Source organism: Lynx canadensis, chromosome E2 (genome assembly GCF_007474595.2).
Source record: "Lynx canadensis isolate LIC74 chromosome E2, mLynCan4.pri.v2, whole genome shotgun sequence".
In the NCBI taxonomy this organism is placed as follows: domain Eukaryota; kingdom Metazoa; phylum Chordata; class Mammalia; order Carnivora; family Felidae; genus Lynx; species Lynx canadensis.
The window spans coordinates 52,578,278-52,697,864 of record NC_044317.1 but is presented as its reverse complement, the minus strand read 5'-3'; the positions used below and the strand labels follow the sequence as shown (position 1 = coordinate 52,697,864).

Here is a 119,587-nt window from a genome sequence, read left to right as displayed (position 1 = left end):
GGGCCCATCCTCCGGCCCTCCAAGCTCCCCCCCTGGGGACCCGGGGACCCGGGGGGGACAAGGGCTCTGGCTCTGGGACCCAGCTGCATCCCGGGCCCCGCCCACCCCTGCCGTCTCCCACCTCCCCCAAACAGAGCAGTGACCACATCCTGAGCCCCTGTGAGGGGCAGCACCCCCATCTGAGGGTCCCTTGGGGTGTCCGGGAGGAAAAGGCGACAACAGACCCTCCTGTGTCCTGACCGTTTGCTCTGAGCCAAATCCCTGCCCTCACCCAGCCCCGCATCAGGAAGACGCCTTCGAAAGAGAGACAAACTGAGGCCCCACAGCGGTCAGGGCCACCTCACAGGTCCCAGCTGCCAACTCGGCACAGCCCGTGCCCCACTCCCTTCCAGGAGGGACCTGCATCCCAGGGTGGAAGGGCCAGCCGGGTCCCGCCAGGCCAGGCGGGAGGCAGCAGGAGCCTGGCAGCCACCGGGGCAGAAACGGACCTGTGGCTCTCCCCCCAGGCCACCTCCTCCAGGCGGCGGGGTGGAGGGGGGATCTCCTGGCTCGCGCCGGGCTCTGGGCCTCACCTGATGTCCGAGATGTCCTCAGGGCCGTCCCACAGGGCCGGGATCCGGGGCTCCGCGGGCCCGTCCATGGCAGGCGGCGGGTGAGGGCGGGGAGGGGAGGACGCGCAAGGAGCCGGCGGCGCGCGGGGACCGGGTATGTGCTGCGGTGACGCCTGCCACCCGGGGCGTCCGCCAGGTGCCTACCTCCGCGCCCAAGGGGAGGGGCAGCACCCAGCCGGTTCTCCAAGCTGCTACCCACGCCTCCGACAGCGGGGAGAGGCTGGGAGAGAGCCGCCCTTCTCCGAGGGTGGGGAGGGGAGGAGGGTGATGGGCACATCTGAGGAATGTCGCCCGTGGCGTGGCGGGGCTGGGGGGGGGGAGGGGTGGGGGGCAGAGTCCGAGGCGTAAGTCCAGCGCCACAAGGGAACCTCCCGGGCTGGTGGCTCTGGGCATACCTCTCTGGAGCCTCGGTTCGCTGCGGTGACAAAAAGGCCAGTCCCATCGCAGAGAGTTCATTCATTCATCCACACTTGCATTCATTCAAGAAATCTTTACTGAGCGCCCAGGGGGCCAGGCGGGCGCTGTTCTAAGGGCTGGCACGCTGTGAGGAACCACATGCTCTGTTTGGGGGAGGTGGGAGAGGGCAGGGGTGGGCGGGGCCCGGGATGCAGCTGGGTCCCAGAGCCAGAGCCCTTGTCCCCCCCGGGTCCCCGGGTCCCCAGGGGGGGAGCTTGGAGGGCCGGAGGATGGGCCCTGGGCTCCTCGGCCCGGCCCTCGAGGCAGAGGTCAGCACACAGCCCTCCCCACCTCCGGAGCACGACTCCTCTGTTCCTGGGGGTGAGTCGGACACTGGTCCGGTACCCGCTTTCCGGATGGGGAAACTGAGGCTGAGAGGGAAAGTGCCACGGCCGTCGGTCTGCCCCCGGAGTCTGCGGTTCCTCCCGTCCTCCACAGCCTTGGCCACACCCGCGCCACCCCCCCCCCGCGCCCCCTGCCCGCGGCCCCGTCTTCAGATGAGCGAGTGGAGGCTCAGAGAGGGCAGGCAGCCAGCCCGAGATCACAAGGTGCGCTGCCTACATGATCTCCGACCCCTGATAGCTTACTCTCCGGCAGGCCAGGCGGGCGGGCCAGGCGAGTCTGTCCGCTGGCCTTCTGGGCCCCTCCAGCCACCCCAGGCTGCAGTGTTGGGCCCCTCCCCTGCCCTCCCCTCCCCTGCCCTCAGCCAGGAGCTTCCCCGGGCTCCAGGGATCCCAGCACTTGAATTCTGAGAGCTGTGTGATGTAGACAAGGCTCCAGGGGCTCTGGGCTCTGTGCCTCCGGGGCTGAGGTGCTCCGGGCTGTCCCCGCCCTGCTCCGGGAAGGCCTGGCATTTTCTGCTCCGCATTCTCCTGTCCCTTTCTCCTGGCCCTCTGGCTTTCTGCCCTGTCTCCCCCCGAGAGCCCCCGGCTTCCCTCCACCTGGGAGCCTCCCTCCTCTCTGCTCCCCCACAGCCAGAGGGCCGGCAGATGGCCAGCCCTCGCTCAGTGCGTGACCTTGATCCAGTCACGTGCCCTCCTGAGCCTCAGGGTCCCCGTCTGAAAAGTGGGGGTCACGAACCGTCGCCCGTGAGCCACGTGTAGGCCCGAGCGAGTGCCTCTAGCCCCTCGGACTTTCTTCTCTGAGCTTCTGGAAGCCCTGGGCCCAGAGGGATGTGTCTCCCAGGGGCCCCTACCATCCCCTCTGGGCCCCTCCCGGGCTTAAGACACACACCATCCGCAGCGTGGGGCGGGGGCTCAGGGGCTCCCCGGAATCGTGCCTCCTCCTGGGTTTCCATCTGGGGATGTCCACATGGGTCCCGGTCACCCCAGGCTTTGCTGTTCCCTCCCGCAGGCGTGTCAGCGTCCAGCCCCACCGTCCTGTCGCTGACTTATTTTTGTTTTTGTTTTTATATCTTTTTAAATGTTTATATTTGAGGGAGAGAGATAGTGCACAAGCAGGGGAGGGGCAGAGAGAGAGGGAGACACAGAATCCGAAACAGGCGGCAGGCTCCGAGCTGTCGGCACAGAGCCCGACGCGGGGCTCGAACTCACCAACCGCGAGATCAGGACCTGAGCCGAAGTCGGACGCCTAACGGACTGAGCCCCCCAGGCGCCCCCCGTGTTGCTTTTTTCTACAGTCCTCGTCATCTTCTGATGTCTAAATGTTTTACTTCTTGGTCTTACTGTCTGTCTCCTCATCAGACTGTCAACCCCATGAAGTTTCTATGTTTGTCCCCTCTTGTATCCCAGGGGAGGTGCCTGGAAAAGTTGGCTGAATCTCTTCAGAACAGGGGGGTGGGAAATGCAAGGCCTGGTTGTAGAAGGCGAGGGGCCCAGACTCCTGAGGAGGGAGCAAGGGGAACCAGAAGCCAGAATAACATTTACCCAGTGACAGGAGGGGAGGGACAGTAATCGGGATCACTGACCCCATCACATGGCTCTGGGGGGCCTAGAGATGTGAGGGACAGGAAAGAGTCTTGGAGGTCAGGGTGGGAAGAAAAAAGTGGAAAATCCAGTGTCAGCTGGTCTTCCTAGGAGAAGCAAGGATTATCCGTCTATCCTTTGATTCATTCATCTATCCCTTCCCCAACCATCCATCTGTCATCCTTCCAATCATTCATCTATCCATCCCCCAGCCACCAGTCCATCATCCCTCCATCCATTCATCTATCATCCCCCAACCATCCATCCATCATCCCTCCATCCATTCACCCATCCATCATCCCTCCATCCATTCACCCATCCATCATCCCTCCATCCATTCATCCATCCATCATCCCTCCATCCATTCATCCATCCATCATCCCTCCATCCATTCATCTATCCACCCCCAACCATCCATCCATCATCCCTCTATCCATTCATCTATCCATCCCCAACCATCCATCCATCATCCCTCCACACATCCATCCATCCATCATCCCTCCATCCATTCATCCATCCATCATCCCTCCATCCATTCACCCATCCATCATCCCTCCATCCATTCATCTTTCCATCATCCCTCCATCCATTCATTTATCTACCCCCAACCATCCATCCATCATCCCTCCATCCATTCATCCATCCATCATCCCTCCATCCATTCATCTATCATCCCCCAACCATCCATCCATCATCCCTCCATCCATTCACCCATCCATCATCCCTCCATCCATTCACCCATCCATCATCCCTCCATCCATTCATCCATCCATCATCCCTCCATCCATTCATCTATCTACTCCCAGCCATCCATCCATCATCCCTCCATCCATTCATCCATCCATCATCCCTCCATCCATTCATCTATCCACCCCCAACCATCCATCCATCATCCCTCCACACATCCATCCATCCATCATCCCTCCATCCATTCACCCATCCATCATCCCTCCATCCATTCACCCATCCATCATCCCTCCATCCATTCATCCATCCATCATCCCTCCATCCATTCATCCATCCATCATCCCTCCATCCATTCATCCATCCATCATCCCTCCATCCATTCATCTATCCACCCCCAACCATCCATCCATCATCCCTCCACACATCCATCCATCCATCATCCCTCCATCCATTCATCTATCCACCCCCAACCATCCATCCATCATCCCTCCATCCATTCATCCATCCATCATCCCTCCATCCATTCACCCATCCATCATCCCTCCATCCATTCATCTTTCCATCATCCCTCCATCCATTCATTTATCTACCCCCAACCATCCATCCATCATCCCTCCATCCATTCATCCATCCATCATCCCTCCATCCATTCATCTATCATCCCCCAACCATCAATCCATCATCCCTCCATCCATTCACCCATCCATCATCCCTCCATCCATTCATCCATCCATCATCCCTCCATCCATTCATCCATCCATCATCCCTCCATCCATTCATCTATCCATCATCCCTCCATCCATTCATCTATCCACCCCCAACCATCCATCCATCATCCCTCCATCCATTCACCCATCCATCATCCCTCCATCCATTCACCCATCCATCATCCCTCCATCCATTCATCCATCCATCATCCCTCCATCCATTCATCTATCCATCATCCCTCCATCCATTCATCTATCCACCTCCAACCATCCATCCATCATCCCTCCTTCCATTCACCCATCCATCATCCCTCCATCCATTCATCCATCCATCATCCCTCCATCCATTCATCTATCCATCATTCCTCCATCCATTCATCTATCCACCCCCAACCATCCATCCATCATCCCTCTATCCATTCATCCATCCATCATCCCTCCATCCATTCATCTATCCACTCCCAACCATCCATCCATCATCCCTCTATCCATTCATCCATCTGTCATCCCTCCATCCATTCATCTATCCACCCCCAACCATCCACCCATCATGCTTCCATCCATTCATTTATCTACCCCCAACCATCCATCCATCATCCCTCCATCCATTCACCCATCCATCATCCCTCCATCCATTCATCCATCCATCATCCCTCCATCCATTCATCTATCTACTCCCAGCCATCCATCCATCATCCCTCCATCCATTCATCCATCCATCATCCTCCATCCATTCATCTAATCCACCCCCACATCCATCCATCATCCCTCCACACATCCATCCATCCATCATCCCTCCATCCTTCACCCATCCTCATCCGCCTTCCATTCACCCATCCATCATCCTCATCCCATTCATCCTCCTCATCCCTCCATCCATTCATCTATCTACTCCCAGCCATCCATCCATCATCCCTCCATCCATTCATCCATCCATCATCCCTCCATCCATTCATCTATCCACCCCCAACCATCCATCCATCTTCCCTCCATCCATTCATCTATCCACCCCCAACCATCCATCCGTCATCCCTCCATCCATTCATCTATCATCCCCAAGCCATCCAACCATCCATCCTTCCAACTAATATCTGGGGGGTCCTCCTCTGCAGGACTTGGCCTTGCATCCACAAACAAGAAAGGTAAATAAACACGGCTTAGAGCTGCACCATCCAACACGAGAACCACCGTCCACACGTGGCTATTGAGCCCTAGAAATGTGGCTTGTGTGACTGAGGAAGTGAACCTTTCCAGTTGTATTTAATTTTAATCAATTTACACAGTAACCTGAAAAACAGAAACAACGTAAACTACTTTCCTCTTAAATGCAACATTCATGCTTTGGTAAGATGACATTTCAATTTCAGCCTTGGGCATGGAGCATCGGAATTGAGACAAAATTTGTAAAAGATCTCATAAGTAATTTTTATATTGATTACACGTTGAACTGATGGTATTTTAGATACGTTGGATTCAATAACATTTATCCCTAAAATGAATCTCGCTGATTTCTTTTTGCTTTTTATTTTTCTGTTCTTTTGTAAAATAAATTTTACTTATTTATTTGGAGAGAGAGCTAGAGAGAACGAGCAGGGGAGGGGCAGAGAAAGAGAGAGAGAGAGAGAGAAAATCCTAAGCAGGCTCCGCGCTGTCAGCACAGAGCTCGAACTCACCGACGGTGAGATCATGACCGGAGCTGGAGTCCAAGAGTCGGCTGCTTAACAGACAGAGCCACCAGGTGCCCCTCTCTTCACTTTTTAGAAGAATGTGGCCACGGGAAGGTTTAAAATGACGGGTGTGGCGTCAGCTTGACTCGGCTGGCCTGGGGCAAATTCAGCCTGGTGGGTATGCTGCTCGCAGACGTGGGCCCCTTTGGGAGGTCAGGGATGGCTCCCCAGGGACGAGGATGTCACAGCAGGGGAGCGGCTCCCCGTGAACTACCAGGTGGAGGGCCTGGTGGGGCAAAGGCTTAGATGCTGGAGGGACGACGACGGGGAAACTATGTTCTTCATCCAAAGAGGGAGCATCTGAGGATAGGGGGGGCATGTCTGGGCCCTGGAGTGGGAGCTGATACTTGTCCCCGGGGCTCAAGGGTGGCAGGGAGGGGGTGCCTGGGCGGCTCAGTGGGTTAAGCATCCCACTCTTGATTTCGGCTCAGGTCACTGATCTCAGGGATTCGGGAGTTCGAGCCCCAGTGGGGATAGGGATCTGCCCTGACAGGGCGGAGCCTGATTGGGATTCTCTCTCTCCCTCTCTCTCTGCCCCTCCCCCGCTTGCTCTCTATCTCTCTCAAAATAAAGAAAAATAAACTTAAAAAAAAAAAAAAAAAAAGGATAGCAGGGAGGGTGGGCCAGGCTGGTCGGTCAGGACGTGCCCTCTGTCCCGACAAGCCCCCAGGGAGATGAACGGGTCACCTGTGTGTGCCACTGACCATTGGGGGGCGGGGGGGTCTCCAGCTTCAGGCATCAGGGAAGGTCTCAAAGGTGCCCCCCTGTTCTGGGCCCCCCATATCGATTCCTTGGGGCTTCCCCAAGCCCCCACCAGGGCCCCACAAAGCCCCAGGCTGTGCCATTTTGCTCTTGGAGCTCAGACCTGGGCAAAGGGAGGTCACTGGGTCACGAGGTCAGGTTGCCACAGAATCGGGGCCATTGTCACCTCCAGAGCCTGACCTTTCCATTAAAAGCCAGTAATTGCCAGGAATTCTGGGAGAGCTGGAGACCAGACTGCTCAGAGGCTGGGTTCCCCAGAGAAGGTGGAGGCTGGGGGCAGGGCTCCCAAATCTGGGGAGTCGCGAATAAAGAATCGGAATGAGGTGGGGAGGGGGACAGTGCAAGGGGCTGGGGGCCCACACTCCTGGGTCTGAGGGACGAGGGGCTGGGGGCCCCGATTCTTCCTTCTGAGGGAGGAGGTGGGGGGGCGGCCTGGACTCCTGTGACCTAGACAGAGACGAAACTGGGACAGCTGGACCTGGGGAAGGGATGGGCCATGGGCGAGGGATGCCCTGGTCCCCAGGGCTACGGAGGGCCCCTTTGGGAAGGAAACAAGACATCACACGGGGTGCGGTAGGAGGGCAGCTGACATCTCCAAGGCAGCCCGTGCCCCGCCCCCAAGCTTTCCCCTCTAATCAGTGGGTCCATCTCGGGGTGTGCGGCGTTGCAGAAACCTCCCTGGGTGCTCCCCACCCCGATTGCCCCATGGAGGAGCCCGCCCCGGGGCCGATACTGCAGGCCCCGCCCCCACCCCGCACGGCCACCCGGGCGCCCCGCCCACCTGCTCCTGGGGCAGCGCCGGGGCGGGGTGGGGGCGGCCACACCTCATCTCCCCCTGGGGAGGGCACGGCTGGGGACCCTAACTCGGCGTCCTGGGGCGAGCCAGAGACCCAGGAGCTGGAGGGGGGGGTGGCCCTGAGAAGCTGGGTCCTTACCAGCGGCCCCATCACAAAAGAAGGGGGGCGGGGGGAGGGGTGGGAAGGGGCACAGGTGTAGAGAGAGGTCAAGTCCGGTGGTGGCAATGGTGACAGATCACAGCTTGGGAGCCTGGACTCCTGGGTCTGAGGGAGGAGGGGACTGGGGCCTGGACTCCTGGGTCTGAGGGAGGAGGCGCTTGGGAGCCTGGACCGAAGGAGGAGGCTCTAAGGTCCCCCGCCTCTGGGTCTGGGAGCAGGTTGGCATGAGGAGGTTAGGTGCCTGGGCCCTGGGGCTGGGACATACAGGGTCCCGCGAGCCTTCTGGATGGATATGGGAGTGTGGGGTCCCCAGGGACCCGCGTCTTCCCGTCCTCCCAGGTGCTCCCAGCCACATCCTCACCTGTCCCCAGGGCTCTGCCCTGCCAAGATGCCAGGACCAGCCAAACCAGCTGTGCCAGTCGGGCATCCCTGTGCGCCCCCCTCCTTTCCCTGCAGTGGCTCAGGAAGACCTGAGCCCAGCCCGAGGGTGAGGGCAGTGAGTAGGTGGATGGGAGGCAGGGCTCCAGGAGGAGAACAGGATGCCCCCACCGCTGCGTCATCAGCCTGCCAGACTTGTCCTGTTTTTCCCGGCTCCTTCCATCACCCGCCCGCCTGGGGCAAGGGGCGGTGCCCCCACTTCCTTCTGTGGATGACACTTCCTCTTTGGCCCTGTCCCCCCAAACCTGCCCCACCAAACACCTCTCCTGCCCCTCCCGGTCCTGTGTTCCATTCATTCATTCGGCAGCTCCTACGGAGCGCCTGTTCAGCGCCAAGCGCTGTTCCAGGCGCTGGAGAGGCCGCGGCGGTGGGCCCGCCCAATAATGACCCTGCACCCCGGTCCGTCCCGGCAGACAGACGTGTGACCTCACGCGGCCAAAGGGGCTGTGCAGACCGGATCGAGCGAAGGGTCTTGAGATGGGGAGATGATCCTGGGTGTTTTAAAGTGAAAGGGGGAGCCTGGAGGGTCAGAGTCAGAGAGAGATTTCGGGAAGGTGGCCGCTGCTGACTTTGGAGCCGGAAGAAGAGGCCGAGAGCCGAGGAGTGCAGGCTGGAAAAGGCCTTAGAGCCTCCACCCCGCAGACACTTCGATTTTAGCTTAGTAAGAACCGCTTTGGTCTTCGGATCGACAGAACTGCAAGATAAGAAACTTGTGTCATTTTAAACCACGAAATCTGGGGTCATTTGCTACAGCAGCAGTAGGAAAGCGCTGTGCGGGCGCCTGGGTGGCTCAGTCGGTTGAGCGTCTGACTCTTGATTTCGGCTCAGGTCACGATCCTGTGGGTTCGTGAGTTCCAGTCTCACGTCAGGCTCGCTGCTGTCAACGCAGGGCCCGCTTTGTGTCCTCTGTCCCCCTCTCTCTCTGCCCCTCCCCTGCTCTCTCTCTTTCTCTGTCTCAAAAATAAATAAAAAACCTTAAAAATAGGAAACTATAGAAGTAGGGAAAGAGGATAGCAAACGGCTAAACATTACATAAATGGAAGGGAGGGACAAGCACTAGGAGAAAAACAAGGCAGGCGAAGAGGCTGGAACATGAACTAGGGACTGTTGTAGGTGGGTGGTCCGGACCAGCCTCTCAGAGGAGGTGATATTTTTCAGAAGCCTGAAGGAGGTGAGGGAGGGAGCTGGGTGGATAGCTCAGGGAGAGCACCGCAGAGAGAACAGGCAGTGCAAAGGCCCTGTGGTAGGAGCGTGCCTGGGGCGGGCGAGGAAGGAACATGGGGAAGCCAGTGTGGTTGGAGCAGAGGGTTTGAGGGAGGGAGCTGGTGATCTACACGGTGCCTTCGTTGGCAATTGGAAAAAGACAACACCCCTTTCTCAAATGAATTCTTTTTAAGTATGGGTATATCGTCAAATTGCCTTCATCATGGTATGTGGTTGCCCTGCAGGGAGCTTTCCAGATAAACATGTGAAGACAGTGCCTCGGAGGAAAACGGGCAGGGTGAAGCACTGGGAGATTGGGAGTGGGCCTTGAGTTGATTGCAAACACGGGACTGGAACTCGGGAACCGCAAGATCATGACCTGAGCCGAAGTCGGACGCTTAACCGACTGAGCCACTCGGGCACCCCTCTTCTTTTTTTTTTTTTTTTTAAGTTTATTTATTTCTTTTGAGAGGGACAGACACAGCGCAAGTCAGGGAGGGGCAGAGAGAGAGGGAGAGAGAGAGAATCCCAAGCAGACTCCAGGCTCTGAGCTGTCAGCACAGAGCCTGATGCGGGGCTCGAACTCACGAAACTGGGAGATCACGACCCGAGCGGAAACCAAGGGTCGGACGCTCAACCGACAGAGCCACCCAGGCACCCCTTGAATTGCAATTTTTTTTTTGGAATTGCAATTTTAAACCTAGGCGGTGGCATCTGAACGAGCCCTTGAAGGGGCCGAAGGAAGGAAAGGCAGAAGGCTCAGCAAGGACGGAAGCTCAGAGGCAGGAGCAGGCCGGTGGACAGGCAGGATGGCAGGGCGGTGGGAGCTGGGTGCCATCCCGGCTTTCCTCTGTGACCTGGCACTGATCCCGCACGCTGCCTCCCCTGACGTGGCCGGCTCTCTCGTGGCTCAGGGACATGCCTTGCACAATGCAAAGACACAACCAGGGACACTGTTAGTCATACCAAGAAACACACTCATAGTTTTGTTGTATTTGTCAAAGACTGACGTGGCCCTTACTCAGTGCCCAGCTCGGTGCCAGGAGATCTATCCTCATGATGACCTTATAAGGCCTGCACTCCCATTATCCCCATTTTACAGATAAGGCAACTGGGGCACAGAGAGCTAATGGTGCTTGTCCAGCATGGATCTCAGCCTGACATCAGCTTGGCTTGAGGGAAATAAGTTGTTTTTTAATTTTTGTTTATCTTATTTTATTTTCTTTTTATTTTCTTTTATTTTTTTTTTAAATTTTGTTTTCAACGTTTTTTTTTTTTTTTATTTATTTTTGGGACAGAGAGAGACAGAGCATGAACGGGGGAGGGGCAGAGAGAGAGGGAGACACAGAATCGGAAACAGGCTCCAAGCTCCGAGCCATCAGCCCAGAGCCTGACGCGGGGCTCGAACTCACGGACCGCGAGATCGTGACCTGGCTGAAGTCGGATGCTTAACCGACTGAGCCACCCAGGCGCCCCTTATTTTCTTTTTATTAAAAATTTTTTAATGTTTATTTATATTTTTGAGAGAGAGAGAGAGAGAGAGAGAGAGAGTGCAAGCGGGGGAGGGGCAGAGAGAGAGGGAGACACAGAATCCGAAGCGGGCTCCAGGCTCCGAGCGGTCAGCCCAGAGCCCGACGCGGGGCTCGAACCCAGGAACCTTGAGATCACGACCTGAGCCGAAGTCAGATGCTGTTTAACTGACTGAGCCACCCGGGTGCCCCTGTTTTCTAATTTTTAAAAAATTACTATTTTTTTTTAAAGTAATCTCTGTCCCCAGTGTGGGGCTCGAACTCACGACCCCGAGATCAAGAGTTGCGGGCTCTACCCACTACGCTGGCAGGTGCCCCTCAAGGAAAAAAGTTTTGCACGTTTCCTGGCCCACAATAAAAGCTGAATCAACAGTACCTTGGGGTCACAAGTTGTCACCCCAGCTGCCCATCGGAATCCCCTGGAAGGCTTTTAAAAGCCAGTCCCAGGGCACCTGGGTGGCTCAGTCAATTGAGCGTCCGACTCTTGATTTGGGCTCAGGTCACGATACCAGGGTCATGGGATCGAGCCCTGCATTGGGCTCGATGTTGAGCAAGGAGGCTGCTTGGGAGTCTCTCTCTCTCTCTCTCTCTCTCTCTCTCTCTCTCTCTCTCACCTAAAAAAAACAACAAAAAAATCCAGTCCCTAGATCAAGGGGGTCAGAAGCTGCGGGAGATGCTACTGGGAGCAGTGGGTGGAGGTTGAGATCTGCCTCAACGTCCCACAGTGCACAAGATGGCCCCATGACCGTCGTGTGATCACAGGTGTCGGCAGGGCCCGGGCGAGAAGCCCTACTAGAGACACCCCTTCCAGTTTAGGGGAGACACAGAGGTGGGAGGGTAGTTCAAGCTAAGGGAATCTCCAGAGAAGGGGGCGGATCCAGGGGGCGCCTTGGGGGGCTCCGTCGGTTAAGCATCCGACTTCGGCTCAGGTCATGATCTCCCGGTTCGTGGGTTCGAGCCCGCGTCAGGCTCCGTGCCGACAGCTCCGAGCCTGAAACCTGCTTCGGATTCTGCGTCTCCCTCTCTCTCTGCCTCTCCCCCGCTCACGCTCTGTCTCTGTCTCTCTCTCAAAAATAAAGATAAACATTAAAAAAAAAATTAGAAAAAGAAAGAAAGAAAGAAAGAAAGAAAGAAAGAAAGAAAGAAAGAAATGTATCCAGAAGGTGGTCCCGTCCCATTTGGGACAATACACCAGGCTCTCGGGCTCTTCAGCTCGGGGAACAGCAAAAGAGAAGGGCCACGTAGCTTATGCATTTCACAAAACTCTCTAAATTAAGGTTTTTGCATTTCACACTATGTAAACTTCACCCCGTTTGAAAAAAAAGATGCGACTGTGGACCAACCCCGAACTCGAGGGAAGCCTACGCTTGTTGAAGGGTTGGGGTGAAATGTACTGATTTCTGCAACTCACTTTTATTTTTTATTTTTTTTTTTAATTTTTTTTCAACGTTTATTTATTTTTGGGACAGAGAGAGACAGAGCACGTTGGGTGTAGAGATTCCTAAAAAAAAAAAAAAAATTAAAAACTTAAAAAAAAAAAAATAGGCATTTGTATTTGGTCCCTGTTCCTGGCACAGCTCCCGAAAGCCTTGGGATTCCCTAAGCAATACCCAAATGAAGGCGTTTCAATACTCATCATAAGCGGCTTTCGACCACACTTGAGCATATGCTAATGAAATGACTTCTGGAAAGGGCCTAAGGATGGGGCATGGTTGCCGGGGAGATCGATGGGAGGAACTTTCGTCCCACCCCCTAACCTCTGGGGAAGAGAGAGAGGGGGGCTGGAGGTAGGATCAGTGGCCAAGGGTCACCAAGGAGTTTATCAATCATTCGTATGTAATGAAGCGTCCGTAAAACCCCCAAAGTTGGTGAACACACGGAGATTGGGGAGAGAATCTGGCCTGGAGAGATCATGGAAAGGCCCGCACCCTTTCCCCAAGCCCGGCCCTACGCGTCTTTTCCATCTGCTGTTACTGAATTATACCCTTTTATAAAAAAACGGCGACCTAGTAAGTAAAATGCTTCTCTGGGTTCCGTGAGCTGCTCTACCAAAATAATCCAGCGCAAGGAGGAGTCATTGGAACCTCCGATCAGCGAGTCAGAAACGTAGGTGACATTGACCTGGACCGTTAGTGTCTGAAGTTGGGGGAGGGGCGGTCGGCCTTGCAGGACTGAGCCCTTAACCCGAGGGTTCTGACTGTGTCCAGGTAGATAGTGTCCGAATTGAAATTGGAATTGATGTCAGAAGATCGCATACCCACTAGAATAGCTACAATTTAAAAGACCAATGCTGGCAAGGATCTGAGGCAATCAGAGCTCTCTTGTACCGGCGGGGGGGTACAAAGTGGTCCAGCAACATCGAAAAACAGATTGTCAGGGCGCCTGGGTGGCCTAGTTAAGCATCCGACTTTGGCTCAGGTCATGATCTCGCGGTCTGTGAGCTCGAGCCCCGCGTCGGGCTCTGTGCTGACAGCTCGGAGCCTGGAGCCTGCTTCGGATTCTGTGTCTCCCTCTCTCTGCTCCTCCCCCACTTGCGTTCTGTCTCTATCTCTCTCTCAAAAATCAATAAACATTAAGAAGATTTTAAAAAAGAAAGGAAGGGGCGCCTGGGTGGCGCAGTCGGTTAAGCGTCCGACTTCAGCCAGGTCACGATCTCGCGGTCCGTGAGTTCGAGCCCCGCGTCGGGCTCTGGGCTGATGGCTCAGAGCCTGGAGCCTGTTTCCGATTCTGTGTCTCCCTCTCTCTCTGCCCCTCCCCCGTTCATGCTCTGTCTCTCTCTGTCCCAAAAATAAATAAACGTTGAAAAAAAAAAAATTAAAAAAAAAAAAAAAAGAAAGGAAAACACTTTGTTGGTCTCTTACCTAGGCAAACATACACTTCTATGACCCAACAGTGCCAGTATTTACCCAAGAAAAGCAAAAGCACGTGTCCACACCAAGACTTGGACCCAAATGTGCACGGCAATTGTGTTTGTTATAACCAAACACTGGAAACAACATAAACGTCCATCAACAGGTGCATATCCAGACCACAGAATATGCCTCCATACTGAACAAACTACTTATACGTGAAATAATGTGGACAAATCTCAAAATAATCCTGCTGAGCAAAAGAAGCCAGACCAAAAAAAAAAAAAAAAAAAAAAAAGAACATTCTGTATGATTCCGTTTATATAATGACTTTATTATTATTTTTTTCAACGTTTATTTATTTTTGGGACAGAGAGAGACAGAGCATGAACGGGGGAGGGGCAGAGAGAGAGGGAGACACAGAATCGGAAACAGGCTCCAGGCTCCGAGCCATCAGCCCAGAGCCCGACGCGGGGCTCGAACTCCCGGACCGAGAGATCGTGACCTGGCTGAAGTCGGACGCTTAACCGACTGCGCCACCCAGGCGCCTCTGATTCCGTTTATATAAAAGTCTAGAAAATGCAGACTGATCTCTGGTGACAGAAAGCAGGTGGGTGGGTGCCTGGGGACACAGATTGGGTAGGAAGGGGTAGGAAGAAGGAATTACAAAAGGGCAGAGGATACTTCTCGGGGTGACAGATGTGTTCGCTGTCTCGAGTGTGGCCATGGCTTCACAGGGGTGGACGTGATGTTAAAACTGACCAAGTTGCGGGGCGCCTGGGTGGCTCAGCCGGTTGAGCGGCCGACTTCGGCTCAGGTCACCATCTCGAGGTCCGTGAGTTCGAGCCCCACGTCGGGCTCTGTGCTGACGGCTCAGAGCCTGGAGCCTGTTTCAGATCCTGTGTCTCCCTCTCTCTGACCCTCCCCCGTTCATGCTCTGTCTCTCTCTGTCTCAAAAATAAATAAACGTTAAAAAAAAATTAAAAAAAAAAAAAGAAGAGGCTCTGCCTCTTTAGAAAAAAACCAAAACTGACCAAGTTGCACGCTTTCCAGTGTGTACAGTTTATTGCACGCTAATTATACCTCAGTAAAGCTGTAAATCAATAAATGAAAACCAACTCATTGAACTGTGTACTTTAGAAGCTGAGCCATGTACTTTTTTTTTTTTTTAATTTTTTTTTTCAACGTTTATTTATTTTTGGGACAGAGAGAGACAGAGCATGAACGGGGGAGGGGCAGAGAGAGAGGGAGACACAGAATCGGAAACAGGCTCCAGGCTCCGAGCCATCAGCCCAGAGCCCGACGCGGGGCTCGAACTCACGGACTGCGAGATCGTGACCTGGCTGAAGTCGGACACTTAACCGACTGCGCCACCCAGGCGCCCCGCCATGTACTTTTTTTATCGTCCGGGATTCTGTGGTTGCAGGTACCTGGTGCCTGAATCAACCTGACTTGCACAAAAAAGACCAACACACAAACTTGCAGCCAACAGAAAAGTCCTGGAAATCGAGTGCGCCCGGCACAGTGATGAAAGACGACTCTACTCTCTTACCAACTTCAAAGTTGCTAAGAGACTAGATCTTTACTGTTCCCATCACACACACACACACACACACACACACACACAGGCGCGCGAGCGCGCTCGAAAAAGAAATGATAATAATGTGACGCGATAAAGCTATTAGCTAACGCAATGGTGGAAATCACGTTGCAACATAAAAATGTAGCAAATCAACACGTGGGTCCGCCTGAAACTTACACAATGTAATGTAAATTACATGTCAGTTGCATCTCGGCTTAAAAACTGGACGGAGAGATAGGTCATAAAGCAAACAGAATGAAACATTCTATACTGAATCGAAGGGGGTGGGTGTGGGGTGAGTATCCCTTTGATTTTTCTGCATGTTTGAAATACTTTATATTAAAATGGGGGTGAGGACGCCTGGCTGGCTCAGTAGGTTAAAATATCCGACTCTTGATTTCTGCTCAGGTCATGATCTCGCGGTCTGCGGGATCGAGCCCTACATCGGGCTCCCTGCTGACACCTCAGGATTCTCTCTCTCCCTCTCTCTCTGCCCCTCCCCCACTCGCTCGGGCGTGCTCTCCCGTGCTGTCTCTCAAAATATATAAATAAACATGTAAGAAATGGGAGGAAGGGAAAACTGTTTCTCCACCCATAACACTCTGACACCAAAGGTGTTGGGAGTCCCCCCTCCCCCACCCCCTGCACCAACCAATTCTCCATCTCTCTGGACACCAGCTGGGTGTCCAACACTCCGATTCGATTCTGACACTACCCAGAGTCACCGCGGACCCCACGGGTTAAGGGCTCAGTCCCACAAGACTGGCCCCCACTTCAGATGCCAGTCCCAGGTCCCAGGCTGTCACCCGCACTTCTGCCCTACCAGGTATAAAGAGCGGGTTCCCTTGACCTCCTCCTCAGGTTGGGCGATTTGCTATGGCAGCTCGCAGAACTCAGGGAAACATTTTTCTTAGGTTTATCAGTTTATTGTAAAGGATTTTATGAAAGATACAGACGAAGAGGAGCACAGGGCAATGTCCAGAGGGTCCGGAGTGTGGGAGCTTCTGGGCTGTGAGGTTGGGATGTGCCACGCTGTCCCGGGGTGTGGATGCACGCATCAACCCAGAAGCTTCTCGACCAGCTGTGCTCAGGGTTCTGTGGAGGTTCTGCTACAGAGGCATGATTGGTTAAAGCATTGGCCACTGGTAATTAAGGTGGTTTCTCTTCCCGGAGATTGAAAGTTCCAATCTTCTGATCCCAGAGTTGTCTCCTCTGGCCTCCATCACTCGGGAAATCCCATGGGCTTTAGAAGCTCTTATGTCAGGAAACGGGCCAAAGAGCAAATACGTATTTCTTATAGCTCAGTCTCACAGCGGGACTTCCCAAGGGGAGAAGAATCTAAAAAGATCGAGCAATCAGACATAACACGTGACCTTTGCTAAGCGCCTGGTTCATTTATTTATTTTCTTTCCTCTTTCTTTCTTCTTCCTTCCTTCCTTCCTTCCTTCCTTCCTTCCTTCCTTCCTTTTAATGTTTATTTATTTTTGAGAGAGAAAGACAGAGACAGAGCTTAAGTGGGGGAGGGGTAGAGAGCGAGGGAGACACAGAATCCAAAGCGGGCTCCAGGCTTCGAGCTGTCAGCACAGAGCCCAACATGGGGCTGGAACCCATGAACCGTGAAATCATGACCTGAGCCAAAGTATGACGCTTAACCAACTGAGCCACCCAGGCGCACCTCTCTCTCTCTCTCTCTCTCTCTCTCTTTTTTTTTTTTTTTTAGAGAAACCTCTAGGCGCCTGGGTGGCTCAGTCAGTTAAGGGTTGACTCTTGATTTCTGCCCAGGACATTACATCACAGTTTGTGTCTTTGAACCCCACATTGGACTCTGTGCTGACAGCTCAGAGCCTGCTTTGGATTCTGTGTCTTCCTCTCTCTCTGCCCCTTACCCTTCCCAAAGATAAATAAATAAGCATTAAAAAAAAAAAAAATTCTCTACTCCCAACCCCGTGGGGCTGGAACTCACGACACCGAAATGAAGAAAGCCAGGCACCCCTGGGGTCCTGGTTGAAACAAACCAGCTTGAAAGACCAGTGGGGACACTTGAATATGAAGCAGGAACTCAATGTTAAGTAACTACTATCCTGCCTTGTGGGTACCCCGGGGGCGGGGGTGGGGCTGTTTACACATGGAAGTATTGAGGGGTGAGACGTCATCTTCTGGGGTTTGCTTTAAGACACCTCAGCACTCAGGCTACAATAATGCAGGATTTCATAAATCACGTTGACTGGGAGAAGCCGGGTGCCAAAGAGCACCCACTGTGTGATTCCATTTATAGAAAGTTCTAGAAGGAGTGGGGCGTCTGGGTGGCTCAGTCAGCTGAGCGTCTGGCTTCGGCTCAGGTCACGATCCTGTGGTTCGTGAGTTCGAGCCCCGAATCGGGCCCTCTGTCAGCACAGAGGCTGCTTTGGATCTTTCTTCCCCCCGACTCTCTCTGCCCTTCCCCTGCTTGTGCTCTCTCTCTCTCAAACACACACACACAAACATATAACTGGGGGCAGGTGGCAGTGCCCAGGGACGGGGGATGTACAGCTGTGACCCTTCAGTACAGGATTCCAGGCAAACCCGTGGAGAGGCACCAGGTTTGGTCAAGGGACGGAAGCAGGTGCAGCAGGAAGCCTGAACCACAGTCTCTCTACTGGGGGGTTTTGCAGGCAGGCCCGTTTAGGATGGGCTGGTTCCTATCACTCCGGTGGGCTTTGGGGTCCAGGGATGGTTTCCAGCCCCCTGGTACGGTCCCGGGTGATTTGGGGCATGGGCAACGGTGGTTCGGTATGAGGGGTAGATAATAGGGGTGTCTGGGGGGCTACGGGCTCGGGATTGGTTGGTTCGCATCCCAAAGGCGAGCTAGTAGGCACATTGTTGTCTTTAAGGATCAGCTAGCTCGGACGGGGGACGGTCTCCCCTGGTCTGTAAGGCACCCCAAAATGTCAACCAGTCACGAGACACAGGAAAACGTTTCGACGATTAGTTCGCCTGTACGTGTGGTGGCTCGCGTTGCAAAAGGGACTTCGTGGGTGTCATTAAATTAAGGATCTTGAGATGGGGCGATTATCCTGGATTCTCCAGAGGGGTGGGCCCAACACGATCACAAGGGTCCCTGTGAGAGGGAGGCACAGGGCGATCTGACGCACACAGAGGAGGACGTGGCGTAGTGAAGAGGGAGGCAGGGACTGGAGTGACGTGGACCAAGACGTAGACCCTTCCCTGGGGTCTCCAGGAGGAACCGGCCTGCCTTGATTTAACCCCGTGACACTCGTTTCTGACTCCCGGCCTCCAGAAAACAGAGCTTGTGCGTGTTTCGTGTTCAGTTATTTATTTTGAGCGAGAGCGAGAGCGAGATTGAGATTCCCAGGCGGGCTCCGCGCTTGCAGCGCAGAGCCCCGCTCGGGGCTCGAACTGAAGGACCGAGAGACGGTGCCCTGAGCCCAAACCAAGAGTCAGATGCTCGGCCACCCAGGTGCCTGGGGTAAGTGTGCGTTTTCAGTCACAGGGGCCTGTGGTGCTTTGTTGTAGCAGCTGTAGGAAACTAACACGGTCTATTTCAGGGTTGAAAGAGAAATGGGGAACCCCCCCCCCCCCCCCGGGGAGCCAAGGTTAGCTCCCAGCCTCTGGCATCAGGGACCCTGTCATCTGCACTGGGGTCAAGGGGCTCACAACCTCTTCCTGTGTAAAGTCACTGGCAGGATGGGGGGAACAGGGCATCTGTGACCTGTATCCCCTTCCTCAGACTGGAGCAGGGGCGGGGGGTGGGGGGAGGTGAGAATCTGGACACCAGGCCAGGTCACCCTTAACACACTGGGGACTCACCAGAGGGGGATACAGGCATTTTATTTCCCCCCATCGGACCAGAGGTGTCTCGACCGGGTTTCCGGAAAACGGGGTGCAAGCTGCATTTTTTCGATTTTCATGAAAACACGGGCTCAAAACGGAACACCTGTCAGTGACGAAGGAGGAAGACAGCGCCCGCCTCATGGAGGACCCACGTGGCGGGGTCCACAGACAGGTGGACACCAGCCCTCTTCCTTCGGAATTTCTGCCTCCCCGGATCTCCCTAGAGAAGCCCATGAACGTGAACCCAAGGCAGGACTGGCAAGGATGCCCATCGCCGTGTTGTTATCACGGCAAGGGAATTGGCCACCACCCGGGGGCCGCCGGGAAGAAAAGAATTAAATGAGCCCGGACTTTGCGAACGAACGGGGGGGGGGGGGCCTGCCTGTGGCTCAAGTTGCAAACCGGTTCTAGCGACAGACTCAGCCCTTGGAGGCGTGTAAACTGACAATGGGACGAGACACGTTAGGGAACAACTCATACAGCACCGTGTGCAATGCTTAGGTGAAAACCCTCTACGGAAGCATATATTTTTAAAATTTTTTTTTAAAAATTTTCTGAATGTTTATTTATTTTTGAGAGAGAGAGAGAGAGACAGAGCATGAGCAGGGGAGGGTCAGAGAGAGGCAGACACAGAATCTGAAACAGGCTGCAGGCTCTGAGCTGTCAGCACAGAGTCCGACGCGGGGCTCGAACTCACAGACCGCGAGATCGTGACCTGAGCTGAAGTCAGATGCTTCATCAGACCAGTGAAACATCATCGATACTCACACTTCTTTCTTCCTTTATGCTAAATGTACGAGAAACCCTCACCTTCCGAGTCCTGCATTCAGACTGTAGGCTCTGTCTTCAGCGGATGCGCGAGCACGAGCACAGAGCCAGAAGGTGACCTGGGGACGCCTGGATGGATGTATAAATGGCACCAAGATCGCCGGGAACAGAACAATGTGGTCCTCCAGAGGCTGTCAGAGATGTGCCATAAGCCAGCGGGGAACATTTCAGCCACAGCTTTGAAAGCTAGGTCGAGTGTCACAGACAAACAGTCAGTCATTTTAATTGTTTTAAAGCCGGCTCCACACTCAGCGTGGGGCTTGAACTCACGGCCCCAAGATCTCTGACTGAGCCAGCCAGGTGCCCCTGACATTTAGTTAGTTTAGTTTAGTTTAGTTTGACTTATTTATTTTGAGAGAGAGAAAGCGCAAGTCGGGGAGGGGCTGGGAGGGAGGGAGGGAGAGAGAGAATCCCAGGCAGGCCCCGCACCGTCAGCACAGAGTCCCACACGGGGCTCGAACTCACGAACCGCGACATCATGACCTGAGCCGAAGTCGGACACTCAACCGACTGAGCCCCCCTCCCCCGGCGCCCCAACATTCAGCTATTTGAAACCCTTGTGATATGAGTCCCAGATTGCAACAGACAACCTCCAAGGATGCCCCCAATGATAAGGAAGTGACTGGTGTCAGGTCTAGGGCACTTAACAAGCCCACCTAAGCGTCATCAACCCCCACTCAACTATTTATTATTATTGTCGTTATTATTATTATTATTATTATTATTATTTTAGTTTTTATTTTTGAGAGAGAGAGAGAGAGAGTGGGGGAGGAGCAGAGAAAGAGGGAGACCCAGAATCAGGCTCTAGTCTCTGAGCCATCAGCACAGAGCCAGACGTGGGGCTCGAGTGCACAATCCGGGAGATCATGACCGGAGCCGAAGTCGGACAGTCAACCGACTAAGCCACCCAGGCGCCCCTAAATGCGCAGGATTGTAAAAGAAACCAACCAATAAGACGGTTATCAAACTATTTAAAAGATGCGGTCTCCACTAACAGGTGAGGTAGGAGAACCAGCAGCAACTCTAAATTTCAAACTGGTGAAGAGGGTAAACAGCGTTTCAAATATCGGTGGCAGCTGGGATGTGATTTGGAAACATCTGTGATTTCTCCTCACTGGAAGAACGGATTCCCGAATCAACAAAGTCACAGGTGATCGCCAGTGCTGCTGTGACCCGTCCCCTACATCCGTAATTGTACGAGTTATCTGCCCCGTAACAAAACACTGCAAAACTCAGTGGCTCGAGACGATAGCCGATAGCGGTCACTGAGTTTGCTCCTGAATCTGCAGTTTGGGCGGGGCTCCATCGGTGGAGACAGCTCAGCCTTGAACCCTGGGGCAAGTCCTCTGGGAACTGGGGGTGGGGGTGGGGGGTGGGGGGGATCCCCTCTTTGAAGCCGGCAAGTTGGTGCTGGCTCTTGGCTGGCCAACTCAGCTGGGGGTGGAGGTTGGGGGTCCTCACGTCCTCTCCGTGCCGGGCCTTCCTCATGGATTCTTGGGCTTCCTCCCGGCATGGAGGCTGAATTCTAAGCGAGTCCGTCCCCAGAGAGCAAGGCGGAAGCACACGGCGTCCTTCGTGGAGTCTCAGCACTCACTTGACATATTGTCTGAGGTCGTCACCCAGGTTCAAGGGGGTAGGCCACAGCTTTCATCTCCCCGTGGGGAAAAGCATGTGAAATAGGAGGGGCTGGGGAGGTCATCTTTGGGAAATACGATCTACCGCCCAAATCGGGCAAAATGCTAGATTTCAGTGGGAGGTCCCTGCCAAGAAGGACGTGATTCTTTTTTCTTACCCAAGGTCAGGGGCTCCATGAATTTGATCTAGGAGCCTGTCACGGGGCCCTGGACCCCACGCTAAGAACCCCTGAGCCAGAGTTAGGTGAGTTCAGGCCGGCAACTTCTAGGAGGGTGGTTGAGGCACGATCTTATAAACATCAGCTCTAGAGAAGGTTGTTCCTTTGTTCAACAAATATTTATTGAGCTGACTGACAGCTAGGAGCCTGGGGCCTGCTTCAGATTCTGTGTCTCCCTCTCTCTGCCCCTCCCCTGCTTGCACTTGGTCTCTCTCTCTCTCTCTCTCTCTCTCTTTCAAAAATAAATGAACAGTAAAAAAATTAAAAAGATCTCTCATGATTGGCCTCCCTTAAGATACAGAGACTTCATATTGTTACCAACGTCAATTCTCTCCTTCCTTAGTCATAGAACTCCAATTTTATCAGAGACACAAATATGCCCACTTAAAAAGACAGCCTTCCCCAGCCTCCCTTGCAACCGGTGGTCGATGAGATATGAGCGAAAGCTGCAGGGTGGAACTTCTGCGCAAAGTCCTTAAGAAGGACACGGGCAGCTAGCATGTTCCCTTTTGCCCTGCTCTCTCCCAACACCACCACCTCCTTCCTCCTGCCTGGAATATGGGCGTGAAGGTTGGCGCTGCAGCAGCCATCTTGGACCACGAAGCAACCTTGACGATGGCAGCCTCATCCATACGGTTGGTGCAGAAAGTTGGAAGAAGCTGGTCCTGGTGGCTCTGTGGACTCCCCCGTGTCACCTCCAGACGGCTGCTTTCCAGACTTCTTTAATACGAGTGAGAAAGAAGCACCCATCTTACTTAAGCCGCTGCTACTTTTGGACTAACAGGAGCTACACAATTCCTAACCAATGCACCTGTCGCACTGTCCCATTTGATGTACGAATACTTTCTTCCTGTAAAGGTTCCAGAGATCTGTTGTACAACATAGTGCCCACAGTCGACACTACGGTATCGTGGGGTGCCTGGGGGGCTTAGCTGGGGAAGCGTTCGACTCTTTGTTTCGACTCAGGTCATGATCTCAGGGTTCCTGAGTTCAAGCCCCGCGTCAGGCTCCGCGCTGACAGTGCGGAGCCTGCTTGGGATTCTCGCTCTCCCTCTCTCTCTGTCTCTCTCTGTCTCTGCGCCCTTCCCCTGTGCTCACTCTCTCTCAAAATAAATAAATTCAAGAGGTAAATCCATACAATTTCAAAACAACACGGTCTTGTGGACTTAGGACTTTGATCGCGGGGCACCTGGGTGGCTCAGTAGGTTAAGTTAACCGACTTCGACCCACGAACCGTGAGATCATAACCTGAGCCACAGTCGGACGCTTAACTGACTGAGCCACCCAGGTGCCCCCGGCCTTCCAAGGCTAAAACGGAGGAGCAGGCTGTATGCCCCGACCCTGGTCACCCCGGTCAGGGGCCCCTCCCCGTCCCATAGATGCTCAGCTCCTTGGCTCAGCAGAGAAGACTTTCTGGGAAACTCACCCCTGGCCCCCCTTGGGCCCTTCTCCCCTGTCACCCCAGCCTCACCCCTCCAGTCACTACCCACACGATTCCTGAGTGCCCGCTGTGCACAGGCACCAGGGAGAGAGCCGGAAACAAGATAAGCCAAGAGCCTGCCCTAGTGGGCCGCCTAAAGTCAGGCAGGGCTAAACACAGTGAAGAAATGGGCTAAGGGCCGGGGGAGGGCGAGAATTGGGTCTGCAGCTTTGGAGGCCTGGGAAGGGCACATGTGGGCGGAGGCCTGATTGGAGCAAGGAGGTCAGCCAGGTGGAGATTTAGGGAAAGGGCATTCCCTAGAGGAAAAGAGCCCGTGCAAGGGCCCTGGGGCAGTCTCCTACTTACACCGTGTGATTCAAGGAATAAGAATGACACCTGTGTGGCCGGAGGTGGGTGAGGGAGGGGAAGAGGGCCAGAGATGAGGGCAGAGAAATATTTAAAGGCAGGCCATTTAGGGCCTTGTGGGCCATGGGAAGGAGCCAAAGGGCTTTTACTCTGAGTGGGATGGGAGCCACAGAAGAACTGGGAACAGAGGGGGATGTGAGCTTGGGCGTTGGCAGGCTTTCCTGTCTGCTGTGGCAAGAAGAGACTGCGTGTTTGTGTGGGGGGGGGGCCGCAGGAGGGAGGGAAGGCTACTGTAATAGTCCGAGCAAACCGTTGCTGGTGGGGGCAGAGACGGTGAGAGGTGGTCAGGCTCTGGGAATTTTTTTTTTTTTTATGTTTATTTATTCTTTGAGAAAGAGAGAGAGAGAGAGAGCATGAGCAAGGGAGGGGGCAGAGAGAAGGAGACACAGAAGCCGGAGCAGGTTCCAGGCTCCGAGCCGTCAGCCCAGAGCCCGCCGCGGGGCTCGAACTCACGGACCGCGAGGTCGTGACCTGAGCCGAAGTCGGCCGCCCAACCGACCGACCGAGCCACCCAGGCGCCCCTCTGGGAATCTTTTGAAAGCAGAGCCAGCTGACAGATCAGGTGTGGGGGTGTGAGAAAAGACAGGACCTGACAAGGACTATGCAAGCCACTTGGGTGCAAGCCACTGACACGGGGAGGCAGCGGGTGGGGCGGGTCGATGTCTCCCGAACGTCTTTGTGTGCCCCCTCCCCCTGGCCTGGAATGCCCTCCCTTCTGCACTCCCCACCCCCACCCTCAGCCTCACCCCTGCTTCTGTTACAGCTGAGCTCAAATGCCAACCTCTCCTGAAGCTTCTCTTTAAGACTCTGGCTCAGCACCGAGTGAGGTGACTGGGGAGGGGCCGTGGCCTTAATCCAGCAGCAAACGCATCAACAGGAAATGACCTTGAATTCTTTTCTTCCTTCAGCAGATATGTACTGGGCCAGAAACTCTGGCAGGCGCTGGGAAAAGAGCAGGGAACAGGAGAGACAGATCCCTGCCCGCATGGGGGCTCTACGGGGAGAGAAGACACTAACCGAAGTGAAGAAGGGAAAGATCTAGTGTGTCACATGGTGATGGAGAGAACAGAGGGATTCCGTGTGTGAGGTGAGTGGGGGGGGGGATGCAGTTAGTCATAAGGCAATCAGGGAGGGCTTCGCTGAGGAGGTGACATTGGAGCGTAAACCGAAAGGCGGTGAGGGAGGAGACAAGTGGATACGGAGGAAGCGAGGGCGGCAAGTGCAAAGACCCCGTGGTAGGACTGAGCTTAGGACACGGAAGGAACCTGGAAGTTTGTATGGCCAGAGCACATGAGTAGGGGAGGCAGAGAGAGTAGGAGCGGAGGTTCAGAGGGAATGGAGGGGGCTGGGACAGCCTTCAGGGCGTTGAGGGCCACTTTGACCCTGAGTGAGTGGGAGTCACGGAAGAGTTCTGAGCAGAGGAGGGACGGGATCTGATTCAAGTTTCGGCAGGGATCACCAGAATCCCAGCAATAAAAATGGACGTCTGTCGAGCAGTTCCCATTAACCAAGAAACGTGTGAACAGCTTTGCACAAATGATGTCGGCGGAAGACCCACCGGTCTGTCCAGCTGTTCGACGCCCCCCGCTCCCCGCCCGCCGTGAGGATTCTAGACGCTTCCCTCTCCCTCAGCCCCCGTGCCCAAGCCATCACCAACATCGGTATAGTCGCCTGCCCAATTTTAAATGTTTCTTTATTTACATCTAGAGAGAGAGAGAGAGAAAGAGGGCACAAGCAGGGGAGGGGCGGAGGGAAAGAGAAAATCTCAAGCAGGCCCCACCGGCTCGACCTCGCGACCCCGGGGACCACGACCCGAGCCGAAATCAAGAGTGGGGCGCTCACCCCACCGAGCCACCCAGGCGCTCCCCGACCCAAACACCGTTCAAAGGCGCTACTGAGACAGAACTCAGACGCCACACAATTGGCCCACTTGAATCATACAAGTCAGTGTTTTGTGAGTAATTCACCGAGCTGTGTAAACACCACCAGAATCCATCTGAGCGCATTTGCATCACCCCCCCCCCCGCCCCCCGTGAGAAATCCCTGATCTCTCCCCCCCCAACCCCGCCCCCCAGCCCATCCCAAGGCAACCACTCATTTACTTTCTCTCTGGCCTCTTCAGGACCTTTCCTGTAAAGGGAGGCCCACAATACGCGGCCCTTTGGGTCTGGCCCCTTGCCCTCAGCACCGTGGTTTCAATGTTCATTCGTGTTGTCAGCGCCCGTCGCTAATCCACTCCCCTTTGTGTGGCCGAATAATCCTCCATTGTCTGGATCTGTCACACTTTGGTCCCCCCCCCCCCCCCCCGGTCCTCCACGGGTGGCTCCCACATTTGGGCTGTTCTGGATAATGCTGCTGGGAACGTTCGGGAACAGGTGTTTGGGTGGACAGGTGCCAGTCCTCAGGGGTCATTACCTAGCAGCGGGACGGCCGGACCGGGAAGGGATTCTGTTTTCACTCCGGAGGAACCGTCAGACGGTCCTCGGAGGCGGCTGCGCGGTTCCCCCCAGCCGGGCGGGGGGGGGGGGGGGGAGGGCCCCGATGTCTCCGCATCGTCGCGGACGTTGGTGGTTGTCCTCAAGCCCCTTGCCCCTCTGCACTCCCAGCGCCGGTAGCGCGCGAAGCACCTGCCCCTTGACGTCCCCCGGTCCCCCCCCCGGGGTTCCCGGTTTCCACCCTGTCTTTCCCCCGCGCCACCGGCAGGGGGAGCCCATTAGCCCTCCCCTCCTCCCCTCCCGGGTCAGATCCCGTCCCTCCTTCTCTCAGAACTTCCATAACTCCTCGCTGGCTGAGGATAAACCCACACTCCTCGCCGTGCACACTCCTCTGACATGACTCCCGTCCCCACTTCCCTACCCACTCAGGCCCAGCCGCCTTTCACTTCTCGATGCCCCAAGGACTCTCCAGCCTCACAGCTACCCTCCATGCTATTCCCTCTTTGCCCTGCTCTCTTCCTACCTCTTTCTTTTCCCTCTCCGGCCCGGACTTCACTGTCACCTTCCTAGAAAAGCCTCCCCTGACTCCTTCCCAGGGAGGAAGTCGCACCCCGTCATCCTCACCCTCAACGCATTCAGCACCGTTTGGACTTGCTAGGCCATCTGAGTGACCGTTCGCCCCGTGGCCACCGCCACCCAGGGTGGGTTTCCACGAGGATGGGCGGGCATCAGTGCCTGGCCCGCGAGGAGAACAAACTAAATATCTGTTCCCACCTCACCCCCCTCAACAACCACCTCCTACCTTCCTCTCTGCACGTACGGTTCCCTCTGCCCAAACACACCGTTCCCTCTACCTTTTCTCTGGCTGACTCCCACGGGGCCTCAGTTTCATGTGACTTTCTCTCAGGGAGTATCTATCTCAAAGGTTTATTTCTTCGGATGTTTCATTATGTATTTGGAAGGGGGGGAGGGGCAGAGAGAGAGAGAGAGAGAGAGGAAGAGAGAGAGAAGCCGAAGCAGGCTATATCTATCAATATTTACCATATTAGAAGTTGAAGCCAATAGGGGAGTCGGTTGAGCGTGGACTTGGGCTCAGATCATGATCTCAGGGTTTGTGAGTTCGAGCCCTGCACTGGGCTTTCTGCTGTCAGCACGGAGCTTGTTTACGATTCTCTGTCTCCCTCTCTCTCTGCCTCTCCCCCGGTTTGATCTCTCTTTCTCTCTCTCAAAAATAAATAAACTTAAAAAAAAAAGAAATTAAAACCGGTAAGTGATTTAAATGGAGTATTATTGCACTTTAAAATAACAATAACAGAGGCGCCTGGGTGGTTCGGTCAGCTAAACGTCCAACTTCAGCTCAGGTCATGATCTCACGGTTCATGAGTTCAAGTCCTACTTCCGGCTCTGTGCTGACAGCTCAGAGCCTGGAGCCTCCTTCGGATTCTGTGTCTCCCTTTCTCTCTCTCTCTCTGCCTCCCCCCCCCACCCCCCCCCATGCTCTGTCTCTCAAAAATAAATGAACATTAAAAAAATTCTTTTAAAGAACAATAACAATAATCAACCCTTTGCAGTTACCACGTACACCCATGTTAATAAAAATAGTAACTTTTCCACACAAACAAAAGCATGAGTGAGAAGAGCGGCGCTGTTTTGACCATTCTGCAGACATCTGTAATGTCTGGCTCAACAGAAGACTCGTCCCTTGCGTTTAGTCACGATATTGCACACCGTGTGGCTTCTGGAAAACTCCAGCGCACACTCGCGAAGGATTGAGCGAGAAAGGCAGGCAGTGTGTCAGTGTCAGTGTGAAAATAATTTGGGGGACAGCCGGCTGGCTCAGCCGGTAGAGCACGCGCCTCTTGGTCTCGGGGTTATGGGTTCGAGCCCCACGTTGGGTGAAGAGCTTACCTAAAAAAATAAACTTAAAAAAAGAAAGGAAGGAAGGAAGGAAAGAATTCTGAACTCTCCGGTCCCCTGACAGGGTCTCGGGGACCCCGAAGCACTCCCAAAGCAGAAACTTGGATCTTCAGTTTGGAGGCAGAATTCGACCTAAACAGACACACAGTCTTAAGTTACTTCTCCCTGGTAATGGCACCGTCCGTAGATTTCACCACGGAAAGGGACGGCAGCCAGACCACCCCAGACCACAACGGGACCGTTCAGAAGGGACAGTGTGTGGATTCCCACGGCCTTATTAAAATCTAAAAATTCCCAAATCCAGGATCACCTGGCCCCAGGGCTTCAGGTGAGGGATCCGTCAGAAATAGAAGTTCCGTGCATGGATGTTTCCCCCCGCCCCCCAGCCCCCAGCGATCAGACACTCTGCTATGTTCTAGCTTATTCTGTTTTATGTTCCCACAGACCTCTGGAGGTCACCCCCACCCCCCCACCCCCAAAGCTCACAGCTCACAGCCTGGAAAACTCTAGCGGAACTTCCGGAAGCCCCTGTGCCAAGCCCCCTCTGCAGGGCTGGGAACGGGTTTGACTTGCTCCTTGCTTGCAAGCCCGAATTCTGGCGAATTCTGGCGTAGGGCCTGGCTCTGTACCCAGTAGGCATTTAATAAATGTTTGCTGGGTGAACAAAACAACACATATCGAGCCAGGGACAGGGTTGGGACGGCAGCCCCGTCTGTGCCGCTCCCTAGGACTCAAGAACCCTGTCCTCGTCGTTCCCAAAGACCCAGGCAGCGGACCGCCGGCTCCCGCTACGGCTTCCTCTCCGGGAGGCGATTCACCCGAGCCGCCCTTCTGGATGAAACCGGAACTACACTTCCCACAAGCCTCGGGGCTGGGACTACGCTTCCCATAAGCCTCTGCTCTCGCCAGGTTCTGTGCCCTTCAGCCACCGGGGCAGTTAATTGCCTCTTTTTAGAGCTTCCCCCACCCCCCTCCCCCCCAGCGCCCAATGTCGTTCTCTCTCCCCGCGTAATGATTAGTTCACCGTCCAGCCGTGGTTCCGGGGCCCTCTAACCCCCACGCCTCCTCGCGCGATGAACGTGCCTCAGTTTCCCCAGGGAGACAACCCCCGCCCCCGGCCCCCCGAGAGGCAGCCTCTCTCCCCCCACTCCCCACCCCCCCCAATCCCGGACCCCTGATGGGGAGGGCTGTGCGCGGCGGGGTTCGTGAGCCGCCAGTCCCTGCTGCTCCCCTGGGGGGGGTCTTGGGTCCCCGCTGGGGGGGGGGGGGCGGGGACGGGGCGGGCGCGTAGGGGAGGGGGTGTCTGGGTCGCCTCCGCGGTGCGCTGCGAGGCTGCGTCTGGGCTGCGCAGCTCCCCCGCCCGGCCTCACGCGGGAGGGACGCGTCGCAGGTGCTCCCGGACGGCGGGGACGTCCGCGCGCGGGGTGGGAGTCCGTGCTTCCGGGGTGTCTGCAGCTCGAGGGGGTGTGAGCCCCCCGACGACGCCTTGGCCTGGCACGCGATGTGCGCGTCCTTGTCTGTTTTGGCTGCGGACCGAGTTCCAGTACCCAACTCGGCCACTTCCCGGCTGGGCGCCTTGGGGCTAGGGGACCGCACCTCGCTTGGCCTCAGTTTCCGCATCTGTACGATGGGGACGATAAAAGCACCCGTCTCAGAGGGCTGGCGTTGAGGATGAAAACGTCATACGTGTAAAGCGCCGAGAACAGTGCCTGGCGCAGCGTAAACGCTCAGACGAATAAATAAATAAAACAAAACTCTGATTATGTGTCCTTGGTGCGAGGCAAGTGTCTCTGGCTACGTGATGGCTGCGTAACCTCACAGGAGACGTGGGTATCTGTGAGGTGTGCGTCTGTGTATATGTAAGCGCATGTCTGCATCTTGGTACGCGTTATGCGTCCGTGTGTGTGTTTATGTGTGTGCTGTGTGGACAGGACGGGGTAAGGTGTCCTTGTAACCTTGTGTGAAATACAGTGTGTATATGTGTGATGAGTCTGTCTGCGTGTTCAGGGAGGCAACCCTGTATTTGATGTGTGCCCACGTTGTGTGTCCGTGCGTTTATGCAGAAAGTGTGTGTGACTGAGCACGTTGGGCTATGATACGCGCCCGGAGGCGTCAGCGAATGATGGACCGGACTTGCGTGGCTTTGTATACCTGTGTGATGCTTTGGATGTGTTGTGTTTCGGGGTGTGTGCCACGTGGGTCTGTGTGAGAGCTGTGTGTCCCTTTCGTGTAGCTGTGAGGATGTGTGTGGTGTGCGTTTTTGTGCCTGGGACACACAGGTCCCTCCGCGCACCTGCTGCGTGTCTGTGCGTATTCGCGCCTGTGATACGTGCATCCATGTTAGCGTGCGGCATTTGTGTGTCCACGGGTCTCTGGGAGAGTGATGTCTGTGTGTGTGTGTGTGTGTGTGTGTGTGCGCGCGCGTGAGAGATGTGCGTGGCTGTGTGTCTGTGTGCGTGACGCCGGTGTCTACGGGTGTTCTTTGTTGCCCGTTTGTGGGACGTCTGTGTGTTGTGGCCGTGTGCCTCGGCATGTCACCGTGGCGTCCGCGTGGATCTTTGTCTGTGGCGTACTTGGTGGCGCGTGCGGGTCTTGGCGATGCCCTGCTGTTCCCGTGTGGCAGGGCGCATCTGTGCCGGGGGCCGGCCTGCCTGTGCCTTCCCCGTGCAGCCCGTCGTCCCTGCGTCTTTGTGTGTGACGTGTACGTGTCCCCGTCTGCCGATGGCTGTCCACCTTTGTATGGGATGTGCTTGTCTAGGAGGGTCTCTGCGACGAGTGGCAGGCATGTGTGGGCTGCGTGTACCTGCCTGACAGCTGCATCTTGGCGTGGAGCACACGTGTCCGTGCCGGTGGCGGTCCCGGCGGTGTCCCGGCCAGGCACTGTGGGCCCTGCGCCCCCCGCAAGGGTCTGCTGGTCCCTGTCTGTCCCTCCTCCTCCCCTCCCTCCTGGCAGCCAATGCAACTGGGGAGCCAGTTGCCATGACGACGCTCCATCCTCCCTCCAACCTCCCTCCTCCCACCCTTCCTCTGACAGGCTCTCTGCTCCCCCAATCCTGGCTGCCCTCGGGGGCGGGGCCCTCATTCTTCCCCCCCCCATCCTACCCTCTCCCCCCCCCCCACCCCAGCAACCCCGGCTCCCCAGCTCCTCTCCTCTGTCCGCCTCTCCATCCCTTCATCTGTCTGTCCCTTCAAAGAGGGGGAGGGGGGTACCTGAGCCAGTAAGCAGCCCCTCCCTCCCCCTGTCCTGCGTCTCCTGCCCCTCTCCTGGGCCGGGGGGAGGCCAGGGTCGCGCGGGTCCCCATGGCTGGGGGCTGAGGGCCCGCCCCCCCCTCCTCCCCAGCCGCCACCACCTCCACCTCCCTTCCATCCTCGACAAGATGCCTGCCCCCGGCGCCCTCATCCTCCTCGCGGCCGTCTCCGCCTCCGGCTGCCTGGCGTCCCCGGCCCACCCCGGTGAGTCTGTCTGGCCATCCGGCTGTCCGGCGGCCCCCACCCCCACCCCGGCCTGCCCGGCGGGGTGGGGGTGGGGGGTCTGTCCGCGGCGCTCCGGCTCCGTCACCTGCCTGCGCGTCTCCCCGCAGCCGAGCCGGGGCCTGGGGAGCCGCGGGGACGGTGCGTCCGTCAGCAGGGCCTGTGGGAGGAAGGCTGGGGGCTGGGTGGGGAGGGGGTCCGTTTGGGCAACATGTGTGTGTGCACACGCATGTGTGTGTGCAGGTGTGTGCCGGGAGCCGGGGAGGACGGGGCCGCCGGGGAGAATTGGGGGCAGCGGGGAGGCATTTCTAAGGGGGACACGGCATAGGAGGCTGGCTCTAGCTTTGGGGGAGACCCAGGGCTGGCGGGGTTCCCTTCTCAGGGGCTTGGGCTGGGGGCAGAGGACATGTGTGCGCTCCGCGAGTGCCTGGAAGAGACAGGCCTCAACGCCCGGAACTAGGGGGTTCCAGCGTGGGACAAGAATCTTCTCCCAGCCTGCAGTTGGGGGCTCATCTTCTTGCCCAAATAGGGGGGTAACGAGACTGGAGCGTATTTTAAATTCTGAGCGCTCCAGACTCCACTGTTAGACGTCTTTCCCTCAGTCCTCACTGGAATTCATCCAAGCCTGCGGTGAGGTGATTGGGGCGGCGGGGCGGGGGGGGGGGGGGCCAGCTTGGGGCTAGAGGAGGGACCCCACCCCCAACCCAACCACCTGAGAAGGCCTCAAACTACAACTCCCACAATGCCCTGGGCCATCCGGCTCCTCTGCCAAGGAGCCCCTGGTTGCGGAGCATTATGGGAGTTGTAGTCAATGCTGGCCAGGCTGGAGGTTGGGCGGGGGTGCGGGGGGGGGGGGGCATGGAGGCTGGGAGCTTGGGGCTTGAAGCCGGGACCCCAGCCCAGCCCTGATGCCCACAGATGGATTCGCCCTGGGCCGGGCGCCTCTGGCTCCTCCCTACGCCGTGGTCCTCATTTCCTGCTCCGGCTTGCTGGCCTTCATCTTCCTCCTCCTCACCTGTCTGTGTTGCAAACGGGGTGATGTCGGCTTCAAGGTGAGGTGCATGCGGGGGATTCACGGGGGCAGGAAGACCCCAGCGAGGCCTTGTGCCCCCAGGCCCAGTCGTTGGTGGGGGAGAGGGGCAGTAAGTCTGGGAGCACCTTCTGGCCTGGAGTTATGGCAAGAACCGGAGCCTTGGGAAGAAAATCGGGGGACAGCTCTAAGAAAGATGGGAAGGCATCCTGACCAGAAGGATGATGGCGTGTCTCAGCCCCGTGTTCTCCCCACCCCTCACCTCTCCCGGCCCCAGGAGTTTGAGAACCCTGAAGGGGAGGACTGCTCCGGGGAGTACACTCCCCCGGCGGAGGAGACCTCCTCCTCACAGTCGCTGCCTGATGTCTACATTCTCCCGCTGGCTGAGGTCTCCCTGCCGATGCCTGCGCCGCAGCCTTCACACTCAGGTACGCTCCGCTCTCCACACCTTGACTAGGTAGGGTCCCGTGGTCCCAGGGGACAGGGTGGAAAGCCCTGAGGGTCTCCCCTCAGGGGCCAGGGAGCTGAGGTCCCAGGCAGCCAAGGGGCAAGGCAGAGGTGGGAGCCGCAGGATCTTGGAAGCAGCCTCCAGGGAGTCAGAGATGATCTTGGTGGAAGCCATCGATTAACCCCAAGCCGGATGTGGGGATTCTTGTGGGGCCATCGCTGGTGAGGTCAGCCTAGATCTCAGTCTCAGAGGCAGCCAACGGCAGGCTGAAGCCATGTCATAGGATCTTGAAAGGCCAAGGGGAAGGATTGATTGGATGCTGGGAGCTCGTGGGCAGCCAATGAGGAGGCTGAGCTCCCAACAAGGAATGTTGGGGCAGCCAATGAAAAGAGATTGGTATCTGCTTTGACCTGGGTCCACTCTGAGTTGGGGGAGGGGTGTCAGTGGCACTTAGGAGGGGAGAGAGACTAAGGGGGGCTCCCCTTTTTGCACCCCCCCCCAGACATGACCACCCCCCTGGGCCTTAGCCGCCAACACCTCAGCTACTTACAAGAGATTGGGAGTGGCTGGTTTGGGAAGGTGAGTGGGGCTGGGGGTGGGAGGCAGGGGGCTCCGTACAATTCAGGGCTGTGCTCCTGTTCTGTGTCCATCCCCCCTGCTCCCACCACTTGTCATCTGTCCCCTGCCCCTCAGCCCACCCAGTGCCCTCACCTCTGTCCGCCTCTCACCTGCTCCCACCTACCCCATCGCCCCCACATCTGTCAGTCGGCGCCTCCCTCCTCACTCCATTGACCACTCTGCCTCGCCACCTGGCTCTCCACGCGTCCGTCTGTCCATCTTTCCATCCGTCCCTGCACCCATCGGACTCTGGGCCCGTGAGTCTCTCACCCTGCGTCTGATGGGGGACACGGGTGGTGGGATCTGAAGGGAGAGGCTGGAACGGAGGTGGGGGCGGGGGGGACACTTGGAGCCATGCGCTCGGCTGGAGGCGGCCCTGGGGACGGGGCTGGGGAAGCTGCAGGCACTGACGCCCGGGTCCCCCTTGACCAGGTGATCCTGGGAGAGATTTTCTCCGACTACACCCCAGCCCAGGTGGTGGTGAAGGAGCTCCGAGCCAGCGCGGGGCCCCTGGAGCAGCGCAAGTTCATCTCGGAAGCACAGCCGTACAGGTACTGGGGGCTTTTCAGGGGACGTGGGCCCGGGAGGCCCACAGATATGGGTCTGGCAGCGTTTGGGAGTGGGCGGAGTATGGCTCGGGGTCAAACCTGGCTTGAATCCCGGAGGTACTTCTTCCTGGCTGTGCGACTTGGCGGACAGGATCGCCCTCTCTGAGCCTCAGTATCTTCATCCAGAAAGTGAGTCCAGGAAGCCCACACATTCTCAGGGGGGCCTTGAGGAGCTCTGTTGCGCCACCCCCCACCCCTGCTGTATGGTTAGGTCTGGAAAGGCAGGACCCTGTCTGACCCGCCCTTGCTTGGTCTCCCCTCCACTCTAAGGGCTTCTAGAAAAGCACTAGATAAACATTTGCTACATAAATGCCTTGCGAGGTAGCAGTTGCCCTGTCATGGAAAGGATACGTATACAGAGGCCCTTCATCAGTTGTAAAAGCGGGGTGTACCCTGAGAGATTCAGACACTGGACTTTCTCACCTTCATGTTCTAAACCTCTCATGGCTCCCTATTGCCTGCAGGACAAAGTCCCACTCCTCTGTACAGCCCACAGGCCTTGCAAGGCCTGCCCCTGTCCCCTTCCAGCCCCTGGCCCCCCTTGCCCCAGCCGCCCTGACCTCTTACTGATCCTTTCCCAGATCAGTCTCTTTCCTGCCTCAGGACCTTTGTCTTTGCTGTTCCCTCTGTCTAGAATATCATTCCTGGCTCACCCACCCGCAGCCCCGGATGGTGGGCTCTTTTCCCGTCCTCAGGTCTCTGGTCAGAAAGACCTTCCCTCACACACACACACACACACACACACACTCCCACATCAGGAGCCCCCCCCCCCCCCAATGATCCCTCACGTTGATTCATGCGTTTCCTTCATAACACGTATCCTAGTTTGTCATTGGTTTCTTCCGTTTGCTTACTTGTGTGGCTGCCTCTCCCCAGACCCATGCTGGCAACCACTAGCCACATATGGCTGTTTACATTTATCTTAAATAAAATGAAACCAAGTTAAAAACTCATTTCCTCAGCTACACTCACCACACATCTCCAAGGGCTCCGTAGCCGCACGTGGCCAGGGGCTCCCCTGTTGGGCAGCTCGGATCTAGAACCTTCCCGCCTTCACGGAAGGTTCAGTTGGCGAGGGCAGGGCAACACGGGACAGCTCCGGGGTCCATCGGCCCTTTGTAGACGTTGGCGGAGGGAGCCAGAGTCCTGAGATCAAATCCCAGCTCAGCCACCGTTGCTAGCTGTGGGACCCTGTGCGAGGCGCTTCCCTCTCTGGGCCTCCATTTCCTCTTGGATTAGATGGGAAAAATTATCCTGCCCAGCAGGGTTCCGGGGGTGGGGGTGGGGGGTGGATTTGATCCGCAGAAGTGGCCCGCCTTGTCCCGGATTAGCAGGTCTGCGCGTCCGTCAACATCCGCCATCCTGAACCTCGCATTCAGGCCTCCAGCCGTTTTTCAAGTCCCCGGCACGGGCGCTCTATGAACACGTTTGTCTCCCGATTCCCCGCCAGACCCCCGTGGGAAAATAACCCAGCACACACCTACCCGGAGCCAGGCCCTGGGCTGCAAGCCCAGAATGTTTTAATCTCCCTGCGGACCACCCCCCCCCGCCCCCCCCCCCCGGCCGAGTAGCGGGGTCAAACCCTTCACTGCGCACCTAGTTACGCAGCCCCTGTCTAGGCACTGGGGACACGGCCACGTGAACAAAAAGCCCTCAAGTGTCTTGTCCTAGTGGAGCGCACCCCCTAGTGGAGGAGAGAGGCAATTAACAAAGGAAGAAAGAAATTTTCAGAAGAAAATGTCAGAGGCTGACAAGTGCCACCAGGAAAGAAGGCAGCGCGTGACAAGAGAGGGGGGCTATGGATGGTCACGGGAAAGGGGGTGATCTAGTCAGTCTAGGAGGACTCAGTCCCGCAAGCCTTGGGGGAAGCATGTTCCAGGCAGAGGGACGAGCCCGTTGCAAAGGTGGTGAGGCCCGTCGGAGAATCAAACCAGAGAAGGGGCTGGGGGAAGGGGCTGGGGGTGGGGGGGGGAGGGTAAGGTGAAGAGGAAGGAGGGCCAGGAGGCACCTGGGGGTCTGGCCTGGGAACTGGGGGGATAGTGGGGCAGCCCTGAGATGGGCCCCTGGGGAAGGAGGGTGCGTGCGGAGGGGGGTGTGAGTGTGGGTGTGTGGCCGGAGACCCGAGGTGAAGCAGCCGAGACCAAAGAGGTCGAAGCAACGTGTTGGTTCAGGGGAGGCTGGGGTGGGACAGAGGTCGGCGGTGGGCGGGAAGGGGCTGTTTCCTGACCCTGCCCCCTCCCCGCCCTGGCCCCAGGAGCCTGCAGCACCCCAACGTCCTCCAGTGCCTGGGCGTCTGTGTGGAGACACTGCCCTTTCTGCTGATCATGGAGTTCTGTCAACTGGTGAGGGTCTGCGGAGGGTGGGCAGAGGGGAGGCGGGGGGGGGGGGGCTGGACGGGCTGGGGGCTGCGAGCCAGCCTAGGGTCCTAGGAATCTTTCCCAATAACATGTGTGGCTTGAAGGCTTACTGTAGACGAGCACTCCCTCAGACGGCCTGCGGCCAACTAGCATGCGAGCTGGGTTCTGTGGCTATGCCCTCTTAAGTAGCGGGGGAAACTGAGGCTCAGAGGGGTCGCCCACTGAGTGCAGAGGTCGCCCCCCTCCTCGCCTCGAATCGGCTGGATGTGTGGGGGTCCTGGAAGGGGGTGGTGGTGGTGGTACTGACTCCACCCACCCCTTCCTCCCAGGGGGACCTGAAGCGTTACCTCCGGGCCCAGCGGCCCCCTGAGGGCCTGTCCCCTGAGCTGCCCCCACGGGACCTGCGGACACTGCAGAGGATGGGCCTGGAGATCGCCCGCGGGCTGGCACATCTCCACTCCCACAACTACGTGCACAGGTGGCGGCCGGGGAGGGGAGCCGCGGGGAAGAGTGTGTAGGGGTACTACTTAGGGGAAGGAGGGGAGGCTATGGGGGTGGGAGGGAGGGCCACAGCGAAGGGGCTCAACGACCGGAGAAAGCGTGGTGGGGTCGGGAGGGGAGGAGCTACGGAGGGGAGGAGTCAGGAGAGGGGCGGGACCATAGAGGCCAGGGGGAGGAGCCATGGAGGGGAGGGGTGAGAGGAGGAGAGGGGGCGGTATCGGGAGGGGAGGAGTCCTAGAGGAGAGGAGGAGGAGGAGTCAGGAGAGGGGAGGAGTCCTAGAGGAGAAGGAGGAGTCAGGAGGGGAGGGGCCCTGGGGAGGAGGCGGAATCAGGCGAAGAGGTGGGAGGAAAAGCGGCAGGGGGCGGAGCCTGGAAAGGGGGCGGAGTGTGGGCGAGGCGGACGGTCTGGCCCAGGCGCTCCCCCCTTCTCACCTCCCGTCCCGGCCCCGCCCCCAGCGACCTGGCCCTGCGCAACTGCCTACTGACCTCCGACCTCACCGTGCGCATCGGAGACTACGGGCTAGCCCACAGCAACTACAAGGTGCGGGCTGCCCTCCATCGGGGCGGGGGGCGGGGGGCGCGGGGGGCGCGCCCCCCTCCCCCACGCCTGACCCCGCTCCGGCCCGCCCCCCCAGGAGGACTACTACCTGACCCCCGAGCGCCTGTGGATCCCGCTGCGCTGGGCGGCGCCTGAGCTCCTTGGGGAGCTGCACGGGACCTTCATGGTGGTGGACCAGAGCCGCGAGAGCAACATCTGGTGAGGGGGCCCTGGGCCGCGCGGGGCCGAGGGCGGCAAGGAGGGTGGGAGGGTCACGGGGGGGGGGCGGCTAGGGCTGTGGAACCCCCCCACCCCCCGCCAGGCGGGGCTGGGCAGGGCTCTGACCTCCCTCTGCCCTCGGCTCCCCGCAGGTCCCTGGGGGTGACCCTGTGGGAGCTCTTCGAGTTTGGGGCCCAGCCCTACCGCCACCTGTCAGACGAGGAGGTCCTCGCCTTCGTGGTCCGCCAGCAGCACGTCAAGCTGGCCCGGCCCAGGCTTAAGCTGCCCTATGGGGACTACTGGTGAGGACAGGGCCTGACCCCGGGCCCATGACCCCCCATCAACCCCCCCCCCCCGCCGATGTCCTGGAGCCCCTCACCTCTGTGCACACCGCCCACGGTCTCACTCGTGACTCGCTACATACACCCCCACCCGAGGAGTGGGGACACCCCCACACCTTTTGCCGGCATCTGCTGCTTGGAGGGGGTGAAACTGAGGCGGGCAGGGGCTGAGCTGGTGCTTGGAGCCTAGTTTCTCCACTCCTGTTTGCTTGGCTCGGATTCTAGGACCCACGGCCCAAACAGGAAGGCCGCCTATCACTTTCTCACATCCCCTGCTGTCTCCTCTTCTGGTTCTCTGTCCCCCCTGGTCGCACCCCCATCTCCATCACACACACGCACACACACACCCCGGGTCTCTGTCCCCCTCTCTCTAGATCTCAATCCTCTTCTCCAGTCTCTCCCTGCGCCCCCCCCGCCCCTCCCCCCCACCCACCGGGAGCCCTCCACCCTCTCGCCGGGACTCCTCCCCACTCCCCTGTGCCTCCTTCCCTCTCCCCCAGGTACGACATCCTTCAGTCCTGCTGGCGGCCACCTGCCCAGCGCCCTTCGGCCTCTGACCTCCAACTGCAGCTCACTTACCTGCTCTCTGAGCGCCCCCCACGGCCCCCGCCCCCCCCACCCCCACCCCGAGACGGTCCCTTCCCTTGGCCCTGGCCCCCGCAGCACAGCGCGCCCCGCCCGGGGACCCTCTCCTCACCGTTCCCCCTTCTGGATGGCTTCCCTGGGGCCGACCCCGACGACGTGCTCACGGTAACTGAGAGCAGCCGCGGCCTCAACCTTGAGTGCCTGTGGGAGAAGGCGCGGCGGGGGGCCGGCCGGGGAGGGGGGGCGCCGCCCTGGCAGCCGGCGTCCGCGCCCCCAGCGCCCCATGCCAACCCCTCCAACCCTTTCTATGAGGCGCTGTCCACGCCCAGCGTGCTGCCCGTCATCAGCGCCCGCAGCCCCTCCGTGAGCAGCGAATACTACATTCGCCTGGAGGAGCACGGCTCCCCCCCAGAGCCCCTCTTCCCCAATGACTGGGACCCCCTGGACCCAGGAGTGCCTGCCCCCCAGGCCTCCCAGGCCCCTTCCGAGGTCCCCCAGCTGGTGTCCGAGACCTGGGCCTCCCCCCTCTTCCCTGCCGCTCGGCCCTTCCCGGCCCAGTCCTCAGCATCAGGCAGCTTCCTCCTGAGTGGCTGGGACCCCGAGGGCCGAGGCGCCGGGGAGACCCTGGCGGGAGACCCTGCCGAGGTGCTGGGGGAGCGGGGTACCGCCCCGTGGGCAGAAGAGGAGGAGGAGGAGGAGGAGGGCAGCTCCCCGGGGGAGGACAGCAGCAGCCTTGGGGGTGGCCCCAGCCGCCGGGGTCCCCTACCCTGTCCCCTGTGCAGCCGGGAGGGGGCCTGCTCCTGCCTGCCTCTGGAGCGGGGGGATGCCGTTGCGGGCTGGGGGGGGCCACCCCGCTCTTGGCTGCCCCCATCCCCCAGAGGACGACTCGTCCCTGCGGGCAGAGCGGGGCTCCCTAGCCGACTTGCCCCTGGCCCCCCCCCGCCTCGGCCCCCCCCGAGTTTCTGGACCCCCTCATGGGGGCGGCGGCGCCCCAGTACCCCGGGCGGGGGCCACCTCCCGCTCCCCCCCCCCCGCCGCCACCTCCCCGGGCCCCCGCGGACCCGGCCGTGTCCCCCGACCCTCCCTCGGCCGTGGCCAGTCCCGGCTCAGGCCTGTCGTCTCCGGGCCCCAAGCCGGGGGACAGCGGCTACGAGACCGAGACCCCTTTTTCCCCCGAGGGAGCCTTCCCAGGCGGGGGGGCAGCCGAGGAGGAAGGGGTCCCTCGACCGCGGGCTCCCCCCGAGCCCCCCGACCCGGGAGCGCCCCGGCCACCCCCAGACCCGGGTCCCCTCCCGCTGCCGGGGACCCGGGAGAAGCCGACCTTCGTAGTTCAAGTGAGCACCGAGCAGCTGCTGATGTCCCTGCGGGAGGACGTGACAAGGAACCTCCTGGGGGAGAAGGGGGCAAACCCCCGCGAGACGGGACCCAGGAAGGTGGGGAGAGGTCCCGGGAACAGAGAGAAAGCCCCGGGCCCGAGCAGGGACCCCACAGCCCTGGGCAGCGGGAAGAAAGCCCCAAGCCCGACCGAGGACCCGAGCCTCCCCGTGAACGGGGTGACAGTGTCGGAGAACGGGGGACAGAGAGCCCCAGGCATCGAGGAGAAGGTGGCGGAGAACGGGGCCCCAGGGACCCCCGAGAGAGAAGAGAAAGCGCTGGAGAAGGTGCTGGAGAATGGGGAGGTGACACCACCAAGGAGGGAGGAGAAAGTACTGGAGAATGGGGAGCTGAGGTCCCCCGAGAGAGAAGAGAAAGTGCTGGCGAATGGGGGCCTGACACCCCCAAAGATCGAGGAGAAGGTGTCAGAGAATGGGGGCCCGAGACTGCCCAGGAACACGGAGAGGCTGCCGGAGACTGGGCCTCGGAGAGCCCCAGGGCCCTGGGAGAAGGGGCCCGAGAGTGGGGTGTCAGCCCCAGAGACCTCGCTGGAGAGAGCCCCCGAGCCCGGCGCGGTGGCCTTGTCCCGGAACGGCGGGGCGACAGCCCCTGGCCCCACTGGCCCAGCCCCCAGGAGCGGGGTGCTGGAACCCGGGACCGAGAGGAGAGCCCCCGAGACTGGGGGGGCACCGAGAGCCCCCGGGGTTGGGAGGCTGGACCTCGGGAGTGGGGGCCGAGCCCCAGTGGGCATGGGGACGGCCCCCGGCGGCGGCCTCGGAAGCGGCGCGGACGCAAAGGCCGGATGGGTAGACAGCACGAGGCCACCGCCGCCACCGCCGGAAGCACAGCCGAGGAGGCCGGAGCCAGCGCCCCAGAGAGCCAGGCCGGAGGTGGCCTCCGAGGGAGAGCCCGGGGTCCCAGACAGCAGGGCCGGCGGAGACACAGCACCCAGCACAGACGGGGACCCCCCCAAACCCGAGAGGAAGGGCCCCGAGATGCCACGACTGTTCTTGGACTTGGGACCTCCTCAGGGGAACAGCGAGCAGATCAAAGGTGAGGAGGCTGCTGGGAGCAGGGGAGCGAGGTTGGGGGCCGAGGCCCGGCTCCTTCCAAGATGTACGACGGGGCTGAGACCCTCAGGCTCCTGGGTGGCAGACAGGTCAGGCTGGCAATAATGGGAGCAGACCTTCGAGCCACGCCGCCCGGGCTCCAGTCCCTCTCTAGCCCTGTGGCCTTGGACGAACCACCTTCCTTCTCTGTGCCTCAGTTTCCCTGCAAAAGCGGATGACGAGGATAGCGTCCACCTGATAGGGCCGGGAGGCTTAACTGTTAGGACTTCTGAAGACGTTAGCTCAGCGCCAGTCCTAAGTTCCTCTGCTTTATTATTGCGATTCACTTAGACCCCGGGGTCTCAAGCTCAGATGCCCACGGGGGCCAGGCAGGATGGTGGGGGGGGGAGGAGTGGAAGGAGTCGTCTGGGAGAGGTGGGGTGGGAGCCGGGGGGGGGGGTGTCGAAAGGCGGCCCCTTCTCAGCTCCCCCTCGGGAACGCCCACCTGGTGTGGCCAAATCTGCCCCTTTTCCCTTTTAAACCAGAGCCCCGGGTGTTGTAACGGCCGAAACCAATTCCAGCGAAGCCCATCCTCGCGCTGGGTTGCCAGCGTGTGATTCCCTGGTTTAAACTTTCCACCAAGGGGAGGCATCTATCCCGGGTGCCGGGCCCTGAGCTGCCCAAAGCTGGGACCCGGGGAGCTTCACACCCTGCCCTGTCTCCCCCACCCCACCATGCTACGGGTGCCCTAAAAGCAATAGACGTGCCTTTTCTGGAAACGGAGTTGGGGTAGGAACGCAGAAAATGCTTGGTCACCGAGGGGCACTGATTTAAGAGAAAGATAAACCGCCCCTGTTTAGATATGAACAAAGGGACTGTGGTTCCACCGGGATCACCCGCAGGACCGATTTCCTTAAATGGCGCTGTGAAGGTTATACATGATGGGACCCTGTGGCGATCTCACGGCCACACTTGGGGATAAGGTTATCATCTGTTTACCAGAGGAGGCTGCTTCCTGTTTATCGGGAGGGAAAGGTCAGGGAAGGAGCTGGGCACGGAACTTTGCCTTCCTCGAAGCCCGCGGTATTAGAATGACACGACTTCCTTGAGATTGTTGTGGGCAATTTGCAACCAGCTGTGGCAGGAAAGACCCCCCCCCACCCCCAGGCAGCATGAAAATGTCAGGAGCTGGGCACCTAAGACGCCTCAGAAGATCGGTGGGGGACGGTGTTGCTGGGTGGGAAGATGCTGGGAATAGCTTGCCTTTTTGTTTTTTTTTTTAAACTGCACGAACTCCTACTCATCCTTCAAGACCCCACTCAAATTTCCCCTTCCCTGGGAAGCCTTCCTGATTTCCAAAGGCTATCACCCTGTCCTTCCTGAGAGCTCCTTGAGAGCTCCCTCACAGCCCCCAACCCCATCGCCCTGAGATGGATGGTCAAGGAAGGCCTCAAGGAGGTGACTTTTGAGCAGATGTGAAGGAAGTAAGCTGGGTGGACATCTGGGGGAAGGGTGCTTCGGGTGGAGGGCACTGAGATGGGCACTGACTTGGCATGCTCGGGGGACAGCAAAAGGCCAGTGAAGCCGAATGGAGGGCACGGAGGGTGGAGAGTGACCCGATTCACGTCCAGCCTTTCTCCCTGCTCTGCCCTGACCCTCCTCTCATCCCCGCCACTGCCCGCACGGGGCCCGTCACATCATTTACTTCTGCATTAATGGACGAATGGGTGGCCCCTGTTCATTTACCAGTGCGGAGACAGAGGCCCAGAGAGGTGAATCTGCTTGCCCTGGGGCACACAGCAAGTGACCGGGGACCTGAAAAGTCCTTGCCTTCCAGCAGGCTGAGATCAGGGAGTCTTAGGGCAGAGCAAAAACCTGGATGGAGATGGTTAGACACCCCAGTTTTTTGGTCTGGTACTTGAGGGCCAGAGAGGGAAAGTACCTTGGTCAACATCACGTAGCAGGGAACATTCATTCATTGATCCCACAGATATTGGCTGAGTACCTCTATATGCTTGGGGATGCGGCCAGAATGAGCCCAATTCAAGTCTCTGTTCTATGGCAAGGCGCACACGAATCACAGCACCGCAGAAATAGTCACATGCTGAGATAATCTGCTTGGAAGGAGCGGTGCTTGGTGCTATGGGGTGCGGAGCGGACAGCCTTGCCTGACCTCCTGGGAGAGCTCTGAAGGCTTGAAAGCCCAGCCTGAGCTGGAGGAGGAATGGGACTTGAATTAGAAAAGGAAGTGCCGGGCAGAAGGAACAGCCTATGCAAAGGCTCAGAGGTGGGAGGAATGGGGTGGGGGCAGGGGTGGCCCCAGGGGCGGGATGGAGGCCGAGTCAGAATGAGGTGTGGACGGAGGAGCCCGGAGAGGGCAACAGGGCCAGGGCACTTGGGCCTGGTGGGAGGCGCAGCGAAGTTGGGGCTGTGTGATGTGAACACTGAGTCAAGGAGTCAGGGGAGTCAAGGAGAGGGTTAACCCCTGGAGGAGGGCGTGGAGAAAGGCCCCAGAGCCGCAGCCTTTTGGTTCACAAGAGGGGAAACCGAGGCTCCTAGCGTGGCCCGAGATTGCCTGAGGATACACAGCTAGGCAGGAGGGCATGCCTCAGTTTCCCCGGGAGCAGCGGCTCACCGGGTCTCTCCCCTCGCAGCCAAGCTCTCGCGGCTCTCTCTGGCGCTGCCGCCGCTCACGCTCACGCCGTTCCCGGGGCCGGGCCCGCGGCGACCCCCGTGGGAGGGCGCGGACGCCGGGGCGGCTGGCGGGGAGGCCGGCGGGGCGGGGGCGCCGGGGCCGGCGGAGGAGGACGGGGAGGACGAGGACGAGGACGAGGAGGAGGACGAGGAGGCGGCGGCGGCGGCGGGCGCGGCGGCGGGGCCGCGGGGCCCCGGGAGGGCGCGGGCAGCCCCGGTGCCCGTCGTGGTGAGCAGCGCCGACGCGGACGCGGCCCGCCCGTTGCGGGGGCTGCTCAAGTCTCCGCGCGGGGCCGACGAGCCCGAGGACAGCGAACTGGAGAGGAAGCGCAAGATGGTCTCCTTCCACGGGGACGTGACCGTCTACCTCTTCGACCAGGTGCGCGGCCCCGGGAAGGGCAGGGCCTGGGGGCGGGGCCGGGGCGGGGCCATCGGGGTGAGGGCGGGGCTGGGGAGGCCCGGGGAACGGGGCTGGACTTGGATGACGGGGTAAGGCCTTGGGTGTGGAGATGGGGCCTGGGAATGGGGCGGAGCGCGGAGGATGGGCCCAGCCCAGGGCGGGGTTGAGGCCTGGAATGAGGGGGGCGGGGAGGCCTGTGATGGGGGAGAGCGCGGGAGGGCCGGGGTTGCGTGGGGGGAGGTTGGAGAGTGAGAAGGGATCTAGAAGGAAGGCGGGGGAGATGCCTGGTAGTCAGGGCAGGGCCCGGGGAAGCTGTAGGGAGAAGGCCCGGAGAGGATTGGGGCGTGGTCTGGACGACGGGGGCGGAGCCAAGTGAAGTTCGGGTCTGGGGTGGTCCACCCGCGCGCGCTAGTGGTCGAGGCAAAGGGGCCGGCTCATGATGAAGCGGATTTTACCCACGAGGGGCGGGCCGTGGCGAGGCTGCAGGTAGGGCTGAGGAGAGGCGGCTTGCAGTGTTGAGATACTAAGCGCAGGAGGGGTGGGTTCAGAGACGGACGGGGCTAGAGAACCGGGGCGGGGCTTAGAGAGGTGGCCTGAAAATTGTAAGGCTGGGAGGATATTGGAGAAAAGAAAAAAGAGCGGGATGGTGCTTATGGACTGGGGCCTAGTTGGGTCTGGGTGGGTCTGGGTGAGCCTGGAGCGGGGCACACCGGGCTGCGGTCCTGAGATGAGAGTCAGGAGCGTGGGCCTGGGCCTGGGCCTCAGAAGAGAAGGGTGGGGCTCGGAGGCCTGGAGCGGGGCCACTTCAGGGGGCGAGACTTAGAGGCTCGAGGGAGGGTCGGGGTGTGCAGGATACGGTAGGGGTTCGGAGCAAGGTCCCGAACTTGGACGCCTGTGGCCGAGATGTCGGAAGTAGTTAGGGGTCATGGAGACGAGGCAGCATTTATGGAGGCAATATTGGTTTAGGGGGCTCCTAGGGAATCATTGCGTTAAGGAGAGAATACCCGTGGTGGGGTGCTTAGCTGTGGGCGGGGAGGAGCCTCCGGCCGGGTTGGGGTTAAGGCTGACATGAGGCTTTGAAGGCAGAGTAGGGGCTCCAGCCACTTCCAAAGAGGGTGGGTGCGACTGTAAATTGGGACACCTGAAGCCCCAGAGATGTTAGCAGGCTTTGTTGCTCCTTGGGAATGCAGTGGGTAGGATGCGACGGTTCGCCCCCTCTCACCTCCCCTAATCTACCTCCACAGGAGACGCCAACCAACGAGCTGAGCGTCCAGGGCCCCCCCGAGGGGGACACGGACCCGTCAACGCCCCCAGCGCCCCCGACGCCTCCCCACCCCGCCACCCCCGGAGATGGGTTTCCCAGCAACGACAGCGGCTTTGGTGAGGGGCTGCGTGGGACCTGGAGTGGGCGGAGCAGGGGCGGGGCCTGGAAGGGGCGGGGCCTGGCGGCGGGGCAGAGCTGGGGCGGGATCTGGAGGCGGGGCCGATCTGGGGCGGGGCCTGGAGGCGGGGCCGATCTGGGGCGGGGCCTGGAGGCGGGGCAGAGCTGGGGCGGGGCCTGGGGGCGGGGCAGAGCTGAGTCTGGGCCGCAGGGACGTACTGCTGGAGGCAGGTGCCTGAGGACGGGCTGGGTTGGAGGACTGGAGCTGAAGTTGAGGGGCTCCAAAAGCGCCCGAGGGTCTGACCGCATCCTCTCCTCTTCTCCCTAACCCCCCCCCCCCCCGCCTACCCCGCTGCTAGGAGGCAGTTTCGAATGGGCGGAGGATTTCCCCCTCCTCCCCCCGCCAGGCCCCCCCCTGTGCTTCTCCCGCTTCTCCGTCTCGCCTGCGCTGGAGACCCCGGGGCCCCCCGCCCGGGCCCCCGACGCCCGGCCCGCAGGTACAGTGCTTCAGACCCTCTGGCCTGCTCCTCCCTCTGCTGGCCTCTCTCCCCATCTGTTTACCCACTTTCTCGTCCCCATGTCTGAATTTCCCTCTTTGCCCTCAGTCTCTCTCCTCCCCTCTCAGTCGACCCTGGCTATTCGGTCCTGAGACCCCACCCAACTCTGGTACCAGCTCAGACCAGGCAGTGGTCATCAGATGGGCTGGGGTAGTCGCGCCCCTTCCCTGAGCCTCAGTTTCCCCTTCTGTAAGGATCCCTTCGCAGACTTGCTCCTCTTTGCCCCGTCTCTTGCCTGGCACCTGTCAGATCTTGATCCCACATCCGTTTGGGGACGTGGGTTGATCAGAAGCAGACAAGGAGAGAGAGGAAACCAGTGTGCTTCAGAGCTGCTTAGTTGAACCGGAGCGGAGAGAACATGGGGTAGATTCTAGTCTCACCCCCATTTTACAAACGAGAAAACTGAGGCACAGAAGAATGCGGAGCCAGGATCCAAACCCTGCTGCCTGCCCTCTGAGTCAGTTTCCTTTTTTTTTTTTTAATTTATTTTATATTTTAAAAATTTATTTATTTAAGTCACCTCTTCACCCAGCGTGGGGCTCGACCTCACGACCCCCGAGATCAAGAGTCGTAGTTATGTTCCGCCGACTGAGCCAGCCAAACACCCGAGTCAGTGTTCCTTTCCTGTATTTCACATACGCCAAAGAGCTAATCCTCACCCTCATCTTGGGAGAGGGCCACCACACCCTTAGTTTCTGACGGTCCCCAAGCTAAGGCCTATTTTACAGAGGAGGGCACAGCAATGTCTCTCCCGTCCGAACTGGGTCTGGAGAGATCAGACTCCGGCTCTCTGCCGCCCCCTGCTGCCGCTCCTGAGAATAGCCTTGGATGCTGAGCTCACACCGCTCTGGGCAGGTGCAGGTGTTCCCAGAGGAGAGAGCGAGAAGGTAGAAGGTGCAACCTTCCCCTTTCAGGGAGGGGGACAGTCCTGCTCCCCTAGATCGTGCCTGAGTCCAGCTGTTGGCCCTGCCACTCCTCGGCTGTATAACCTAGAGGCAGTCACTCTCCTTCTCTGTGCCTCAGTTTTCTCATCTGCAGAATGGGGACGATCACAGGCTCTAACTCTTAGGGTTCTCGAGGGGATTCAATGGTTTAACCCTACGCGCGCGCGCGCGCGCGCGCACACACACACACACACACACACGCACACACAGCACAGCCTGGTCAAGCAGCAGGGGTCTCTCCCTGCGCTTAATGAAGTCGAAGTTCACCGAGCATTTGCTAAGCACAGGTGCCGCGCTGGGCACGGCGGGGGGGGGGGGGACTGATTCCATGCTGAGCAAGATACATGAGCCCCACTCCGCCCTACCCAACCCAGAGACACTGACCCGCCCCCCCCACCCCCCCGGGGCCACATGGCGGCGACTGGAGGCTGGGAGGCTAGACAGGAGGCCAGGGCGAGCGTCCAGGCGGGAGAGGAGAGAACAGACAGGGTTTGGGGCGGGAAGGACGGGGCTGAGGGCAGACTCCAGGTGCCACCTCAAATGTCACTTCCTCCCAGAGGTCTTCATGGGGACAGGGCGGGGTGGGTTCCAGACATGGGGACACTGCCAAGTGGTGAGTCAGGGCTGAGGCCAGCAGGGCCAGGATGCCAAGATGACTTCACCTTTAATCACCGGGAGAGGGGAGGGAGGGCCCAGTCGTGTGAAACCCTAAGTCCCTTCACTGCGGTGGGCCTGGCAGGCAAGCTGTGGAACCTGTTTCCCAAGGCCGAGGTGTGGGGTCCAGGCCCAGCCCCCTTTCCCCCCCCCTCCCCACCCCCCTGTGCTCGGCGTGGCTCATGGCTCTACCCACTTAACCGGCGTGCCCTGAGTGATGCCACCTGCCCCAGCGTCTCTCCGCTCCTTCGAAAGGGACACGAGGGTCATGCTCCCCTTTTAAAGAAAGGGGAAACCGAGGCTCAGGGACAGGAGTGAGGGCCACGGCTTGACCCTCGGGTCACTCAGGTAAGATCTGCGGGGTGGAGAGCGAGGGCGCCCCCTGTGTGGCCCTGGGTGGGAGCCGCCACCCCCCCCCCCAGACCTTGGTTTGCCGGATCTGTGGAATGGGTGGGGGCTTCCGCGGGGACAGGAGGGGCCATGTGACAGTTAGGTGGGAAGGCGCTTTGCGTCAGGCCCTGTGCTGGGCCCTGGGGCTGTCTGGAGAGCTTACGTTCTAGGGAGACAAACAGACGGACAGGAAGCTACCAGAGGATGACTGGGATCCAGATAGAATGACTGGGGGGAGGGGTGGGGTCACCAGGGGGGTGACTGCTTGACCCAGAAGGGCCTCCAAGGCGCGGGTCTGCCTTATGTGGGAAGGGATAAGGAAAGGGCATTCCGGGGGGGGGGGGGACAGCCATGCAAAGGCCCTGGGGTAGGATTGTACTTGGAGCCGAGGAGCCAGGAGGCCGGCATAAGGACAGAAATGGGACCCGGTGCGGATTTTGCTTTCCACTCGGAGGGAGACAGAAGCCTTGAGCCCGTCTGCCCGATAATTCGCTTTCGGTCTCCACTCCCTCCGTCCTCAGGCCCCGTGGAGAACTGACTCCCCGAAGACCCCACCCCCCCGCACCCCCGGAAGAGGGGCTGAGGGTAGAATCCTCTGTGGACGACGGAGCCACTGCCACCGCCGCAGACGCCGCCTCCGGGGAGGCTCCTGAGGCTGGGCCCTCCCCCTCCCCCACCATGTGCCAAACGGGAGGCCCCGGCCCCCCGCCCCCTAGCCCCCCGGACGGCTCCCCCGAGCCCCCCGACCCCCTCGGTGCCAAATGAGGCAGGCAGCCCCTCGCCCCTCCCTGGAGAGCCGCCTTTCTTGGAACTGAACTGAACTCTTTCGGGCCTGGAGCCCCTCGGCACAGCGGAGGCCCCTCCTCACCCACTCCTGGCCCCAGAGAGGGGCTGCAGGCTTCGGGGACCTGGACCCCCCCCCATCTCGCGTCTCCCCTCCCCCCCCCCACCCCGCCCCCAGCCCGGCCCCTGGAGGGGCCTTTGGTTCAAACCTTCGCGTGGCATTTTCACATTATTTAAAAAAGACAAAAACAACTTTTTGGAGGAACGGCGGGCCTGTGTGTCTTTCGGGGCAGGGCGCGCGGGGGAGGGCCCGGGAGAGGCCGCCTTCCGCCCGCCCCCTTCACAGACGGGAATGTCGAGGCCCAGGAAGGCGGAAGCGCCCTGCGGTGGTGAGGCTGCGGCTTGCTTCTCTGGACCCCGGCTCTGCCTGGTGCTGGCCGCACTGACCTGGGCGGCAGCCTCCGCGTGACACGAGCCGCATTGACACAAGGTGGCTGGGGGGGAGGGCTGGGGGGCTGGGGAGGGGGTGCTCGGGAACGACCTGCCGGCACCCACACGGCCCCTGGCCGCACATCTCAGAAGCCTCCGAGGCCAGGCACTACCTCCCTGCCCACCGTGGCCTTGCCTCAGTTTACCTGTGTCTCCGTGTGGCCGCCCACCTCCCATGAGACGTTCCCGTCTCTCCACCTGGGCCCCTCTTCCTAATTCTGTTTGTTGGAGTTTTCTCCGGCTGTACTGTTTTCTCCTCCTCTGTGCCTCCCCGTCGCCTGCCTGTCTCTATTATGTCTTTCTCTGCCTTTGTGTTTACCCCGATTCCTTTTCCTCCGTTTCTCCTGGGCTCTTGGACTGATTCTGCCTTCCCCCCGCCCCGGGGTCTGCCTTTGCGTCTCTAATCTCCTGGCTTCAACCTGTCCCCCGTCGCCTCCCTACTGCAGCCATTGGCATATTTGAGGGACTCACTTGAGACCCGAGGGAAGGGCCCAGGGGTGGGGGTCCAGCTGGGAGGCTGTGGGCTCCTGGCTTAGGAGTTAAGGTGATGAAGGCGTTAGGGTCACTTGTAAGTCTGGGGGATGGAGAAAGGGAGGGGGGAGGGGGCTGGGGGCTGGACTCCAGTGTCTGAGGGGGGGTGGGTTGCGGGGACTGGGTCCCTGGGTCTGAAAGGGGAGGGGCTGGGGGCCTGATTCCTGGGTCTGAGGGAGGAGGGGCTGGGGGTCAGGACTCCTGGGTCTGAGGGAGGAGGGGCTGGGGGTCAGGACTCCTGGGTCTGAGGGAGGAGGGGCTGGGGGCAGGACCCCTGGGTCTGAAGGAGGAGGGGCTGGGGGCCCGGACTCCTGGGTCTGAGGGAGGAGGGGCTGGGGGCAGGACCCCTGGGTCTGAGGGAGGAGGGGCTGGGGGCCAGGACTCCTGGGTCTGAGGGAGGAGGGGACTGGGGTCTGGGCCCCGTGGGTCTGAGGGAGGAGGGGGCTGGGGGCTGGACTCCAGTGTCTGAGGGGGGGTGGGCTGCGGGGACTGGGTCCCTGGGTCTGAAAGGGGAGGGGCTGGGGGCCTGATTCCTGGGTCTGAGGGAGGAGGGGCTGGGGGTCAGGACTCCTGGGTCTGAGGGAGGAGGGGCTGGGGGTCAGGACTCCTGGGTCTGAGGGAGGAGGGGCTGGGGGCAGGACCCCTGGGTCTGAAGGAGGAGGGGCTGGGGGCCCGGACTCCCGGGTATGAGGGGGAGGGCCGTATTAGCTCACTAGGGCTGCTGTAGCCACGTGCCACGAATCGGGTGGCTGAAACCACAGACACTCTCTCAGTTCTGGAGGCTAGAATCCAAGATTAAGGGCTCAGTTCCTTCTGAGGCTGTGAGGGACAATCCGTTAATGACTCCCCTAGCTTCCGGTGCTCTCCTGGCAATCTCTGATGCTCCCCAGTGTGTAGGAGCCTCACTCGAATCTCTGCCTTCACCTTCATGTGCGTTCTCCCCGTGTGTGTAGTTCCAAAATTTCTCTTTGCGTAAGGACACTCGTCATACTGGATTCGTGCCCGCGTTAATGACCTAATCTTAACTGATTGCATCTACAATGACCCCATGTTCAAGTAAGACCACATTCTGCGTTACTGCGGGGTTAGGACTTCAACATCCTGATTCCAAGGGGGATAGAATTCAACCCGTAACGAGGGGGTTGGGAACTTGGGGTCTGGGGAGAGGTGGGAGCCGGAAACCAGAATTCTGTCTTTGGGGAGGAGATGGCCTTGGGGCAAAAGCGGACAATTTTGAGCTGATGGGTCTGGTTTGGATGGCCCACGGGTGATTCCAGCTTAACTAAGTTGGCCAAACCAGAACCCCGGATCCCCACCCCCCACCCCCCAAACTCCCTCTCCGACCATCTCAGGAAACGGCATTGGGGTGCGCCAGTGGCTCAACCCAGAATCCCTCAGTAAATCCTGCGGACTCCTGTTCCCAACTCTCCGCCTCCGCAGCCACACCCCCCTTGCCCCAGGGGAACGGCACAGCTTCCTAACTTACCTCCCCACCGCTGCCCCTACTTATCTCCAAATTATTCTCTTGCAGCAGGCAGCCTCAAGCCAAACACATCGCTTGCCTGCTTCATACCCTCGAGTGGCTCCCATTAGCTAAAAATACACCCAGAGTCCCTACCGTGGCTGACTGGGCACGAAATGATCAAGCCTGGGTCCCCTCTGAATGCGTCTCTTATTCACTCCCCCCCTCAGTCACGTCATACAGGGACACCTGCTGTCGGTGACTCCCAACACACCGTGCCTTTTCCTGCTCCTGCTCATGCCGTTCCCTCTGCCGGTAAAGCCCTTTCAGGGCCTCTCCTCCGAGTCAACTACTTTCCCGACTAGTAGACAGTACCTATGGGTTCATTGCCTGGAGGAGGTCGTGGTGGCACCCTCCATTCACCCCAAGACCTCATTTCTCTTCTCCTTGGGCTGCTGACTCCCATTTCCCTGGAGCCTTCGGGAGGAATTGGGAATCCCGTTTCCTCACCTGGGAACCCCATTTCCCATCAGTTCCTGGGGGCTGAAGCGGCCGGGACCTCTTTACCCAGTTGGGAAACTACAACTCCCAGGAGACCTCGAGACTGGCTCTCCCGCTGGGGGGTGGGGGGCGGCCGCGCCGCACAGCTTGCTGGGAATTGTAGTCCGAGGGTCTCGCAGGAAGGAAAGAAGTCCCATCCCCGGGGTGGAGGGGCGGGGGGGGGGGGGGGGGGGGGTTATACTGCTATGGGGGTGGGGCTCCGAGCAGGTGAATGCCTGTGGCCAAAGGCAGAGCCAGGCCCAAGTCCTAAGACTCGGGGTGCTTCCCATGTCACCCGGAACGCTGCTAGGGGTTTGACGCTTCAAGGACGCGGCATACCGGAGGGAGGAACTGCAACTTGGACACCCCTGGGGGCCAGACTTCCCTCACCCGACCTGGTCTCGGGGCCTGCCCCAAGTTGTAGTTTCTGGCTCATCAGTCTCATCTGCACGTCTGGGCGTAGGAGTGTCCCAACCTGCCAACTCACCCCCTCCCCCACTCGGGATCTATATGCCTTTGTTCTTTGGGGACACCCCACCCCTCAAGGCCGACAGACCTTGCACTCGAGGGGCTGTTGGGAGTCCCAGGGAAGGAGATAAAATGCAGATTCCCTGCACTATCCTGGCTTGGTGCACAATGTCCTCCAGCAGGTGCTTCTCCAGTGGCTGAGAACCTGGCTCGGCGGGGCCACAGTCTTGCCCTCTTGGTCCCAGGGTCCCCCGGCCCAACCGCCACTCTCACCCAGGCCTCTTGCTGAGCCCCAGGGACAGCCCATCAGCAAGGTCTTCCTCCTTCTCTTTTCTGGACTCATCCGTCCCACGTGCTCCCGGTGTCGGTGGGCCCCACAGGTCGGCCAGGTCTCTAGGGTTCCTTCCGGAAGCACTGGCCCAGCTCCGGGCCCCAGCAGATACTATACACCGCCCTTCCAGGACCACAAGCCTGGCGACAGCAAAGGGAAGGACCAGCACCTGCCTGGCTCCCGGTTGTCCAGTAATGTCCAGAATGAATGAACGCCAGGCCTTGCCCCCCCTAGAGCCTCCACTGGCCCGCGTGCCAAATGCAGTACAGTTCTGGGGCGCCCGGATGGCCCGGTCAGCTGAGCTTCCGGCTTCACCTCAGGTCACGATCTCTTGGTTCATGAGTTCGACTCCCACATCGGGCTCTCTGCTATCCGCGCAGAGCCCGCTTCACGGATCCTCTGTCCCCCTCTCTCTGCCCCTCCCCGGCTTGCGTGCGCTCTCTCGGAAAAAATAAATAAAACGTTAAAAAAATTATAAATGCCACGCAATCCTAACTCAGCACTAACTGCCACCAGTTAAACTTCTGCCTTACTCCAGCCCCACAGGCTTGGAGTGAAACCGGAAGGGACTGATGGGGCCTCCCACCCTCCGTTAGTATCCCCGCCTCACTCACGCGGGGTGGGAGGGCTCCTGGCCCCGGTCACCCGTGGGCGACCCCCAGCACCCCGGCTGTTAACCCCTCCGAGAAATGAGGGGTCCGAGGCCGCGAGTGGTTAAATAATTAATAAGATTACCAACGGTGTGTTAATTACAAAGAACGAGAGTGGAGCTACAGGTGGTGCATTTTCCAAACGGAGAACCAGGATTGGAGAACCAGGATCCGCGGCCCCGGGGCCCAGGGGTCCGGCCACCCGGGCGGGGCAGCTCCGTAATAAATAGTGGGGGAGGGGCGGGGGGTCAGGGCTGCTCTGGCTTCTTCTTGACAGAAATCCGCTTCTTCCTCGCCGCCAGCATCTCGTAGAAGGGGTCCACGCTCACAGCGGCCCTGCGGACGGCGTGGGGGGAGGGGGTCCCGGGGTGAGGGCCGAGGGGTCCCGGCCCCGGCCCTCCCTGCCCGGGGACCCCGGACTCACTGGATGGACTTGATCCACTCCTCCTTCTCCTCCTGTGTCGGGGCCGAGATCCGGTACACCACGTGGTTGCCCTCCACCACTCGGCCGTCGGCCTCCGTTTTGCAGGCTTTGATGAGCTGCCCCTTGTTGTTGGGGATGTAGAGCTCGAAGCAGTTCTGCGGGGACCCGAGAGCGGACGAAGGGCAGGTAGGAGCCGGCCCCAGGCCCAGAGGAGCCCCCCCGCCCCACCCGCCACGCCCGGAAGGGGTGCGGGGCCGATCGACCTTACCGGTTTCCGGGGGTCATCCACTTCGCGGATGCTCAGATTCTCCAGGGGGATGATACCTCGGGGTTCCTTGTCCTGAAGGCACAGGTCGGGGGAGGGGACTCACACCCCCAATCCTCGCCCCAGCCCCTCCTCCAGAACCGAGTTTCATTAGTGGCACTTTGTTACGGCGGCCCTAGGGCGCTGATAGAGCCCCTCCTCCCTCAGACCGGGAGTCCCGCCCCCAGCCCCCAGCCCCCTCCTCCCTCAGACCCAAGAGCCCGGGCCCCCAGCCCCACCCCGCACCCAGACTCAGGAGATCAGACCCCCACCCCTTCCTCCCTCAGCCCCGCGAGTCCAGACCCCCCCAGCCCCTCCTCCTAGGACCCCGGAGCGGAGCCCGGCTCTGCCCTCACCGTAGTGTACTCAAAATAGTAGAGGCAGTTGTCTGTGAGGATAAACCAGCGCCGCTTCCACGTCTTCACCCGGCCCCCTGAAAGGGAAGGGGTGGGAGGGGGCCTGGGCTCAGCGGGGGGCGGGGCCTCTGGGAGGGCAGGGCGGGGCCTCTGGGAGGGCAGGGCGGGGACTGAGGCGGAGCGAGCGCAGGGAAGGCGGGGCCTGGCGCAAAGCGTTGCGTGGGAAGAGAGGCGAGCAGGGACGGGCGGTTGGGGCCCCCAGGACCCCCGCCCGCCCCCGGCGTGGGGCGCCACACTTTCTAAGCCTGTCTGTCGGCCCAGGGCCCAGGAATCCAAGTCCCCAGCCCCCTGCTTTGGGGCCCCGAGGCCGGGGCGGCCCCCTCCCCGATGTCATGTCTGTGGGGAGCAAGGACGGCTGCGTACCTACCTCCTGGGGCAGACAGCGAGAAAGCAGGCAGGACCAGGCGAAGAGGAGGGAAGGCAGAAGAATGGGGTGCCCCCAAAAGCCGCAGGCGACAGAAATGGGGGGAGCGAGGGAAGGAGAGCATGGGGAGTAGGAGACAGGAACAGCAGAGAGAAACACGCAGAGATGGAGGGAGGGAGGGAGGGAGGGAGGAAGGGGGGAAAGAGAGGGAAGAAAACCAGTTACATCGACATGACCCGCTCCCTCCCAGGGGGGCCAAAGATCCTGAGCCCCACCGTGAGCGAGCACCTCCTGGCATCGGGCCTGGCTCCAGCCCACCCCTCCCCCCCGGACAGGTCCCGGGCCAGGAGGGCCCTCCCCGAGGAGGTCATCCCCCGCGAAAGGGAGAAGACAAAACCCCCAGTCCTTGGCCTGAGGCGGGTGGGGGCGCTCAGGTGAGCTGTAGGACCAACTGGCTGTGTGACCTTAGGACAACCTCCTGCCCTCTCTGGACTGCAGTCCGCAGACCCACTTGGGCCCACACCTTCCGGCTTCACGGAGACCTGTCTCCGAGTGCCTTGTCGTCCCCAAAGGGTTAGGAACAGCAGTAATGGCTCTCATCGGGCATCTTGGTGAACACAAACTACCACAGGTCCCCTTTGCTGCACACGCTTTAGCTTCTGAGGGAAGACAGGCCTCTCTCTAACCGCCACAAAGGGAAAAAGTGCACTCGGGTAGGAGATCTGGGGCCAAGGCCACTCCTGCCCTGTGGCTGTCCGATGGTGGCTGAGCCTCAGTGTCCTCATCCGGGAAACGGGAAGCTTCCCCGCTGCCGGGGTGGGGCTGGAGGGGGGCTAGTCCCTGGGGAACCTCCAGCTTGCCTCTCTCCTGGCCTCTCAAGGCCAGGGGCACCAGGTGGCCTCTGAGGAGTCTAACCTCCCCCGCACCCCATCGGCCTCCCCTGGAGCTGACTCCGGAATCCATCTACCCACTGGTGGCGGGAGAGACTGGTCTGCCCTTTTTATGTGGACCAGGACACCTGGGCACCCAGTCAGGGACCTGCTTGCTGTTGGAGAAGCGAGGTCTTGGCTTAGGAGCACAATTCCACGGTTGGGGGAGCGGGAGGAAAGCCCTGCTGTGCCCCCCACCCCCACCCTATGCTGGGCCCTCCCGAGGCCCCAGCTTCTCCACTATCCCTGCTGGAGCGGCCATTCACCGCCTCTCCACTAAAAAGCCACAGCTAGCGCTCCCGCGGCGCCCATCATTACCAGCCGGGGCTCCCAGCCAGCGGCTCGCAACCTTGACTCTGCACTGACAGCACCCGGGGGAGCTTTTAACGTGACTGACAGCCCATCCTGCCCCAGAAATCCTGGCTTCATGAGGCTGTGGCTTGGCTGGTGGGGTTTTAAAAGCCCCCAGGGGAAGCTCCCGTGAAGCCATGGCGGAGAAACCACTCCAATCCTCAGATAACCCGACGCGAGGGGCACCCGGCTGACCCCTAACTTACCCTGAGTCTGCTGGCGCTGTGTGTTTCCAGGTGGACTGGCCCCACCCCGCCCGTTCCGTCCCAGCCGGGGACTCTTTCGTTCATGGGCACAGAGCCCGGCATTTTATTCGGTGCTCCCTAACCCCTACCCTACCCCCCTAAGTATTTCTGGGCCCCCTCCTCTCTGCCGGTCCCTGTGCTTGGGCCCAGCACACAGGCCTAATCTCATTTTCAGCCCCATTTTTCAGATGTGGAAACTGAGGCTCAGAGAGGTCAAATCGTTTGCCTAAGATCACACAGCAGGTCCACATGGAGGTCAAGTCCAGAGCCAGGGGCCCCCTAACTTCTCCCTGCAGAGACGGCCAAGCGGGGTCAGTAGGGGACGTACCCAGCTTAAGGAGCCAGCCCTCCCGATCCGGGTTGAAGAAGGTGTGGGTCAGGTCATTCCCATCATCCTCAGGAATCTTGAAGGGCTCGTTTCGGATGCTGTCGTAGAGGTTCTGAGGGGCGAACGGGGGCAGTCGGCAACTCCAGGCCCCGGGGCCCCTCCTGGGGCTGCCTGGCCATGGTGGGGGGGGGAGGGCTCCGACAGCCAGGGAGGAAACGGGGACCACAGGCGGAACGGCTCAGGGAAGAAGGAACGGGGGGGTCAGATGGGTGGAGGGGGTCCCGGGGAGCAAAGGAAGTTGGAGAGGGGGGAAAGACGCTGAGCTGCTGCAAAGGCCAGCAAAGTTCACGAGAGACACAGAGACCCCGAATGAGCCGGAGGGCCAGAGAGAGACAGCAGAGAGAACCAGAGAGACAAAGACCGAGTGAGCCAGGGAGAGACGAAGAGAAAGGAAATGGACAGGTTGACGTGATCCCGCTGGACGGCTCAGGCACCAGGGGACCCGTGGGGACGAGGGGGGAGGGGGGTCAGTGGTGGGGAAAGGGACAGCAAAGAGGGGCTGCAGGGAGGGGGGGTAGAGGGGGCCTGACCCTGAGCAGCTCCTCAGGCAGGTCCCCACCCTCGTTGATGCCCCGGTTCATGGCCACAAAGCGCTCCAGGCCTGGCTTGTCCCGGACGTTGGGGTTGTGGAGGCTGGTGTTCAGCATGATCACGGCGAAGGACAGCACGTAGCACGTGTCTGCACCACAGACAGTCAGGTGGTGACGACACGGGTAGGTGCCCCCACCCTCCCCGCCGGCCCCTCCTTCCCAGGCCCCAGGAGTCTGGGCCCCAACCTGTGGACTGGAAGACCCCAGGGTTGCACAGGCAGTATCGCTGGGCAAACGCTTCCATCATCCGGTCAATCTTCTGGGCCTCCCCAGGGAGGCGAAAGCTCCAGAGAAACTGCCTGGGTTGGAGAGGAGCCGGGTGTGGATGCTGGCCGGGAACTGGCAGAACCCCCCGCCCTGCTCTCAGTCCCCGTGTTAGGAACCAGCCAAAAACAGCCCTGCGGCCTCAGCAGCTGTCTCAGGTATGGATCCAAGCTGGCCCATGAGCGCTGATTGGCCTGGGGCTTCTGGTGGATTCACATGGAAGAAACCCTTCCTTTCCGCAAAGCTTGCGGTCACCAGAGGCTTCTGCTGCCCTGTGAGAGGAGGGCCTACAGACAGCAATGCCAACACAGGGGAAGCACAACTAAAAGACAGAGAAGGTTGGCCTTCTGGCAGCATAGGAGTCCCTGGATACAGCTATGCCTGAAGGAGGCCCTACTGTGGACTTCGGTGTTACGGGAGACCATCGCTTCAATTTTTGTTTCTGTCTTCGTTTTGAGCAGGGCTCGTCGTGTGTAAAGAAAGCCCTGACAGGTACGCTCCTGCCCTTCCGACCCCATCCCTCTCACCTGAGGGCCTGCACCAGGTTGAGGTCAGTAAACTCGTGCAGATCCACGAAGGCATGGAGCACTGCCAGGTTCAGCTCTTCCCTGGGAGGACAGGGACAGAGTCACGCACAGGAAGGGGACTGGGGAGTCTGAGCCACCTCGTCTGCGCCGTGGCTGCCTCTGGAGCGGGTGACAGTTTTAGCCTGGCCCCATCACAGGCCTGACACCAGGGCAGGAATACTCAGAACATGCCCTTGGGAGGACCATCTGTTGCGAGATCATCCCTGGATTAGCCGAACCTTTGCACAGTTAAGAGAGACACGGCAAAAGTGTGCTCCACCTAGGTGATCCCCCAGCTTCTGGAGACGTCCAGAAATGGTCCCCACATCTCCCAGGCGTCCACAGATGGTCCCCATGCACCCCAGACGTCCACACAACAATCCCACAACACCAGCTGTCCACAGAGGGTCCCTAGACATCCCCAGAGGGCTACCACGTCCCCCAGATGCCCACAGATGGTCCCCAGACACCTCCAGATGGCCCCACACCCCCCCCAGGTGTCCACACAATCCTCAGACAACCAGACACGCAGATGGCCCTGTGCACCTCAGACGTTCAGGTGGTCTCTACGTGCCCCAGGTGTCCACAAATCCCTAGGTACCCCAAACATCGCAGATGATCCTCACGCCCCAGATGCCCAGGGGTCCCTGTGCTCCCTAGATATTCACAGATGACCCCAATGCCCCCTGGCTGTCCCTGTAGGGTCCCACACAAGCCAGCTGTCTACACGTGCCCACGATACCCACAGATGTTTTTCACGGTCGCCAACATTCCAGACATTCAGAAGATTCCCACGCCCCTCCCCAGGTTCCCCCAGATGGTCCCCAGGCTTCCACAGACCCCTGTGTCAGTCCGTTCTGTCCGGTGCGGGGAGAAGGCTGGTCTATCAGGGCCCTTCCTTGGGAGAGGAAGTGGGCGGTGAAAGGGCAGGAGCTGGGCGCGGGGGACCATGGGAGCCCGGCGGGGTCTCACCTCTCCCCCAGGTAGTCCCCGATGGCTGTCTTGTTCAGGCCCTCGCCCTTGTACAGGAAGCGGGCGATCTCCTCCGGTGTATTCTGCAGAAGTTCGTTCTCCACCAAAAACTGGATCCCCTGGTGGGTGGGGGCGGGTGGTCTCAGCACAGGGGGCCGGCGGAGAGCCACTCCCCACCCCCTCCCCGGCATCCACCCCCGCCTCTGCCCTCCACAGAACCGGGCCAGCTTTCGTTTTCAGGCTTGGCGCAGGTCCTCAAATACCCCCGCCTCAGCCGAGCCTCTGCCTACTGTTCCCTCCGCCTTTGCCTGGTGAATCAAGCACCAAGAGCAGGGTCTGCTTCCCCTTGAGCCTCCCAGGCGGAGGGCACAGCACGCGCGAAGGTCAGGAGGCGGCAAACGCCTGATTAGTGTTTGGAGAACAAACGGACGGCCCAGATCTGAATTCCGGGGATCAGGACCACGTCTGTCCGCCTCAGGCCGACCTTTAACTATGGCGCTTCTGGAACCTGAAGGTGCCAGAACCCTCGGCCCGGATGTCTGCCTAGCTGATCCCAGCCCTGTGGCCCAAGCACCTTCTTGGGATCCATGTTGAACTTCTTCCTGCCCATTGCCATCTTCCGGTTCCGTTGCAAAGTCTTACTGCAGAAGAGAGCAGGGGATGGAAGGTCAAAGCCTGGGCATCCCTGGCCGGGCCTCGTGACCCCCAAGTTCCCCACCCCAGCCCTCACCTGCCCTCATTGGCCTCCAGACCCTCCACCTCGCTCATGGCTTCACTGAGCTCCTCCCGAAGGCGCTGGATCTCCACCAGCAGCTCCTGCTTCCGCCGCCGGATGTTCTCCAGCTCCATCCGCTCCTCTGGAGTCAGGTCTGGGGGCTCTACGGGTCAGAGTCAGGGATTGGCGGTCAGTTCTGGGACTGGGAGCCTGGGTGCCTACAATCTGGGGGAGGACAGGGCTGGGGCCGGCAGGATTCCCAGGTTGGAGAGGACGAGGATGAGGGTAGGGCCTCCTCTGTCTGCTGGAAGAAGGGGCTGGAGGTCTAGACAGGGGGATCTAGACTTCCAAGTCCTCGGGGAGGAGGAGGCTAGGTAGGGGTCAGCACTCCTGAGTCTGAGGGAGAAGGGGGCTGGGAGCCCGAATTGCTGGGCCCATTACTTGGAAGGGGGGTGAGGCCTTGGTTTTCTGCCTCCATTCTTGGCGAGGTAACTGGGAGCTTGGGTGTCCGGACTCCTGGGTCCATGAAAAGTAACTATGGCAGGGAGAGCTGTTGACAGCTTGTAAGAGTTGCGGCAGGGGGGCGGGGCATCGAAGGCTCCCGCCCCCGCCTTAGCGGGATCTCTGCAGCCCCCAAGATTTCTCCCCACCCAACCGCCCCAGAAGCCCCCCTCCCGGCTCCCAGCAGGCACTGGGCTCGCCCGGCCCTTCCAGCAGGAATGGTTCCACCCCGGCCTCGCCTCCGCCGCTCCATCCCGCCCCCTCCCGCCGCCACCGGAAACAGGCTCGGCCCAAACAATGGCCTGGAACGCCCTGCTCTCGGGGCCCGCCGGAAGCCCGTCCCGCGCCCCGCAAGAACGAGGCGACGACGGGGCCGAACGGCTCCGCGCAGCGCGCGCCGGGAGGGATTTTCGCTGCGGAACGTTCGGGTCGAAAGGCTCCATCCGCTCCCGGCCGGCCCCGCCCCTCCCCGACCTACCATAGACACCGTCCTCCATGGCGGCTAGGAAGGCCCGCGGGGAGTCCGGGGCGGTCCCGCCGGTCGGGCCTGGATCCGCGTTGGCCCGCGGGCTCGGGTGAGCCCGCTCAAACGCCCCGGGAGCCACCGCCGCCTCCTCAGCGCCAGTCCTCAGCGCTGAAAAGACTCTCCCTTCGTCTCCCAACCGCCCCGCCAATAGAGACCGCCCCTCGTTTTGACACCGCCCAATCCACGGCGGGCCCTCTCGTCTGCCCCGCCCCCGACCCCGAAGGACCGTCCTCCAGGGCCAATAGGCACAAAAGGAGACGACGTAGCACGGTCCGGCCGGAGGTAGACGGTCTGTGGGACCAATCGGAGTGCGGGCAGGGAGCCGGGTGCCGCCTCCGAAACAAAAGAAGGCACTTGGCTGGTTTGCCCGCCAATGAGAAGGCTCGGAAAGGAGTTGCATGGAGGTGGGACTATGGGCCAGCACAGAGAACTGCGCCTGCGCCAGGGCTCCGGGCGCTAGGATGCTAGTCCAACGGAGGCCGGCCTCTAGTAATAGGTTGCTGGGGAGCGGCACTTTGTTAGTCTCGTTGCTAGGGGGCGGGGCCACAACTGTCGGCTGTTCCCGTGAGCCACGCCTCCTTGGCTGGCTTAGCAGGTTTTTGACCGCAGCGGTTGCCAGGCAACTGGGAGCAGCTTGGGCCCATCTTTTGGCCTCCGGTCTCCTGGTACTGGCCGCTCCGATCTCCAGATCGGACACCCTTCACCCTTCTCAGGTCCTTCTCAGGACCTTCCCGTCCATTTAAGTCTCTTGAGAGTCCCGGAGTGCTGAAACAAAAGACTTATTCTTTCTTCCAAACGAAAACGCTATCGGGTATCTGTCACGGAGAATGGGACAACAGGGGAAGGCCAAGTATAGTGAAGGCTCCGCCTTCCTGGCGCCTTCTGCCTCTCGGGCTCCTCCCTCTCGCCCTCAAACTCCTCCCCTTATTTTAGCGTCCTTCCCCACCCCCCCCAAACAACCCCTTTTCCTCAACATCCTCCCATTTCTCTGGTTCCTTCCCCGCTCTGACTCCCCTCACTTCAGGCCCCACCTCTTCTTAAACGCCTCCCTCCTCTCGGAGTGTCCCCCCCCCACACACACACACACACACACACACACACACACACGATGCCCCCCCCCCTCCCCCTCCAGCCTCTCATTTCCATTCCTTGTAGAAAAAGCAAGGGCAGGCAGCTGGCCGGGATGGAATAGTCTGGGCATCCCTGTCATGGGCGGATCCCTAACTGCGTCTGAGGTGGTGTCTGGGCCTTGTCCTCATTCGCCGTCCCTGGGCTAGGCAGGTGGGGATAGATTCAGGGCCAGGACCTGGTTAAGCTGACAGATTAGACACGGAGCCTCTTAATCCCCTCACTGACCTTTATGAGCGGCCCACACCTTGTCCTCCCCAGTGGAAACCCAGGCTGTGCCGGCCCGGCCCCGTTCTCTTTCCTTCCAAACAGAACCCTCATCCTGTCCCTTCACCCTCAATTTAACACCCTTCTCCGTGCCTGTGTTCCCATTACCCCCCCCCCCTCCCTACCCCCAGACACCCTGCACTGGGAGAACAGCTAGCTAATTAATCCCATCCGGTTTTTAAGTGGGGATTTTGAAGGATAAAGGGAGGTGGGGAAGCCAGAAGCGGGGACCTGGGTTGGTGCAGCACTTGGGCAAGCTAATGGGCAATGACAGTGCCTGCCCTCAGTCCTGGGACACGGGCAGGAAGGTGTCCTCCTCCCTGGCGCTGGATCCTTCTGCAGCTGGCTCGCAGCCTGCTGGGCACTTAGGTAGATAGCAGTATGGTGGGGGTTGGAGGACAGGAGCGAGGAACCACACCCCAGAAGCACACTCACAGACACGCCACCAGGGCTCCCAGGGATTTAATCTGGGGTACAATTCTCCCCCCGAAACACACACTTTCTCTTGGCATTCAGAGCGACCTTCTCCTTCCCCAGACCCGAGCTGGACCAGAGGGAGGAGATTCTGGCCCTCAGCCACAGCCTGCCCTGTCATTCACACGTCCAAGTTCAGAGCTGACCTCCAAGAGCATCTCCCCTCCCAGTCGCCCCTGGAAGGCCATGCGTTCCAGCAGCAAGGGGAGCTGGGAAATCTACAGGACGCTCACCCCCACCCCTAGCCGTCCCCTTCAGGGAAGTGAGGAATCATCCGGTGGAAAGGTCCTTTGAGAATTTCAAGTTCCAATGCCCCATTTTTACAGATGGGGAAACTGCGGCGGGGAGAGGGGAGTGATTTGCCCAAAGTCACACGGTACGTGGCGGCAGAGTTGGGATTTAGAGCAAAGCTTCCTGGATCCTTGTAAAGGACTCTATTCCAATTAGCTTAAGCTCAATTTCTAACCCTTTTGTAGGAACCATGGGAAAATATAGATAGATATCTGTATTTATATTATATATATAATACACATATTTATAACGTCTTTAAGAAATAGACACACATCACTAGGTGCAGGATTCCAGAGCACTGTAGACTCATCAGCCTTGGGCCTCTCCTCTCTGCCCAACAAGCAGCCCTGTTATCCACAGGGTCTCGTCTGGGTCCTCCCTTTCTCGGTCAGCCCAGAAATGCTGTCTATCAAATCCCGAGTCCACTTCCTAGAATGGCCAAGTTCTAGGAGCTGACTAGAACTTTCCAGGTTTTAATAATGGACAACTCTGGCTCCCCAGAGCTTTGATTCCCTTTGGCATTAACAGAACCACAAAGAATCATCAAGATTCTCAACTCCATTGGGCAAACTGGAACCAACAAATCTCAGACATCCAGAATCGCCACTCCTTCCTTGACTCTGTGATCAACCTAGAGACACAGAATCCTGATTCCTTTGGACATTCTAGAATGGCACTTAAAAAAAAACAAAAACAAAAAAAAAAAAAAACAACCTGTGGATCATTAAGAAGCATTGATTATCTCCTTGGTTTGATGTTCTACAGCAGGGGGTCTGGAGTTATCTAATATCAAGGACTCCCAGTCTGTCACGTTAGCCCTTCCAGACCCACAGACACTCTGTTGTTTTGTGCATTCTAGAAACATAACTCTTGAGTTTTCTCAGCATTCTAGGTCAAACCTATTCTAGAACCACCAGCGCTTGCCTCTGCGGTCAATCTAGATTCACAGAATCTTAACTCTTGGGCCTTCTGGAGCCACAAGGTCTTCTCTTGACTTGCAGTCAACTTTCTGTCATTGGCTAATCAAGACGGTCTTGAATTCTTGGGGCATTCCGTAACCCTCCCTCCTTAACGTGGTCCAGGAAAAAGTGATTTGCTGCTTGGTTAACTGAGTCTAGAAGCAACAGTCCCTTGAATCTTAAGTCAATCCAGACCTACAAACTCTTCATCTGTTGCTGTCCCTGGAGGAGGTATATACCACTGATTCCTGACCCTGCTCTCACCAACCAAACCCAGCCATGTAGAGGAATCTAGAACCACCGGTCTTTGCCACTTAGGTGGTCCAGAATTCTGGATCCCTCAGCTCTGGGGAGACTCGGGAATCAGGCTGATAAAGGGGTCTCGAGAGGGAGCATGGAACGCAGAGGAATTAAGATCCAGTATGTCTGGGGTGGGCCCACTGGGCATGGGAGACCTTCACCAGCTAATAATTTACCCAGCAGGCCTGTCGGTCTTGGGAAACACCTGCCCCCATCCCAGGAGAGGACCCTCGCTCTCTCCACCTTGCTATTTCCGGGAAGGGGGTACAAATCGGGAGACACCAGCTGGCATCACGGGGGCAGGGTCAGTGCCAGGGTCGGTGTGAGTACTTGGGGGCTGGCAATGCCATCTTCTGCCCCCTCTCCGTCCTCCACCTTGGCCTCCTCCTCCTCCTCCTCTTCCTCCTGGCAGCAGCTCAGTGCAAGTTCATTCTCGTAACAAAATGCAGCCAGAGAGCCGGGGAAGCTGGACTTGGGGCTGTGTGAAGCCCGCTCTGCCTGTTCATCCAACTCCTTGGCGCTGCAGACTGGTGTCCCTGGGACCTCGTAAGTGCGGTGGAAATGGCGGTAGTCGACCTCGTACTGGGAGCCACGCTGGAAGAGGACCGGCTCAAAACGATGGCCCCAGAGCAGCTCACCAGGGAGGTAGGAGGAGCGACACTGTGTGGTCATGGCCGTGGCCTCAACCATGCCCTCAAGAATGACCACCAGCTCAAAGTCAGCCCGGGCCAGCTCGGCACGTCCTAGTTCATACAGAGGACTGGCGGAGTCGATCTCGTGCACGATGGTGATGGGAGACACGAGGAAGATTCGATCAGTGCCGCCATCAAAGCCCACGTCCACATCCTGGTGATCCAGGGGAATGTACTCACCCTCCGGGGTCACTCGAGGCTGCAGCGAGAAGAGAGGGGCCAAAGACAGATGGCGGGGAGTGCAGGGATGAGTGGAGACAGAGATGGCGAGATTAAAGGAACGGAGGAAGGGGAGGAGAAACAGGCAGGGGTGGGGGGGGGGAGGGGGGAACATGGACCCAGAGAATAAAGAGAGACGGAGAGAGACTCAAGGGGTTTGGGGATGGAAACCCGAGAGAGAAAAAGAGGGGACAGAGGGACAGAATGATATTGGCATAGAGCCACAGGACCAGCCCCCGAGCAATCTGTAGTTCCCTGCAACCGAACTACAAGCCTCTCCATACCAGTGTGTGTGTGTGTGTGTGTGTGTGTGTGTGTGTGTGTGGAGGGGCAATGCAGTCCCCAAACCAGGTATTGGTAGTTTCACCCCACCTACCCTGACTGGTTCCATACCCAACCTCCCACGTCAGCACGCCACAGACTTCGGGGAGAGAGAGTATCCCTCCTAGTCCTGAATCGTAGTCTCAAACAATGGAGAAGGAGCCCCCAGAGGCTGCTGGGAGTTGTAGTTCCCACCATCATTCTGTCCTCCCTCTGACCGAAGTCCAACCTTACCCCAGGCTTCTTAAGTGTCTTTACTCGGGCAAGGACAACTACTGCCCTAGAATTTGGGCAGTCTGACCACACTTGTAGAAACAGTAAGACGCCTTCTTCAGGGCACCAGAGGGAGCCGCTACCCCAGGGGCCAAGGGGGGTTGTAGTTGTTGTTTGGGTGATAAGGTGTTTTCCAGCCCTTTACTCCTCTGAGCAGGAGGTTGGGGGCCAGACTGAGCCACTGAGATACGGAATGAAACCTCTCACAAATGCTGCAGGACCCCAGGCCCAGAGACCACGGAGTATTGTGTTCCGTGGCTCTGCAGTCCCTTGGGCCTACACCTGCCACAATCCCACGGGGGCCTGGCCTCAACACAGGCTACTCTCGGTACCACTGTGTCGGCTGGTTATTGTTAACCTGAACCACGGTTGACGCCACCCACAAAACGCCATCACCTGCTCAGACCGTCCTTTCTGGGCACCTCCCCTGCCCACAGACGCTTCTGGGAACTGTAGTTGAGAGCCTTTACGGGCCAGGTGTGGCTCTCTCAGGTCTAGACACCCCACAACCCCACTGGGGGCCCATCCTCAACCCACGGTGAGCTCTTCGCGTCTCAAGATCTGTTTCCAGTCCAGGTCTCCAGTTAGAACTGGTCACCGACCTCCCTCTGGGGTTTACATCGCCTACAACCGGTCCGGGAAGGAGCCTCGGTCCACAAAGAGGGGGAAGCAGGGTCCCCGCCCGTGAGACTGCTGGGAATTGTAGTCCACGCGCCCTCTGGGCCCGACGTACGCCCCGCCCTCGAGCCTACGTCTCCCACCCCCCCACCCCCCCACCCCCCCACCCCCGCGCAGGGCCCCTCCCCCGCGCCCCCGGCCTTGGCCTTCCCACCTGCAGCAGCTGGGCCCGCACGTGGGCCTCGACCAGGTGGCTGCGGCGCAGGTTGCCGACGCGCCACATGAGGCAGAGGCGGCGGTCGCGCAGCGCCACGACGGCGTTCTCGCTGAACACGAGCGTCTCGTTGCGCTTCTTGGGCTTGGCCATCTTGGCCATGACGGCGCCCACGACGAAGGCGTCGAGCACGCAGCCGGCGATGCACTGCAGCACGACGGCGGCCACGGCGGCCGGGCACTCCTCGGTGACGCTGCGCACGCCGTAGCCGATGGACGTCTGCGTCTCCAGCGCGAAGAGGAAGGCGGCCAGGAAGCTGGCCACGTGCGAGAAGCAGGGCGCGGGCGGCGGCGGCGCGGCCAGGTCGCCGTGCAGCGAGGCGATGAGCCAGAAGGCCAGGCCGAACAGCAGCCAGGAGGCGAGGAAGGAGCAGGAGAAGAGCAGGCACATCCAGCGCCAGCGCACGTCCACGCACGTGGTGAACAGGTCGCTCAGGTAGCGCGCGCCCTGGCCGCCCAGGTTCACGAAGCGCACGTTGCAGTGCCCGTCCTTCTTGACGAAGCGCCCGCGGCGCCGCCCCGCCGGCGACGCCACCCACCCGTTGCGGCACAGCCCCGGCCCGGCCTCCTCCTCGTCGCCGGCCCGGCCCTCTCCTGGCTCCAGGGCGCCGCTAAGGCGGCGCAGGGCCCTGGCCAGGCCCATTGGGCGGGGACACCCCCTCCACTTGGCCTAGTAGGGGGCGGGCGCCCCGAACCTGCGGAGAGAGACACGGGAGGCAAGGTCAGGGGCGCCAGGAATGGGTGGGCTCATCGGCCGGGCGTGCTCCCTGCGCCTCGGCGGCCTCATCTGACAGATGGGGGGGGGGGGGGGCCCATCATTCACCTGGAAGGCCAGAACGGGACAGCATCAACGACAATATTAATAGGAGATGCTTGTGGGGCCACCACGGCAACAGAACCGCAGGCATGACGGCGTTCGAGCAAGCGCCCTGATGGTTGGCGCAGACGCCTGGACAGTGCTCACCGGACCCCGTGGTGAGCGCTTGACACGAATCGACATACTTGAGCCTTAGGCCAGTGTGGACGTTACCGTCCCCATTTTATAGATGAGGAAACTGAGGCACAGAACGTTTAACTTGCCCACGGCCACAGCGGAGTGAACCAGGATTTGAGCGTTAGCAAATCCAGAGTCCACAAAGTGGTAGCCGCTTCTCAACGTGGAGTCCGCAGGGAGAGATGAGCCCCGGGCTCCGAGGTCACCGATGGTTCCAAACCACGCTCAGAAAGCTGAGGCAGCAAAAGGAAAAACGGTGGATGAACGGAAGTTCCATCAAAATTAAGGGGCGCCTGGGTGGCTCAGTTGGTTGAGCGTCCGACTCTTGGTTTTGGCTCAGGTCATGATCTCGCGGTCTGTGGGTTCGAGCCCCGTGTCGGGCTCTGTGCTGACAGCTCGGAGCCTGGAGCCCGCTTCGGATTCTGTCTCCCCCTCTCTCTGAACCTCCCTTGCTCATGCTCTGTCTCTGTCTCAAATTGTGCTTCAAAGGACACTATCGGGACAGTGGAAAGACAAACCGCCATGGGGAGAAAATAATTGCAAATCCTATATTTAAGAAATTTGTATTTGAAATATACAAAGACCCGTTACAATTCAATCGTAAAAAGATAACGCGATTTAAAAATAGGCAAAGTATCTGAGTGGACATTTGTCTAAGAAAGATCTACAAAGAGCCAATAAGCACAAAAAGCACAAAAAAAGGTGCTCAAGGTCATTAGCCTTCAGGGAAATGCAAACCAAAACCGCAATGAGACACTGTCGCCACCTTCTTGGGAAGATGACAGATACTGGCAAGGGCGTGAAGTGGGCCCCCTCCTACCTACTGGTGAATGGAAAATGGTCGCTCCTGGCGGTCCCCTAAATGGTTAAACAGTCGTGCCTGGGTGGCTCGGTTGGTTGAGCGTCCGACGTGGGCTCAGGTCATGATCTCGCGGTTCGCGAGGTCGAGCCCCACGTCGGACTCTGGGACTCTGTGCTGACAATGCAGAGCCTGGAACCTGCCTCGGGTTCTGTGTCTCCCTCGCTCTCTGCCCCTCCCCCGCTCATGCTCTGTCTCTCTCTGTCTCTCAAAAATAAATAAACATTAAAAACAAAACAAAACCCGAAGCACGGACACACTGGGGCACGGATGAACCTCGAAAACATCATGCTAAGTGAAACCAGCCGGGTGCAGGAGACCACGTGTCGCACACTTTCGTTTATATGTCCCGATGGACAAATCTGTACCTTGCAGACTAGTGATAACTAGGGCTGGGGCGATGGGGATGGGATTGGGGCGTGACGGCCAGAGGCCACGGGTTTTCCTGTTGGGGTGCTGAAGCTGTCCTCCATTTGACTGTGGTGATGGTGGCACAACTCCATGAAAACACTAAAGAAACACTGAGTTATACATTGAACGTGTGCACTGTGTTTTTATTCTGAATTCTATTTTTATTTTTCGAATCTTATTTTTGAGTAATCTCTCCACCCAATGTGGGGCTTGAACTCACGACCTCGAGATTAAGAGTCACGCGCCCTACCACCTGAGCCGGCCGGGCGCCCCGTATCTGGATTGCATTTCAATGAAGCTGTTGCAAACAAAACAAAACAAAACAAAACAAAACAAAACAAAACAAAACAAAACCAAAAAAACCCACGCTCAGCCCTGACCCTCAGATCTTGGGCAAGTCCTTCTGAGCAGTTTCCTCAACTGTGACATGGGGGAAGTTGGACTTTTTCCAGGTCAGGAAGGGCCTTCTAGTCATCATAGACCAAGGGCCCAATCCTGGTTCAGTTGCCGACCCACTGTGTGCCCTGGGACCACTGGCTTCCTTTCAAGAGCCTCATCTGTGGAAAGACCCTGGGCTCCCGAGTCAGGCGGTTCTAGGCTGAATCCCGGCTCAGTTACTTACTGACTCCAGGACTGGGGGGCAGGTCGCATACTTTCCCCAGCCTCCGCTCCCTCATCTGGGAAGTGGAATCTCAGGGGCTCAATAGGGTGAAGGAGAGAGGAGGGAAGGAGCGGGACAGGGACCTGGAGGCCTCGTCACCCCACCCCCAGCAGCTGCGGAGGAGGGACTTCTAGAACCCGTCTGGGCTGGGGGCTAAACACTTTGGTATCAGTACCGGCAGTATTTACCAAGCACCTATGTACTGTGTGCCCCCCGGGCCAGGCTCCGGGAGCCTCATGGGCTTCTCGGAAGGTCAACGTTAAGTTCGACACCACCCTCCCACACCTCACTAAGCTCTGCACCTGCTGTCCATGACCACCTGGACGGCTCTGCCACGTCACCCATTCTGCGGAGGTCGGATAGAGCGGACTGGGCCTGGCTGCGTCAGGCATCCATGATGTAGCCCAACCCTGACTCTTTCTCGCTCTCGACAACCCTGGGAGTTGGAGGTCATCCCTCTGAAGAGGGGAAACTGAGGCTAGCCGCTCAAGGGGCCAGGTTTGAAGCCAGCCTCTGACGTTTGCGTTTGTGGCCCTCTCCTGCCCAGAAGTCCCTACTAGGCACTGGTTCCATCAGGGGCCACCGAAGTCAGGGGAGGGGAGGTGGACCCCAGACTGGGTCCTCTCATACCCAGCCACCCACCTGTGACCACAACCCTGGGGCACGGGAGGCTTTGCTTTTCACAGTGAAGCAAACAGAGGCACTGAGGTCCCTCCTTTGTCTCGGGTCCCTCAGCTGCGGAGTGGAAACCCCGGACTCCCATCCAGGTTTCTCAGCTGCCAAACCCTGAGCGACGAACCACGGACAACCTCAGCAAGGGCACGCTTATCGCCCGAGCACTTACTATGTCCTTGGCCTTGCAGGAGCGCAGGGGATGTCTGCAGCCCGCCCACTGGACTCCACCTGACCCCGCCGCTCACCTCACCTGGACTCTTCTGGAAGCTGGGAAGTCCAAATCATTGCCCCGCTTCACAGGTTTGGGGACTAGGCCCGGGGACCTGGCCAGACCCACGCGGTGCCGAAGGAGGGGTGCCCGTTTGGGTCCGGAGCCTTTCCGAGCCGGGACTCTGCCTCCTAAATCCCACCCTCGGCCCCGTGCGGCAGGGGTGACCGTGCCCGGTTCACAAAGTCGACGGGGGCCTTCGCCTGCAGAGGGCCCTGTCTGCACCCAACGTGGCCCAGCTCAGAGGGTGGATGGGACACAAGGCTCAACGTCCCCCCCCCCGCCCACCCCCCACCCCGAAGAGGCAGGACAGGAGGGAAAGGATCCAGAGCCTGTAGTCCCCTCCCCCCATCCTCCCCCTGACCTGACAGAGCAGCTTAACGTTTCCATATAAAGGAGACGCAGGGCTTAAGGTGTGTTAATTTGGTGTCAAAGTCACTGTCTAATCTGGGGCCAATGAGCTCCGCCCCCCCCACCCCAACCTCCCTCCCCCTCAAAAGAGAAGCATTTTCACACTCTGCCCAAGATCCTGGGTGGTCCCCCTCCACCCCCTCCACCCCAACAGGGTCTCTGGACAGCAGGCTGGAGGGCAGAGATTGACGGGGCGGGGCGGGGCGGGGTGGGGTGTGTGGGGACAGAGAGCGAACCAAGGCAGAGGCTCAGAGTGGACAAGGAGGGGTGCTGAGAGGGAGCCCAGAAAGAGGGGAAGACAGGCCCCACAGGGGGTACAGGGACCCAGAGAGAGAGGGACAGACACCCAGAGGGAAGGGGACAGCGACAGGGTGGTGGTGGGGGGGTGCACAGAGACCTGGAGAGCAGGCGGCCAGAGACCCAGAGAGAGGGGACAGAGACACGGTGGGAGGGACAGGCAGACTAGGAGCAGCTGGGCAGGGAAGAGGTCTCAGGAAACGGGGAGCTGGGGAGCCAGGCTCGCGGACAGGGACAGGGCAAGAGAGGGTGGGGGTGAGGGGGAGAAGGCAGAAAGCGGAGATGGGGTCAGAGACGGAGGCGCCGAACTGGGGGTGGGGTGGTGGGGGAGAGGTCGTTCCGGGGCTGGAATCGGTCGCCGAGGGTGAGGCAGGACCTTCCCGGGGGAACAGCGAGGACGGGGAACGCGGGGCGGAAGGGCCCGGGCGAGGAGGGGTGGGGAGGCGGGATGGTCTCAGCCCGGGGCCTCTGCGCCGAGGCACGTACCTGGTGGGGCAGCCCACCCCCATGCCCTCCGCCGGGGGATCCTCTGCCAGGGCCGCGGGGAGGCCTCTGTGGGCGCTGAGGGGCAGCGGTGTGTCCTGGGCCCCAGGGGCCTCGTGCCGGGCGCCCGACCTCTGTGTCTACAGGCGGATCAGAGGCCCGGCCGAGGGGGGGCAGGGGGTGGGGCCAGCTCAGAGCCGCAGAGGGGGAGCCAGGGAGGACGGCCAGGCAGGGCGCCTGGGCCGCAGCCCAAGCAGGCTGGAGAGGAGACGCGGTGGCAGACACAGAAGGGGGAGGGGGCGGGGAGACACGGGGAGATGGGGACACAGATGAGGGACCAGCGGGGGCAGGACAGAGATGAAGGGGGGCTCCTGGAGACGGAGCCTTAAGAAGTTGGGGGACGCAGGGGAGGGAGCCCCCCAGAGACCCGGACCAAGTGCCACACGGAATCAGACTGGGGGCAGGCAGGTCCGAACGGCACCCGATGGGCTAAGAGACCCGAAGCGGGGATTCCCAGTGGCCTCTCCCAGCGCGGTGGCCTCCGGACAGCTGGGTGCCAGATTCCCGCCTCCTCCTCCAGCTTCTTCGTAGGGAGGAGCCAGCGGGATGAGTCTCATTCTGGTCCTTTATTGCCTCAGGAGCCCCTGACCTTCCTTCCTGCATAGCGCCCGCCTTGGATGCTGGAGGGAGGGAGGACCCACACAGTCCCCTGCTGGGACGTCCTGGCCGAACTCTGATGGCAGGAAAACAAAGAGCCAGACCGGATTCTGCTAGAGGAACCCACCCCTCAGATGTGGCCCACCCATCGTAAAGTGCCCGAGCTCCCCCGGGGGAGACCCGCGGCCGAGACCGGGTCCGCGGCTTACAGCGTCCACAGCAACACGAGGCCACACCAGGCTCACCTGGGCAACAGGCCAGAGTCCTCCGACAGGTGGGGGACGGAGGGGGTCACGGGGCGAAACCAAGTCTTCCGGTGGGAGGGGTCACCAGTCAAAACCGAGTCTTTTGCCCCAAGGGTCACCGGAGCAAACCAAGTGGTTATTTTGAGAGTCACGGGTCAAAGCACAGCCTTCGGCAAGAGGGGTCACGGGACCAAAGCGAGTCCTCTCCAAGAACAGCGAGTCAAACGGAATCCATCATGGCAGCCAACGGGCCCAACTGGGTCCTTCTCTCGGAGGGCTGGTGCACCGATCCGAACGCGTCCCTTCCAGCGGAACCAACTTCGACCCCAGTCCCCAGGCGAAGGCACGGCGGGCCTCCTCAGACGCTGATGGTGCGGAAGACGGTGAAGCCCGACAGGGCGGTGCTGACCAGGACCCCGGGGCACTGTGGGTGCCAGTGCAGCTCCTTCAGGTCGGTCTCGCCCTGGTGCACGAACAGGAGCTGCTGGGGAAGGTCCGCCAGCGCGGGGTCCGTCTCCGCGTCGCCGGCCTCGGGGTCCCGTTCCACGGCCAGGTCCCACTGCGTGATCTGGTTGTCCGCGCCCGAGGCTGCAAAGACCCCGCTGTCCTGGGGGTGCCACTCGACAGAGGTCACGGGGGCCACGTGCTGCTTGAAGGTGGCCACTGGGGAGCCAGACTACGGGAAGAAGGGAGTCGGGGGCTCTGAGCACCTCGGCCTGACTCCCAGGGCGACCCAGGCCGAGCCCTCACCGCTCTCCCGCTGGAGGGGTGCACCCGGGCTCCTCCCCTGGACTCCCAGATTCCCCGAAAGGGACAGAGGGCAAAGCAGAACCGGTAATAAAGACGTAGTGTCTCAGGGGCTGCCAGGAGCTGTGGTTTCCCCTGCCAAGAACCCCCTCTGAGCTCCGGCTCACAAGATCCCCGGCCTCGGTCCTCCCTGGGCATGCCTCAGTTTCCCTTCCTATACAAGAGGAGGGTTCTCAAAGCGCTCCCCCTGCTGATTCTACAAAGGCCTTAAAGGGGGCGGAAGCATGGCTCCCAGGCTCCCGAGGCAGCCGATGAAAAGAAAAACAGCACTTGTGCGGTATGCTAAAGCAAAGGGAATTCTAAATCGGAGAAGTGGTTCCGAAGTCCCAGTGGCCAATCAACTTGGCCACGCACTGTCCTTGGGGGCCGGAGCCCGCTTCCAGAAGCTTCCTCAGGGCTGGCTCTACAGGAGGGGAACAAAGACTCCGTGCTGGTGGTCCCGGGCAGGCACAGCGCCACGCCAAGTGCCGGCTCCGTCCACAGGGAAGCCGGAGACAGTTTCTCCTGCCCAGAGCCCCTCTCGGCTCTACGAAGCCAATCCTCGGCTGGGTGGTAATGTCCTATCCGCTCCCGTCCTTTCTGTACCTCAGTTTCCTCCCCCGTAACGATCGATCTGGGCTCCCATTCTCAGTGGATTCCACAGAACCCACTAACAACGAGTCTACAACTCCTCGCGGCTCTCAAGTCCCGAGCCACACGGCCCACCGCGCTGCGCCCCAGGCAGGTAGATGGGAATCGCGGCCTCTGCGGCCACCCGGCCCCTTCTGTCCCCCGTCACCTCTCCAGCCGGTGGAACGAGCGACCCCACGCCAGCCACAGCCTTCCCCCCCGGGCCTGTTTCCTCATCTGCACCCCACCTCGACAGGCCTTCCCGGCTCTGGTGCAGACAACCGTCCGAAGGAAGAAGCCTGCAAATCCCAGCGGCTGCCGGGAGCGGGGGCTCCTCCAGCCCCAGACATCCAGCTGGGGAGATACCTTGAACTGCCGCAGGTCCCAGATCTTGAGGGCCCCGTCGTCCCCGCCGCTAAGCAGGAAGGGCTCCCGGCGGCTCCAGCTGATGACGTTGACGTCCCCGTCGTGGGCGGTGGCGGTGGTGAGCATGCAGGCCTTGCCGGGGGCGGCCCGGATGTCCCAGATGCGAATGGAGGCGTCAGCTGAGCAGGAGGCGAACACCTGGACAGGGCGGGGTCTGAGTGACCCTGGTGTGCCTGCCACCCCACTCTGGAGACCAGGGGACGTGTGGTGGGCTACCCTTATTTTATTTTTAGAAGTTTGTTTTTGAGAGAGAGGGAGAGAGGGAGAGAGGGAGAGACGGAGAGGGAGAGAGAGACAGAGACAGAGACAGAGACAGAGCACACGCGTGTGCGAGTGAGCGAGCAGGGCAGGGGCACAGGGGGTGGGGTGGGGTGGGGGGAGACAGAGGATCCGAAGCAGGCTCGGATCTGCTGACAGCAGCAAGCCCAACACGGGACTCGAACCCACGAACCGTGAGATCAGGACCTGAGCCGAAGCCGGACGCTCAGCCGACTGAGCCCCTCCCAGGCGCCCCGCCCTCTTTTTCTGTGTTCTGCCCCCGCCCCATTAGGATCTAGCCCCAGTCCCCACCTCTTACAAGACCCAGGAGTCAGACCCCCAGCCCGCCCTCACCGTGTCCTCAGTCGGGGACCACTGAAGGTCCTCCACAGAGCGCGTGTGGCCCATGAATGGCCGCTGGTCCACGTGCCAGGAGCCGCCGTCCACAGGCGTCCAGAGGTGGATGTTCTTCTGACAGTCACCAGTCAGCAAGCGCCCTGGAGACAGGAGTCAGGAAACCGGCTGGCCCCGCGCCCCCTCTTCTCCCGACAGTCTCAGCACCCACCCCTTCCTACAGACCCCCCGCCCTCCCACCCCTGCCCCACCCAGGGCCGATGCCCTGCACCCCAGGGACACCCACCAGACACACGGGGGGACCAGTCCAGCGCAAAGCCCTCTCCCATGTGGCCAGCGAAGGCAAAGATGGGCTTCACCCGGGCCTGCTCGTCCCGGAGGAAGGTCGCCAGGGCCTGTGGGTCATGTACCACCTGCAGCAGCCGCCGCAGTGCAAACACCTCCACCTGGCCCTTCTCTGACCACACAGCGGCCACCGGCTCGTCGCCCAGCCAGGACACCTGTGGGGGGCGGGGGGGGGGGGAAGGAGAAGGGAAAGGGAGGCAGGAGGGACGGGAGGCTCAGGGTGGTGGTGACCACAGCTCCTGGCATCCCTGAGAAACGGACCTGCAGGTCCTCAGGACCCCCGTCCTCCCACAGCTGGGAGCCTGGCTCCCAGAAACCTTTGCAGGGAAGAAAACGACAGCCTGCAGGACCGGCCTGGTACCTGGGACAACTGCCCACACTGGGCAGCAGTGATGGTGAGGCCGCAAACTCCTTCCAGAGGCCCCAGCAACCCCTGAAAGGGTGTTCAGGGTACCTCGGTTTTTTTTGTTTGTTTTGTTTTTGTTTTTTGAGAGAGAGAAAGAGCGTAAGCAGGGGAGAGGGGCAGAGGGAGGGAGAGAATCCCACGACCCTGGGATCATGACCTGAGCCGAAATCAAGAGTTGGGATGCTCTACCGACTGAGCCACCCGGGCGCCCCAGACTACCAGTCTTTGTAACTTGGTAAACGTCGGTGGGTCCCAGGCCTCAGTCCTTGGGTCTCTTTGCCTCTGTCTGCTCGCTAGGAGATCCCGTCCAGCCTCAAGGTTTCCAGTAGCCCCAAGCCCTGACCTCTCTGGACTCCAGACTCCTATCGACACCGACCGTTCAAACTTCACACGGCCAAAGCCAAGCTCCTAATCGCCGTCTACAAGCTCCTCCTCCCCGGGGCTCCCCATCTCAGGCCCCGAACCGTAGGACTCACTGACTTGTCCTCACGGCCACCCTGTGCTAGCTACACTCAAAACCCACATCACTTCCAAGGCCTTCTCATTACCTCTACTGTCGTCACTCCTGGCTACTCCTGTCATCCTTCCCCCTGCGTGATGGCCTCCCCGTGGGACTACACTTCTGCCCTTGCCTCCGTGCGGTCTAGTCTCTACACAGCACTCAGGGGGATCTCTTTAAAACGCAAGTCAGATCCCAACTGTCCTCCGCTCTAAACCCTCCCGTGGCTCCCAATTTCTCCCCAAGTAAAGCCAAGTCCTTACCCTAACAGGTAAGGCCTACAAGCCCTCCACAACCCATCACCTCCTCTGTGTCAACCCCCTACATGCTGTCACTCTCCCTCTCGTCCATTTGCTCTAGCAGTTGCATTGGTCTCCCCGATTTCCCTCGCAATTCCTCAAACGTGCCACGTTTGCCCCAGGGCCTTTGCACCTGTTTCCTCTGCCTACAAACCCTTTCCCGACAGAGATCTTTGGTTCACTCCCTCATTTCCTGTCTCTATTCAAATGGCACCTTATCACAAATACTTCCCTGACCCTGACCGCCCTATTTAAAACAGCAAACCCACTCTAGAAACGTCCTAATTCCCTTACCTTGCTTTTCCTCTTCTCTATGAGGACGCACTGCGCATTTACTTAGTTTCTTCTCGTTCCCTTCCCCCGCTAGCATTACGTTTCATGAAGCCAGAGAACTTTCGCTCCGTGAAATCCCCAGGGCATAGAACAATGCCTAAAGCGTGGTAATAATATAATGGGGACCCACAGCAAGGGCTGTGGGCCAAGCACTGCCCTGAGTGCCGTTCATACATCGTCTCGTGTAATTCACACAGCAGCGCGATCGCAAGGCGCCAGAACTCAGCAGCACGAAAGCGGCCCCACAGCCCAGGACATTTCCTGAGCAATAACACAAAACATGTGTCACACTACACCCAGGTGCTGTCTCTGGGCACCTGAGATAACCGTACGCTGTTCCATTTTACCCTCACGCCAACTCCATCAGGCCAGCTTTGTAACCTTCGCCATTTTACAGAAGAGGAAAGAACATAAAAACTCGCCCCGTGTTGCTTCTAGCACATAGCGACCATAACGACGGCAGCTAAGACGTACACGAGCCAATGCATATAAAGGTACGTGCCAGATACTTTCCTAAAAGCTGGAAGGCATGGACAAGGGGGTTGGGGTTGGAGGTCAGACAATGTAGAGCAGGCTCCTGGGTCTGTATCTACCCGGACTCGGTTGATGCCGCCATAGTGGGGCACCATAGCCAGCTCCAGCTGAGGCTTCCGCTCCTCTTCCTCCTCTTCATCTTCCTCCTCCTCCTCGTCATCGCTGCCCTCCGATGGCGGGGGTTTTGTCCCATGCAGATTATGCATCCGAAGCATCATCAGTCTGGGGGAAAGCGTGGGGTGGGTGAGGCACGGGATGCCAGGATACTCAGAGAGAAGGGGGAGAGAAGCCGGAAACCTCGATTTCTAGGTCCTGGGGAAGAGGGAGCTGGGGGTTCAGACTCCTGGTCCTAGGAACACCTCAGATTTCACTCACCTGTTGCTCTGGGCGCTCTCCGCCTGGGTCCCAGCGCACAGGTAAAGTGTAAGAGGAAGCTCTGTCCGGCTGTCTCCCAGATGATCCCGGACTATGTCGAAGCTAAGACAGGGGGCGCCTCGGGATAAAAAGAGAGGTCGCAAAATTAGAACGGGACAGAGATCTCAGCCCCGCCCTCGCGTGTGAAGTTTTCATCCGTCTTAGAGCCCAGTCTTCTCTCTCAGAGTGCCTCGTAAGTTAAAGACTCCGAACCAGACCCGCTCGGGAGTCAGGATTCCAATCCCCTTCCTCCTCAGGACCCAGGAGTCCTGGTGCCCGGCCCTACCAGTCTGCGCTCGGTGGTACAGCACGTAAGCCTCCTCGTCCATGACCAGCTCCTCTCCTTCGCGGAGCGGCGGTCCCCGCCCGGGCAAGTAGACCTGGGCCGGGCCTTCGGTCCTTGCGTCGCTGGACTCGGCCTCCATGGGTTCCCCGGTCCCACACGTGCGCCGCCTGCCCTTGCGCGCCGCCATCTTCGAAGCCTCTCACCGCCGGCGCGCAGGGAGGACGTCACTTCCGGGTTGCGGTTTCCTTCTTCTGAGATCCGCTCGGCTGCACGGTTGCCTTGGAAACCTCCGAGCTCACCAATTTGAGAGGGCGGTGGGGAGAGGGTGAAGGAGAACTAAGGGAAAGGAGTCCTAGCCTAGCGACCGAGGCTTGCGGATTCGGAGAAAGTACACCCTTCGCGTGACTTTGCGGCGCTTTTCTGCGGAGCGGCGGCAAGGCCTCCTGGGAATTGTAGTTCTGTACGAAGCCAGTTTTCTCCATCTACTGGAGGAGTCCTGAGCCCCGACTCCATCTTCCACCTTGGACTCCCATTGCTTCCTTTCCGCTATATTATTCATGTATGCAAATAAGAGTTCTCACTGGCAAGAAGACTGGGCTTTTGCTCCCTGAGGACCCATAAAGCCGGGTTCCTCTCCCCTCCTTGTTATGATGGCTTTAATTCACTTCAAACTGCTTTAGTGTAGACAGGATGATATTATGTGTAAGTCAGTCGGTTGAATCTACCCTCTTGGGGCAGTCAATTGCCTAACCAGGCGTTCACATTGCGGCTATGGTCAGCGAGCACTTAATCAGAAAGTCAGCCCTCTGGAGACCGCCGTTACAAGCGCTTTGGCTCTCTTTATCCCTCATCGGCAATGAAATGTTAGAAATAGATTCTCATTGGTGAGATTCACGGCATTCGAGATAGGTGGATTGGCTGGGATATACTAGACTCCTCGCTTGCAAGAACAGGATATTAAGAATCAAGCAAGAGGCCTTGTCTGTGGCCATAGGAATGGGACCCTAGACTTAATCCTAAAGTGTTTTGATCCCGGATCTTTCTGGAGTTCTCTGTCCCGCCTTCTCTCTGGGTCTCTGTCCTCCCTCGCACCATCTCAGTCTTCTTCTTAGGATCTATTCTCACAGCCCCTTTCTGGGTCTTTGTCTCCCATCTCCTTCCAGGGTCTGTGTTCTGAATACAATTTTCTTTTCCGCCCTCTCTTCCTCTGTGGGACTTTTCTCGGTTTCTGTTTCCTCCAGGGAAGTTTGAGGGGGGCTGAGACAAACACGGAGCTCACACTCGGACTGAGGAGGCATAAAAACATGGTTTATTCCAAACACTGCAATGTGTAACAGGAGAGTGGGAGGGGAGGTTGGTGGTGGGTGTGGATTCCCAGACCGTCTCCTCCACAACCCAGCTCCAGACCCGGCTGGAGATCTAGGAAAAGGAGGCTTGGGGGGGGGGGGGGGGGGGAGAGACAGGGAGGAGGGGAGGGGGTGTCTGCTGGGTTTTCGTTGGGAGGGTCACAGATAAGGGCTGGAGTTGGAGAGGGTGTGGTTGGTGGCACGTGGGGCTGGTAGTGAGGTGCGACAGGGTGGGAGGGTTTGGCCCGATGTTTGTTGGGATCAACGCTAGGACAGGGGGAGGCGGGGCTTCCGTTGGGAGTGTCCGAGGTCAAAATTGGGAAAAGCGACCTAGGGTGGGGAAAGGAGGAGGGTGTGTCACGGTATGACGTCAAGGGTCACAGTCTGGTCGGGGCACAGTCTGGGATTCGGGTCACAGTTTGGGGTCAGGGGTCACAGTCTGGGGTCGGATGACCATTTTTAGGGGTCGGAAGTCACAGTCTGGGGTCAGGGGTTTCTGTGCGGCGGGGCCAAGGTCTGGGGTCACAGTTTGGCGAACGCGTCTCACAGTTTTGAGTCCCAATGGATGAAAGGTTAAAAACGGGCTTCCCCGGAGGCGTGGCCGGGGCCGGGGAGCTGCACAGTGATGTGGGGGCCACGGCCCCGGGCGTGGGGGTGGGGCGCGGGCGCGGGCGCGGCGTGTCCCCACCCCCTCCCCCACCTCCCGCCCCATCTGGTGACGTTAAAAAGCCCTTGTCGGGTTTAAAAACAAAACAAAACAAAAACAAACCTCCAGTGGGCTCCGAGACCCCCACCCCCTCCCTTTCAGGCTGGGTGAGATTTGGGGGAGGGGGGGCCAAATCCCTTCCGGCTCTTGGTGCCCCCAAAGCGACGGGGCGCAGGACGCTGCTCCAGGCGGGGTCCGGCCAGGTCCAACTTTTCCTTCCCAACCCACGCGGGTCCTGTCTGTTGCGCGTGCGCCCTCGGGCCGTGGCCTGCGCTGACCGAGGGGGCGCCGGGGGCCCCCTGGGCCGCGTCATACCTCGGACTCGAGGCTGGAGAAGTGCGCCGAGCCCCTGCGGGTACCCAGGTCCCCGCCCCGGTGTCTCCGGTGGGGCGCGGCGGGCAGCGGCGGCCCCCAGTGCGCGGCGTGCGGGCAGCGGCGCGCGTGGCGGGAGGGCCCGGTGAGCCTGCGCGCGGGGGCGGCGCGGGGACACGAGCTGAGGTCCTCGAGCGAGCGCGAGGTGGGCGCCGGCGGCGGGAGGTCCCAGCCCCCCGCGGCGCGCCGGTGCCGGTGGTGGTGCGGGGCGGCGGCGGGCGCGCGGTGCGAGGCCCGCGGGCGGTGAGGGTGCGGCCGCGGACACCCGCAGCGGGCCCGGCGCCGGGGCGGGGGTCCGGCGGCCCAGGGCGGGGGCGGCGGCGCCCACCAGCCGCCGTCCAGGCCGTCGTGCGAGCAGCTCAGATGGCGCGGCGGCGGCAGCAGCTCCAGGCTGGCGCAGTGACGGCAGTGCCAGGCGGCTGGACCGCTGCGCGGGGGCAGGTAGTCCCAGCTGCCGGCGCGCCAGCCCCCGAGCTTGTCGACCGACCAGTAGCGGCCGGGCGGCGGCCCGAGGCGCTCGGCGTACGGGTAGGGGAAGTCGGCGAACCACCAGGGCTCCAGGCCGCCCAGCGACGCGCCGCCCAGGCCTCCGAGTCCTCCGAGTCCGACGGCGACGGCTCGAGGTCCAGGTAGGGGCAGGGGGGCGGCGCGGCGCGGCACGGGGGTGGCGCGGCCTGGGCCCCGCCGCCCGCGCCCCCCGCGCCCCCGCGCCGCCCGCGCCGGGCCCCAGTAAGGGCTGGCTCTCGGGGTCGGAGCGCGGCCAGCGCGCGGGCGCCGGCGGGCTCTCGTCCTCGTAGGCCAGGCGGCACAGCGGCGGCCCGACGGCGGCGGCGGCGGCGGCGGCGGCGGCGGAGGCGGGGGGCGCGGGCGGCGACGGGAAGCCGGGGAAGGCGCCGGAGGGGGGCTCGGCCGGCTCCTTGTCGCGCACGATGGCGAAGTAGGAGGGCGGCGGCTTCTGCGGGGGCTGCGCGGCCGGCGGGGACAGCGGGCGCCCCGCCGCGCCCCGGGGCGCCGCGCGCGCCTCGCCCACGCCCAGGCCCTGCGGCTCGATGGGGCCGTAGTAGCGGTGGAAGCCGTCGGCCAGGCCCGCGCCCCCCGGAGGCCCGGCACCTTTGGCGCGGCGCCAGCGGTCCACCGCCGCGCGCTCGCGGGGCACGAAAGGCGCCGGGCCGGGCGCGGGCCGCGCCGCCGGGTACGCGGGGCTGGGCAGCGGCTGCGGCGGCGGCGGGGGCTTGGCCGGCGGCGGGGCGGCCTCCGCGCTGCAGCAGCTGTACATGCCCTGCGGGGGGCCGTGAGAGAAGCAGGGTCAGCGAGTGGGGGGCGGGGGGGGGGGGCGGCGGGGAGATGCCCGGGACCGCCCGCCTCCCCTCCAGCCCTCCCGCCCGGCCGGGACCTCGACCCAGGTGTCTCCCACTGCGAGGCATCCCTGCCTGCCTCCCCGCAGCCCTGCCTGCCTCTGTCCCCGCGTACCCTGGAGAAGGCCAGCAGGAAGTCCATGCGGTGGGTGGGCCCCAGGCAATGCCGCAGGCGCCAGTACACCAGGTGCTCCCAGGCGAAGACCAGCAGGGAGAGGCCCATGGCCACCAGGAGCATGTAGAAGACCCCCGCCATGTTGTCGATGTCCAGCTTACTGCTCATCACCTCGATTTTGTCGTTGTGGCAGATCCCGGAGAGCCACAGCCGCTCCAGCATCTCGATCTCATCTGGAGAAAGGGGGCAGGGGGCACGGGTCAACTTCCAGGGGCACCCTCCTCGGACCCTCTTCTCTGATACAGGAGTCTAGGCGCCCGGCCCTCTCCTCCCTTAGACCCTGGTGTCCTGATCCTCATCCCCTCCTGCTCCCGCGACCCAGGACTCTGGCCCCCACCCCCACCCCCACCCCCACCCCCACGCCCCACCCCCGAGGCATCCCTGTGCGCAGCCGCACCGTCCCCCAGGAACTGCAACAGAGCCAGGTCGATCGGGCGCTTCCAGCGGGAGCCCTTGTGCAGGGCGATGCCGTAGCCCGTCGTGGCAAAGACCTTGCCCGAGCCGATGGTGACCAGCTTGCAGCCTTCATCCTTGCGGGCCATGTAGTTGAGCACAGCCGCATCATAGATGAAGGCGTCCAGCTTCCTGGGGAGGGGGTGGGCAGGGGGCATGAAAGGCAGGGTCAGTCCCACCCAGATGCTCTCACGGCCCTCCCGGAACCCCCTCTCACCCCTAATAGCCTCCAACTGCCCCACAGCCTGACTGGTGGTGAACTCCAGGGCAAGCCACCGCACCTCTCGGTGCCGCCTCCGTTTGGAGCTGCAAAGTGGGGACAACATCAATACCTCCCTTCCACGGTTGCCGCAAAGGTAAGTTGATGGCTTGGTGCAAAGAAAGTGCTGGAGAACGTTATGTTCAGCCTTCACCGCAGCCCTCCAGAGAAGGTTCTGGATACTCCTCCATTCTACAGAGGGCTGAGGCTCAGACAGGGGACTCCTGCAAATCATAATAACGCTAACGATCGCTTGTATCGTGCCGGGCGCCGTGCCATCGGCGGTAATAACACGTTCAAGGCTCTCAGCGCTCCTGCGAGGTGGAAACTTATCTCCATTACTCAGATGGGAACCGCAGGCCCAGACGCGCACCTTACTTACTCGGCGTGCCTCCTCCCGCTAGGCCCCCAGTTTCTAAACCTTGAGACGAAGACAAGCAGGGAGAGAGAATTCCCCCTCACGGATGAATACACCATGGCGCACGCGCCCCGCGTCCCCTCCTTCGCAACTGCCGCCCTCCGTACTTCTGTGATTATCCGATGAACCCCAGCCTCTCCTCGGAGACTGCGAGCCCCAGCTGGGACACATTCCAAGCTGTGACTCAACACAGTTCCTGGCACACCCACAGGGGCTGTAAATATTTGTGGATTGCATGGATGAGTGGATAAAGAAGTCCACGCTGTGTCACTATTCGATGAAACAAGAGCTAGGCCTATGATCTGACATCAAGATGCCCAGGGCATATCCGTGAAGAAGAAAAGAAGAAAAGAAAAGAGTCGTAGAGGCCCATATAGAGCATAACTCCATGTTAATTTTTTAAAATTTATTTTAGAGAGAGTGCACGCGGGGGAGAGGGCCAGAGGGAGAGAGAGAGAATCTTAAGCAGGCTCTGTGCTCCGCGCCGAGCTGGACTGGGGGCTCGATCCCACGACCCTGGGATCACGACCTGAACTGAAATCAAGAGCTTGACGCTCAGCCGACTGAGCCACCCGGGTGCCCTTCCATATTAATTTATTATTTAAAATAAATGTTTGAAATGTTGATTTATTTTGAGAGAGCGAGCGAGCGTGGGAGGAGCAGAGAGAAAGGGAAAGAGAGAGAATCCCAAGCAGGCTCCGCGCTGTCAGCACGGAGCCCGTCGCGGGGGCCCGGACCCCTGAACCACAAGATCATGGCCTGAACCAAAACCAAGAGTCTGATGCTTAACCAGCTGAGTCAAATCTCCGGTAAAGCCCTCTCTACATCCTCACACATGAGCACATCAGTGCCTTGTGTACCTGCCTCTGTATGTGCAGAGAAATGAAAGAAAAGGGCAGAATTAGTCCGCAGACCCCAAGTGGGGAGACGGACAGCAGATCCCCTCCCGCCACCCGAACAGATTCCAGCCAAAGCAAACACTTGGGGGAGGGGGGGAGGCAAAGAATTTGAAGCTCTGGAGACGAGCAGAAATCTGGGGGAGGGCAGTCAAGATCCCACGATTGGAAAATGGGGTTTTATATGGATTCTAACAGGCAGGGAGATCCCAGCTGACATCTGGAAACTTTATATTTATATATATATATATATGTTGTGGTATATATATATATCACAACTGCCTTGTAGGCAAACTGTAATTTCCCTGTAGGTTTCTCTTTGTTTAGGAAAATGCCCTTGGGGGCGAAAGGTGAATCGCCTCCCTGTCTAAGTCGAAAGAACTGTAGGTTTCCAGAGTCAGGCTGAAGAGGGGGGATGGAGGGAGGGGCTTGAGGACTAGGGTAAAATGTCAGGAAGGTCTCCAGGGGTCCTTGCGGGGAGGAAGGGGGAGGTGTGGGAGGAGGTGGGGAGGGCAGGGAGGTGTGAGAGGCTTTCAGGAAGAGAGGATCTAAGAGCCTTCACTTTTAATCCTTTGCTTAGTCTTTTTTTTTTTAAGTTTATTTATTTATTTAGAGAGAGAGAGAGAGAGAGAGCAGGGGAGGGGCAGAGAGAGAGAGAGAATCCCAAGCAGTCTCCACACATCAGTGCGGAGCCCCACTCGGGGCTTGAACTCACAAAACGCAAGATCATGACCTGAGCTGAAGTCGGCCACTTAACTGACTGAGCCACCCAGGGGCTCCCTTTGCTCGGTCGTTTAAAAAAAAATAAAGTTTCTTTTTAAATGCTTATTTATTTTGAGAGACAGACAGAGCACAAGTGGGGGTGGGGAGGAGCAGAAAGAGAGGGAGACACAGAATCTACAGCAGGCTCTAGGCTCTGAGCCATCAGCACAGAGCCCGACGCGGGGCTCTTAACTCATGAGCCGCGAGATCATGACCTGAGCTGAAGTCGGACGCGCAACCAACTGAGCCACCCAGGTGCCCCGCTCAGTCTTTTTTAAATTTTATTTTAATGTGTATTCATTTTTGAGAGAGGGCATTGGGGGGCCCTGCATCTCTTTGCTTTCCTGTTTATTCCTGCCCCCCATCGCCAGAGGGATCTTAACATTTGAGTCACAGCTTCCGTGCCTTCTCAGCTCACTAGCCTCCGCTGTCTCCTCACTTCACTCAGTAACCGGGGGTCTCCTCGCATTACAAGAACCTATGGCGGCAAACAGGAAGTTCCTGGACCACTCCAGCACACTCCTGCCTCAGGATCTTTGCACTGGCTGTTCCCTCTGCTGGAACAGTCTTCTCCCAGATAGCCGCCTGGCTCCACCCCCTCACTTCCTTCAAGTGTTGGCTCAAAAGACACCTGTCTGAGCACCTTCTTAAATACTGCAACCCGTAGCCTCCTCCCTAGGTCTCCGAAACGCACGCCCCCGGCAGTATTTTTGTCCATAGCACGCATCCCCTTGTAACTATAATATGTTCTTGGTTCTTAAGTTTATGGTTCGCCCTCTTCCCACTGGGCTTGAAATTCCGTGAAGGAACAGATCTTGTCCGTCTGGTTCACCGCCGTAGCCACAGGGTCCGGAACAGCACCCGGCATACAACAGGTGCTTCACAGAGTGGCTGAACGAATGAATTCAGGCTGGTAGTTGATAATGTATATGTGTGCATAGACACATAGTTTAATGGATAGGAGGGGAATGAAAAATAATGCTTACTGTATGGAAAGGGGACATGAGGTTTCTTTTTGTTGCCCCCCCTCCCCCCCCAATGCGGGTGAGGAATTGAACATCCTTCACGGAATGGGCTTCCAGAAGTGGCTGGGAGGAGAAGCTGTGTTTCTTGTTTTATTTATTTTTTTAAGTTTATTTATCTATTTAGAGGGGGGAGGGGCAGAGAGAGGGAGGGAGAGAATCCCAAGCAGGCTCTGTGCCAAGTGGGGCTCGAACCCATGAACCCCGAGATCATGACCTGAGCCAAGATCAAGAGTCGGACGCCCAAATGACCGAGCCACCCCGGTGCCCCTTTTATATTTCTTTTTAAGGGGTGCATTTCCTTTCTCTTCTTGTGAGCCCCTGTGCCCTCTGTGGTAGGGTGGGCCCACGTTTGTGAGCCAGCCAAAACCATGTGAGGCCGCCAATTCCCTTGTACCTCTCTGTAGGGATGGAATTTTCTAGTGCTGTCCATGGTGGTAGCTGCTAGCCAGGTAGGGCTATTTGAATTTAAATTGGAATTAAAGTTTAAAAATTTGTTTCCGGGGCACCCGGTAGCTTAGTTGGTTTGAGCGTCCGACTTCGGCTCAGGTCACGATCTCACGGTCTGTGGGTTCGAACCCCGCGTCAGGCTCTCTGCTGACAGCTCGGAGCCTGGAGCCTGTTTCAGATTCTGTGTCTCCCTCTCTCTCTGCCCCTCCCCCACTCAAGCTCTGTCTCTCTCTCTCTCTCAAAAATAAATAAACGTTAAAATAAAGAAAGAAAGAAAAAGAAAAATTCAGTTCCTTAGTTACACCAACCACATTTCAAACGATCGCAAATTGGTGGCTACCACACTGGACTGCAAAAGTCGAGAACATTTCCCTCTCTCTCTCTCTCTTTATTTATTTAAAAAATTTTTTCATATTTATTTATTTTTGAGAGAGAGAGACACAGAGCCCGACACGGGGCCCGAACCCATGAACCTCGAGATCATGACCTGAGTGGAAGTCGGATGCGCAACTGACAGAGCCACCCAGGCGCCCCTATTTATTTATTTATTTATTTATTTATGGGGGGGAGGGGCGGAGACAGAGGGAGAGAGAATCCCAAGCAGGCCCCTTGCTGTCAGCGAAGAGCCCCACGCAGGGCTCGCTCTCACGAACTGTGAGATCACCACCTCAGCCGAAATCAAGAGTTGGATGCTCAACTGCTGAGCCCCCAGGCGCCCCGTAGAACATGTCTACCATTGCAGAGAGGGCTATTGGAGACCGATGCTCTAGGAACACGTATGTGTCTGTCCCCCAGACTAGAGTGGAAGGTCCAAGAGAGCATGGTGAAAGAATGTAATAGATACTTACTGGAGGGGCACCTGGGTGGCTCCATTGGTGAGGCATCCGACTTTGATTTTAGCTCAGGTCATGGTCTCACGGTTCGCGAGATCGAGCCCCATGTCCTGACAGCGTGGAGCCTGCTTGGGATTCTCTCTCTGCCCCTCCCCTGCTGTCTCCCTCTCTCAAAATAAAAATAAATAAACCTAAATAAATAAATAAATAAATAAATAAATAAAATCCTTACTGGATGAATGGATGAATGTCTTTTAACTTTCATATCATTAGGGGTTATTTTTTAAGGGAGATGATAATTCAGCATTTGTTTTCCTTGTTTCTCTCCATGTATATGATACATATACACGTGCATACATATATACGACCACTCTAAGAAAAAAAAAATACTGACATTGGGAATTCCGCAACAAAAATGGTCCAGGCAGATCACCTACAGTGACGTTCATAGCCAAAAACCCCACTCGTGTAATCACAAGCCCTCCGCTTCCAGAGTTTTGGACTTCCCTCCAAAATATGAACAGACAAAAACAAAACAAAACAAAAACACACGTATGACCAGACTTCTAGGGATTACTAGATATCAGTAAAGCCTAAGGAAGAAAGATAGAAAGGAACCCAACAAATGGGAAGGGGCGGCGAGGGGGAGACTTGGAGCAAACAGATTATGCAGAGAGGAGAAAATGTGAAAAAGACAAGATACTGTAACTTCGAACCATGCGTATTATAAAATAGGACACTATAAATAATACTATGAAATTTAGAAAATAGTATAAAAATTCAGGGATAAAAAAAAAAGAGTTCTTGGGAGGGGCACCTGGCTGGCTCGGTTGGAGGAGCATGTGACTCTTGATCTCAAGGTTGTTAGTTCAAGCCCCACATGGGGTCTAGAGATGATGAAGAGACATAAGTAAAGTTAAAAAAAAAAAAGAATTCTTGGAAATTGAACATATACTCACAGAAGTGAAAAGCTGAATCAAGAGTGGAAGATAAGGTTAGGAAGAGCTCTCGGGAAGTAGAGCGGAAAGATAAAGAGCTGAAAAAATAAGAGAATGAAAGGAAGAGACAGTTCAGGAAGCCCGATATCAAATTAATAAGAGTTCCAGAGAGAAATGGAGGGAGGGGGGAAATCACAACTAAAAGAAATCAAGGAAGTTTCCCAGAATAAATGACAGGAGGACACCCTTGAGAGGTCCAGCGATGAAAATGAACGAAGACGCTTCACTGAGAAATGTCAACACACTGAGAAGAAAAACAGGAGACACACAGGCTTACGGATCACAATGATTTTGGATTTTTTACCAGTAACGCTGGTAATTAGCAGACAACAGAGCGACGCCTTCAAAATTCTAGAGGAAGGGTGCCTGGGTGGCTCAGCCGGCTAAATGTCTGACTTTGGCTCAGGTCATGATCTCGAGGTTTGTGAGTTCGAGCCCTGCGTTGGGCTGTCTGCTGTCCGTGCAGAGCCTGCGTTGGATATTCTCTCCCTCTTGCTTTCTTTCCCTGCCTCGTTAGCTCGCTCGCTCTCTCTTTCTCAAAAATAAATATTAAAAAAAATTAGAGAGAAAATGACCTCCAGCCCAGAATTTTATACCCAGCCAGAAGGCCTACCAAGACTAAAGATGTTTTCGACATACAGTGTCTCTAAAATTTTACACACACACGCACGCACGCGTGTGCGCCATGTGCCTTTTGTCAGGAAGCTCAAAAGAACAAGAGAGAAAAATCCAGGAAGAGTGAGGTTTAGGATGTGACCAGGGGACCGGTGAAAGGATGGGGATAGTAGCTATGCAGCATGCCGGAGCAGGTCAGAGGCCACGAGGGAAGCTTCGTCAGTATGGTGAAATTAACAGAGTACCTGATGCAAATGAGCATGTGAAGAAGAGATTGACATAGTTAAGAGCATTTTGAATTAACAAAGAAAACTCAGCCACTAAGCAAGTGGGGAAAAAAAAAAGAAAGACAATGATTAACTCCAGGAAAAACAAAGAATTGTGTAGGAGAGGAAAGTAATCATGGTTTACTACTTCTAGCAGCTGTGGGAGCATTTACACAGTCATAACATATAAACACTGCATTTTCATCTAGCCAGAATCACAGTGTGGGAGGCTGGAGTAATTTGAATAAGAGTATGAGTATGTGTCTCCCATAGTAAGAAGTGAATGGAAAATACCCGAAATTGAAAAATCAAGAGGTAGCCATACAAACACGGTATTTCGAGACAGGGACACAAACAGCAAAATGATACAATAAATGAGGTAAACGCAGATTGCTCTGGGGCGGGCGAGACGGGAAGGGTAGGCAGATGGGACACTGTTGGCTTTCGCTAAAAAACCAGAGAGATCTTGTATTTGACTCTGCAAACTATGTGGATGTCTAACTCCGATAAAAATAGAACTAAGGGGGGAAAAGAGTAGAAAGGAATACTGGGGAGAAAAAGAATTCTGCCGAAGCAGGAAGTCAGAGCGAGAGGTGACAGTGAGAAACGCAAGATATTCTTTGTGAGTCCAAGAGGCTTCTGGGGAGGGGCACAAAGAGGGTGATTCTGGGATTTTTGCTGCCCACCCGAGGCAAGGTAGTGTAGTGGTGGAGGGGCTGGGCTCAGAATCCAATGGCCAGGGTTCAAATCCGAACGCTGCCACCAGCAGCTGTGGGACCTTGCTACGCCTCAGTTTCCTCATCTATAAGATGGGAATGATAATCTTCACCTCTAAAATATCATGGGTTGAGGGGCGTCTGAGTGGGTCAATCGGTTGAGCGTCCATCTTTGGTTCGGGTCATGAGCTCATGGTTCATGAGTTCGAGCCCTGCATCGGGCTCGCGGCTGTCAGTGCAAGCCCACTTTGGACCCTTTGTCCCTCTGTCTCTCTCTGCCCCTCCCTCTCTCTCTTAAAAAAAAAAAAACACAAATAAATAAATAAATACGGGCGCCCAGGTGGTTCAGTCAGTTAAGCTTCTGGCCCTTGATTTCAGCTCTGGTCATGATCTCACGGTTCACGAGTTGGAGCCCCACATTGGGCTCCGCTCCGACAGTATGGAGCCGGCTTGAGAGTCTCTCTCCCTGTCTCTCTGCCCCGCTTATGCTCTCTCTCTCTCTCTCTCAAAATAAATAAACTTGAAAATAAATAAATAGTAAACATTAACAAAAAAAAAAAAATGAAGTCTTATGCGTTGAGTCACCTCTCCCAACAGTTGTACATGGAAGTCCTGCCTTAGTTGGAGGTCGGGTCTTTACAGAGGTGATCAAGATAAAATAAGGCGGGCCCTGATCCAACAAGACGGGTGTCCCCACAAAAAGGGGGGAATTTGGACACTGAGACGCGGAAATGGAAGACGACGTGAAGACACGGTGGGGAAGATGCCCAGCTACGAGCCATCGGAGTTCCTTCCCTGGCCCTGAGAAGGAACCCGGAGCACCGGGAGCCTCCAGAACTGTGAGGCCACAGACTTAACGGGAGCCCCAGAAAGCTGAGAATGACCTAATTACATGAGTTAGAGCAGAACTTGATGTCGAACAAACACTAGAGTAAATGAAAACGAGATGGGAAGGATCCAGGCCTTGGCAAGGATACGGGACCAGAGGAATGCGCTGCCGGTGTGGAAGTTGACCCAACCACTTTGGCAGATGTCTAGAAGCATCCTTCCTTCCTTCCTTCCTTCCTTCCTTCCTTCCTTCCTTCCTTCCTTCATTTATAAAGTTTGTTCATTTATTATTTCTGAGAGAGAGAGAGAGAGAGAGAGAGAGAGAGAGAGAGGGAGCGCACAAGCAGGGGAGGGGCAGAAAGAGAGAGAGAAGCCAAAGCGGGCTCCGAGCTGTCAGCACAGAGCCCGCCGCGGGGTTCGAACTCACGAACCGTGAGATCGTGACCTGAGCCGAAGCCGGACGCTCCACCGGCTGAGCCACCCCGGCGCCCCAGGGAAATATCTTTTAAAAGCTAAGCATACACCTCCCTATGTCCCTGTCGTTTGCGCCCATGCGTGTTGACCCAAGAAAAATGCATGTGTACACCCCCCCAAAGACTTCCACAGGGATGTTCCCAGTAGAGGGGGCGCCGGGGGGTGGGGGCGTTGAGTTAAGTAGTTTCAGCGCAGGTCATGACCTCACAGTTTCTGAGTTAGAGCCTCGCCTGGGGCTCTGCGCTGACAGTGTGGAGCCTGCTTGGGATTCTCTTCTCTCTCTCTCTCTCTCTCTCTCTCTCTCTCTCTCTCTGCCCCTCCCGTACACACACACACACACACACACACACACACACACACACACACACTCTCCCTCTCAAAGTAAATAAATAAACTTAAGAAAGAAAGAAAAAAAAAGAATGTTCATAGAACCTTCCTAATGGCCGAATACTGGAAATAATCCAAACGTTCCCCAGCAGAACAGAGCTTGGGCAAAACAGGCCAGACACAAAAGCTACCACATACGCCCCGTGCGCTTCTGCTTACGGGATATCCCAAACCAGGCAATGCTAATTTACAGTGACAATCTAGGGTGACCAGAGAGGGACTGGAAATTTCCCATACCCTAATCTGGGTGTGGTCGCCCGCCCGTCCGCATCTGCGTGTGGGACACAGACAAATCCTTGAGCTTCACGCTTAGCTTGTGCATGTTACATCTCAACAACAACAGCCCCGACAACACAGAGATGAATTATAAAAAGACACAGGTTGGAGCCTCAAGCAATGGAGGGGGTTGTTGGGGGGCGGGGGTTGTGGCTGACATTTGGGTGAACAAAACAAAACAAAACAAAACAGGTGTCTATCCTGGTCCGAAGTCAGGGGTGGGATAGATTTGGATTCCTTTTTTTGAGATGGGGCTGCTCTCCAAAACTCAGGAACCGAGTGGATTCTCTGGACACGGGGTCCCCCTGAGTCACTGCATTCTTGCTCCCCGAGGAAAGAGACCGACAACAAGAGGCATACCTGGGTAAGTCCAAGAGGAAGGCAATGCCTCTGATTCCCAAGGAATGGGGCCTCAAGCCCCCCGGAAGTAGGGGTGGGTGGGCAGAGCCCAGGAGACCGCCCCGCGGGGCAGAACAGAGGGAGAGGCTCTGGAATCCCCCAGGGGGCTCCCTAGAGGGAGGGGCTGAGGACGAATGGTTAGGAGAGGGGAGAGGGCGTGATGAGTCAGCTGGCTGGCGGGGTCGGATACCCTGGGGGTGAGTAAGGAAGGGAGAAAGTCCCAGGGGGCTCGGGGTGGGGCCCAGGGCTGGTTCCTCAGGTTCACTAGGAAAGTCTGCATTTACGTGATGTAGGCCCCGGCGGCCCAATACGGTAGCTACGCGCCGCGTGGCTATTCTGGGCCCTTCAACGCGGCGCGTCTGATCTGAGATGCGCTGAGTGTGAAACGCACCCGGGCTTCTTGCAGGGGTGCGGGGCGGGGGGATTATGTAAAAGGTCCCAACCATTTCCATACTGATCGCACGTTGCAATATTTTGACTATACCTGCTTAAGTAAGACGCACTGTTAAAATTAATTTCACCCGTTTCTTTTTCCGTCTTTTAACGCGGCCAGGAAACACTTCCTAGCAGCGGGCGGCAGCGCGCCTCGAATTCCGGAGGAGAGCGGGGTCCCAGCCCTAGACATTCGGATCTGAGAGGCCAGCGCGGGGGGTGGGGGTGGGGGGGGGGCTTTTCTGGGGACTCGGGGGAGGCGTGGGTTCCGATTTGGGTCGATAGGTTGTGGAGCTGGGAAGATACGCTCGGGCCGGCGAGATGTTCCAGAAAGCGAATTAAATCCGGCGAAGAGGAGCTGGAAGCCAGAGTGACCCGGAGAAGCACCGGAATTTGCAGGATTCTTGGGAAGGGAGTTTGGAGCCAACGTTCCAGCGATCCTAAGGGGCGGGGAGACCCTGTATGACCTCCGGGGGTGGAGCGAGCAAAGGAGAGGAGGAAGCGGGAACAAGTTCCAGAGAAGGAGGAGCAAGAGGGCGGCAAAGGAGGGGCGCCCTGAGGGGCTCCGTTGACTCAGGTCACGATCTCACGGTTCGTGAGTTCGAGCCCCACGTCGGGCTCTGCGCCGCCAGCTGGGAGCCTGGAGCCTGCGTCGGATTCTGTGTTTTTTTTTTTCTCTCTCTCTCTGCCCCTCGCCCGCTGACGCTCTGTCTCTCTCAAAAGTAAAAATAAAAGTAAAATAAAATGCAGAGGACGCCGAGGAGCAGACGAAGGAGGAAAAGGAAGGGAAGAAAATGGAACAACAAAAGAGGTAAAAACAGGCGCCTGGCTGCCTCGCTCCAAAGAGGGCGCGGCTCTTGATCTCGGGGTCGTGAGTTCAAGCCCCACCTTGGATGCAGAGGTTACTAAATAAATAAATAAACTAAAAAAAAAAAAAAAAAAAAAAAAAGAGGTCGAAAGAGTTCTGGATCTACACTGTCCAGAATGGCAGTCACTAGTCAGGTGTCACGCTTTTGCACTGGGAATGTGGCCACTCCAAACTGAGAGGCACTGTGCGTGTAACACGCCTCAAAGCTCCCAAACGGAAAAAAAAAAGAACCCATCTCATTAATGTTTTGTGGCCATTGATTTTCATATTACTATGGAAAGAACATATGGGGGATAGTGGGGTAAACATCACTAAGATTACTATCCCGTTTCTTCGAGTGTGGCTGATAGAAACATTTAAATTACATGTATGGTGGGGCGCCTGGGTAGCTCAGTCGGTTGAGCGTCCGACCTCAGCTCAGGTCAGGATCTCACAGTCCGTGAGTTCGAGCCCCGCGTCGGGCTCTGGGCTGATGGCTCAGAGCCTGGAGCCTGCTTCCGATTCTGTGTCTCCCTCTCTCTCTGCCCCTCCCCCGTTCATGCTCTGTCTCTCTCTGTCTCAAAAATAAATAAACGTTAAAAAAAATTAAAAAAAAATTACGTGTATGGTTCCCCAGCTCTGCTCTAGGGGGGGAAAAAAAGGCAGGAAGAAACTCCTGGAATCATAAACAAAGGTTAAGGAGGGGTGGGGGAGAGCGCTTCTCTTTCCACCTTGTTATTATTTTTTTTTAATGCTTATTTATTTTTGAGAGAGAGAGAGAGAGCAGGTGCACGCAAGCGGGAGAGGGACAGAGAGAGAGGGAGACAGAGGATCCGAAGCCGGCTCCAGGCTGACAGCAGAGAGCCTTTAGTGGGGCTGGAACTCACAAACCATGGGATTGTGACCTGAACTGACTGAGCCACCCAGGTACCCCTTTACCTTAATTTTAACAACAAGCAAGTGTTAGGCAAAGAATACCGTTAAGGAGAGGTTAAAAGACAGTTGGGGGGAAGAGGAAATTTTGTTCAAGAAGCTGGGGACTGTGAAGGCGACAGGCGGTCGTGCTGCGCACAGAGACAGGGGCTCTCCTCCAGATGGGGGAGCCCTGGGAAGGGTGCTGAGGGGTCCACCAGGAAACCCCCTGGAAAAGCAGGAGGCCGGTGTTCTGGAAATGAGCACCAGATTTTGTTTGCCAGCAGGTTCCCAGAGGTTCATCTTTGAGAACCTGTGCGGCGCAGGGGCGTGGCGGCCCAGGAACCACGTGACCAGGTCCCCCCCTGGCCGCTGCTGGTTGGCCCGGCCAAGGGCACCCGACTCCTCGCTGGACCGGCGGGATTCTCACTAGCGGAGCTGTGAAATTGAACCGAGGCCGCGCCAGGGCTCCCGCCGGACCCTGGAGCTGAACACCTGCAGGGAAACTGGGGGCCATACAGCGTCCGTGGGCACAGCCGAAGCCAAGATCTGTGCAGAGAGCCTGAGATGAGAGCCAGTGGCCCCTGAGAGGACAAAACCGAGAAGGCGGACAGGAATCTTGGTTCCTGGCGTCTCCACTTCCCAGAGCCACTTTGTAACCCCGGGGGGGATTGTTGACTCCATATTATGAAGGCAAAAATTAGGGCTCAGAGGCTGAATTGCCTGGCCCAGGGCCCACGGCAAGTAAGGGGTAGCTCCCATTCCAAGCCAGGGCCGTCTGATTGTACGATCAGGGCTGTTGAACACCCCTGGGGGCGCCTGGGTGGCTCAGTTGGTTAAGCGCCCGACTTGGGCTCAGGCCATGATGTCACCGTTTGTGAGTTCACAATCCGTGAATTCGAGCCCCGCGTGGGGCTCTGTGCTGACAGCTCAGAGCCTGGAGCCTGTTTCAGATTCTGTGTCTCCCTCTCTATGCCCCTCCCCTACTTACCCTCTGTCTCTGTCTCAAAAATAAATAAACATTAAAAAAAAATTAAAAAACTTTTTTTTTTCCCTGTGCTATTCTGTGTCCCAACACCTCTGCCCATGATTCTCCAAACTCGACACACCCCTCAGACCTCAGGCAAGGGAGTGCTGTTCTGGGCCCCCTGCTTTTGAGGACTCTCCCCGCCCCACCCCCTATTGCCAGAGGGGTCCCTGGGGCCAAGGAGTTGTGCCCACGCAGAATCCACACCTCTGGTTGGAGAGAGATTATGCTCTGAGAACTGGGGGTAGAAAGAATAATGCCCCCCCAAGATACCCACACCCTAATATTTGGAACCCGTGAATACGGCAGATGTGATTAAATGAAGCATCTCGGGATGGGGAGATTAAACTGGATTATCTGGGCGGACCTACTGTAATCACCAGGACCTTTCAAGAGGGAGGGAGGAGGGTCCTTCAGAGAAGAGATGACAACGTGAGCAGTTTCAGGGACGCAGGGCCAGGAGCCAAGGGATGTGGGAGGGATGGAGGTGATGCGGAAGGCAAGGAAACAGATTCATGTCGGGGGACAAGGAATGTCGGGGGACAAGGAGTCACGTTCTCTCCAGGGCGGAATTCTGACCTTGAACTTGTTTAGCCTCTCTGTTTGTACTTTTTTTTTAAGTTTACTTATTTTGAGAGAGATAAAGTGCGAGTGGAGGAGGGACAGAGAGAGAGAGAGAGAGAGAGAGAGAGAGAGAATCCCAAGCAGGCTCCATGCTGCCAACACAGAACCCGACATGGGGCTCGAACCCATAAACGGGGAGATTATGACCTGAGCAGAAACCCACAGGCGGACGCTTAACCGACAGAGCCACCCAGGCGCCCCCAAAGTCTCGGTTTAAAAAGAAAAGCCTGTTACCCAACACACCTCGAGTTCGTGGTGCTTCAAGGGGGAGGGTGAAGGAGAAGGGGGGGGACAGATCTCTGCAGGGGTGGGGCGTGGGGCAGCAAGAACAGCAATGAAGAGTCAGGAGGGGAAAGAAAGAAGAGGTGACTCATGAGAAGGTACTCCCGTTCTTGGTATCAGAAGTGAGAGGTCTGCAGGGGAAGGAAGCCCCGAGTGGACACAGGCAGAGGTGGAGACAAGAGACCGTGTGACCCCCCCCCCCACCAGGGGTCAAGACAGACGGCGGAAGGAGAGCCCCCGAGAAGGAAAAGATACACGGGAGAGGCTTCTCGGTGGCAAAACACCAACTGCACGAGGGCAGGACTCCGGCGGACGGCTTGGCTGGCACAGTCTCCCTTTGCGACCTCTCCCTCTGCCATCGTCTACAACGGCGGCCCGAAGGCTGACGCACTCAGTTTCCCAGCCTCCTCTGCAGCTAGCAGTGACCATCTGGCACACGCCCGCGAAACAGCCAGAAGTTCCCCGAGAAAGGCATACTCTCCCCCCACTAAAAAGGCAAGGCCTTGCCGGGAGGAAGTCCTCCACAATTTCGCGCTTCCTCCGCCTTCTTGCCTGGAACCAAGGCTGCAGCGCGGCAGCAGCCATCTTGTGACCAGGAGGCAATCACAGTGAGCAAGAAGGTCTAGGCTGGAAGGATGGCGGGACGAATACGTGGAAAGGGCTGGGATCGTTGATGGTATCTTTGAGCTGTCATGCCCGCCTTGGACTTCTTACTGAGAGGGAAAAAGACACCTCTGTCTGTTTACTCCTAAGGATTCATGCAACTTACCTCTTGTGTTGTCTATTGTTATCCAGAGCAGGAACTGTGCCTGGCACAGAGGTGGTGCTCCTTAAAACATTTCAAAAGGAACGAATGACTTGCACGTTCTCACAAAGCCTCGGTTTCCTGTCTGCAACTGGTTCTGAGAGTCCCATCCCCCACCCCGCTGCTTTGCGATGCGTACCCAACATTTTCCTTCAACCGGATCGGTTAGCTTTCTTTTCAAAAATTTCAATCGAGACAGAGCGGTAAAAAACGATTCAGTTAGGAGTGGCTACTTGAGGGGTGAGCAGAGGGTGGGCCTTGGGGACGGTGACCCAGAGGACGCGATAGCTTCCACCCTGGTCCGCTGATGCCCGACCATCATTGGCCACAGGGCAGCCAGAAGGGAGCATTTGCAAACAGAAAGTCAGATCACACCCTTCCCCTGCCTAAATTCCCCCCTCTTCATGGCTTCTCACTGCCCTTCGAAGAAAACCCAGCCCTGACCTCAGCCTCAGGTCCCGGAACACCCGCGTCTCACTCTCATCTTCCCCTCGGTCAGCTCTCTGCCCTACAGCCACAAGACCACTCCTGTCTCAGGCCCTTTGCACAACCTGTTTCCTCTGCCTGCAAGCCTCTGCCTCCGTAAGTCCACCCGGCTAACCCTCACGTCCTCTGGGGCTCTGCTCCGGTCACCTCCTCCGAGAGGCCCGCCCTGAACACCTTGGTGAATGTGTCCCAATTCAGACGCGCCCTAACTCACCCCCACTTTCTGGAGCAATCATACTGATTTCTCCATTTGTGTGTTTCTGGTTCATTTCCCATCTCTGGACTCTAAGCTCCCCCAAAACCGGGATTATGGTCTGTTTCTTCACTAGCCCGGCATAGACTAGGGGCTAAGGAAATATATGCACTTTGAATGGTGCAAGCGAGGAGGAACAGGGAGGACAGTTACTGTGCCCAGCTTTGTTATAACCTTGGTCTGTACTTTGGAGCCTGAACTTAACTTTATCCCTGTGATTTGGGAGGCTGAAGTTAAAAAATATATACATTAAAAAAAGGAAAGAAACACTAATTCAAGTACGGATTCCGGCGAGTTTGGGTCTAATGATCATACTGAAAATAATAATAATAATAACAGCAAACACCCACAGTGTGCCCAGCAGTACTACTAAATAATATATTATACTAACCGATAATGAGAACCGTAATCATTCTTATAACAACTTGATGGGCGCGTTCTCCTGTTATCCCCATTTTACAGAGAGGAAACCGAGGCTCAGAGAGGTCGAGTAACTTGCCCGAGGGTCACACAGCCGGGAAGAGCCAGAGCCAGGATTTCAACCCTGGCAGTCTGGCCCCAGAATCTGTAGCTACTAGATCTCTGAAAACACCACAGGGACGCTACTTCTGGAAGGGGGAGCTCGCGCCCGCCGTCCACGACCTCTGCCCTCCAAGCTGGCCCACCCCTGGCTGACCTCTGAGGCTGATGAACGACCCCCCGGCCCCTCGCTATCTCGGAGCATCCTCAGGGCCCCCGGCGGCCCCCCGCCCCCCAGCCCGAGTCTGCGCTGACCCTGCCTTGAGCTGAGTGAGCGCTTCCTCTACGCGGGGCTGGTTGTAGCGCACCATGTAGCTATGCATGTCCGGGTAGTTGCTGCGAATGTTCTTCTCCGTGGACCCGTTGGGCACCGTCCCAAACTTCAGGGGCGGGTACTGCTCCTGGGGCCGCTGGAACTGGGGCAGAATGGGAAGTTATTAGGGCGCCCCCCTGGGGCCATCTGGGTCAAGGACATCCTTGACCCAGATGCTCTGTTCTGGGGGACGCCGGCCATCTGGCAGGCGCCCCGGTCCAGAAGCGTTTCTCAAGCGCTCTCACCACGACCCTTTTCGACTCCAACCCAGCAGATACATCCGCAGGTAGCCACAGATACGCGTGCATATGTGTCCACGCATGTATACGTCCACATGATCAGGAGTACTATGGGCATCTCTAACAGCCAGCATGGCCGGATCATAGTCCGATCAGAAGAGACACTGGCTCCAGAGTTCCAGAAGGGTCCCAGAGTCCCCTGACGTGCCAGGCATTAACACTTAACTTGCTGGATCATGGGAGGTCCCAGGGGCAGGTGCTTGCACAGGGCGGGGGGGGGGGGGCTGGAGGCGGTTGCTATGTACCGATCCGTTCCGAAACAGTTCACTCTTTTAACAACAGACGTAGCCACACAGGTGTGTGTTGGCCCAACGTCAAGTGCGTATACGACCAAAGCAAAGATGCAAACACATTACGTGTTCGAAAAAAAAAAAAAAAAAAAAAAAAAAAAGCTGTTGCAATCCACTGAACTGATTTCTCAGCCTTCTAATGGGTCACGATAGGTTCTAACAGGTCAGCTAACCACTCTGGTCTCCAAGCGTGCTCTGTATATCACCAGTCCCCAAACAAACCGTGATCGGTGATGAGGTGAAGTACAGACCTCGAGGGAGGGAGCACTTAAAGCAATTTTTTGGAGGGGAGTTTATTTATGTATGTATTTTTGGAGGAAACTCTACACCCAACGTGGGGCTCGAACTCACGACCCCGAGATCAAGAGTCGCACGTTCTGCCGACTGAGCCCGCCAGGTGCCGTGCCCCCAGAGCGATTGGCCAGAATGATGTTACGTCTGTTGAAACTGAGTAAAACTTGGGTTTGAATGCGGCGCGTCTTGGTTTTTTCCATTTATGTTTCTTTTCTCACAATTCGTTTCTATGGTGTCTTACAAAAACACCGGTCTGCACCGGGAAAAGGTCACAGATTAGCCCTTCCTCACGGTTTGAGGGAGGCGCTGGTCTAGAATAGCCCATTTGGCATTGCTGCCCCCCACCCCCACCCCAGGACGTTTAGGGACACTCTCTCCTCCTGGGAACATTTAAATAGAAACACAACCTTTCTCTTCCAGAAGGTTCTATTCTACCAGTTTGGAACTCTCTCCGGGAAAAGACTCCCAGGAATCCTCCCTGACCTCCGGGCGGCCAAACTCTGACCTGACCTCCCATCCCAACCAGCTCCCCCTCCCCGCCCCCCTCCCTCCCCCATCCCCCGCCACACACCTTCCGGTCACTGAGCCCAGACACGGTGTCCACATACTCCTCCTGGATCATGAAGGCGGCCAGGTTGGCTGTGTAGCTGGCGAGGAAGATGACGGCGAAGAAGGCCCACACCAGCACCATGATTTTGCTGGTGGTCCCCCGGGGGTTCTCCACGGGCACCGAGTTATTAAACACCAGGGCCCAGAGCAGCCAGATGGATTTCCCAATGGTGAAGGTTGAGCCTCCGGGGCCTGCAGGGGGCCAGGAAGGGACCATGGACCCCAAATCCCTTCTACTCCATGAGGGAGCAGAAGGAACTACAATTCCCAGCGGCCCCAAGGCCTCTTGCACCTCCAGAGGCCACCACTCTACCCCCCCTCCCCCAGGGGCTGCTGGGAAATGTAGTTCCATCTGCGGTCCGGGTGCTCGGAGGTGATGGAGGAAGGGGACTCACGCTTGCCCGTGGCCAGGCTGCGGTTGTAGCCGACGGGACTGAGGTACTCGAAGATGAAAACGGTCACGGCGACCACAGTGAGGCACATGACGAACATCATCACCCACACGGCAGGGCTGTAGGGCTCTGGGGGCAAGGGGGTGTGGGGTCATGACTTGGCCAAGCCAAGGACTGGGGGACCACAGACGTGAGAACACGGTGCATCAGAGATCTGACCCTGTCCTGCTCTGTCCCCTGCCCAGGCTCTCCATCTCAGGGACCGTCTCAGCGCCCATCCAGACCCCTGGGAGACAGTGTCTCTCCAAGACCGCCACCTCAACCTCTTCTGCGGTTTCTGCCACCAAATATAAACGGTCTCCTAAACTGTTTCCTGAGCCTCGAGTCTCCACCTGGCCACCCACCAGGTTTCACACCGAGGCCAACGCCCAGGCCCCCCATCCTGGGAGCCCCGCCATCCATCCAGTCCAACCCCCGCCATTTGCCAGCTGCACACCCTTCCCCCCTCCCCGTCACCAGCCACAGCCTGTCCCCCCGACTTCTGCCCCCCAACTCGGCCCCCCTCTCCACGCTCTCAGCCAACAAGCTCAGACCTCATTCTCTCCCCTGGACCGTCTCCCCTGTCTGCCCTCTCCAGCCACCACCCCCCTCCCCGGCCCCTGCAGCCCTAGAGGATCCTTCTGCACCCAGAGGTGACCTGGCCTCCCCCCTGCCCATAGCCCTCTGTGGCTCCCCAGCGCCTCCGTGACAAAGTCATTGCCCCTCAGCCTCGCTTCCACGCTCCTTTCCGGCATGATCACTCTCTCAACAACCCACTGCTTTAACCGGCCAGAACTCACAGTTCCAGAATGAGCCTCGCCCTCTCCGCCTTGTCTCCACCGCTCCCCTGACAGGGGCACCACCCTGACCTACCTACCAGACAAACTCGCATCCGTGTGTCTCCTCCTCACACCGCCTCCGGGAGGTTTCACCGACAATGAACCCAAATCGCCACTTCCCCGAGATTCCTACCAGGTGATCTGACCTCCCTGGGCCAAGCGCAAGCGGCCAGCACTGCCCCTGTCACAGCAGGGTCACCACCCGGACTGTCACTGCGGCATCCGGGAACGCTCTTGTTGCCTCCGCTGGGCAACGTGGTGGCGCACAAGTACGACCTTGTCACTTCCCTGCTGAAGCAGGGGCCCCATGTGCCTCTCAGGGTGTACCCGCAGGGACCTTGGTGCAAAGAGAAGGCCACGGAGATGTTGTCGGGGGAAATACACAGAAACGAACCACAAAGGAAGAGCTGTGCTGTCTCCCGGCCTTCTGCTCCCAGGAGCTTTGCCCAGACTTCAGAGAGCAAGAGAGAACTGACGTGCCCCGCTGCCCTTGCCTGATGTGCACTTTTCTTGCCGTTGTCTCCCAGTTCGGTCAGTGAGATCCCGACCCGGTGCGCCTCAAGGCCACCAACCCGCTGGGTGGTCAGCTTCCCAATCGCATCCCAGGACTGGTTCCTTCCTTGCTCACCCTCACTGTCATCTTCTTATCCCACACCCACCACCGCTCTGCACGGACCTCTGCCTTCCCGGGGGCCTCCGGCCTCCACAGGGCCTCCAGTGGGATGTTTTATAAGCCTAGATCTGATCATATGCCCCCCTCCCCCACCACCTATAGTTAAAACCTTGGCCGTCGCAGCAAGAGTGAAACCCCACTCTCCTACCAGAGCCACCAAGGCCCCTGCATCATCCACTCTGCTCCCTCTCGGTCCTCGCCTCCCACCCTCTCACGGCCACCTCCAGCCACACAGGGCTTCGCTCCGTTTCCCAAACCATCCACACGCGTTCCCACCTTTTGGGGTCTTTGCCCGCTGCTTATTCCCCTCTGCCTGGCACCGTTTCGCACAGCCAGATCCTCCACAGGACCGAGTCACCTCCCTAAAGGGGCCCTCCTGCCCTCCCCTGTGGCACCGACCCTGTACTCTCCAACTCTTCCCCTGGCTTAGTTTCTCATCTTTCTTCATCATCACCTGCAAGTGATTTCGTCCCATGGGTCCTTTAAGAGATTATTGTCTGTCTTCCCCCACGAGGCCAGAGCTCTTAGAAGACAGGGATTTGCGTGCATCCCCAGAGCCCGGCACATGATAGGTACTCAGTGGAACACCGATAAGTGAATCGAGCGCTTACTATGTGCCATTACCAAGCTAATCTCTTTTCCTCATCTCATATACAGGGGACGACTTGGGGCTTGTGGGCCTGAAGCTTATACAATTTGGAGGGGTGTCTTTAAGAAAAAAAGCCATAACAGAATTATGACTCCAAGATGCAAGGCGCAGGGCCTTGAAGAGAATGTGCCAGAGAAGGTTCCTGAAGCTCCAGTGTCCTGGGCCTCGTGTAAGATGGCTTCTCCCCGTTTTACAGACTGGGAAACCGAAGCTCAGAAGCCATGCCAACTTGGCCAGTCACACCGCGGGGACAGGCAACACCAGGATGGGACCCGGGCACGCAGCTGCCCCAGTGTTGCCGTCCCAGGGCCCCGGGCTCACCGAGGAAGGCCGAGGGGGACACGGTGCCATTGCTGCGTGCCACCATCACACTGATGCCCGTCTCCACGAAGGGACAGAGAAGTCCACGATCTCGGAGCGCTCCTCGTTGATGGTGAGGGAGCCGATGGCCATGTCGGCGCGCTGGTAGAACACCTGGGGTGAGGGCGAGGAAGGGGGTGAAGGAACCCGGCTGGCTCAAGCACATAGAGGAGGATGGTGGGCAAGCCCGGCCCCAGGAGACCAGAGACAGGGGGACAGAGAGGGTTAGGAGAGTGGATGAGGGGGACGCAGAGTGGGGCACGAAAGGCGGAGGGGAGAGGCGGGGAACGGAGTGGGAGGAGGTAGCCCCAGCCCCGTGAGAGGCTCCGAGAACCCGCTCTCCGGATTTGGGCGGCACCCCCCCGGCCACCGCCCCCTTCTTTCAGGGTGCCGCCCTCCTAGCCCCGCCCCTTTCGCCCTCTCGCGTCCGTCCTCGTGGCCCCGCCCCGCGGCCGAGGCGGGTCTTCGGGGGCCGGCCCCCGCCCCTTCCGAGCCCGGCTTCCCTCCTTCGGGCCACGCCCCTCCGGCCCAGGGCTCTGGCGCCTTGGCCCCGCCCCAGCCCGGCTCCTCCCCGGACCGCGTCCCCGCCTCACCTCGCCCGATCATGCCGTTCCAGACGCCGTCGATCTTCTTTCCGGCTTGCCGTTGGTGACCAGGTAGAGGTCGTAGCTGAAGCCGATGGTCTGCGCCAGCCGCTTCAGATGTCGATGCAGAAGGCCCTTGCAGCACCGCTTTTCCGGGCGGGGGGCGTCCGGGGGAGGGCTGCGGGGGAGCGAGCAGGCTTGGGGATGCTGGGGACCCCCCACTTCAGACTCCCCCATGGGGTGAGGGTATGGAGGGAGAGGCCAAGCAGCAGCTAAAACTGTGCTAGCGCTTTCTGGGGAAACTGAGGCTCGGAGGAGTTTCGTGACTGTCCAAGGTGACTGGGCCGAGTGCCAAGGGAGGAGGGGGCTGGGGGCCAGGGCCGCCGGGCTTCAAGGGAGTTTGAAACTGGAACTCCTGGAGATCGGGGCTGTCACCTGTGGGTGCGGTTGAGGCTGGCTCCGGCAGGGCACGGAGTCTCGGATGCAAGTGCCACTAATTGGGTCGGACGGGCTCCACAATGACAAAGGGCCTCTCCTCCAGCGTGGCCACGGTGAGGTTCTGTGTGTCATCCACAGGCTGCAGGAAGCGGCCGTAGCGGGAACCACAGCGGGTACGTGAGGCGGAGAGTCTGCTGCTCCCAGCTGCCCACCTTGGCCAAGAGAAGGGGATTCAGGCCTTCCTTCCGGGGTGGAGGGTACTTTCCAGAATGTTCTGCCCATCACGGCCCTCCTTCCTCAGAGCGCAGGCTCCCAGCTCCTTCTCCCTTGATGCAGGGTCTGGGCCCCCTGAGAACCCACAGGTCTAGGCTCCCCTCCTCACCCCCCCCACTCCCCCATCCCCCCCCCCCCCCCCGCCAGGACCTAAAAGTCCGGCTCCTCCTCCCTCCAGAGGCCGGAGTCCAGACCGCAGCCTTCTCTCTGCCAGGACCCAGGCGTCTGGGGTCCCCACGCCCTCTCCCTCAGTGCCCAGGAGTCCGGACCCTCTCCCATGCCTGAGGTTGGGGCTGGGACTCACCACCTCCCAAGTCCTATCTCTGGTGAGGGAGATGACAACCAGAGAGGGGTTCACCAAGAAGCCATCCTCATTGAAGGAGTAATCCCGGTTGTCCCAGGTAATATTCATGAAGTACCTGCCCAGGAGGAAGGGAGGGGACATGTGGGTACCTGGACTGGCCCTAGGCGGGTGAAGGCAGAGAAAAATCCCTTCTATGGACCAGCCTCAACCCCTGGCTGGAGTCTCTCCCCCCAGATCCCGAACACCCAAATCTTCTTTTTCTTTGTTCGGTACTCTCTGCTCACTGCCCAGTGCCCCCTGAACAAGGTCCCAGACCCTCCGCCTGAGTTTGAGGTCCTCTTAGAGACCCTGTGTGTTTTGGCCCCACCTGCCTGTGCAGCCGCATCTCTGAACCCTTCCTACCTTCAAATTCTTTCCGCCCTGAGCCCTTTTTGTGCCTCACTAACACTGAATGCAAAGTGTCCCCCAGGGGGGCCTGGGTGGCTCTGTCGTGAAGCGTCTGACTCTTGATTTCGGCTCAGGTCATGATCTCGCAGTTCGTGGGTTCGAGCCCTGAGTCTGGGCTCTGCACTGGCAGTGAGGACTCTGCTTGGGATTCTTTCTCTCCCTTTCTCTCTGCCCCACCCCTGCTCATGCTCTCTCTCTCAGGAATAAATAAATTTAACAACAACAACAAAGCGTCCCCCAAACGTATCAAGTGGCTTCCTATCTCTAGACCATTGTAGGTGCTGTGCTCTCTGCCTGGAAAATGTTTCTTCTGTCCCTTCTCACCCTGATTGATTCTTATGTCTTCAAGATTCAGCTCAAGTGTCCCTTCCTCTGGGGGAAGCCCCAGAGGGTCTCGGGACTCCCCGTTCACTATACAATGGTACCTGTACCGTGAACGCCTGCCACAGGGCCTTGGTCACTGCACCAGACCCTCAGTGGCCATCCTCACGCCCCCTGCTCCCCCTGCCCAGGCCATCAGTCCCCAAGTGCCACCTCCCTGCCCCCCTCATCCCTCCTCTCCATCGCCCCATGCTTCCTGGACCCTGCCCCATGGCTCCCCAGTGCTCCAGAACAAAGTCCAGCCTCTCAACCTGGCATTCAAGGCCCTTATGGCCTGGCCCCCCTCTACCTCCCAGCCTCATCACCCCAACCCCTAATTCTCCCGCCTTCATCCCCCCCTGAGCTATTGTGGGGTCCAGCCACCTGCCTGAGTTTTTCTCCCTTCTGGGCCTTTGTACGATGCTGATCTTTCTGCCCGGAATACTATTTTCTGGTGAACTCCGAGCCGCTCTTAGAATCATATCCACCCCCCCTTAACCTGGCCCAAATACCCTACATGCGCTTGGCCTCTGTGGGCCTCCCTTATTTTCCTGTGCCCTCAGCACCAGCCACAGTGCTTGTTTCAGGCTCCCAAACAGGCAATGCCAGCCCCAGGGCCTCGGCCACCGGCCGCTCTCTCTCCCTTCTCTTCACTCAAACCTTGCAACAGTTGGCTCTTTTCCTTTAATCCCCCCCTGCTTTTTTTTTTTTTTTTTTTTTTTGCCTCCAAATTTCACCTCCACAGAAAGACCTTCCCCACGACCTCGCCTGACTTGGAATCCTGGGCATTTCTTATCACGTTCTACCTGTTTCGTCACCTGCTGGCATGTTTTCTTCCTTGTCTTGTCTGTTCGCTGTTTTTGTCTCTGCTATGAGCTGGTAAGCTCTATGAGAGCGGGGACCTTATTCTAATAATACTATGTACTCTTGTGTCTAAGGCAGTGCTTGGCACACAGAAGACTACGCAGTAAAGGGCTTTTCAATGAATGAGTGAGTTGAGCAATTCAACTGTCAGGTCTCAGCTCAGAGAGCTCCTCGTCTTGGAAACCTCCCTGACTCCATACGCAGACCCGTGACTGTGCAGCCTCGTTTGGAAGGCTGATTGGGGCCAATGGAATTCTTTTCTTTGGGAAGACGTTGGCTGCGAGGTTGGGGGCGGGGGGGATGGGTGGTAGACAGGATGGGATGAACCGATGAGGGTTAGCAGAGAGCGGAGATTCTGCGTGAGCAGTGGTAAGAAGAGAACCGGAGCGTGGCAGTCGGGAAGGGGCGGGGGGTGGGGGGGAAGGAGAGGCAGGGACCGAGAGAGTAAGAGGGACACAATCAGAAAGAGATTGGCCTCAATTCCTGGCGTCTGGGCTGCTGTGCGTGTTTATCTTGCCAATAACCCCCCTTTTCCCTCAGGAAAGTTGAATGAGTCTCTGCTCCCTGCAACCCGAAATGTCTTGGCCCAGACAGTAACTCCTGCTGGCGCTCCCACAATGCCCGCCGCCACCCCAGGATTGCAAGCCGCACACCGTGTTGTCATTATCCCGTCCCTGTCTGCCACCCCTCCAGGACCCTGTGTTCTTTGAAGAGAAGTCCATGGGCTTATTCATCTCTTGTGTTCCCAGAGCCCAGCACGAGCCCTCGTTCCCAGCGGGCGCTCAGTAAGTATTATGAACGAGGGATGCTCTCCTCACCTCCTCGTCCCTAGCTCCTGTTCCCCAAGTCACCAACTTCACGTCACTCCCCCTAGGTTTTCTTCTCCAGCCACCCCTCTTCCTAAGCCCCACCCACCCCTCTTCCTAAGCCCCACCCACCCCCTCTTCCTAGGCTCCACCCACCCCCTCTTCTAGCTCCCCTCGCCCTCGCTTCAGGATCAGAGGGCTCTCCTTCCACTGGTCTGTCACCAGACTCATCACTGCCGACACTTCCTGCGGCGGAGATGCTGTTTCCCACCAAACCCTGTCCTCCTCTGGCCTGTCCAGCCAGAGTCCACGCTTCCCAGGCCTCCCGGCGGCCAGCGCCCAGGCACGCGCAGGAGGGACCTTCGAACTCTAACAGCTGGCGCGGCGCAGGCGCCAGCCAATCAGAACTGCCGTCTCACCAATCTGCATGGACGCCACTGTCGCCAACCAATCAGGCAGCCCCGGGCGCATGACGTCATTCTCGCCAACGGAAAGGATGCCTCGTCCCTGCTGTAGCACTTGTCCCAAAAAGGAAATCGCTCGCTCCCCACTTCCTCTCTTTCCTCCTTCTCAGGAACTAGAATTCAGACACGCCAAGGACGCAGCTTGGACCCCGCAAAGAAGGGGGGCAGAGCAACAGGGCGGGAGGGTCCTGGGTCCCTGAATGATCACCTGGGACAACAGAGCCTGCGATAGCCTGGAACACTCATGTCTGGATTTTTTTTTTTTTAAGATTTTATTTACTAAATTTTTCCAAACGTTTATTTATTTTTGAGACACACACACACACACACACACACACACACACACACGCACACACACACACAGAGTCTGAGCGGGGGAGGGGCAGAGGGAGAGGGAGACGCAGAATCCGAAGCAGGCTCCAGGCTCTGAGCCGTTAGCACAGAGCCAGATGCGGGGGCTTGAACCCACGGACCGTGACATCATGACCTGAGCCGAAATCGGACTCCTAACCGCCACCCAGGCGCCCCTTTAAGATTTATTTTTAAGTGATCTCTACTCCCCCACGTGGGGCTCGAACCTACAACCCAGAGATGGAGAGTCGCACTCTTTACCGCCTGAACCAGCCAGGTGCCCCTCATTTCCAGATCGACAGAACAACTTGTACCTCGTTTGGGGCACTGAATTGTTGGGGTCATTTTGTTACTGAAATCCAGCTTGTACTCTGGGTGCATTCCACCACATCTGAGGTGCCCGCAAGTAGAAGATGTAACTCGGGGCGCCTGAGTGGCTCAGTCGGTTGAGCGTCCAACTCCGGCCCAGGCCGATCGCCACACGATTGCCACGGTTCGTGAGTTCGAGCCCCCGCCTCGGGCTGGCTGCCGTCAGGTGCAGAGCTCTCCTGTCCCCACCCCTCCTCTCTGCCCCTTCCCCGCTCGCGCGCTCTCTCCCCAAAATAAATAAATCCTTAAGACGTATCATTATTTCTATGTACCACAAGGAAAGAAAAACGCACTGCCAATTAAACCGCGAGAAGCCGTCAATCGTCAGGCATATATTGATTTCAGAGACATTACACTGTGAAACAAACAAACAATCGTCTGAAAATCGCGAACTGTGTAATAACACACTCACTGTGTCTTGGGTGTTTCTTTTCCAAGTTACCTAGTGTAACCCCAGGAAGGAGACCCCACTGTGTCCACTTTACAGAAGAGAACACCGGGGCTGTGAGAGGGGCCGCGACCCGTCCCAGGCTGCTCGGCCGGCGGAGCGGGTAGTCCGGCTCTTCTAGAGGCTTCCCACAGCCCTCCGAAGGCAACCCCCTGCTCACCTGTGTAGACTCTCCCCGCGGTGGGTGCGGTTCTGGGCACGACAGTCGTGGCCGAGCTCTGGGCAAGGAAGCCGTAGTCACGCAGCAGAGCCTGGGCGCCTCTGGCCACCACCGCCACGCCGGCCGCCACACGCCGGGCCAGGTCGTCCCGCCAGCCGCGACCGAGCGCACTGCAAACAGCCCGGCGGGCAGTGGGGCCCTCCTGGCAGCAGAGGGGGCTCGCCCGGGGCGCCCGAGCCGCCGCCTCCAGCCAGCTGGGGCCCCACCATGAACCACACGTAGCCAGGCCCGGTGAGGCCCGCCTCCTCCGCGGCCCGGAACACCGGCTCGGCCTCTTCGCGGGCGCAGAACAGCAAGGCGGATCTGGGCGCTGACGCTGCGGAGCTGGGCACCCAGCACGGCCTCGCCCGCTCCGGGGTCGAGCGTCAGGGCCCCGCGGTGCTCACAGCCCACCATGCTGCCATCCGTCAGCACCTCGATGTAGGACAGGAAGGCCGGTGGCCGGGGGCGCGCGTGGTCACCGCTGCGAAAGGACGTCCAGTCCGTACTCCTCCAGCACCTCGAAAATTACCTGGAGCTGCTGCTCTGTGGACGAGCCCAGCTGCAGGAAGGTGGAGCCCTCTCCTGCTCGGGGGAGGAGGGGGGTGTCAGGCCCTTGACGTGCGGGAGGCCCCAGCTCCCAGCAGTCCCTGATGGGGCCTTCGGTTTCCCAGTGGTCAAGAGGGATCTCATCTCCCGGCATCTGACAAGGGCACCCCGGTGGCCTAGCTCTTCACCAGACCCCTCTGCCTGTCTTGCTGGAGCACAGAGCTAGGCCTGGGGTAGGTGTCGCCTCGCGACTGAATTCTAGGCCTATCCGTCAAAGCTCTCTCGCCTCCCCGTGCACCTGACTCTCCTCCCTGCCTGAGCACCGGGCAGAGGCCCCAGCAGAGAGCTCTGAGGTCCTAGGGGATTACAGAGCCGCAAGAGGGAGGAGCCTGAGTCCCCGAGACATCCCTTGGAGGAGAGCCCCCTGCGGTCAGGAACACCTGTTTGGATTTTATAAGCGTGAGAAACAGCCTTCTATGGGGCTGAGCCACCGAGACGTGGGGTTTATCTGTTACAGCAGCTCACATCACCCTAGGACACGCCCAGCATCCAGGGAGGGAACTACAGCCCCCAGCCTCCACCGAGAGGGACTACATCTCCCAGCATGCAACGAGGGTGCCGAAGGTACCGTCACTCCCAGCGGGAAGCAGCTTTGCTGGGTGGATTTGCCCTTCTCTGATTTTTGCCTGCTACCTCCATGACTTTTTCCTTTGTTGGACAGTTCCTCAGTATTCTAAATGCAGTAGTGCCCTTATCTCCTCTTTTTTCTCCGTCCTCCCTCCCTGGCGATCTCATCCAGACCCGCGCATTTAAATACTGTCTCCATAGGGCGCCTGGGTGGCTCAGGCGGTTGTTTGGCTCAGGTCATGATCTTACAGTTCGTGAGTTCGGGCCCCGCCTCAGGCTCAGAGCCTGGAGCCTGCTTTGGAGCGCGCTCTCAAAACTAAACACTGGAAAAAAAAAAAAAAAGAAAAAAGAACCAAAAAACTGCCTCCCGTGCTGTCCAATATGGTAGCTGCTGCCCATTTAAATTAATTGAAGTTAAGTAACATTTAGCGCCTTGGCTGCACTAACCACACGTCAAGCTCTCAATAGCACACATGGCTAGTGGCCGACAGACTGGACCGGGCAGATATAGACCATCTTCATCACCGCAGAAAGTTCTACTACCCGGGACGGAACGTTGCTGGCTCCTATACAGTTACCACCTCTCTCGTGGACTTCAGACGGACCTAGCCCCCTTTCTTCTCAACCTCTCCTCTTGGATTTCCCAGAGGCATCTCAAAATTAGCATGTCAACACCAGAATTCTTGATCTTTCCCCCTGGCCTCAAACTCATTCCCTCTCTTCCTATCCTTATTCACCCAGAGGCTCAGGTCCCAAAGCTAAATTCTCCTTTCCTTCTCTTTCTCTCCTGCCCGATCCAGGCCATTTTCCAGTCTTCTCGGCTCTCCGTTCAAAACATAACCCCAGTCATCTGTTCTTCCACAGATGTTCTGGTCTGCCGCCTTATCACAACCCTCGTTGGCCACGTTCTGGCTTAGACAACTATAACAGCTTCCTGACCCCTCTCTGCTAACACTTGTTTTTTTTTTTTTCCCAATCTTCCAGTCCATTCTCCATCCAGCAGCCAGACAGAGTCAATCTTGTCAAAATACCAGTTGGATTAAATCCCTTCTGGGTTGAACACCTTCCAATAATTCTACCTTCTAGTCAAAGCCAAAGTCCTCACTGTGGTCCACAGGCCCTGCGCGAACAGGCCCTCGTTGCCTCTCTGACCCCCCACCTCCCCGCCACCCCCCACCTCTTTGTTCTTCCTCGAACACATCAAGTTCCTTCCAGCTTGGAGGGCTTGGCCCGTAGCTGGCTTCTCTCTCTCTCTCTCTCTCTCTCTCTCTCTCTCTCTCGGGCACACTTTCCCTCAGCTCCTTCACGCTGGATCTACCGCTCCTCATTCGTCAGGTCCAGCTCGGTTATCACCTCCTCAGGGAGGCCTCCCCTGATTGCCATCTACTGAATGGAGCCCCATCCTCAGTCATTACCTTTCCTCCAGGACAGATTTTGGCATCTGCTATTTGCTTTCTGTCTCCCCATTAGAATGCAAACTACATAAGACAGCAGGGGGCGTATCTTTTTTTTTTTTTTTTTTTTTTCCTTTCATAACTGTCTTCCCCAGAAGCTAAAACAGCCCTGGCACAGAATCAGCCCTCAGTGACAAGAAGCGGACTTTCTTCCCAGGCGTGTGCCTGTGGTTATATGGGTAGGAGACTTGGGCGGTTGTCCTGAGGGGATGAGGCCTCCCAGCGTGCAACGATAATCCCGAGAGGGCCTCATCCTTGGCAAGTGGAGATGTGCTGAGGGGATCACGGTCCCGGCATTCAGTGGAGGCATGATGGCCCTGCGAGGACCACGCCTTCTTCCATCCAGAGATACTGAAGGGACTACATTTCCCGGAGGGCAACGAGAGGGCGCTGAGCAGGGTCCCAGTTCCCGGGTGGCCGTAAACAGAGAGGCCCACACTTATCAGGGGCAATGGAGGCAGGAGGAGCCACATCCCTCGGTAGGCGACAAAGGTGGCAGCCACGCCGTAATAAGAAATCACCTCGAAGGGGATCTGCCTGCAGATCTCTGGGCAACTCCTGTCTCAGAGAAGAAAGTTGGACAGAGGCCCTTCCCACAATGCTCTGGTCAGGAGAGAGCTACGAATCCCAGGATGTAATTCTGACCTAGTCACAAGGCCACCGGCCCTCTCAGCAGGGACCTGCTGGGGACTTAGGCTCCGCCCACTCAGATGGCCCCATCCACGGCAAATGCCACCTCTGTTCCGCTGGCTCCACCCCTGAACAGGCCCCGCCCCTTCTCAGGCTCCTCCTCTTAGCAGATCCCTTCTCCCTGTCAGTCCGCACACCAGACTTGGTCCAGTTCTGTCCTTTCCTACCAGAAGTCCGCTCCAGCTGGTCCCCCTGTGCCCTCGGGGTGCAGGCCTCTTTGCGGGGCCGCAGCCAGCTCCAGCCGCCGCCCCCCTCTCCCCTGCAGGGCCCTGGGTTTGATCTTTCATTTCGGCTGGGCCTGCCTCTCTGGTGGCCCTTCATCCTCGCAGGCCCACCCTCCGGATTCTCTCTTTCCACACTTTACAACTGGGGCATGCCCCTGCCCAACCCCCATTCCGCGACTGTCTCCTTGTCTAGGCCCCGCCCCTTTAGTCCACAGCGTAGGCCCTGCCACCTTCCCGGCCTGGCTCCTCACCGGCTAGCTCTGCCCCTTCCCTGACTACTTCCCCGGCCCACCTCTCACTAACGACTCCTCCCCTTCTCCTGCCCCTCCTTTCACCGGATGGCTCCGCCCTTCTACCTCGACCTCTGGAGCCCATGCCCTCCAGGCCAAGCCCCTGCCCGTCCCTGACCTCAGTACCCTCTTTCCTGGCCCTCTCCCTGCCTTCCTGGCCCCCGCCTCCTCTCTAGACCTCACCCCTTCCTGAACCCCATTCCTTTCCAACCGACTCTCCCCTTGCCCATCCCAGATCCCACCCCGCCCTCAGAGCTTACATCCCGGGCGGGTCCCTGTCTGTAACCAGTCCCCGGCCCTCGCTGGCCCGCCCCGCCCCGCCTCTTCCCCGGGTGCCACTCCCCCCCCCCCCCGACTCGCTTCTCCCGCAGACCCTCAACCCTCCCCATACTCTGACCGTCCACGCCACGCAGGGCCTCTCTCAGACCCTGCTCCTAGGTCAGTCCCCCGGCGGGGCCCGCGCCTTCTGTATAGACCACGCCCCTCGGTGTCAACCCCGCCCCTTACCTAGATCTGACTCCACCCGCCGGCCCCACTGCGGCCCAGATGCGGACCCTCAGGCTGGGCCCCGCCCCCTGCGGCCGGCCCCGCCCCCCCCCGCGGGTCGCGCGCACCTTGGGCGTGAGCACGAGCGCGGCGCCGCCGTGCACGGCCACGATGGGCAGCGAGGTCTGAGCCGACAGGAAGTCGAGGATGGGCGCGACGGCGGGCGCGCGCGAGTCGTCCTCGAACACGACGCCGTGCACGCGCAGCCCCGACAGCAGGTCGCAGAGCTGCAGCACGAGGCTGCGCGGGTCCGAGCCGTTGAGCACCAGCGCCACCGGTCGCACGTCCAGGCCCGGGCTGCGCACGGCCGCCGCCACGGCCGGGCCCAGGCGCGCCGCCTCGGTCGCGTACGCGGGCCCCGAGAACACGAGCGCCACGTTGAGCGGCCGCGCCCCGCCGGGGCCCCCGCCGGGCCCGCCGGCCCCTCCCGGTCCCGGCGCCTCCTCCGGGAACGGGCTGGCGCAGGCCAGCGCCAGCAGCAGCAGCATCTTAGCGGGGCCCCGAGGGCCGCGGGGGCCACCGGCGCCGCGCATCGCCTGCGGGCCCCTCCGGGCGGCCTCTGACACGGGAGAGGGGGCGCGCAGAGCCGGGGAGACCCCGGGAGCGGAGAGAGACACACAGGAGGGGGAGACACAGAGATGGGGAGACCGAGACGGGGGGGACAAGATGCAGAGAGACACGGAGAAGAAGAGATACAGGGAAGGGGAGACGCAGAGAGAGGGAGGAGAGGGAAAGGTCGGGGTAGTAGAGGCGGAGGGAGGCACGGGCACGGGGAGAGCCAGAGACGGAGAGAGCGAGGCACAGGGACGGCCGCAGAGCCAGGGAAAGTAGAGGTGGGTAACGGGGACAGAGCAGGTGCAGAGGGAGGGACAAGAGACGAGGCAAGAATGGGGTGGACAACGATGCAGGACGGATGGGTAACAAACCCACAGCGATGGGGTCAGAATGGGAGCAGAGAGAGACGCCCAGGGAGATAGGGAGTGAGAGGAAAACAGCCACAGAGAGATGGTTGGAGGGAGGCATGGACGGGAACAAGGAGGGAGAGGGAAAGGAGAAACAGAGACGGGGGGGGGGGGAGAGAGGCGCAGAGTGACAGAGACGGGGAGAGGAAGGTGGCAGAGATAAGCCAGAGCGACAGAAGTGGGGGGGGAGTGACAGGGAGGCCGGGAGAGACGGCAGAGGTAAGCAAGGAAGGCGGGAGAGATAGGAGAGGCGAGAAAGTTGGACAGAGGGCGGAAAACAGAAAGAAGCCCGGAGAGCCGGAGACAGACCCCACGGCCACCAAGAGACCCGGACACACGAGAGAGAAACAAGCAGCACAGGGATTGAGGGAGGAGGCAGGCAGAGCAGACAGAAAACATAGGAAGACAGAAATAGCGAGCCAAGGGAAAGGTCAAGACCCCCACCAGGGAGGTGCCCGGCACAGACATGAAAGGAAGGCCAGGAAGGCGGGTGGCAGGAGGGATCAAAAATGAAAGGAAGAAAAAGTGAGGGGAAAAAAAAAAAAAAAAAGAAAGGGAAAAGGGGTCAGGTGTGTGGGGGGAGAGAAAGAAGAGACAAAAAGAAATGAGTGGGGCATCCCAAGGGGAGAAGACGCCCCCAGGGCCTTACCCCCCCACCTCGACCACAACCCCCAACCTGTTTTTGCCCCGGTACTCCTGTCCTATCTCCCTCCCCCCCCAACCCCGCACTGTTCTCAATGAGAGCTAGAGAGAGAGTCCCAGTCCAGGCTGGTTTGGGGGGTTGGGGGGCACAGCTGTGGAGAGCTGGGGGGGGGGGAGGTGGCGGGGGTCCCTGGCTCCCAGCCCAGAGCAATTTAGTAAATTAGAGGAAATACAGCATCTCTTCCTGCGTCCCCTGTTGAATGCTAGCTGCCTGGGGTGGTCGGGCTGGGAGCCCAGACTCCTGGCTCCTGGGTCTGAAGGAGGAGGGCACTGGGGGCCTGGGCTCCTGGTTCCCGGAGAGAGAGATTAGAGTCTGCACTAGGGGCTTCCTGAAGGGGTGAGGGGGTCCAGACAGGGAAGAGTTCTCTCTTGGCTGTCAATCAGGCTCCTGTCCGGTTGCCATGGTAGCGCAGGCCTCCTCTACCCCACAGATAGCCAGGGTGGGGGAGAGGCCCACACCCCTTCCCCTGTCTGGAGGCCTTGCTCTGCCCCCCTCCACCTGCCTTCCCAGCGATCCTGGGCCACTGTCACCCCAGGGATGGGGGTGGGGACTCCAAGTATGCCTGGCCCCCCCAAATCCTGGCTCCCCCCGGCCCCTCCTCTCCTCTGCCCTTCCCCAAGCAGCTGGCTCAATCAGCGCTCAGAATAGCCCCCCCCACCCCAAAATAACCCACAGCTGTGGCCTGGCCCCCGCGGGGTTAACACTCGCTCTTTCCTCTTTTCCCCCCGTGGCTTCTCATCCCTCCGACTCTCCTCTGCCTCAGACCCTCCCCTGCTTGGCCTGGGTCCTAGGGGACCTCAGGGTCCCGCTCCCTGCGGAGGTCCGGGAGGACGGCTCCGGCCCCACCCTTCAGGAAGCTGGATGCCCCGTCCGCCCTCGGGGAGGGCAGGTGCCCACACCTCCAGGGTCTGAGACGTGGCACCCCCAGCAGCTGGGGGGCCTCTGGAGGCCCTGTCCAGGCCCTGTGCCTGCAGGGATCACATTGCCCAGGCCCCCAAGGTCCACCTCCTGAGGCTCAGTCCCCAGGTCCATTCCCATGGGGCCAAAGAGCCAGACCCCTCCCCCCCCCCCCCCGCCTTGCCCTGTCAGAGACTCAGGAGACTGAGCCCCCAGCCCCCTCTTCCCTCAGACACAGAAGCTCTAACTTCTCCCGTAGAGACTCAAGACTCTTGGCTCTGGAGCCCAGGTGCTCAGTTCTGCCCTCTGCCAGGACCCAGGAGTCCTGGCCCCCTCCTGCCCCCCAGACTGGGTGCCCAGCCTCCTCTATGTCCAGAAACCAGGAGTCCAGGCCCCTGGCCCTCTTCTCCCTTAAGGACCCGCTTCTTGTCTCAAGCCCCGTCAGTCCCAACATCCTGGGAGCTCCCCCCACCCAACCCCAGCCAGCTCCAGCCTCCTGTCACCCCACTCAGGTCCTCAGGCTGTCCCCCAGCTGAGGAAGAGGAGGGTGCCAGAGATTCCTGGGGTGTCCCTGTCTCCATCACTCCCCCCCCCCAATCCATCACAGAAGAGAGGAGAGGCCACTTCGATCAACAGCCCGCCCCCCCCACCTCGCGTCGTGCTGCAGACGGCATCCCGTTCCCCCCCCCCCCCCTCCAACACCATTCCTTCCCCACCCTAATCCTGGTGCCCAGAACAGGCTGGAAGGGTATTCCAGAACCTTGAGGAAGGGGTGGCAGCCTGGGGCTCGGGGGGCTCGGGGCCTGGATGCCCTCAAGGTCCTTGGCGGGGGTATTAATAGCAGACTCATAGCTCTGAGAAGGGAGGGGAAGAGCGAGAGGAGAGAGGGAGAGGGACAGCCGGCGAGGAGGGGGGGGGAGACCAATGCGGGCAGGGGGATACAGAGGGAAGAGGGATGGAGAGATGGGAGGCAGAGGGATTCGGGGCGTCAGGTATGCGGGGCTGGGGAGAGGGTGCAAAGTGTCCGAGAAATGGGGGATTAGGAGGTCTGAGGTGTAGGCACCCAGGAGAAAGGGGCTCAGAGAGGGGGCGGAGGAGAGATCCCAGGAGACAAGGGAGCTGGGGAGGGAGGGGCAAAGACCTCTGCTCACCGTTCAGTCCCCCTCCTTCCCTGAGGCCCCTGGCCAACTTTCCCGGTCCTAGCTCTGGGGGTCCGCGTTCCCACCCCCACACCCCCACCCCTGCATCCCCTACCCCGGCCTTACCTTTTCATGACCCTGTTCTGTGGGGGGTATTGCGGGGGGCAGGACAGGAACCCAGAGTCCAGCGACCCGAAGATTCCCCGGAGGGCTCAGGGAGCCGCTGGGGGCCCAGGCCCTGGGGCGGCGGCGGCGGCGGCGGCGGCGGCGGCGGTGGCGGTGGCGGTGGTGGGGACCTCCTGCCTGTCCCTGGCTCTGGCTGGCTCTCTCTCCTCGTCTTCGGGCCCGTCCTGCCCTGTCTGTCCCCCAAGGTTGCGGCCACCCCAACTAGGCGAGGGCGCCGCTACACATGTTGCGCTGGAAGTTGGGCCCCGGACATTGCGGAGGCTGTCGGGGTGTCCTCTCGCCGCCCCGACCCCGTGGGGATCCCCCCTCCGCCCACCTGGGGTGCCCCCCCCCTGCTGCTTCAGCCCCGGCTCCTCCCCCCTTCCATGTGTCCGGTCCCGCCTCTCCCTGGCTCATTCGCACCCCCACCCTTTGTGCCCTCAGCGCCCCCCCCACCCCCAGCGTCTGTGTCTGTCAGTCTGTCTGGGTCACCTCTGAAGCCGGTGGCTGGTGTGTGTGTGTGTGTGGCGGGAGGCTGCCTGTCTGGGGAGCCGCTTGTCCCTTCCTCGCTTGGCCACCTCCAGACCCCCCCCAGCACCCCCACACTCAAACCCAGGCAGAAACACACACATACACACGCACACACGCACGACCTCACTTCCCTGGGATTCCCCCCCTCAACACCCCCGGAGCTTGAGGAGGGAGACACACACACACACACACACACACACGCGCGCGCGCGCGCGCGCGCGCACGCGGGGGTCCACTGGGGGCCGGGCTGCCACTGCCGTCCGGGGCTGTTCGGACAGACAGGAGGACACAGGCAGCTGGGGACGCCAGACGCCCGGCCGGACGCAGGCAGGAGGCTCAGAATCCAGGTACACACCATCCACCCGGGGTTGGGGGGGGGGCTGGGGGGGGGCAACTGGGGGGCCCGCGACAACCAGGCAGGAGGCTCAGAGTCGGTACAGACAGACAGACCCCTCCCTCCCTCCCTCCCTCCCTCGGCCGCCGCAGCCCTTACAGACACACCCCCCCTTCGCCAGCCCGGCCCCAGACACCCTGACACACAGATCCTCACCGGGCAGATGGCAGGCGCAGGAGAGACCCCTGGGGGCCGGGCGGACCCACCCAGGCCGACACCCCCCAGCTGGGCACCGGTGGCCGAGGGCGGCTGCGGGTGGAGGGTGGCGGCAGCAGCCGCCTCTTGGAGGAGCTGGAGCGGGAGGGACTCACACGCTCGCTCGCTCTGTTCTCGCACACACACACTCACTCGGGATGCGATTAACATTCAGTCCCCGTCTGCCCCTGCCGGGAGACCCACAGCCCCCCCTCTTGGCCTCCCTGGGGACCCCTCCTCCTGCCAGGGCGGGGGGCGGGGGGAGGGGACCTCCCCCCACCCCCCCATCGCCCCCAGCTCCAGGGCCTCTGCCTTCCTCCTGGGACGAGAGGATGAGGGGTCGCAAATAAAAAGGGAGGAAGTGTGTGTTGGGGGCAGGGGGAGGGCGGGCAGGGACCAGAACCCAGCGTTGACACAGCCGCTTGGGACCGGGACTCCAGGGCCTGGGGGCTGCCGCCCTCTGCCCCCTCCCCACTCTGAGCTTTGAGAAGGCCCTTCCCAGGTCCCTGTAGGACCCATCTTTTGGCTTCTATTGCCCCAGAAGGCCAGGCTTGCAAACTGGGTCTCCCTCAGGACGCTAGGAGGCCAGGCTCCCAGCCCCCTCCTCTCTCGGATCCAGAAATTCAAGTCCCCGGACCCCTCTTTCCCTCAGACCCTAAAGTCCAGCCCCCCCTGCCCCACGCCCCCGTCCCTCCTCCCTCAGGTCCAGGCCTCTGGGGCCCTCCTCCAGGCCCAGTCCCTATTAGGCACTCAGACAACCCAACACCCCCAGCTCAGACCATCCTCAGGGGCCCCCCGAGTCCAGGACTCATGGATGTCACCCTCAGGCACCCAATCCATCCAGGCCTCCGAGGAAACCATACCCCTCCTTTTATTGACGCACCTTTGCCTCTGTCACCCGGGGTACTC

The 119,587-nt window shown here is 59.0% G+C and overlaps 6 protein-coding genes and 1 long non-coding RNA gene across 7 annotated transcripts in view; 2 read left to right on the top strand and 5 right to left on the bottom strand.

Annotated features, from left to right (window-relative positions):
• Positions 1–716, bottom strand: part of SULT2B1 (sulfotransferase family 2B member 1) — a 25,615-nt gene extending 24,899 nt beyond the window's left edge. Inside the window, exon 1 of the mRNA XM_030299032.2 lies at positions 573–716. Within this exon, the coding sequence (XP_030154892.1) occupies positions 573–640 (68 nt within the window). The 5' untranslated portion in view covers positions 641–716. The remainder of the gene's footprint in view (positions 1–572) is intronic.
• Positions 717–24,719: 24,003 nt separating this feature from the next.
• On the top strand, positions 24,720–26,063 carry LOC115503425. Its single transcript, XR_003965369.1, has 2 exons — positions 24,720–24,876; positions 25,242–26,063. It is a non-coding gene; the product is annotated as an uncharacterized LOC115503425 (long non-coding RNA).
• Positions 26,064–31,278: 5,215 nt separating this feature from the next.
• LMTK3 (lemur tyrosine kinase 3) lies at positions 31,279–49,065 on the top strand. The gene is given in 18 exon segments (XM_032591292.1): positions 31,279–31,594; positions 32,531–32,664; positions 32,920–33,070; positions 33,593–33,669; positions 34,141–34,259; positions 36,571–36,658; positions 37,003–37,151; positions 37,631–37,715; positions 37,810–37,931; positions 38,084–38,233; positions 38,773–39,697; positions 39,699–39,791; positions 39,793–41,284; positions 43,935–44,353; positions 45,619–45,754; positions 46,115–46,252; positions 48,259–48,403; positions 48,822–49,065. Coding segments are annotated over 18 exon segments (4,743 nt in total). The 5' UTR covers positions 31,279–31,518.
• Positions 49,066–53,614: 4,549 nt separating this feature from the next.
• On the bottom strand, positions 53,615–61,258 carry CYTH2 (cytohesin 2). The gene is made up of 12 exons (XM_030297625.1): positions 61,062–61,258; positions 60,098–60,245; positions 59,942–60,008; positions 59,368–59,486; positions 58,357–58,437; positions 57,752–57,864; positions 57,506–57,654; positions 56,916–57,027; positions 54,639–54,715; positions 54,247–54,318; positions 53,979–54,133; positions 53,615–53,890 (listed from the first exon to the last, which is right to left on the bottom strand). The coding sequence occupies exons 1-12, from the start codon at positions 61,078–61,080 to the stop codon at positions 53,803–53,805; spliced, it is 1,200 nt and encodes a 399-aa protein (XP_030153485.1). The 5' UTR covers positions 61,081–61,258; the 3' UTR covers positions 53,615–53,802.
• A 2,216-nt stretch (positions 61,259–63,474) lies between these two features.
• KCNJ14 (potassium inwardly rectifying channel subfamily J member 14) lies at positions 63,475–72,967 on the bottom strand. Its single transcript, XM_030297624.1, has 3 exons — positions 72,886–72,967; positions 66,866–67,619; positions 63,475–65,419 (listed from the first exon to the last, which is right to left on the bottom strand). Exons 2-3 carry the CDS (start codon positions 67,565–67,567, stop codon positions 64,820–64,822), a joined length of 1,302 nt encoding a protein of 433 aa, XP_030153484.1. The 5' UTR covers positions 67,568–67,619; positions 72,886–72,967; the 3' UTR covers positions 63,475–64,819.
• On the bottom strand, positions 72,591–78,665 carry GRWD1 (glutamate rich WD repeat containing 1). Its single transcript, XM_030297623.2, has 7 exons — positions 78,456–78,665; positions 78,131–78,248; positions 77,815–77,977; positions 75,626–75,839; positions 75,340–75,482; positions 74,668–74,865; positions 72,591–73,561 (listed from the first exon to the last, which is right to left on the bottom strand). Exons 1-7 carry the CDS (start codon positions 78,640–78,642, stop codon positions 73,244–73,246), a joined length of 1,341 nt encoding a protein of 446 aa, XP_030153483.1. The 5' UTR covers positions 78,643–78,665; the 3' UTR covers positions 72,591–73,243.
• Positions 78,666–80,816: 2,151 nt separating this feature from the next.
• GRIN2D (glutamate ionotropic receptor NMDA type subunit 2D) lies at positions 80,817–114,332 on the bottom strand. Its single transcript, XM_030297621.1, is given in 25 exon segments — positions 80,817–81,466; positions 81,469–81,588; positions 81,591–82,158; positions 82,350–82,582; positions 82,807–82,994; positions 98,904–99,064; positions 100,416–100,645; positions 100,849–100,974; positions 103,367–103,441; positions 103,444–103,519; positions 103,994–104,043; positions 104,046–104,167; positions 104,425–104,441; positions 104,443–104,499; positions 104,501–104,590; positions 104,592–104,639; positions 105,005–105,119; positions 109,274–109,335; positions 109,338–109,430; positions 109,433–109,470; positions 109,473–109,629; positions 109,631–109,816; positions 109,818–109,894; positions 110,165–110,168; positions 113,761–114,332. Coding segments are annotated over 25 exon segments (4,008 nt in total). The 5' UTR covers positions 114,226–114,332.
• Positions 114,333–119,587: the final 5,255 nt, after the last annotated feature.

Coding starts and splice junctions, on each gene's coding strand:
- CYTH2 (XM_030297625.1), bottom strand. Junction 57,865..58,356: donor AACCTGGTGCAGGCCCTCAG/GTGAGAGGGATG, acceptor TCTCCAACCCAG/GCAGTTTCTCTGGAGCTTTC. Junction 57,028..57,505: donor TGCCTGAGGAGCTGCTCAGG/GTCAGGCCCCCT, acceptor TTCGCCCCTCAG/AACCTCTACGACAGCATCCG.
- KCNJ14 (XM_030297624.1), bottom strand. CDS start 67,567: ATGGGCCTGGCCAGGGCCCTGCGCCGCCTTAGCGGCGCCCTGGAGCCA. Junction 65,420..66,865: donor TGCGGGCCCAGCTGCTGCAG/GTGGGAAGGCCA, acceptor TTCTCGCTGCAG/CCTCGAGTGACCCCGGAGGG.
- GRWD1 (XM_030297623.2), bottom strand. CDS start 78,642: ATGGCGGCGCGCAAGGGCAGGCGGCGCACGTGTGGGACCGGGGAACCC. Junction 78,249..78,455: donor GTACCACCGAGCGCAGACTG/GTAGGGCCGGGC, acceptor TTTTATCCCGAG/GCGCCCCCTGTCTTAGCTTC. Junction 77,978..78,130: donor GAGAGCGCCCAGAGCAACAG/GTGAGTGAAATC, acceptor GCTTTCCCCCAG/ACTGATGATGCTTCGGATGC.